The 144,179-nt window shown below is 37.8% G+C and overlaps 2 protein-coding genes across 6 annotated transcripts in view; one reads left to right on the forward strand and one right to left on the reverse strand.

Annotated features, from left to right (window-relative positions):
• Positions 1-13,134: 13,134 nt before the first annotated feature.
• PPM1H (protein phosphatase, Mg2+/Mn2+ dependent 1H) lies at positions 13,135-69,918 on the forward strand. Its single transcript, XM_053464504.1, has 10 exons — positions 13,135-13,578; positions 38,272-38,437; positions 40,669-41,013; positions 42,966-43,078; positions 49,461-49,545; positions 55,208-55,326; positions 61,416-61,479; positions 62,745-62,852; positions 68,705-68,856; positions 69,423-69,918. Exons 1-10 carry the CDS (start codon positions 13,346-13,348, stop codon positions 69,568-69,570), a joined length of 1,533 nt encoding a protein of 510 aa, XP_053320479.1. The 5' UTR covers positions 13,135-13,345; the 3' UTR covers positions 69,571-69,918.
• Positions 69,919-101,351: 31,433 nt separating this feature from the next.
• MON2 (MON2 homolog, regulator of endosome-to-Golgi trafficking) overlaps positions 101,352-144,179 on the reverse strand; it is a 46,183-nt gene continuing 3,355 nt past the window's right edge. The window contains exons 2-35 of one of the 5 annotated variants that reach the window (XM_053462345.1): positions 137,136-137,199; positions 136,596-136,723; positions 136,102-136,233; positions 135,597-135,726; positions 135,132-135,229; positions 134,451-134,576; positions 132,288-132,482; positions 132,051-132,175; positions 131,728-131,867; positions 130,984-131,137; positions 130,139-130,371; positions 129,450-129,531; positions 128,951-129,132; positions 128,458-128,570; positions 128,101-128,205; positions 127,414-127,494; positions 127,186-127,259; positions 126,983-127,073; positions 126,638-126,739; positions 123,396-123,506; positions 122,686-122,861; positions 122,400-122,562; positions 122,008-122,301; positions 121,456-121,654; positions 120,332-120,960; positions 119,638-119,781; positions 118,014-118,031; positions 117,607-117,735; positions 116,936-117,126; positions 113,974-114,034; positions 112,611-112,734; positions 106,925-107,132; positions 106,062-106,144; positions 101,352-102,201 (exon numbers count right to left, since the gene is read on the reverse strand). In XM_053462345.1, the coding sequence (XP_053318320.1) occupies positions 102,038-102,201; positions 106,062-106,144; positions 106,925-107,132; positions 112,611-112,734; positions 113,974-114,034; positions 116,936-117,126; positions 117,607-117,735; positions 118,014-118,031; positions 119,638-119,781; positions 120,332-120,960; positions 121,456-121,654; positions 122,008-122,301; positions 122,400-122,562; positions 122,686-122,861; positions 123,396-123,506; positions 126,638-126,739; positions 126,983-127,073; positions 127,186-127,259; positions 127,414-127,494; positions 128,101-128,205; positions 128,458-128,570; positions 128,951-129,132; positions 129,450-129,531; positions 130,139-130,371; positions 130,984-131,137; positions 131,728-131,867; positions 132,051-132,175; positions 132,288-132,482; positions 134,451-134,576; positions 135,132-135,229; positions 135,597-135,726; positions 136,102-136,233; positions 136,596-136,723; positions 137,136-137,199 (5,049 nt within the window). In that variant the 3' untranslated portion in view covers positions 101,352-102,037. Of the gene's footprint in view, positions 102,202-106,061; positions 106,145-106,924; positions 107,133-112,610; positions 112,735-113,973; positions 114,035-116,935; positions 117,127-117,606; positions 117,736-118,013; positions 118,032-119,637; positions 119,782-120,331; positions 120,961-121,455; positions 121,655-122,007; positions 122,302-122,399; positions 122,563-122,685; positions 122,862-123,395; positions 123,510-126,637; positions 126,740-126,982; positions 127,074-127,185; positions 127,260-127,413; positions 127,495-128,100; positions 128,206-128,457; positions 128,571-128,950; positions 129,133-129,449; positions 129,532-130,138; positions 130,372-130,983; positions 131,138-131,727; positions 131,868-132,050; positions 132,176-132,287; positions 132,483-134,450; positions 134,577-135,131; positions 135,230-135,596; positions 135,727-136,101; positions 136,234-136,595; positions 136,724-137,135; positions 137,200-144,179 lie in introns of those variants that run through there. The other 4 variants (XM_053462344.1, XM_053462347.1, XM_053462346.1 and 1 more) reach the window with 4 other exon arrangements.

Here is a 144,179-nt window from a genome sequence, read left to right on the forward strand (position 1 = left end):
GATTCTTGCAAATTATGATACTTTTGTTTAGGTCCAAAATCAATTTCCGTGATTCATCAGCTGGAAATGTTTCAATCAATTCAAGTGTCTCATTACGTTATCTAGCATAATATCAGTCAAATCTGTTCATTTATATCACAGAAATGATCAATTTAATTTACTTCTAGTTGGAAATAATGTGATATTTGGCATTTACAACTATTAAAGAATCCAGCCACTTTTCTTAAAAATCAACCAGGTTAAAGAAAAAGACCATGGCGTAGGCAGATTGCATGATTACATGATTACAGCATTGTCCAAAATCTTGAAAATTATTAGTTGGTATACTGCCACAACTGCAGTAGAATTTCAGCTGTGCTGAATAAGTTGACCAAGCAAGCACAGTAGGGAAGAACCCCATCCATCTTACTAAACAAGCATACAAACTGAGCAGACTCTCTCTCAGGAGAGATGTTATTCTGGATACGTACAAGGACCCAATAATAATCGAAACTTACTTAATTCTACCTTCCGTCTTACACCTCTCCCTAGGTTGGCCTAAAAGAACTCCCTGATTTTCCTGATGCCTGTGAGACCCACATTTCCTTCTTTGCATGAATGAATAAAATAAAATATGGTAACTATTTGAAGCATAGCTTTACCTGACAAGTTTAACTGAAAAAGTATTCATTCTTTCATAACAAGTTTCTTTTTAATCAGTGACAAATATGACACTTTACTCATTTATTTAGTATAATTAGTAAATTGTATCAGTTGATTCGCAATTAAATTGACCAGCCTTTTGAAAAAAGACAGGTTCCCTAATGGCAAGATTAGGTATGGCAAATGCACAAGATGGTACTGCAGCTTACAAGCAAAATGTGTGTTACATTTAATTATGTTTTATTTAGTAATAAATAAAACATAAATAAATGTAACACACATTTTCCTTGTAAGCTGCAGTACCATCTTGTGCATTTAACATGAATAATGAATCTATTTTCCGTTTATTTAAAATTTACTGTCACAGAAATATGACTGCAGAGGCTTATCATGAGAAACTAGACTTTCGCTTTATTGCAGCCAGGCAGGGATGTTTGTACCAGACAGGGGTCATTGACATGCATTGGCACATTCAACAGTGAATGCAGTGCCCATCAAGACCTCCTCCTGTAAACCCTGCGTTCCTGCTGAAACATCTCTTAGCCCTCCAACACATGCCTTCTCAACCCCTTGTGATGATTGTTGGAAACCAGGGTAAAAACGGACTTGATCTCCTCAAGATTCTAGATTAGATTCGGTCCCGAGTAATCACCCTACAAAGAGTGACATGTGGGTATAGCTAGCTATGCTGACTGGATTGTGGCACCAGTCTGTCCATGCAGGGTATTGTGTTTCTAAGTTAATCATAGTCTTCTCTGATTTTGTTCTGTATATACTGTAGTTTGGGGTAGCCGTATTAGTTCAGTGTATAAGAATGCAAAAAAACAGAATGTTGCAGAATCTTGTGATACCTTTTTTATTGGACTAACAGTATTTAAAATAATAGACGAGCTTTCGGGAGTCCTCCCTTTATCAAGTCAAAAGCATTTCTGACCAAGCAAGTGAAAAACACAGTTTAAAACTGACCAGTACATGTTCTGATACAGGGTTAAAACAGGGGTTAAAACAACAAGGTAGAGCATTTGCAGACAAAAAACTAAGAGGGTCGTAAATAGTAAATAGTGGCATATACTGCACAGATAAGGCTAGGGGGGGAGCAGGGTTAAGCATGTAGGAGAGAGAAAAGAGGAAAAAAAAGGCACAGGTTATAGGAAGTTTTGATAATGTGCTAAGAAGCTCAAATCCACATTAAGTCCTCTGTTTTTACGATCATAAAAATGTATCATTTTGGCTTCAAATATCTTTCTTTCTTGGGTGTTTTTGAAATGACCTCTCAGTGTTTTGATTTTAAGGTCATATATGGAGTGACAGGTTTGAGTAAAGTGGTGCCCAACTGGAGTGCAAAAGTTTTCTTCATCATGATGGTTGATGGAGTATCTGTGCAGATTCATCCTTTTATTAAGTTGTTGGCAGGTTTCACCGATGTAACACCCTATTGTACATTTGGTGCATTGAATCATGTATACAACATTTTGTGAAGTGCATGAGTATGATCCTTTAATATTGTATGTCTTGTTGTTGTGCGTGGCTGTGTTGCTGGTACAGATGTGTTGGCAGAGTTTGCATCTGGCTTTGTTGCATGGTTTGCTTCCATTATCTGTGTGTGTTGTTTCAGTATGTAGTTTGCTACTCACCAGCTTTTGTTTGAGATTAGCTGGTTGTCTGAAGGCCAACACGGGGGGTTCAGGGAAAATGTCTTTTAACACCTCATCCTCTGCTAGCATTGGCTGCAGATCCTTGAAGATTTTTCGAAACATGTGTGTTGTTCAATAAAGGAGCAGGCGTTAAATCCAATTTAAAAAATACTTTTCTAATGCGCAATGCAAATATTATATTGTACAAACCCGTTTTGTCATGGCTTAAAAAAGTTATTTTTACCCTTCTAGAATAAAAATCAGTAGAGCATGGTTTACAAGCTCTCTACAGTGTACTACATTCTAAGTGGATACGTTATAAGGTTAGGAGTCTCAGATGAAACTTAATTTACCCTAAATTCTTGCTGTTCAGTGAAGTAATACAGTTTTTTTATAACCCAAAGAGCAGAACAATAGATGCAAAATCTAGGAGTAAAAATAATATTTGCCTCAAGCATTAGTAATGGCAAAAAAATGCTTGAAATAACTCTCCATTTGTAGATGGCCATAACAATGCAATGTAAATATTTTAGAAACTGATTGTAGCCTTATTTAAGCTCAGCTTGCTGCATTTTGCAAGTATAAACATCAGGTTTAAGGGAAAAAATAGTGAAAACATTGTCCAAGATAGTGCTGACCCCTAGTGACCAAAAACAGGTAACGCACAGGAATAATACTGAAAAATACAGTCAAGACAGTTGCCAATCTTGGTTAGGAAATAGCTTTTTTAGAACTAGTGGAAACAATAGGAGGTGGGTTAGGGGTGTACGTCTTTTTATGCTAAGTTATTAGAATGTTTCCTCTATAGTCATCCTTAAAAAAATGCATGAAAACAATTTTAAAAAGTAAACAATTAAAAAAAGGTTTGCTGATGATATATGTATTTTATGACTTTTCTATTTAAAGGAAGAATTATATGGAAATTTGAAAATTCAGCTTTACATACTAAAAAAATGTCAATGTTTATAAGATGCTGAAATGTGCATTGGATGATTATTACATATCTATAGTGTGTATAACATGTATAACATATTGTAGATGTAAAGTATATAGTGTTAAGTAAGAGTAAATTAGTAACATAAGGTCAAGTTCAGTGTTACCCAGCAGAATCTCAGGTTTCTCGGGAGTCAAAATGTTTCAAATTCTAGTCCTTGTGACAGCATGTATGATCGGGGCTCATTTTCAACATGGCAAACCTAGAATGTCAATGGTATTTGGTGACTCTTGGTTAGTCTACCATCTAAAGTTCTGGGAGGTAACAAATGCAAAATAGACAATTGTCATGAATCCAAGAGATCCAAGCCATGCAATCTTTGCACAGGCTAGTACCCCACAGCTGATTAAATTACTCAAAGATACTTCCTCATGCTGGCCCCTTATTGCTTCCATACCTCCTTTTGGGGTTTACTGCTGCCCCTGCCTATGCATACACATGTCTATACACGGATAAGGGATACATTTTCTCTGTTTTCATTGTGGCGAACCCTGAAGTATTCCTGCAAGCCCCTTATGCCACCTAATGGCATATGATGGCATATGATGTATTTCCCAAAAACTTATGGGGAACATGAACTAAGAATATCCAATTTATGGAATGAGTATGATGTAAGGGGCTAAATGTGAACTGATTTTCCTCGCAACATAGTAACTCATACATAGAAAATAATAATTAAAAGTCAGGATAGCAATACAATTGCAAGTTTTATTTTAGAAAACCTTAGTAAGATATACAATTTTGTTTCTTTCTAACCTTATATATTTTTGGGAGTTTCAATTAACCATGTAGAAGGTCATCAAATCTCATGCATGACTCGTGGCTCTGCAATTGTGAATAAGCACAGCAATCAAACATGGTTACAGCCCTTTTATTGATAATCATGACACCAAGATAGACTTTTCTCTTTTTTTTGCTTATTTTTGGAAGGTGGTATTAAAACAAATTGCTCTGTATAGAATCTGCTTGTTTTTAAACAGATGCAAATGCCAGCTATATTTCATAAAGCTATGTAACTCTGAGCTTGCTGTCCTAAAACCGTAGCAGTCTTGCAGGCTGCTTGTTCTTGCTCGTAATGCTCGGATGTCAGATTTTATGTCTGGTACATTTTTCTACTGGTATGCAATAAGGAAGATATATATATATAGTCGGGTAAAAAGGTTGTTTTAGCTTATGATAGTTGTGATTCAGAAGAAATTGAGCTAAGCAGGTCGCTATTAATCCCAACAGAGACTTGACAGCTGCATCATCAAGTGAGGGCCGGGAAATGAATAAAGAATCAACCTTAAACCAAAAACATCAATAAAACAGACACACATTTTTGGTTGGAATTTTTGTCCAATGCTTCAAAAAAAACAAATAAAATAACATAATAGTGGTATTTGGTGACTCTTGGTTAGTCTTCCATCTAATGTTCCGGAAGGTAACTCAAATGCAAAATAAGTCATTGTCAGAACAGCAAACCATAACAATGTACCCCCTTTAACATCTCCCCATCAAAACACACAGACAATAACACCACAAATAAACTAACTACACAAAGTGCCAATAACGTTCTCAAAAGATCCAAAGTAGGGGCATACCACAACACCCCTACACTCTACTAACCGAGAACAAACCAACCCCAAAATGTCTGACATATATGTATATACATACACACACACACACGCAATTAAACCCTACCTAGCCTTAACCCCCAGCCATTCACAAACCCCACACTGAAAGCGTTCCATGTGCTACAAGAAAATATTCTAATTACATTTTATAGGGGGACAAAGTTGAAATCTGTAGGAAAGAAGAAAATAATTGCACTTCCCCTTCCTCAAGTCAAGAGGCAACTATGTATTTACACAGATTAAACCCCTGGGAGTTTCTGGTGACTTTCATTCACGCAATTGAGGTAAGCGTCCTGCAGGTTAGCTTTTAGGCTGTAATACAGAAAGAACATCTCTTTTTCACCAAGTCTGAGGTGATCTGTTCTGTTTCTTGTACATTTATCACCATGTCCAATCTATTCCCTCCAGAACATAGCATTATCACCCGAAACATTAAAGGGAAATTGTCATATGTGGGGTAAAACCATAATTTATCCATTTATCACTTGTGTTATTTTTTTTATTTGTATCCATTTTTAAATTATTCCGATTTATAATTTCCATCCCTGGCATTCGCCATAGCAAGGCATAGCTGGATCATTTCAGTAGAAAGCTGTAACACGTTTCCTGCAATGGGTTTGCATTGTTTAAATAGACTGTGCATAACTGAAGAAAGACCCTCCAAGAACATTTCGGTTAGATGAATCATGTGAGTTGGGACTAAATTAGCAGGAAACTAAGTAAAAGAATACATAAAAGCTAGAGAATGGATATACTGGGGGGGGGCAAAAAAATGTTTGTTTTTGGAATCACAGTTTTGGAACTACCAAAAAGTCTACATTAGTGAGAAAAAGGACAAATAAAATATATCATCTCAGTAGCTTAGTATCCATTCCTCCCTAACGTATATGTACTAATATAATGCAAATTCTGGTTGTACAAAACTTATCTAAGTGTAATTAATACCGATATTTCAAAAATATCTCATCAATTCCCATCACTAGATGTCATCAGCTGCATTATAGACTACCATGAAAAAATTATTTTAAAAAATACTGTTCTTCATTTACTACCAAAATGATTATGTCTATCTTTTGATAAAGTCTTTGATAAAGTTTTGCATGCGTGCCATATGCCCAAAGCTTTTAATGGACTGCCAATGAATTAGATATGCATATAACAGATCCTGCAGTAAAATGAATTCATTCCATGCGGTTGCCCATGCAAGAGTTAATGTTCAGTTCTTGCTGGCTACATTTCCCATGTAAAACACTTGGAGCTAACTGCAAATGGCTTATGTAATATGTCATGTTTTGTGTACAGAATCCCTATGGGGGTGTTTTTATAAAAAGGCACAATTCAGGCTCATGCAAAGAGATCATTCCATGTTTCATTCCATGTTTAGGAAATGTAGACTGTTGTTCTGTTGATGTTTTTTTTTTACTTTATTTAGCTCATCAACAGCAAGGAGGATTGATAAGGAGAAAGGGCATGGAGAAAGATAGGTCTTTAATAGCCCATTGTGAAGATTATTTATTGTCCAAAAACAAATGAGCAAAAACGAAACAGCAAATTCATCTGAAATTATTTTGGTCCTTGTTCACAAGTCTAGTAACTATGTTCTATTGTTGAAGGCAAGTGGACATTGTCATTCTGCCAGTCAGTAGTCACTAGGGTCAGCAGGACATTGGGTCCCTGGTGCTTCTGCTGCACTTGTCAAATGATGGCAAATCGACTGGTATTGTGAATATTAGATGTACAGGAGAATTATAGAACATTACTCTGTGCAGACATTCATATCAAATTAAATACATGCCATCTTGTTTATGCATCGGATATTATTACTAAAGTAAATAATGTATAAGTTCTTCTGCATCACTGCAATTGTTTTAAAGTCTATATACAGAAATTAGAAAGTGAAGCCTTAGTCAAGCAGGTAACTATTCTAATAAGCTGATTTATTATTATTATTATTATGTCAGTTTCACTTATATAGCACCCATCATATCCTACAGTCTTGTATAATGGGCAAATAACAATTAGATATATGATACAATAGGTAGTAAATCACATAATCTGGACATACAGAAACAAAGGGTCCTCACCTGTGGACCTGCTAAAATAAGTTTACAGTTTAAAAGGTGGGTGGAAGCACAACCATTTGAGGTGGACAAGCCATGAAACTGTTTCCCAGTGTAAAATGTTTTAAAAATATTTTTGAAAACGAGGAGGGATCCCAATGAAACAAACATGGTTCTCTGTGAATTCATTTCTCTCTGAGTACTTCAGAAAAAGGGCAAAACCATGGGGACAGCTCCTCTCCCATTGGTTCAGGGACCAGCGGACAAAGAAAAAAGACATGGGGAGATGCAGACGATGAAAGAAGACAGATGAATAAGAAGAGGCAAGAGAAGACCCGGAGCTCCGGTGCAAGGAGACAGGGACATAGAAGTGGTCGAAAGAGAAGGTAGGGACTGCATTAGAGAACGTGAATGATCCGTTATGTTATATCATGATTAACAAATTCACTTTCTCATGCACACTCCCAATTATGCTCTGAATGTCTTCTTACCTTCTCTGCTGACTGCTTCTGTGTCCCTCCCCCGTTGCTCTGCTTTTTCTCTTGCTTCTTCTGCCTGTCTTCTTTCTTTGCTTCTCCCATGTTTTCTTCATGAATATGGCCTCCTATATCCTATATTTTGGCATCCCCATTGCCCTCCTAACTGACACATACACATTTATGCTCACATATAGTTACACATCTATGCTCAAAAACACACTTACATACTCACACACATACATCCCACATCAAAACCCACAATTCAAAGCTCACACACATACACATCCATGCTCACACACGAACACTTACTCATCTATTCTCACACACTAACATTTACACATACATGTTTATACACTCTTAGACATGTGCTTTAATACTGACACATTTAACATACACACACACATGGTCACACACACACTTACACATACAAATCCATGCTCACACACCAACATTTACACATACATGCTCATACACAAATACACATACACATCCATGCTCAAACACACACTTCCATGCTCCAACACACACGCATACACATCTGTGCTCACACACAAACACTTAAATACACATCTGTGCTCTCACATACACATTCATGTTCACACACACTTACACATCTATGCTCACACACTTCCATTCTCCCACCCACATATACATCCATGCTCACACACGAAAATGCATGCTCACATACACTTCCATGGTCCCACACACAGGCACACATACACATCCATGCTCACACATACCAATATTTACACATCCATGCTGACATATTTACCCATACACGTTTATGTTCACACATACTTACATAGAAACATAGAAACATAGAAACATAGAAAGTGACGGCAGATAAGAGCCAGAAGGCCCATCCAGTCTGCCCAACCTCTGAGTACTCTCCTTTAGTACTTGCCCTTATCCTATATCTAGCTTGGCATTATGCCTATCCCATGCTTGCTTAAATGACTTTACTGTATTAACATCTACCACTTCCACTGGGAGGCTATTCCATGCGTCCACTACCCTTTCCGTAAAGTAATATTTTCTGATGTTACCATTAAACCTTTGCCCCTCTAGTTTATGCTTGTGTCCTCTTGTTGCGGTTTTATTTCTTCTTTTAAATAAACTTTCTTCCTTTACTTTGTTGATTCCCTTTAAGTATTTAAATGTTTCTATCATATCCCCCCTGTCCCGTCTTTTTTCCAGGCTATATAGGTTAAGATCCTTTAACCTGTCCTGGTAAGGTTTATTTTGTAATCCATAAACCATTTTAGTAGCCCTTCTCTGCTCTTTCTCCAACATATCTATATCCTTCTGGAGATACGGTCTCCAGTACTGTACACAATACTCCAAGTGAGGTCTCACCAGTGATCTGTACAACGGCATGAGCACTTCCCTCTTCCTACTGCTAATACCTCTCCCTATACAACCAAGCATTCTGCTAGCATTACCTGCTGCTCTACTGCATTGTCTACCTACCTTTAAATCCTCAGAAATAATTACCCCTAAATCCGTTTCCTCACACGTTGAGGTTAGGACAGTACCAAATAGTCTATACTCTGCCCTTGGGTTTTTATGCCCCAGGTGCATTACTTTGCATTTATCCACGTTAAATGCCAATTGCCACAGCTCTGACCATTACACATTCATACTCTCACACACAAACAGATCCATGCATGCATGCATACTCCCACAGCAGCCTCACGTTTAACCACGGGGTTGTGTAAACTTGGCCCTGCTACGTTCCTGCCTCTCTGATTCCCCACCACCACCCTGCTGCTCCTCCTGATGCACATCCGCAAAAGGGTGGGGCTAATGGGCATCCTCTTTCCCTCAAGTGGAGGAAAGGGAGAGGTTGTTCATGTGGCTTTGTATTTTTCCAGATGTGCACAAGAGGCCAGGTATATAGATTCATGGAGAAAGAGAAGTGCAAAAACACTGGGATTTCTCCATGAATCTATCTGGAAACAACTTGTCTTGGGCTGAAAACTTGACGCCCCTCTCAAAGTGCAGACTGGGTCCCAGGACACACCAGGACCAATGTAAGGGCTGGCTCTGGAAAGTACTTACATGGCCTTTACATACTTCCCAGAAATAATGCTTTGATCATGCAAAATTTTGCTTCATTACATATGCAAAAGCATTTAACAGCTTCTTATATTTTGGTGTTTTTGCAAGTAATTAAACTTTCATAAGAAAAATATGAAAAATAATATTTCTACCAAAATGGATTTCTTTAACATCTTGAAAGGTGCAATTAATATTTTTTTCTAATATTTTATTTTGCTTGCTTTACTCGGTATGGTGGAGGGCATTTGTAATGTTATTTTTCACCCTGTTATAGTACTTACATTTTGGCATACAATTTTAAAGTTTATTGCCATGGTTTACTGTGTACAGGTAGAACTCTGAAAAATAGTACCTGAGTTTTTTGTTTTTGCTTTGGTAAGGAGATCTCTCCATCACTGCTTAAGGGAGACTGGCCTGTCTTCTTTCTAGAGCCAATACGAAGCATACTAATTGGTAGCGAACAATAAGAATAAAAATACTTCGCAAGGGGTTAATGGAGAAATGACTGGATGAAAAGTGGAATTTTAAATTCTTCCAGAAATAAGGGACCGCTGATGCAAATGTTACCCGAGGAGAATATTATGTATAGTTTTTTAATTTTATGAGAGAACAAAATGCCCCCTAGTATACAGCACTATTTTTTACATTTCTTTCACTCTTTATATATATATATATATATATATATAAAACATTTTTCACGTTATTATTATTATTATTTTGACTATAGTCTGTTACATGGGTTTAATTTGTATATAGAACTGGAAAATGTTGGATTTCAACCCGTTTAAATACACCCTTAAATTTGGGGTTATTTATATTCACAGTGTTCACAGTAATGTCCTGTAACTTATATATTAAATTATTCATGAAATCCACAATTTTCCCCTTAGCCTTCTAAAATAAAAAGTACATCTCTACAAATGTATTGTTGATTGTCATAAAAAATCTATATTAAAATGATTTTGTTTGAGCATTTGAAGTTTGACCCTGTTTTCCAGATTAGTTTCCATTCTCTCCAAGTCTGAGCCTTTTTACGAGGACTTGTCCTAGATAAATCAGCTTTAATATTTTAAAGCGTTATTCTCAGATCCAATAATCCTGTGCTTTGCTTCTTATTTATTCACTTAACACATTCAGTGTTTGTAAATTGAATTAGTTAAAAACTTTTGACAAACTGTGTAAAGGCACACTTACTGATACTATCTTAGTACATACATTGTACCTTTGTTAGGTTTGTCTTGACTGTTGTTCTTTGATTCACATATTACTAACTATAACTACTTATAGTGTGTGTTCATTAACAATTAGTGTCATTGTTTTGAAAATATTTAGGATAGCTGAGATCTGTAGCACGACCAGCAATATCTAGCCGATTTCCTGTCCTGAGGTTCTCTTCCTTCACCATGGGCTTATCTTGACTGGGCACTCACTTAGATCTGGCTGACCTTCACTACTTACTTATGTGTCAGCTGTCCTCTACGTCGACTGCTGAGCTATAATGTGGTATCCAAGCATTATACATTTTAAGCATTTAGGCGCCGTCCTCCATACTGTACATAGGCCCATGGAGTAGAGGTGTGCTAGGGTGGCAGATCACTGCCCTCAGTTGTGTGGCATAGGGGCTGCTGCTTCTATGTGTCTGCCATTACAGCATAGGGGAAATAAAAATACAACAAAAACTATAGTGATCTAGTATACCTGCTTACCGCAGCCCATATTTTTCTCATTGCACATGAAACAGAACTAAGTGTGGTCAAAGAACACAGAGGAAGCAACATATCAATCCAACCAGAGATTACCGGTATATGTGAAGAAATAAACACAGACTCATAGTTTAGATTTAGAAAAATAATCTGTCAAGATAAAAATATATAAATATGACAAAAGTGATCCCAATTAATTTAGTTTATTCACAGACAGAACATAAATACACAAGACGCACTTAGAAGCAGGGCAGAACACAACCATTGACAGCCTAACCAAGCATTTACAGACACAGCAGTCAATAATTTAACATCACACCAGAGAAGCAATTATTAGGCTAGGTTTCCACTTGGGTTTTTGTCCTGCATTATTTTCTTGATGAAAAACGGCAAGAAAACTGCCACTGCACTTACCTGCGTTTTGGCGTTTTTGCCTTTCTGTGGAAATAGCTTTTTTGACCTTAGGCAATTTCTCCAGCCTTTACACGTTAGAATTGTCACCCAGCTAAAAGGGATTAGGATAAATGGCAAGTATCTGTCCCCTCCTGATGTCATTTCCTTGGTAGAGTTCTAATTAAACGCCCCGGCGGACCCTTTTGTCTCTTTTCTGTGGTTTGTAAGGCATGCTTTATTCCGAATGTCTTCTCCTCTAGGAAGATTGGCCCCAAATGATGGTGCAAATTGTTTGCTGTTGCTTTTGGCACGCAGGATCCAGTTGGGTATGTTTGTTTGTAATGGCATGTTTGTTCCCAATGGTGTAAAATTCAATATGAACTTTGTTTTCTGTGAAACTGTTTGTTTCCAGCCTATTTCTCGTAGGACACACAGATACTGGGTCCATCCTCTGCATTGTAACTGTGGAAAAAAACGCCATAAAAAACACCAAGGCAAAACCCACATGGCTTTTTCATGGTGTTTTTTCTCTCCCATAGACTTCTATTGGAGAAAAACGCCAACATTTCCTTGCAAAAAACGCCAGAGTGTCAACATCCTGCCATTTTGAAAAACTGCCACAGAGCCCAAAAAAGCAGAAAAACGCCAAAGAGGACTGAAAAAACGCCAAACAGAAAAACGCCAAGTGGATATGTCATTGTGCGATTTCCTACTGAAGAACAGCTAACATCTGGCCGCAGCGTTTTTTCACGAAAAAAACGCCGTGTGGCTGAATTGGCGTTATTATGGGCGTTTTTAGCAAAAAAAACCCCAAGTGGAAACCTAGCCTTACACAACACAAAAATGTGTGTGTGTGCGTGGATCGGAATAGATATAACAAACATACAATGGCTGAGAAGACTAGGACAGTGAGGGCTTGGGATTAGTCATTTGAGGAAGCGGAGCCTGTAGTAGTCTCGGACAGTGACCTGTTCCCTATTCAGGATCAGGCAGTATCTTCCCCAGCCCTATGTACATGTTGTGTATTTTATGTGTTGCAACAGACATATTAAATACTAAATAACACACAGAACAGTAAGACACCATACTGATTGCGAAATACCCCGAACCAGATGCTTTATACCTTAGGCTCGGTATCATTTTCACATGGATGTTGGTCGTGTTATTTTATCTTCTGTTTGTTGAAAACAAAAAATAAAAAGTAAAAAAAAACACTGGTTACTCCTGGCTTACAATATTTACACTAAAATTCATTCTGTCCCCAGACTAGGTGGTTTCATTACACTAGCAGTATTTACCAACATAACCACACCAACCCCTTTCCACTATTGCCAGGGCGAATACGTTTCCTGTTCATTCAGCGCAGCCATCACACCATACGTGACTCATGTGCTGCTTAGAACTGAACTTAAACCGGGAGATAATCAGGTAGGAAGTACTGGCGCACCCCTACTGTACATTCTACGTAAGAATCTCTTCCTTACAGCACCATTCCAGGCTGTTGGTCACATGACATTTTGCTTGTCACATGATCAACGGTTTAGCTCCAAGATCGGAATGCTGTGAACCTGTAGTAGAGCTCTCATCACACAGATATATTTTTCTTCTCGCTTCCTTGATACTTGCTGCTATAGCTTGATCCATGCAGCGCTCTGCATGCACGGAGGGGGAAGGGAGATCAGCTGAAGCGAGCCCATTGCCTGCAAGCATTCATTCGGTTGCTGTTTTATTCATGCTCCTTCCACCAGTTTGCTGTTCGTAATATGCTCACACGGGTGAAATCTGCTGTGGCCAATTTCATGGGAGGAATCATGGCTGGAAACTCGGGATCCGATCATGCCAATGGCTCTGACCTGCCGCTGAGGTTTCCATATGGCAGACCTGAGTTCCTGGGTCTGTCACAGGATGAGATTGAATGCTCAGCGGATCACATCGCTAGACCCATCCTGATCTTAAAGGAGACCAAGAGGTTACCTTGGACTACTGGCTATGCAGAGTGAGTATAGTCAATGGTAATGCATTCGCACAGTATAGAGAGCCTGGCCTCTTTAAGATTCCCGTTATAGTAAATCTTCATAGCTCTCCTTCAAGGTCATTGCACTAGTATTTTGGATGTGTGTTCTATAACACATTGTAAACATACACACAGTAGTAGTAGGTAGTGCAGTGTGGGTGAGGGAGCATGATCTGATTGTACATACACAGCCTCCTTGTCATGATTTCCAAGGCCCAGGAGGTGGAGGATAGCTGCTTTTCTTAGTTGCTGTGGGTGTAGATTTCCACATAAACATGGATTTCAGGAGGGATGAAACTTTGAAGTATCTAGTTAAAAATAATAATAAAAAATGTAAATCTACATTATGGAGAAGGGATTAAATTGCAGAGCTGCATAATTTCTTGGCACTTAATTAATATATTTTTTTATTAAATCCTACATGCTCAATTAATAAATATTGAACATATTTCCTTAATACTGAATTTTAAAAAAACAATATGGACAATATTTCCCTTATTTTAATTCTAAATGTATTAAACACGCGTGTGTGTGTGTGTGTGTCTGTGTATATATACATATATATATATATATATATATATATATATATATATATATATATATATATATATATGTGTGTATATATATATATGTGTGTATATATATATATATATATATACACAGACACACACACACACACACGTGCTGTGGTGCTGTGAACAAATTTGATGGGATATTAAACAGATTGTGTTATTACCAACTAAGTGTGATATAATGCAATATTTCCCTTATTTTAATTCTAAACGTGTTGTATTTTTTTCACACTGAAGTTTATTCACTAAATGGAGAGTTGACAGGAAAGTTGTTATAACTCCCTCAATTCATTATGAGTGGCCATTCCTAGGAAATGTATCCAGCAAGAAGTACTGATCCAACATAATTCAAAGGATGAAGATAATTTGAAGAAGCCTCACTAACTTAACTTTACAACATACAGGGTCAGCCAATCTCCCATGCAGCAGAAGCTGAAACTCTTCTAACAACTTTCCCTTTAGTGAATGACTCTATTGTGGGCATATAGGACGCTGTCGTAGTGTATTACATGTCATTCTAGATCACCGCAACCTCATTAGCCTTGAGATCAGAATCCCCTCTGCTTATGTGAAATCAACAGGACGACTAGTAATATAGAACAGCTAATGACTACTGCTTTTTGTTTCTGTGTTTCAAGTAATACTTGTATGTGACATAGAGGGCCATGTTATAGAAAACTGGGTTTCTGTGTGTACATTCGTGTTTTGATTAGTATTGCAGTCCAGTTCAATATGATGTCACAATTCCGAATGGTCGCAGTGACAAGTGGTTGTCTTAAAATGTATAATAAAAGGTTGCTACCCCCTATATCTTGCCAGACTTGTAGAAAAGCATGAGCTAAACATTCATGCACAATTTTAGACTTTAAGATATAATTAAGCTATTATTATTATTATTATTATTAACATAACTGCTACATAGCTGTTTACTCGTTATAATAAGTGATGAAACAATCATTTATTAAATGATACACAGTCTAACAACACAGCATTCTGACACTTTGCATTCTTTAAAAAAAGAGTGAAGTACTTTGGATTATGATACGTTGCTGAATATACATTGGGAAATGTCCAAATGTACTCCAGACATGCCTTGGTTGTGAAATGATGAAAGCTGTTGAGCCTGCAAGCCTTTCTAAATGACTGAAACATACCGAAACACAGAAGATCTTTGATGCATACAGTTGTTGGTTTGTGTGGTTTATGGAGTGAGCATGATTACTGCTTCCCCGGTCTCAGACTGTGGCCTAATGAGTGTTTTGTCCTGTAGTTATGGTGATGCAAAGCTCTGTGGTCTTTTCCTTAACCTGAGAGAACTTTTTGGGGGGCAGGGATTTTATGCACTTAAAGGGAGAGTTGGCAGGAAAGTTTGTGGGGTAATAGTGTTACAGCTCCATCACTTCACTTTACATTATGAATGGCCAACGCCATTGAGCTTCTGAACACATTTCGAATTATGTGCCGGAAAAAGTTGTTAGTGTTGGCTATCTTATAGCGAATAATAAAGTAAGAGTTGAATCCCTAACTCTCCATAGGCCCCCAAGATGTGGGGGAGCTACGCATCCACGTTAAGGGGAACTTGTGGGAAGCTTGTGATGTTATTACTTTTTAACTAAATGCTTTTTTATTTTTATTTATTTTTTTTGGAAAAGGGAAGCAATGGCTGTGATGTTTCAACCCTAGAGTTGGATAAATAGGCTGATTTAGTAAATTCACAAATATGACGATTTTCATATGTAGTGTATTATGGGACTAACTTGAATATACCGAACAGTTTGTGCATAAATCGGGATCACGATGGGACACTAATTAACATAAAGAGATTCTTGCCACTGATATTTTAGGCATACTCACCAGTATTCTGTTGACTCTGCAATGAACAGGAAAATGTCAAATGTGGGTTGGAACAGGTTTGATAAACACTAGTGTTGGTAGAAACATCACTGGTTCTTTTGTAAAGGACGCATTTAGAAATCATATTTGACCTTATGAGAGGTGTTGCAGATCTTTTCTTATGCAGCATTTTGGTGTCACTCTATATACACGTTTATTGCAGTAGGTGTCATGTGACAATACCAAAAAATATTTGTCTCTGTTTTTGCTTGTAATTCTCATTGTGCATGTAGTTTCCATGTACTTCATTCAAGCTTTACATTGTTTAACCTACAATTGTGACGGGACGCCCTGTCCCCCGACTGGGTACTCCCGCCAAATGTTGCTTCCTCCTGCCGGGACACCAACAATTAACCCCTTCAGCGCCAGACAGAAACAGTGTTGAAGAGAGAAGGGGGGACACCGCTGCTCTGGAGCTGCGCTGTCACTGTGGCTAGCTGAAGCTGAGCTACACAGTCTGGCTATTGTCCTGAAAAGGACAATAAAGGATCATAGCAGCCCACCCCAAGCATCAGACAACACTCATGTTGAGGTGAAAACAGGACTCAGTTTATTTGGAAACACAGGGGTATTTAAACAGTATAAGGGGTAATTTACATACAATAGACATAGCAAGCCACACAAAGTTCTCCATTAGGTCCTCCTTTGCACTCAGCCCACCTCAGCCCAGTAGGGGGTCGCTATTGTAGACTGTGGAGAGGATGTTAAACACAGGCGGTTCCCTGACTTCTGGCTGAAACCTGCTGGAGATCAGATCCAGGTGCAAATACTAGACATAGAGGTCTCTGTCCTGTAAGTCCTGACCCGATGGAGAGTAATACCACACATAAACCTCCTCCCGAAATGCAGGAACCCCAAATCTGTCTCTTGTACTTTGTGAAACGTGGCTGTCCTCTCCAGGAGCCCATGGCACGGAGGCTTCCATGACAACAGTCATACTCCACTTTGCATGATATTTGCTTTATTTGGGCACTTTGTTCTTTTCACAATTGCAAGGGCATAGAATAGGTAAGCTGTACAATGGATCTCTCACAAATGCTAGAGGGGCATTTTGGTAAAGACTATGTATTAAAAAATTTAATTTTTTGTGCTACTTCTAGCACAAATCCAACAGTACTAGGATCACCCGCAAGGGGTTATGAATTATAATACTGCCAAAACTTGCCTGATCTGAGCACCTGCTAGCATAGAATCACATTGTAGCTTATGTCTCAGTTACAACGTTTCATCTTTTTTGTTAGTCATGGGAGATCAGGCCATCTGCTGACAACAAATTTTCCCTGTTCATCAGAAAAGGCCATGAGCGCCAGCTACATGGTAACCGATTCAGTTTAACAAAGCTTTGTGAGAATGCCATTGCACTGGCAGTGTTTGAGCACTGAAGCTGACTCAAGGTGAGTATATCACGTGCATCGAGAAATGGTTGGCTGAACACATCTCCTCCACGGAAAATAGCTAGAAGGTGTGGAAAGGGGCACATCTATATGCACAACCCCCCCCTTCTATTTACAAAGGGGACATCACAAAAATTGAAAGGAACCATGCAGCTATCATATGCATTAAAGTGCGTGTAATGCCTGGAGTGTGCCTTTTAGTTATTTCACAATATAACCACTAGATTGATGTGCTTTACACTGTTTTATGTGTTAGGTTTCCAAAGTTATAAAGCTTTTAGTGCGCGCTGGGCTTATGTCAAACAACATTTAGATTGACTGTCACTTAGTTTTCTCAGACATGGTGAGTCATGGTCATGTGATTAAATCATTACTGTTTAATTATTTAGTGCATTTGAGCCTGATGATATTAGAAATACTTTTGTATACTTTCCTGTGAGAATAGATAGCAAAGTGATTCAATTCACTTTCTACTTCTTGTATGTGTTGGATTTGTCTTTAACCTTCTGTACAACCCTTAATGTGCAAGTCCTCAGGCAATCAAAGGATTCTCATTTGTTAGATACCCCCATCGGTTGCGTGCCTTTTGGTCACTTGCCCCATTAAAATTTTGTATCAGCTTATCATACTGATTATGACCAGATACAGCCCCTAGCATCATAAAAAGATATACATACAAAGCAGAATGAATCAAGTAAACCTATAAACATACCAACCACAGCTTACAGACACATAAGTGCCAAAACATAGACCTTGGACAGGCCCATATGGCCAACTGACATGTTGGGTGTGTTCCTGGTGGACCACCGGCTCCCCATAATCATCTGCCAAACTTACATCATTTGGTGGCCACTGGCCTTAAAGTGCGAAAGCTCCAAGTCATCCCCACTCTGGCCCTGATCAGGGGTGCCCTTATTATAGTGCTCAGTCATGAGCAGATGGAGATCTTTTCTCGGTAATGTGAGCAAAGTGAACACGCTATTAAGCTTTGTCGTTCATGTTTTGTACTAATTGTTGAAGTGTACCTCCTAGCCTTTAACTTGAATATCTCAGAAATAATCAAGAAAAAGGCCAGAGGGCCACATGTTGGACTGTTTTATACCGATTATGGAGCCTGACGCAAACACGGTCTTGAAAGTAACACCAAGTCCACATTTGAACCCACAAGAAAAATTCCTCTCCGCTTGCGAGATGTTTTTACTGTCCACTCTTTTGGCACCAACGGATGCTGGGATAGCCTTCACCTGGAGTTATAGGAGGTAGGTAACAACAAAGAGATGGAGAGGCACAGAATGCTTTCTATAAAGCATCTTTCTATAATTATTTTTATCCTTCTCATACTACCAAGCACAGAATGAGATCTAAATGTCAGACGATGGGGTGATGGGTAGTTGTAGCCTCTACCTAAAGAAGTGCTTTTTTAATTTTATTTTGAAGGATGCATCTTAAAGTGGTTTAATGAGCATTATTTAGTGGGGCTGTCAATTAACTGCCCCTTTAAGGACAGGGACAATGGAGGGGAACAGTTTTTAGCACAGTATTAAAAATCGAGAGTGGAACACTTGGGGTAAAATAACTTTTCTACCCAGTTGAACCATAAATTAACTTAAAGTATTTGAAATTGTTGTGCTGTGTAACTTCGTGGTAAATGCATCCTTATGTGCTGAGACAGAGACCTTGTAATTTCTTAAAAGGAGGGATTAAAGAATATAATAAAGTTCAGAGCATCACATTGACTCTTTTATTTACTCTGTCAAGTCCATCATCTGGGATTTAGAAAAAAGGCAACATCATCCCTTTTGCTCATAATTTCAGTACAAGCCTTGTAAATGTTATCATAATTTGAATAGCTTTCAGTTAGTAATGCGTAGGGGACAGTCCCACCCATATCATTGTGAGTTGAAGGACATTCTTTTTTTCATTTTAAGGTAAATATCAAGTTAATCAAGTTAATTGATGATTATTCATTTTAGGATTTCACATCAACATTTACAAAAATCCCATGTCACCACTGCAAGGGGTAGGGGCAGTTGCCCTAGGTCAGACCCATTTTTGCACACAGAACCAGCCAATCCCCAATTCTAGCCATCCTGCGGAGAGAAGGCTCAGTAAGGTCCCTCAATGCTTGTTAGTGTTGTGTGTTGGCCACGGTGTTGGGCATGGGGTCAAGGCCTTTACATTCCCCTTGGGCCAAACGGGGCCAACTCTATGCATGCACATGGAATTGGTGTACAGTATAATGGTTTATATAGAATGTGTGTGCATAGGACTTCCCATCAGATTGTGAGTCTGAAAATTAGCATTAGCCAATATAACTAAACATTTCAGAAGTTCATTGAAATTCTATTTAAGCGTTATTTTTCTTGCGTTTTCTTGGAACATTTCTTCTAATTCTTCTATCTAAATTTGTTTGATATAACAGATAGTAGAGAACTGATCAAGCTGGTTTCCAACTGTGCAAACCTACTAACAAAAAAACAAGACACAAATTCTATTTATTGTGAACTGAATAAGTGCCAGTAAAAATAGGCAAATGTTTACAAAGACAAAATAACGAGAAGGCTTGAAATATATATTGTTAAAATGGTTGTGCATGTTTCAATGTGATATAAGAAAGCTTCAATTGTCACAAGCATGCGTATACTGTATATCTTGGCCCAATTCCAATAAGTATGTTTCTTTGCCCAATTCCAATAAGTATGTTTCTTTGCTTGCTATTTTCTGCCCCGAGGCAGAATACAATAGGCTGTATACAAGAACGATAAAATGTTAGAAGTAAATGCCTTTGAGTTTAAACTCCATACGGTAAAACATTCTTTGTTTGGGGACAATTGAAATGTTCATTTAAGTTTGTTTACCAGGTTTGAAAGAAAAGTGTGTTCTTTACATAAACACAAAAGCGCAGTCGTTTTATGGCTGGAAGTGTAAAGAATAATTTGACCATTATTAATATGGGAAAAAAAAACCTTTGTACAATGAAGACCATCACAAACCTATGTTTCCTTTAAAAGGGTTTTCCTTATAAAAGGTCAAGTTTAGTAAAGGAGATTTTTTTTATAACCAATAGTTGTTAAGAGGGCTTCTGCACAACAAAATGGGTATTTTATTGATCCCTGAGAAGATGGATTATTGGGGAGCTTTTGATATCAGTGAGGATGGGGAATTAAGTTAAGGGAACTGAAAGGGGGGCTTTTGTATCCTTTAGTTATTGCCCTATAACTATAGGAAATATATATGGTTGCACACATTTGTTATATGTTTTTGTTACTCTGCTACTTGTGAATCTATCTTGTAAAAACATGTCTTCAGTATGGTTTTGTGAACAATAATTTGTGAGTTCACATAGAAAAGCACATTGTAAAATATTTAATATTTTCTCATTTTTATATTTTAATAAGTACGTTTTGTGAATGAAGTTGTCTGGGACTTACAAACTTTAAAAAAAAAAAATCCTTTTAATCAAGGACATTATTCTCTATAAGAATATCATATTAGTTCTGAATAATTTGGAGCAGATTTACTGGCTCCTTTTGTATTCTTTTTACCATATTACATTGTCGTGTATTGAGGTGTTGTAACAAATGCAATTATCGATGTCTGCGTTAAAATAATCCCTGTCAAACATGCTGCTCCTCGATAAACCGGTTTAGTGGTGTTCTATCATTACTATGAAATTTGCTAATGTCTTTGTTCAACACCAGCCAAAAAAGACTTGACGTTGAAAAAGCTTTTTTGTGAAATGTAATGTCTTGAAGACTACTGAGGATGCCAAAGGACACTGTAATGCCCCTTGTTCTAGGATCACATTATGCTTATATATCATGTTTGATTGTAACTGAACATCTATACATATGGCCTTCACCCTTTTTAGTCTCGTTTTCATTTACCTCGATTCTCCTTCAAATGAAGGATGAGATGAATTCCAAAACAACAAATATCATTGTAAATTAATTTTGAGATTTGTATAAATGTATTTGTGACATCTGTACTAAAAAGAAATTCACTTGTAGTCCCTTCAGTGAAGTATGAATCTGGAGTTGAGTCTTCAGGAGAGTTCAAACTCAATGCATTATAAAGGGCCAACCCAGTAAGATTATCCTGCTTGACGAGTTTGGTTGGCTTGGTTGCATAGTTACATTGACAAGATTGGCTGATTAATCTGTTTTGCTTCTCAGCCTTTTGGCTAGGATCAAGTGAGTACCTGTGTGAGAGAGAGAGCTTGGTCCTCTGGCTTTAGGCCTGGATAACATGAAGTCCCGAGGTTGCAATTTGTCTCTAGGGCGCTGTGCAGAATGGTGAATGTGTGATGTTAAGCAAACTTTTTGTGCCACATGCTGGTAAGCACTCTTTGCACTTCGGACCCATACATGCACTTTTTGTTTTTTGTATACACTAGCCCCACTAGCTGGGGCTTCCATGGAGCACTTTTGTTTATATTCTTCTTTCACACAATTGCACAGGTATTTGTACTTTTGTACTTGAAATTTTATTAATATAAACTGCTTGATCGACACAGTACATGGTTTTTGTATTGTCACTGAAAAGTCAAGGTGGAGCTGGGTCCCCTAAAAAGGCCCAATTTTTGTCTGGTGGGAAGGGGAGTTAGTTAGCTCTTTTAAAGGGGCCGCATATCTTTGGGAGTGTTCTAGACAAGATGGACTGAGCTAACTACAGTATGCATAATGTAAGTATGCATTCTACAGGGCCAGTTTGGTCCTTCCAGCAAGAGCCTTCATAACTAATAAAGTTGAGGAGCCATGTTGGAGCAAAATGCAAATCTTGAGGAGATCAACCGGGTTATGTGGTAAATTGGTAAACATGGCCATTGTTCAAAATAGTATGTGTAGGATGTTTTATCATTCGGGTCAATGCTCTTAACAGTCTCGCTTTCCAGCTTCCACTGAATTTGTCCTTCCTCTTGTAAAAGTCAAGATTAGTGGTTAAGGGTAGAAAAAAGAACCCGTGTTTACTTTGGAACAGCATCTATTTGCTTTTTGCAAGCTTCAGTTGAGTAAATGTTTAAGGCACTGACTGTTCATTATAAAAGTATATTTAACTTTGTTATAGGAATAAAGAATTTCAGGTTCTATATATGTATATTTAAGTTTATAAGTAAACTTCTATATCAAAGTAGGCCTCAGACTAACTTGATGAACGTTAGCCCTAATATTTTTTTTTTATGTATTTGTTTTATATATTCATTTTTGTTTGTGTTTTTTTTATCGCTCAAGGATTATTTGTGATGGATTTTGTTTTTTACACTTAGTAAAGTGATCAGTCTGAATGGCTAAGAAGGGGTCAGGACGGGAAAGAGAGGGCAACAGGAAAAAGTGCTGGAAGTAGGGACCAGAAACAAGGGATAGGGCAAAAAGGGAAAATCAGGTACAACTAATATTAGCTAGACCACCTTAAATAACTGAATGTGCTTAAAGGGACACTCAGTTTAAATAGCATTTGCTCACTATAAGTAGAGCCTTTATGAAGTCTCTGATTGTGCAAACCAACCAGCAGGATGTTGCCGAACAACTCATTTACCTCCCTAGACAGGAGGTGCAGCTGGAATGAGGTAGGTAATTGGCCACCCACCCAAGATAAATACCTTCCCTACCTTAGGTTCCAAGATATCTGATGTTTTAATGTGAAACTCCTACATGTGATACTTGATATTAATCATGAGACAGGTGAGCCAGTGATGGCTCAAGCCAGAGACCTGGTTCATTCTTGCTTATCGAATGGGGAAAATAAGAGTGTGATGAACCAAAAGTACCAGCATCTCTGGAGGGTAGTCTGCCTTTGATCATGTATGCACTTCTTTTCTTTGCCAGTTTCATCTACAAGTAGTGAGGTTATAACTTAATAACCTGAGAAATCATCAGTCTGAATGCATTTGATCTTCTGTAATAGGTACCTGAAGGGTATCTAATTCATTTTATAATTTCTTTGAAGAAAACGAAATATTGCTTTACTAACTTCACAACCGCTTTACAGCATTATATATTTTGTGATGTTTGATCTAAATTGGCCTATTTTTTTTTTACTTTTCCTCTTTTACCAGTTGCATTCTATATCAAATTTATTAACTAATATTAATCCTGTGTGTTTAAAACTATTTGAAAGTTCCTCGAGAACTTACTGCATCTGGTGAATCTTCAGCGTTTAGATTAGATTGAAGATATTGAAGTGAACAAGTTGTAGAATACAAACAGTCACTTTTAGTTAATCATGGAACGTAGATAACAACACAGATTTGTGTAGTAGGTTGTGACTCTCTGGGCTTAGTGCTTAAATAATTCCATCTATTTTATTTATTTTTAACCATAGCTTTCTGTCTTCCTTAAAATTCTGCAACAGCAAGACTTTCTATATAACTGTAGGCTTAAAGTGTGGGGGTTGTATGGCCCTTCAAGTGGAGATGTTGCATGGACTGGAATGGACATTTTATCTGTGTATGTGGCATCTTCATTTATACTTTTTTTTATGATGAAGTTAATATGTTGGTGTGCCTACTACCTTTTGATTTGTATGTTATCATGTGGCTTACACATTTACAATGGTCCCTGTGGTTTGTGTTAAAGCTACCTTAGTTTCCATTTTACTCGTTTTTTTGTCAAGTGTCATTAATTTAACCTTGGACCCAGTTCTAGCAAACACAAGAGACCCACAATCTCTGTAGACTACTGCAGAACCTTGGAATATTCTGGCGCCCAACAGAGTATGTTCTTTAAATTCCCAATAAAATTGTATTATTCTGTTCTTTTTCATTGTTTTATTGTGTTAGCCAAACCTTACGGATCGAATTCATGTGACTTAGTACTTGAGGTTAAAATAACCTGCCAGTGAAAGATTTCACAATAAATCTTTTTATCTGAAACTGACGTTCCCTGTTATATTTGCATAATTTCTAGCCAATGTTCTGGAATATCACACCGTCTTTGTTTTCAGTAATAATGAATATAATTTAGAGCTGCAAAATATATATTTGCCAAACAATTATTCTTTCTTGTTTTGAAAAATACCATGTTTCTGCTTTGCGAATGATTTTGATTTTTGTAGGATGCAAGGAAAAAATTCTTATTTGTATTTTTAGCGTATAACTGCAAAAATTGGATGTTGTATAATTTGCTGTGTGCTTTGGAATTAAATCATGTTTATCTGAGATGTTCTTGCCTTGTTTCTCACGTCCTTTTCTCTTGTGTGGTACAAATGCACGTTTTTATTTGCCTTGGGATGTTTGTATTTGTGAAGGGAACACAATAGATGGAATTTAGGGTTTCTAAGTAATAATAAATAGGTCTTTTAACGATTCACATGAAACACTTAAGATTATTTTTTATCCTATACTTTCTTTCCTACACATTTTTTCTTCTTCTTAATATTTTACATGATATGATTTTTTTATTCACCAGGTACCGGATTGGTTCAATTTAGGTTTGTTGCAAGAGGGAAATCTTGGAATGGTGCGGAATGATTGATAGTAACAATGTTTCTCCTTAAATGTACAGGACATTCTCTTCCCATTGTTTTACTGTTATCAAACCAAACCTTGCAAACTGCTATTGTATTCTGTTATACAATGAGTACTAAGGTTATAATGTATCAGTTCTTATTCCAGAGAAAGGAAAAAAAACCCTAATCTTATAACATTTTAACCCGTACCATAGATTCCTGAATAGGCATGTCCAATTTATTGGTTTATCTCGATTTTATTTTTGTCCTTGTTAATTCTACTTATCTGTATTTAGTTTACAAAAGAAGAATGCTTGATATTGGGTTTTTTCCTTGATTTTCAATTAAATGTTTGATATTCAAACATTTAGCACAATACTTTGGAAACTAGAATTAGCTAAAATCACTTCATCTTGTTACTGTTTAACGGTGAAAGTGCAACCTATAGTACTAGCCCCTGGCATGTATAAATATGTTTAGTAAGTTCGATACCATTGGCATTTCTCATGTGCTTCATTAGCGCCCTTTTTTTTTTTTTTTTTAATACACAATTCCAAAGGAAATTTTTAGACATAGGAAATTTCACATAAATGAGGGCTACACATATAATGTGGCATTAGAAAAATAGCACAGCTCCATTAAGAATTATAACTTGGAAGGCCTAAATGTATACTTGTGGCAGAAGCTTCCTTGTATTTCATTGTCTTGACTTAAGATCTGGCATCATAATTGGATCCAAATGTCTGCCTGTGGCCTGCCATTTTCTTTAACTATGACCCTCCATGCATGAAAGACTCCTTTAAACAACTTATATGTCTGCTGGAAGAAGTAAAAGAGGTGTAACGGAGCACAGCCTTATTTCAATGTAGGCACCCTAGGTTGTTGACTAGGGTGCTGATAGTCTACAGGCCTGTTGAGGTCCAACCACGATCCAGTTAGAGAGATCAGAGCATTTTGAAGATGTAGCAAGCATGGCCATTGGAGTGCATTCCCCGAAATGGACCTAACTGATGTGACATTGTGCACAATAGCGATGGTAGACAAATGATACATATCAGAGGAGGCATAAACCTTACAGTTAGAGTTGCTGAGATTTACCTCTTTACTGACCCGCAAATGCCCCTGGGATACTTTGATTTTGGGGCTGTACCTGAAGCTTTTTTTGTGTTCTACTTGGAATGTCACATTGATGCACAGGGCTACCTAGAGTAAAAATGACTTAAAGCAGCATTTAAACCCTGACAGAATCCTTTTTGTGCTCCTTTTATTGGCGTTCTATTCCAATCTTCCCTTTCTGAAAAAGTGCTTTGGACAGGACGTTTGAGGGAAGAATTGGGAAGCATTATCACTTGCCCCCCCCCCAAGTTTCATACTGTAAATAAGCATGTTATTTTACACTTACCTGAATGTTTTGGAACCAAAATGTTTTATTATGCGAAGAAAATTTTTCTCATACTCAACTGGCTAAATGTAAGACTAAAATAGCTATGCATTTATACTTGGAGGAGAAAATATTTATATGCAAAGCTAAGCATAAGGCATCGGAGATAAATATGTTCTGTCAGACATCTGCTTGATCACAGATTGTCTGACTGCTTCGCAACACAAAATATTTTAGTTTTTTTTTTGTAAGGATTAGTAACTATTTAATTGAGTTTCAGTTTTTTATATATATTCTTAGTTTTTACACAGAGAATATAACCTTTTGGTGTTTATGTGCCATAAAGAACTGCAGTTAGTTTGGCAGTTAGGTTTGCTTCAAAGTATGAATAATACTTATCTTTAAACTAGCATTTCCCAGGGGTATCTCTACATGAAAGGGCCTGATAACAGAGACTGAATGTCTAAAAACAAATATGCTAATTAACCCAAATATTTTAATATAAATGCATTCTAATATCATATGAAAAACACTTTCCATAACACCCTCAAGTTTCCGTGCTAATTCATTATAAATACTTCATGAGATGGCTTTATAGCTAACCCAGATACAAAATATTTATTAGAAAATCTAAATGTACCAGAGAAATCTGAAGTGAATAAAAAAATAATTGGCCAGACTACGAGTGGAAGTGCCGATTGGAACCTCCAAAAGTCAAGTCCCCCTAGGGTCTGCCTTATTTCTAGGGCCTTGTTTGTAAGGGTGGAGACGGTAGGAAATATGTGATTACGTTTTCAAATACCTTTTGACCATTTTATGCATGTATTCATTGCATTCCTCAGAAAACTTCTTTGTGGTTTGCTCAAAGAATACATTTTTAAGAAACTGCTTTTTTCAGCAAGACTTATCTTCTTTGGTAACCTCTATAGTGATGGGCCCGATGTACAGCATTTGTGTTCCCCTCCAAACTCACTGGATATTCTAATAAAAGCTTGATGGTAGTGTTTTTTAAGCTTAAAGGGGTTCTTGGTTTTAACAGCAATAGCTACAATACCTTGGATATGAAGTTGATGCTAATTTTCCCATAAAGGACCGCCATATAAACTTCATCTTACTTCATCTAATCATGCTTCATGTGACCTTAACTATGTCTATAGCAAAGAGGTGCATATCAAATAAACTTTCCCATTTTAAAAGTAGAAATACCCCACATACTGAGAGGAGTTAGTAAGTGTAGTAGAACACGTGTATCCCAAGTTAACATAATTTTCCTTCTGAAGAAGTTGAGTAATAAGGCAGAATAAACAAGGTTTAGGGCTGGTAAAATAGATAAGTCTATATAAAAAACTGATCAAGAAAGACTGATTCCTGAATGTGCACCAAATCTAGGTCTCTGATGATTTCTGCCTCTGTCATTGACTGCAAACAGTAGGCGTAGCAAGCCCAAATATTTCCATAATAATAATAAAAGCTGAATTTAATTTGTTTAGATGTCAAGTACAATAGCACGTCACATCAAAGATGGTGATCTTTTTTGTCCCTTATATTTTGTATTAGCTTACTCAAGGCTTGATAATGCGCCCTGGAACTTAGTGCATAATATTTGATATATTTTCTTCTATCAAATAATGAACAGACCCAAAAGCAGACCATAAGTCATCAATCAGATTAAGAATCTACAAGATGGCTGAACAGAAAATGAGCATGTAGTACAATTCAGAATGGACACTCAATAATGTGTGCATCTATGGACAGTTATTTATTCCACACTAAACATTAAACATTTCTCACATTTTGTTATTTTATCTGCTGATGGAACCACAAAGATTATATTTTTAGGATAAAATGGATCCTTGTGAATAATAAAACCCCTACAGTTAAATGCTAGTTTGGCAACTTTAGGTTATAGTGGAAGAACATTTCCTACCAACAAGAAATGGCACTAAATATATACTACTTTTGTGGGCATGTTATCTCAGAAAGTTATAATGCAGTTGCAACAGTCTCATTCGGAAAAGACCTCTTATATTTCAACATCAGAACGAAAGAAATTGAGAAGAAATGGGAAAAATAGAAACATCAAGACCAGTAAATAAATACCACTTGGAGCAGTTTACCAACAAAAACATCGGGTCTATATGTTGATAAACCTCCTCCGTCTGAGCTGTATATATCCTAGGAAGCCTCAATATAGGAAAAGGGCTATGGTCCTAGCGGGACCAACAACTATTTTTAAATATCTAGACTTAAATAATATCTCTAGTTAAACCTCAAGCCAGTAACTTTTGTTGATATACTTATAATCAATATATGTTCCGACTTTTCCTTCTAGCAGAAGTGGTAGGGGTTAATACAGTAAAGGATCTTAAACATGCATGATGTACTGTAGGCATGTTGTACTAACTATAAGACAACACTAAGGACCAAGTTGAAGTTTAAGTGTTGTTGGAGCATGTTGAAGAATTGACAGGCTGTTTATGGATCATGTGGCTGTTTCCTGTTGTCAAATTCTATATTTATGTGTTTCTCCACATGGTTTTTATCTCAAAAGACAAAAATACTTCTGCTTCAGTTATGTGAGGCCAAGATCTACCAGAAGTTAACCTGTTGTTCATTCCTGTGAATGTGTCCAGCTGCTTTCCGCTCAGATATCCAACCAGGAGAGAGACATGTCCCGAATGCCAGTGTTTGCATGAACACACAAAACGTGCAATGAAAGTAATTTGAATACCCAAATGTAGTAAAAGCCTATTCAAAGGCTCTAATAATAAACAAAGCTGTAATAATTATGGTAACTGGAGAGTCCACAGTTTTATTGTTGAGCTGGGTACACTGTATGTGTGAATGTATGACTTAAGTGGCTGACGAGGGTATATTTTAAAACTCTCTATTGTTGTAACAGGTATTGGTTAGCAGATCCCACAAAAATAAAACCTTCCTTTGTGCGAGATATTAAAGGCCAAGAAAAGGCTCCTCTTGTTAAGGTATCATGTGTTTCGGTGTTGCCACGTATGATGGAATCTGCACTCGTGCTTGCTTATAATGTAGTATGTACACCATATTGCACACTGTGTTGCATATGAGCCACTTCATCACGCTATGTTGTTTGTGTGCATGTAGAAATCAATTAACTCTCCATTACTTAGAGTACTTTTTTACGTTTTACAAAAGAGACCTTTGTGTAAATTGAGCTAAAATCACAGCTTTGTACTATTGCCAAAGAACATGCTGTATAAAGCGATTGTTTGCTTTTTCATTGTGTGTATGATGTATATTAACTTATTTAAATATCTCTGTCTGTGGAAATGAACACCATTATTTTAATCCTTAAACTACTCCGTATAAAACAAGTTCCATTAAGCTCTGGTTTCATTTGGGTTTTTGTCTGCTAGCTTTCAATAGTGTGAACCTCTGGTCTTTCTTCCAATGCTGTATCCTATTTAAACATCTTGGTAAAGCATCTTGGATTATAGGATAATTAAAAGAAAATCCAAAAAACAGACTAAACCTTTTGTTTAAAAGAGGTGGTGCTCATTAGTTCTTCTTTTTATTTTATTTTTTATGCTCCACCTTGCATGTTTAACATTTTTGGTGGGATGCTCCAATGGTTTGCAGGTGCCTGGGATTTAAATCCAGTAAAATGTTTGGGAGCATCAATGAGCTTCTATGTATAGCACTGTATAAGAAATGTATTGCTCAAATCCCAACAAGCTCTGTTTTATACATATAGAAATGTGACGTTTCTAACTTGCGTTTTTTCTAATCAGATCAGGTAACCACTTCCACTAACCTATATAGGGTGGTGGTTTATTTAACAAAAAAATATTTCAGAAAAAAAGTTAGCATGGCTGTTGCTGGACTTAGCCAAGTTAACTCCTTTTGTTATTATTCATTGAAATTGGTATTATTTATTAATTTATATGGAACTTATATATTCTGTAATGCTGTGTAACCCTTTAAGAACCAGGACTTTTTTTACACTTACAGAACCAGTGCAATTTACATGTTTTTGCTATGTCTTTCTTCAACCGTTCTTTTCCCTCTATCTCATTTAGTGTACCCACACAAATTGTACCCCAACAACATGGAGCAGGTTTTTTTTTTGTTTTTTTTTTTTTACCAGGGACATACCAACTACGTCATTGGTCCTCTTGGGGCATCTTTACGTCAATGTTCGTGAATTGGGTAATTCGTAAACAAGACTTTATATGATGCAATTAATGCATCATATAAAATGTTGGAAATACAAAAACAAAAGGTTAGGAGGACTCTGCTTAAATGAGCTTACAATCTAGAAGAAAATGGAAGTCTTGTGCAACTCATATGGAACGCAATCCCACAGCACCTGGCTAATGATGCTGATACCTTTATTTGTGGAAGAGAAATGTACTAAAAACATTTTTAGCATTGTGATATGGAAAACCCAGGACGTTATGTACAAAATATTTTTATTATCTTAAGTTTCTTTGGTCTTATTGTTGACTCTGTAATGATATTGTTTGTATAAAACTATTTGAATGGACTTCACACAGTAGAACAAGAGGAGGCTCGAAAAACAGAATACAGTCCTTTTTTTCCCATGATGAAACTGTGTTTTCCATGGTATGCATAATTTCAAGGACAAAGTAGAACATACTTCTAACGCAATACAATGGTGTAAAAAGTGGAGCACATAGTTTGCAACATCTCAGCTTTAGATGTTAGAACTAAACTTTTCTAATAGTTGCCAGGTTTTAATAGTAACCATGTTGTACAATACATAAGCGCGACCAATAATTTATAACAGAGACAAATATCTAACCCGACTGTGTTGGATGGCTGTAGTCCTGTTAGGCTTCTGTTGAAATTGTTCAGCAGCATAAACCCATCAACCTTATTATTTTATCTAGATCAAATGCCAAGTCACTTACATCTTTAGAAATTAAAGTTCTAGAACAGAGTGTTTTATGCCTATGTGTTTACCTAATTGACCTTGTCATGCATCTCCTAAATATCCTTCTTCGCTGCAGGCAGTTTCTTGCAAACACAAACCTTACAAAATCAGCAGACTGTTTGCATAGGAAGCTTACAAGAAGAAGAAAAGGTGGCTGTGTGGGGGAGGGTGCCGGCCCAGGCACAAGAGCCTGATCAGGTGGCAGTGTTTGTGCCAAGAATGATTGAAAGATTCTAGAAGATTACAACAGATGGGTAGAAAAACTGCATTCTGTGTAATGTATATTTTATTTAAACAATTATATTTTAGTGTGTTCCATGAGACTCCCTAGGGTGGGGCAAAATATTCAACAATGGCCAGTGTCCATACAAGGACACCAATGTCCGTGGCAAGGATTGTGAAGGTCCGTAGTACATCGTTAAATTGTCCACCACGGACCCCAGTAAATGTCCACCATGAGCAATGTTGGTGCCTACCCCTGACAATGGTTTAAGCCTTGTTAGAACCACCACTGCATCACATATAGGTGTCACTAGCAGCATCCAAGTTGCAAGGTAAGTGCAATATTGCCAACATTTGGAAAAATATTTCCGGGGACACTTTGCAACACAGCTATCAATAACTTGAACATTTACCACACCCACTGCCTAAAAGCTCCACCCCAAATGAAAATCATAACTAATTTTTGCCTAGCTAATATGGTGAAGATTATATCACGACGTTCCCACCAACACTACCATACTTCCTTGGTACGCAGTAGTTACGTTTGCTGCGCAGCATCTATATTTGGCACTTTTAGGTGGGTTGGGTATCAGTGGTGACACAGTCATTATACAGATGTAATTGTGTGAGTGAGCTGTGTCTTCACCATATAGCAGACATTAGTTCACAAAAATCATCATATTGGGGAGTAAATAAAGCAAAAAAAAAAAAAAAACATGAAAAATGAAAAAACTGCAAAAATGAAATGAAATTTATAGAAGGAAAATTTACAGAATGGAATTAATGAAATTCAGTCACCACACCACTGCTTCTGATTTTTCCACATGCGTGACAGGGCTGGGTATTATAGGCTGTTATGAGCTGCAGCTCACATAAACCTACACAATCGTGGGATAAAGCTTTTATTTTTGCAAGAACAGTAAGATGCATCTGTAATAGAGTGGTGCAAATGGACCAAAACCATTTCAGACACAATTTTTCATTAAATTTTTTTGGTCCATTATTTTTCGGACAACAAATATTGTTTCCTGCTCTTTCGGTAACGGAATTCATTGTCGCCTAGCGTTATTTAATCGCACAGGGACATAAGAATCATGGTTTGTAACTGTGATTGGGCCCACCACTCTAGAAGGGCCTGGGCAAACCCTGTGACCACTTTTCCCACATGCCCGTATATTTAAAGCCACTAGGTGTGTATAATACCCACAGCTAGCAACACCAAAAGTAAAGATATCATCTGATTAGATGATCTCTCACACTCTCTCCCTACATGCTGTATCTGACTGATCCAGCATGCAGGAAGTGATACATCCAGTCTGCAATGGTACAAGATAAGCTGCCTGGTGGCAAGGATGGCACAGGCAAGCTGTTTGGGGGCACTGACAAGCTAATTGGTGGCAAAGATAGCATGGGCGAGGTTTTAGGAGGCACTCACAAGCAGTTTGGGGGGCAAACATGGCACAGGCTGCCTGTTTGGCAGAGATGACATAGGCAAGCTTTTTGGGGACAAAGATGGCACAGACAACCTGTTTGAGGGCAATGATGGCATTGATAAGCTATTTGTGGTTTCTAGTTACGCCCCTGCTTTACTCTAATTCACACGCTTTTTTGTCTTCTTTCATCCTCCACTTCTACTTTGTATCAGCTCAGTGAGCTAGGCCTCTCAGAGAGGCCAGAATAATGCAGAAACCCTTCTTTCTCCATAAATCTGTGAAGTGGTAGGCAGAGAAGTTAGTTGTGTCCGGGGGCACTGAAAGTACCAGAACTACACCGAATGCATGACTCTACTGGGGAAAGTGGGACAGTTAGTGGGACAGTTGGCAATTAAGTTCCAGATATGGTGACAATGAGCTTGGGTGCAATGAATTCAAATATTACAGTTAGGGTTTTCTTGTTGCTAGCCTCTCTCAAAACGCAGAGACAATTCAGCAAAACACAGCACAGAGGATCACTTGGAAAAAGCATATACATATATTAGTAATTTATTTAAACTGAAAATAACCTGGAAAATGTTAGTGTGTTTCCTTACTATCATTCCTTTCTGAATATTAGTGCATATAACTATGAGATTACTAGTCTGCTCATCTTTAATTTTTTTTCTGAAGATTAAAACATTGAAGATTAGAGCATGTATTTGAAACCGTTTGCAAAAAACAGACCTAACTTAAATAATGTTGCATCTAACTTGTTCATTTTATCATTCTCCTCCATATGTCCTGTTTTTTGGAATGGCAGCAAAGCTAGAATTAAATATTTGGATGCGCATAAAAACCTAAACATACTGATTTGTGTGCTAAGTGCAATCCACCAGGAAATGGTTGAAACAGTTTACAACCTTAAATTATATATTATGATGATGCAGTCAGGCTTCCAAAATTCAAATTAATATAGATATAAAATATCTTGCAGTATACTTATCAAGACCCTGCCTCCACGGACAAACTGGCATACACAAAAAATTCAAATGTGTATATAAACAAAAATCCCAGCAATAAAACGAAAAAGCTGAAAATGTCCAAAATACCAAAAATGTTGCAGCTGAATTTAGACACGCTGCATGTTTCACCCTGCTGGGCTTCAACCTGGCGAAGCGAGAATTAAACATTTGCTTAAGGGTAAAGGGGCAAGCCGCCAGAGCACAGATTTTCAATCTGCGTATAAAATTATCTGGTTATTATCAGGATTGAAAACTACACAGAACAGAATAAGAGAGAGGGGGAGTATGTGTGTCTCAAAATAATTATCAATGCTCAGGATTTCTTCTAAAGAGTAAGTGCCACTGTTAAACAGTAACCCAATTTATGTTTGACAACATACATCATTTTTTAATCTTCTAGAGGACCACATCCACCCCTAACATATTAACTTATATTGTATTTGTTAATAGTTCTTGTTTTGTTGTTCTTTTTGTTATGTATTTTGCCAGAAAAAGAACATACCAAACATCCTCATCATGATTTATTTTTCATTTATTGCATCTGTATGTGGGTGTCATTTTCTGATTTTGGACTCGGAAATCCTTTACTGTGGCTCTTTTTCAAATCCCTTAATTCTTTGCTAAAGTAGAATCTCCTTATGATACGAGGAAATAAAGCTGCAATAAATGTGCAGTCTACCATGAAGGACTTTCTATTGCAGTGAGATTTAATAACACATTTCTCGTTCCAGGAATTAGGAATAGGCTTTGGCCATTTCATCTAGATTACAGGCTGCGGCTGTAGATTTAAAGGCATTAGTTCAATATTACTAATTCATATTATTAAGTAATAATTGCCCTATTACCTACTCTGTTGTTAGTGAACAGAATTCTATTTAAGTCCATGCACACCAGAATTAGTCTGTATGTTTTCTTTAAAATGTTTAAAAAAATGTACTAGTATTATTTTTTCAATACTATCGTACTGTTTTTTAAAAAAATAAATAAATAAATAAATGATGAGGTTTATAATGTAATGTTTTCAGGCAGCTTCATATTAGCCATTTTGTTATGCTCTACCTTTGTTAACCCATACCAATCCACTAGACAAACACTCTGACTTCCTATCTGCCTTGTGGCTCAGTCGTAATCCCCAGACACCGACACTCTGACTACTAAAAGTCTACAGAGGAAAGCATTACACTGGACAAGGTGCACATCTTTAGCATTACCATGAAGAGCCAGCCCTGTGTGGTGTATGAGCAGGACATGTTAACCAAAATATCACATGACTAACAACAACGGCAGCCTCCGGCTCTGAATATATAGGAAGTTTATTGGAACAAATGCTGTATGTATGTGTGTGTGTGTGTGTGTGTATATATATATATATATATATATATATATATATATGTATATGTGTGTAAAAGGGTGAAGCCGTATTAGTCCAGTAGACACGATGTCAAAAAATAGAGTATTGCAGAGTATGCGGTGATACCTTTTTTATTGGACTAACATAATATTAAAAAGACAAGCTTTCGAGAGTTATCCTCCCTTCATCAGGTCTGAAGCAATACTAATCAACATGATAGAGGTTACAACTTAAAACAAGTGATGGTATAAGAGAAGGGGGGTGGTAGAGTGGGGTGTCGTAAATAATAGGTCTGGAGGTGAGAAATGCAGAGAGGTATTGGGGGCTGAGGGAATATTTTTTTCAGTATGGGGTCTTCTGAGAATATCGGCTGTAGGTCTTTAATAATTTTGCGGATTTCCTCAAGAAATCCCTCTGGTAGTTACTTACAACCCAACTTTTGAGGAAATCCGCAAAATTATTAAAGACCTACAGCCGATATTCTCAGAAGACCCCATACTGAAAAAAAATATTCCCTCAGCCCCCAATACTGGCATTCAAACAACCACCAAACCTAAGGAAAAGATTAGTGCGCAGCAAACTGGCCCCAGAACAGGAGCATACACAGAATGGCACTGTACCATGCAACAAATCCCGCTGCAAACTTTGCCAACATATATGTGACAGTAACACAGCCAGTCACAACAACAAAACATACAGCATCAAAGACTCTTACTCATGTACATCGGCAAACGTGGTGTACATCATACAATGTTCTGCATGTGACAAAGGGTGCTACATTGGAGAAACTGGGCTTAAGCTGCACCTTAGAATGAACCTGCACCGAAGCTCCATCAAAAACCATGAGGAAGACAAATATTGCACCCCGGTAGGACATCATTTCACACAGAACAATCACTCCATCCAAAACCTAAAAATTAAAGTACTCAAAGGAAATTTCAGAGACTCTCAGGAAAGAAAAACATTTGAGATGAAAATGATTACACATTTCAACACCATAAAAGAGGGACTTAATGTGGATTCTGGTTTCCTTACACACTACCAGAACTTCATATGAACTTCATCTAGTCATCCAATGTCTAATTGCTGTCATTATCTTTGATGTTTTACTGTGGTTATTGGTTTCCCTAAGTTTATTTGTTCTGTCCCTGGGTTATCTCTCTACCTCTCTGCATTTCTCACCTCCAGACCTATTATTTACGACACCCCACTCTACCACCCCCCTTCTCTTATACCATCACTTGTTTTAAGTTGTAACCTCTATCATGTTGATTAGTATTGCTTCAGACCTGATGAAGGTCTGAAAATGGTGCATTAGGAGCACCTGAGTTTCCAACGCTTTGAGAGGTTATTTTGCCTGCTGCGCACTGTGCCGTAATCTTCCCATTGCATGCACATTGATATTCAGTATTCAGATAAATACTATACAATGGCACAGATTTACTACATAAATACATAATTCAAAAATGTATACATAAAATATAAGAATATGTGTATATACTACCTACCGATTAATACAATGAGGCATACCAGGAATAACAGGTAGAACGCCATGCGCAATCCCCCAACTTTTCAGCAAAAATAAAAAAATGTTTCCCCAGAGAATGCACTCATCTGCGCATACTGATATTATGTTTAGACTTGCAGACATGTTTTCATTATACTGATTATATACAGTATGCTGTATAGGAAGACATCCACATCTTTATTTATTGGTGGTTTGTGCTTTATAAATAACAGCATTCAGACTACCTCATTAGGACCCTTCATCTATTTCTGTATATGTATTATTAAAGTTCCTTGTCACCTTTACAGCCTCCATGCCTGGTTTTACCTCCAAGGCTTTAGGTAAAGCATTTAGTTGTTGAATTATTTTCATATTCAGGAGAGGTGTTTAGCTCTATCCATTCTCCACATAGTTCCAACCAGTTCCTACCTACCTTTTGTACCCTCTTGTTTGCCCCAAAGGAACTAATCCCATCTACAATTTGGAAAGAGAGTGGATGACCATTATGTCAGTCCATGAAAGGGACAATGGATGCCCATGGCAACAGCGGATATTTAATTGAGTCTCAATTTCAGTTTTAATTCCATTAGGTATTTGTGCCAGCGACATTAATCTTGGTCTGCATGTCTAAATGCAGGGTAAATCAGTTTAGTGATTGACTTTCTCTACCGTGCAAAGTGACTAAAAAGCCGTTCTAGATCACCAAGCTTTGGAGCAGTAGAAACCCAGGGCTGAACGCTCTTCCATCTCTGTATTTATGCCATTGCTTGCAGATGCTGGTGAACTGGGGGAGTGAATTGTAAACGTTGTATCCTAGAGTATGCAAACATTTAATTGGTGATTCTGTTCTCCATTTGCCTATAAGAAAATTGCAAGCCGTATCCACTGTGAGCTATGGCATTTCCTATACCCCAAAATCATTTTAGATGTATAAATCTGTAACACAACATCTGTACAAACTACCGTATATGTGTGAAATACTGGTCTAAAATCTTAATTTGTGGTGGATATCATGTAAATATCATTTTTAAAGTCCAGACAAACCTTTGAGCTTTGTAACAAGGTCATTTTCATCTTCCCAGTATAATTCTCATTGCTCTCTACAGCCCTTTTGAACTATATGATTAGATTTTTCCCTGCGGTTCTTGATTGCTTCTGTTCCATCACTGCGTGACTATGGCGATTAATGAATGAAGTTGTGATTACTGCAGGCTATGTGTGGGCTTGTTTAAGTTATACTGGAGCTTTTCCATTCTGTATAAGGTATTATGAAAGAGAGCTGAAAAAAAAATCACACTTTGTAACAGGGTTCTAATATGCAGATTTTTTTAATACATTTATTTACTTGTTGTCTGCCGTTCATCAGTAGTGGAATTCAACAACGGTACAATTACTTCTTTTGCTGGATACAAATAAAAGCCACAGAGTAGTTGGTATATTTATGATTATTGTTACTCTATATTATTATCATCTGTATGTCTGTCTTTCCACACCAAGAACCCTTAAAATATAAAATTATTACAATATCTGTTTCTGTAGGGTGATAAATGCGGGTAAAAGCACACACAATGAGGACCAGGCAAGCTGTGAAGTGATGTTTGTAAAGAAGAAAACTGGAGTCCACTCTACCCCCAACAAAACCTCTACAATCAAGCAAAGGTCCTCTCTGCCAAACGGAGAGGGCCTGAAGCTGAAAGAAAATCCGGTAAATGCCACACTAGAACATATGCCATAGTTCATAAAGGCCAGGAGTGGGTCAAGCACATAGGGGCGCCTTATGTCATTTCTCTAGTTAAAACCATGTATTTTTAGCTCCTGGCACTTAAGACATCTAGGAAATTGCCTTTGTTAAAATCCTAATCCTGTTAGCCTTCTGATCCCCTGTGGTAATAAAGCCTTGCGTGTGTAGCATCTCTTGTAGTAACAGTCGCTTAAAGCTATTACATTGGAGTGTGCACACATATGTTCACTGAGCCACAAGTAACATGGCATGTTGTAAGCACTAAAATGCCGTGTGTGTGTGTATATATATATATATATATATATATATATATATATATATATATATATATGGTATATATTGATTTGCAGGAAATAATAGCGTGGATGATATGCATAATGGAACTGTGCTTTTCAAAATGTATACACACACACACACACACACAAACACACACACACACATGTTTTTTATACTGTAGGGCATTTAGACATGAGATTTGTGTGTGAGATGCCTGCTTGCTTAGTATGATATATCCATGATCGTTGAATTCTTTACATATTGTTTTTGTTTTTTTTAACCCCTTACTGCTTATACTCTCATACGTTTATGTGTATATATAGGCAAATATTCAGCTAAGTTGCAGTGAGCTGAAATGTCAATATATGTGTATATATTGTTGGTTGTTGTTCTTGTATTTTTTAACAGCATATGGTTTAGAAGAAGTAATGTCATCTGGTTGTGCCTCGTCACTCGGCTGTCTGACTCATTATACTCTTAATGAATAACTCGGTGTCAAGGAAACATTCAGTTGCTGGTTCCACTAGATGGGTTTCACCCACAGACTTTTATAAAGCTTTCCTTTGAGGAACAAATTAACTGATAATGGACACAGATGAAACTGCAAGTCTTAACTAGTAAAATATAAGACCCAAAATGAACAATCCTCAATATCCAGGAAAATCTGATAAGGCTTTTTTTTCCCAGGCCACTAATTAAAGTGCTCACATGAAGTCTGTAAATTATCAACCCATGCTTTACAATGAATGAACAATCTAGGCAAATTGAAATAAATACTCAGCTTTTGAGAAACAAATATGGAGATATGGAGTCATTTAAATTAGCTGATTTAGCATTACATTCAGCATATATTTGAAATTCTATCATTTTGATCACATTTTTGGTTGGATTTGAAGGCATCATGTTACAGAATGGGTCATTTTCATACATTCTTTGAGAAGCCTTTGTCTTGTTCATGCAGAAAAACCTAGTATTAAAGACGCTGCACCACCTGTTTTGTTGAGTTAAGCTCATTTGTAAGTAAAACCTTCCCCAAAAATAATTATTTAAAATGTTGCTTCATTCATATTTTCTGCTTGCAATGGTTAATCGTTATCAACAATATCTTCAAATAACAAATTGTTGCTGCAGAAATGGTTAGTGGGTCCATGGCATTTGCCTTTTCTATAATAAAATATGCACCCAGACTAAGTAATAAGTGTCTTTGGAGGGTTTTAGACAGGTTATAGGCAGCCTGACACATTATCTCTTAGATTTGATTACAGACAAGGTGGCTTCCTTAAGATCCTTAACAGAACTAGACCATGTATCGGATTTGCTGAAAGTTATAATCAGAAAAATCAGCTACAAAGTTCTATTAAAATGCAGAGAACTTTTCCGGCCAAAGGTGTCTCTTTGGTATGTAATGTGGCCACATTTTTGGAGTAGAGGAACTGCAAGAAGAATAACTACGCAAAGCTGCATAAGTTAGGGCAAGCAGGCCTTACCTGCACAGCCTGATGCTTGGCTTAACTTCACCATGTGGATTCAACCCGGTAGCTTTGGACAGTCAGTGTGGTTTATTTTGATTGTAGGCAGTTGTCTGTTTGAATGAGCCCTAAGCAGCTATTATGTTCAAATTCCTCATACCTCAACATATACTTGCACTGAACATACCCTGCATGCGTTAAATACTGGGGGGGGTATATTTGCTTTACACATAAGATGATCACTAACGGTTCAGAGTTATGTATAACATAGAAAATGCTAATATTTTGTAACACCTAAAATGTATTTTACAGCTTCTGAGGTAATTGCTGTACTGTAAATTGAGTTATTGTATTTAACACTACCAGACTGACAATTAACAGCTAAACCAATTGACTGTTTGGAACGAGGCCTGAATGGATAATGTAATTGTTCTCTCTGTTTGCCGCTAGGAGGTGGATGGAATAACTTTCCAGTACTGGGCACTCTTTGATGGGCATGCTGGGGCTGGAGCCGCCGTTGTAGCATCTAAACTGCTTCAGCACCATATAACAGAGCAATTACTGGACATTGTAGATATTCTGAAAAACCCAGCAGTTTTACCATCTACCTGTCTAGGGGAGGATCCAGAAACGGTTTCGACTAACAGCAGGACTTTAACAAGGGCAGCTTCGCTACGCGGGGCTGCTGGTGCTCCAGGGTCACCAAGTACACCACAAACACGTTTCTTCACCGAGAAAAAGATTCCACACGAATGCCTCGTCATTGGAGCTCTTGAAAATGCCTTCAAGGAGATGGTAGGTACATAGTTTTTTCATACACTGTACAAACAAGGAAAATAATAAAATGTCGGTGCGCTAAGCTAGTCTGAGGCTCAAATTATACAAATGTGTAAAATGAGGCCTACCAAACAGTGTGAGGATGCTGCAAATACAGTGTATACAAAAAACAAAGACTGTCTGCGCTTCTCACATGGCGGGTGAGCTTAATTATGCTTTGGCCAGTTCATATAACCAAAACCTCTCATTTATATTATGTTTATAGATTTATTGCAAACTTTATTAGGGTGAGAATCGCAGACAGTTTTTCTTTTTTGTATACGCTGTACAAACAAGCTTGTACTTCATTGAGCAGTTTGAATGTCCATAGCAAAGCTTTTCTTCCTAATCCCTTATATTCCCATATGTACGTATTTTCATCGGACACAATATGCAAATGCCCTGTGAACCAATTGCTCCTAACTTCTCCTATCCTAAAAGCCAATGTAATAATGTCCAATACAGTGCAGTCTGATGAATGTTTATTAAAGTTTTATTAATGCATTCTTGAATTTAATGGAGCTGTTTCTGTACATGCGTGCATGGGGTCAAGATTGTAAACTGGGCTCTCTCCACCTAATGTATCGGTTTGTCTTAGTCTGTCAATTCTCGTCTTGTCACACCCCTTGAATTATATGTATTGTAAGAAGTGCTGCGTAAATTGTAAATAAAAGATGATAATAGTAATAATTATGGGGTCTTATTGGAACTCATTGTTGTGTACGGCACATATGTACGCTGGCAATCGTGAGATGACTCCAGCTCAGTGTATCACCTGCAAACCAAGGAACTACAGCAGGAGCAAATGTATAGAGGAGATTGTGATTTTTTTTTCATGCATTTACATTGGAAACAAAAACATTAACTTAAGCGTGGCACCTATCATATGCATTAAACGACATGATTTTTTTTTAAATTCATTTTTTTCATTTTTTTCCACAAGATGGCACTCTCCGGCAAAGGAATTTCAAGAAGTAAAATACAGTAAAAATCAGTTGAACAGTGTGCTTTGACAACAAATCGGGGGGCTGTCACCTTTCCTACTCTGCAAGGTGCAATAAAATAGCTCAGGGGTCTGTTAACAGACCATTCAAATTGCAAATCCTAAATTATTACATTTAAGTAATTTTATAAATCCTGACAAAATTATAAATATATATTTTATTAGTTACATGTTCACTCGTGTTTTAATTGAATAAATAACAAGCATACAACATTCATGGTTGAATAAGTTAAGTATTCACATCTGTTAATACAGAAGAAGACGCTCCCTGGCTTCCTGAGTTATTTCGGGTTTTCACTTGATCTGTGCTAGCTGTGTTGTTCAACTCCTGTTTTTGGAAGAATTACCAGATTTGCCAAAACCACTTCACTCGGCAGTGTATTCCACATCTCAAGTGCCTTGACTTGCCTTTTTCAAGGCTTTTCTTGTATAGGGCAAACACAATGTTAGCCTGCAATAAAAGGACATTATTGAAGAAAAAAAAAAAAGATATTGTTATAAAACATCTTTCTTGACCACTGGTTTTGCTCGTATTCTTAAAATTGGTCAGTGTGGAGCTATGTGGAGTTTTTTTTGTGTCTTTGGTAATAAATGGTTCAGGGCCGGGGTTAAACACTAAACCAGAACCCAAAATGCAGTTCTTCTGCTCATTTTAATTTATGTATGTAAAGTATGTAAATCAACAAGGTAGCAACATATAGGAATTGTTACGATGTAATGTCTATTGTGTATTCTAATTACATAATTTCCATTGATCAGTGAGAGGATATCTAAAACAACTGCATCTGAAAACAAAATTAAGGACTGCTTTGTTTTATTAACCCCCAAGAACAGTAATGTGGTTTCGAAATACAAGGTGCAGTGAACATTTAGATCTTGTACAGCATTGTTGTTGTTTTCATCATACAGTTTTCTTTTTCTTTTGCAGGATCTCCAAATTGAAAGAGAAAGAAGCACTTATAATATTTCAGGAGGCTGCACTGCCCTTGTTGTGGTATATTTATTGGGGAAACTTTACGTGGCGAATGCTGGTGACAGTAGGTAAGCTAAAAGTTCAATCATTTTCTTAATATTCTTTTACTACTGCTGTTATCCCTGCTGTAATGCTTTATCAGGCATGGTAATGTAAGAGAGCAAGGATATATATTTTCCATTGCTAACTTTGTTCTGTAGAAGACTGGCACATTTTGACCCAAAAGCAATCTCATTGCAACAAGGTTTACAGCCAGTGGGGGACTGTGGACGTTTAGCAACCCCCAAGTGGAACGAGTGGCCAAATAATTAAGCAACCCTGAAAACTTTTGAGAAGATCACACACTAGCTCTATAATATCTACATGTGACCAACGCGTTTACTGAAAGGTTCTACAAAGAAAACACAAAAAGAAATACGGGTTCCTTGTAATACTAGACTCCCAGGTGAATCTAGGTAGAATTGAACAAAAAACATGCAACAAAAACTTCAGGTTCAGTTACACTGCTGTAGCTTTGCAAAATTATTAAAGTTAATAACATAGTAATTGTTAATAAATATATTAAAATCAGAATGCATACAGTATGTGTTGACATTAAAAAATAACTTTGTGTTCCCAAAGCAAATCATTGCTGGTATAGTTTGGAGGGGTATAGATGCATGAAACTGTCACACCTTTTTTGGCAGAAGGCTGTAAGGTTTGGGTTCTGTTCTGAATAGTGATAAGCTGGAATAACAGAAACATAGTAAGTTGTTACCCCTACCAATAGCATTTTGTCAGAAATGTAACAATATGAATGACTTTGCCTTTTGTTTTTTATTTTATTATTTTTATTTTTTATTATTTATTATTTCATTCAGTGTATAAATGTCAGCGATCTTTAGTTCCTGGGAATACTAAAAAAGCAATACTAAAAGCTGATGCAGATATACCGGAAGTATTTACGTGCTGTTGTTTTTACTTTTGCCACCAGAGGGCCCCAGAGAACACCTTATATTTGCTTCATGTAACTAAAAAAGAAATACAAAAAATCACACTGCATCTCTTAATATGCAGTGAATACAATGCCCGTACATGTTCATCTTCAATTGTCTTGCTTGCTAAAAAACACTGCACAACACAGTGTAATAAGACTAGCAACTAAGTGTAAATGTAAGCATTTTAACTGTGCAGAATGCTAATTACCTTGTTAATTACCTAATCCTTAGCCTAGACACAGTCTGCAGTGGTTGTAAAGGTGTCTTTCCACCTACTATGTAGAATTCAAACACTTTTTACAACTAAATGTAACATTAGAAGCATAATAACATTCTGCCTCATTCATATTGTCCAGGGAATGGTTAATTGTCATGTGACATAAAAGCAGGCGCTTAATATATTGTCGTCATGTAAAGTGAAAAGGTGTGTTAGGTTTGTAAGACACTATTAACAATCAACTAAAGTGTTATGTGGAAAGATACCCTCTGGAGACTATTGTGTATGGCTCTATATAATGTATCAAAAGCAAATCAAGTAATTGTATCCCACGTGGCATCCTGTGAAATAACTACAAAGGTATTTTTTTCCTGGATCTGCCACAGTTTTATTTCATAAATCGTGTATTAATAGACATACACACCAACGATGCATTTAACATACAGAATGATCAAGGATGTCACTTGCGACATGAATTTGCCTGTCCAAATTCAACATATTGATGAATTGATCAATGTTAGGAAACATATTACTAATTTGATGTACTACATTTATCAGTTGCCTTCCATTCTTTTCATGCAAGTATGTAGATCATGCATCTATTTAGAACATATTAATTTAAGCTTTTAAAGGTTATTTTTTGTTTATATGAGTGTATATATGAGTATATAGTGTGTATGGGAGCCCATTTTACCTGGACTTCTGTGTAACTAAAATTGATACATATATATATTTACAAAAAAGGTTAGTAATTGAGACTTCAGTCTGCCTGACTGTGCTAAAAGCAGGAAGCATAATTAAGTGCTCTACTTGCATGTGCTCTGTATGACCATCATTGTGGTCAATCAATGGAAATAATGGAAGTAGCCAATTATATGATGGCTAGAGGAATGCTGGTGTACTTAAGTATGCTTAGTATGCATAGGGACAGATGAGGGAAGAAGTCTAATTTTCCAACTCCAATAGCAGTAGAACATATAAACCAATTAGTGTTGGAGTTTATGTAGAATCGACTCCATTATTCAATAAAAAAAAGTAAAAAATGAAGAATTAGACTGCCACTTTAAGAAGAATCCAGCAAAGCTTTTCATTCTGTTTCCTTTTCTTAGCAGACTGTAATATGACACATCTCTGTGGTAGTTAATATAATACTTTCCATTTCCTTAATGTAACATTGTAGATTATAACAAATACTTCTTGCCAGGCCTCATCTGTTACTTTTATACTGCTATCCCACAATGTCACATTACATAATATTTGTACAGTTCTTGTTTACATTGCGTCGTAAAGTGATACTAAATCTCCGCACCCCTGGCATACCTCCCTAGCATGCCTGACACCCTCGTAATTAAAAAACTCGCTGATTAGTGAATCAGAGCCAGGTCTGGTCGGGCAAGTTAAATACTTAAACTAGAAGGACCACTCAACTTCTTAGTGAATTTGCCCAATGGACTTAAGATGGCCATTTTGTGGTCTATAATGATTTGTATTCATATAAAAACATTTGAAAAATACACGATCCGTCTCGTGATTTCATCTTTCTATATGCTGCCTCTTTCATCTTCTCAACCAGTAGTTGAGATTAGCCCCCATCTAAAAAGGGTGATTGCTGTGTTTTTAGATTTCAAAATTAGACTGGAGGACATTGTCAAACAATGTATTAGATCACTTTATCTCCACAAATTTAAATTAACGATGCTAAGTGGGTCTGTGCAATTGCAACGTGATTATGGAATTATTGAATTAATGTTGCCTGGAGTTTCTACCCTAGTTTTTTATAGGTATTTTATGCAGGATTGTGCGTTTTGGATATCTCTCTATATTTATTAAAGCATCTGGAATAGAGTAAGTATTCTGCTAGAGAGATATGTTTGTGTGTTACTGGGAAGGTTCAATGTGTAAAGTTTGTATCGATTTGGTCAGTTTAGGGAGTTTGTTGCCCATTAATCTTTAATGTGTTCTTCAACTTTGGAAATATGGCTTTTGATGTGTGGCAGTGTAGTCTGAGTTACTGAATTCTAAGACGGCTTTAATATGCTAACCACTTGAGCGTGGAATATGATTTATATTTAAGGATTTTTAGATGGATCAGCTGTTATTTTGTATTCTGTTTTGTGCTGCAAATAAAATATGGAACCAAACATATGATTTTTTTTTCCCCCACTGGCTGCTTTTTTGTATGATTTTAAATGTTGCATATTTAATAACTGGGGAAAAATCAAGAGATGTACCTAGAAAGCCCATGGTTTGGTGGGGTGGTTATGTATAGGGTACATTTTAGGATAAAGTGGCATTCTGTTGTTTCATATGATGATTACTTTACCCCAGAAACCTTTTAAGAACAGTTTTCCCCATTTGCAATGACACCCTATCAGTGATCTTGTGTGACATGACAATTAAGGCTTCTTAAATTACCCATATGCAAAATATTAGTAAAGTATTGTTTCTTGGAAATATCTGAGCATTGAACAGTACTAGGAAAGATGCCTCTAAAAAGGAAGATGTAGGGGTATATAATCCCTTTCGGTGGCGTTAGTAATTCACATGGAAGTACAAATCTGTTATTACGAGAGCTGTGATTATATAACAGGATATTGTAAAAGAAGGATACTCTCCCATTAGCATGTAAGGAATTGTAAATTTCTGCCAATATATATTTTTTTCCCACTAAAACATGTGTCAGATTAAACACTTCATCCCATTAAGATGATGTTATAATTGGCCAACTCTGTTCAGTTTCACCAGGTGGCATAGTGCAATAATTTAATTTCACAGCATTATACAGGGAAAACAGGAATATCTTTATGAATGAATAATAATGTATAATGGCGTTGAAAAGATTTAATGTCCTACTTTACGTTGTCCTTCTCCTGCTCGTGATTTATTGGATAAACTCCTGTGCTATTAGCAACCAGTTTGCTTTTCTTAACCAGAGCCTCCAACCAAGCAGACCGTGCTCTGTAACATTCATGGTCACATAAACATAAAGCATAGGTGTTGAACTATCATATTGTGTGTACCTAACTATAGATATACCAAAGAACATTGTGAGAACCCAGCGCCAAGTGAAGCTCACCAGCAGCTATAGAGACCAGTGTGCAATTCCCCACAACACACTCCACACTTTGCTTTCTTGCCACAATATTTTTTTCACAGAAGTGTCATACACTTGAAGTTGTCATTTTATGGATTGTGACTTTTTTTCCCGCTTTTTTTTTTATTCTGCAGCTGAGCTTCTTGGTGGGCCTTTCATAACCGAGTCCGATAGTGCCTATCTATATTAAAAGTTTTTAAGAAAGATGAGTTATATAGATTGGGCTTTTTATCTACATTTATCATGGAAAATTCCATAGAGCCCACAGGATGAAAGCCAGGTTCTGCATACTTTGAAAACATAACATTGAGGCATATTCACAACCTTCAGTAACTCTTAGTTCTCTGATCATTCAACTTCTATGTGCTGGCCCAAAGAAATCGTTTAATCTCTCTAGATAATATTTATGTTTCATGGTTTCAGGAAAAATATACAAGAGCAGGCTCTATCTTTGTATTGGCATTGCACGCAATGAGGGGAAGGGGTCTGCTTTTTGAAGACTGAAAATGTTATATATTGTATTATTTACACAGTATACATCTTTACACACCTTGTTATGTTTAAAAAAAAAAATGCACATGTACTCTTTCTATAAATGACTGTCATTATGGTGTGATTAAAATGTATGCATCTCCAATTCATGTTGGAATAATAAATTCCAGCATGAATTTAGTAGAACAGACTATCAGTTCACTTAGGTATTTCAATGAAAAGCTCATGTCATGCATTTAAATTCCACAGGTGCTAGATAAAAATGTCAGCACTTGCTGTATAACCTTGTGTAGTGCAAGAGATGCGGGAATGGCATATTTTTTTGAGAGACGTTAGTGGAATGTTGATGACTTCAGACTTTGAACATAACCTCCATCCACAAGCGTAAGATGTGATTAGTTTTATACAAAGAGTTGGAGGCCAGCAGGCAAGGTCTTACTATATTATTCTAATCCAACTGATGAATTGCCTTAGAGAGCAAAATAGAACATTTGTCATGCACTGCATCGGTACCATTTATACTGAACTCATGTAAAGAAGTAAAGATGGACATTGTTATGTTTTGACATAGTTATATCAAATTAACATTTACTTGATGCAGATGCGTTATGTGCTTATGAAAGTCATTGGGGTGGGTGTGCGTTTGTGTAGGTGTGAGTTAATGCTTATTATTGGATCATATGGACAACTTATAAAACAGCAAAAAAAAAAAGGATAATTCCAATAGTTTAGGGAGACTCACTTTTATGGGTAGGGCAGAACAATTGATATTGATATACTCATATTTTGATATACAAAGCACCTATGGTACACTTAAGTGCTGTATTTTACATTAAAAATAAAATGTCAGTGTGATATGCTATGTGAAGCTCATACTCAATTTTAACAAGCACTTAATAACTGGATCTGTGTGTATATATATTTATCTGTATAACATATGTGTGTATATACAGTGTGTTTATGTGGTGGTATTTATTTAGAATTTTTATGCGTGCATGACTTACAAACATAAACCATTCAAAATGTATTCATCTTTGTGATCAGTAATTTATGACGAAATGTATCCATCCTATCTGTGTCTTGCAACAAGACCATTATGAAAACCATTATGAAAGGAAAGTCTTTGTAACATTCTGTGATTCCATCAGTATCATCTTTTAAGTTCAGTCTTTGCATGAAAGTTATAGCTTTGCCTCACTGACTTCAGTATGTATCATAAGACTAACCACAGTGGTGGTCTTCTGCAAGAATGACTTTGTTGGCCATGTGTAATGCATGAGTTCAAGGAGATTTCTTAAGTCTCCTTACTGTGTTAAATATGCATTATGCAGGGCCATATGTACCCTTGCAAGAGAGTTTGCGGAGATAGACCTTTAATAATGAATGTGATGTTGATGAGTTGAAATTTCAACTCTAATTCAAACTCCCCTTAAACTAACAGCTCGCAGGTTTGTAGTTTTATATTTTCTATGTCCTGTCTCCGTGTTCAAAGCTGGAAAACATAAGAAGCAAAATTGATTAACATATTTTGTCCAAACTACAAGAGTCCAAATCAAGGGTGCAAAGTGTCATTGGCAGTAACGTTATGTATACAAATTATTAATTCTTACTTTTATTATCATTCTTATTACTGTTGAACAACTAAAGCCTTGTTTCCCCTTATTTTTTAGGGCTATAATTATAAGGAATGGGGAAATTATGCCCATGTCTTCAGAATTTACACCAGAATCAGAACGTCAGCGGCTTCAATACCTTGTAAGTAACATATAAAAATAGGTTGTGTGTGTGTGTGATATATATATATATATATATATATATATATATATATATATATATATATATATATATATATATAGACACGCAGACTATATGGACAAATGTATTGGGACACCTGACCATTATACCAACAGGGACTTTTATGACATAGACATTGATATGTAGTTGACCCCCCCACATCTGTTTCAGTTCCAGTTCATCCCAAAGGTGGTGTATGTGTATATATATATAATATATATAATGTGTCAATAGTGTCGGCCAGAGGAGGAGCATGGGCAGCAAGGAACAACACATTATTATAAGGCTCAATAATATAGCCCCACCCACCAGGAGCACCAAAAAAATCCTGCACCCAAGCACCGTTGATCCTAGGCTCACCCTGTCTATAATCGAATTGAACTAAGAGGGAAAAAATCTGTATCTCTGCCCTATTGCTGATATTTGTCACAGACACAAAAGAACATTTACATGAATATCCATCACTTTTCCTTCCAAGAGGATTAAATGCAATATTGCTCACCAAAGCTCACCTCTCTCTGGGATTTTAAGTGTTACAAGTCTGAAGCCAAAGGATTTCACAGCTAAATTGTTTTAAGATGAAATAGCCTATTCAGTGTGACATTTGGCAGATTTCCATGCGGGTGGACTCCTGCCTTCCCATTAAGAAGGTTAAGTTCAACATTAAAAAAATCCCAGTAACAAGTGTCTTCACATGGGATAAAGTCACTATATAAAAATGAACATGACACACTTAACTGCTGTTAAAAAAAAATAACAAATATTGAGACTATATATATATATATATATATATATATATATATATATATATATATATATATATATATCATGCAACATAAACAGTTGTGTTACCGTCCAGGATGTGCGTCATCTGAAATATGTGATCCTTTAGTAGGTCAAAGTTCTCCTTTAACCCTATTTAAATAATAAACATTTAACGTCTAACTAGCAACCACATCTTTAGGCAAGAGTCAAGAGGGGTTTTTTTTTTCTACTGTACGCATCTGGACAAATACTTGTTTAGCTTTTGAAAATTTTTCAGAAATTCACTGGGGAATCTCTGCTTATATGAGACTTTACAGCAATAAAAGAACCCAATTATTACTCAAAGGCTTGCGGTCCTCTGAAATCACTTATACAGAATAAGCGCTTAAGATTATTTTCTATAATAAAGCACTTTAAATACGGCATTGGATCTTCTGACCGATAGGTAATAAATATTTATATTACTCTATTGGTAAAGTATCTTTTTTATATATAATAGCAAACACTTGTTTCAGACTCTAAAACTCTGGACAGCATAATGAGAAAACTGTTCCGTTATCTGCACATCACCTTTGACTTTATGCGGGGTTAGGACTTCCTTTTAACCTGAGTTGGATGCTTCTAGCAGAACTGGTGGCTGCCTAGCTATCGGCAGGAATGTTTTAAGGCAAACATTTATAATTATATTTTACCTAATATACAGTGGAATTTTGCACGCTTTGGAAATCTGAGGACATATGAACAAATATTAAAACCTGGTAGAGCTTTGGCTTAGTAGGGCATTAAAAATACAGAAATGGAGGTGGTGCATGTGCTGTGGCTAACAGCACATGTGATGTAAATTAAGCTTGGCTCCCAGTGTGGAGAAACAAGCCATGACACGCAGACTGTAAGCAGCTTGAAGGTTAAGGTTGATAGTTTGGTGAACCGATTACTGCAAAAAAAATTTAAGCTACGCTCTCTGAATATAGGTAAGAGTGATGTCAAACGTGAGATGGATTCATGGCTTCCTAAGTTAAAGGTAGCTATTTGAGCTCTGACGACTATGAATGTAACATCATCAGTTTTATTGGGATATGGGATTACTCAAGAATAGTTGACAGATTACAAGAGTTTACAAATTTACACCAACCTGGTTGGTTAATACTGGCACCTCAATGATGTACTTTGGCTGGTTATTCACAGACATGCAATGTTTGTCTAAACCTATAATTTACCTAATATATTTTTACAGCATACCCCCTCATCTGCTTCCTTTAAATTATATGATAATGCAACATAATCTCCCAACAATTCAGATTTCTAAATAAGGACACCTTTGTTGGGCAATCAATACCACAGCCCTTTGGGCCATTCAGGGGAGATTAGAGGATCCCTAAAAGTGGGATGGTGGGGTCACTTGTTGGGACAGCAGGGCAGCACTTGAAAATTGGGACAGTCTCATGAAAAAGAGAACGGTTCCGAGATATGATGCAATGAGTGATTCTACTTGTTCCATAGTGGGGGCATTCAGTTTGACCCAACCTGTGGGGTTATATTTCCAGCTTTAGACAGAGGGATGAGCCAACTTCTGCCTTGCAATATATCACAAAGAGTTAATTTGGAGCAGAATTGTGCTAGACTAAAAACGTAGCTCAAAAAAATAACCACGTGCACAGCCTGTTTCTAAAGTTTAAATGCAATGAAATTTATATCTGAAATGTGGCAGATATATGGGTTTTCTTTTACATAGCTGTAAAGTGCCATCGCATGAAAAAGAAATCTCTCTATATACAGGACATCTCCCACTGAATAACAGAAATAATAATGTGATAATCCTGAGCACTTTCAATTACTAATGAAATTGGTGGTCTGCTTATCGAGCAGTTAGAAGAGCTGCATACACAATGTTGCCTGGAAGTGTTTTTTGTCTCCTTTTGAAGTCTTTTTAAACATATAGCTGTACAGGGCAGCTGATACTTATAGTGTAACAGCTGTTTATTTCCCTTGGAATATTTGTTATCGTTGTTTACTCCGTTCAGTACGTCTTCCGGCAAATACATAGCCTCAAGTTCAAGGGGAAGATACAGAGGACAGCGGGAGTGTGAAATGTGTAGATGGCAGAAATCTGCATACAAAGTAACATAAGTAAATGTTCAAAGAAATTATGTATTCTTTTATAGTAAATGGAGTTTATTCAGTAAAAGGAGAGTTGCAAGAGAGAGTTGTGATTCCAACTCTCACTTCTCATTGTGGAGGGCCAACACTAGAAAGTATCTCCAGCATGAATGGCTGAGCTGGCCCTGTATAATGCATAATTCAATGTGTATTGAGACTTGTGTGTTGGATCTCCATTATAGTGAAGCCATCTGAGTTGAAATACAACTCCCTCTCTCCAATGTGATGCTTCATTTTGCCAGGAGGTTAGTAGACAGCGTTTGATGCATAGAAAAAACATGAAAGCGTTCTGCAGAACGTGCAGAAACCAAAGCGAGCTTACAGTTTACATATACAGCTTACAATACGTATATATTATTGCCCTGCTGAAGAAAGTAAAATATATGTATTTATAACCAAATGATGAAATCAAAGGTCAAAAATAAGGATAAAAGCAGAACAAGAAAATAAAAATGAATCGCCTAGGATGTGATTGGCACACATCTGATACAGTGGGAAGAAGTGCAACTGCATAGGAACATTTTTTCTGAAGAAATGCAGCGATCATCTCATTGCATATTATTAATAAAAACGTTATTCAAAAAGGACAGACAAGATGGACCATTTTGCTCTTTTATGCCATCACTATCTTTGTATCTTTTTTCTTCCTTTCTTTCACTGCGTTTGCACATGAAGCCATGTGTACAGTGAAACACGTGTCAGGTGTATTATACGATGGAGAGAAAGCTTCTTTCTCTGCTGTAGCGTCTCCAGTTTATAATCTACCGTTGAGCAAAGAAAAAACATGTAGATCATCACGTTGAATAAGCCGTCAAATTATTCGGTACAGATAGACTGGGAGTTAGTGTTCCGTTGTGTACTGGGGACAATATGGTGTATAATTCCATTATTTAAAATGGTTACTAATGTATTAAAAGCTGTACTGTGCTATAGTAATATGGTTGCTGTTTTCCACATTTGGGATCCTTTGAATCCTTTGTATAGTATGTACATCAGATGCCTGAAAGCACACTGGTGACATGTTTTTTTCTCTCAGATGCACATATTTTCTTTAATGGTTAATCCACATGAAGTTCGCTATACACAAGGCCTTCTGTAGGAATTCACCCCCCACGGAGACATTCACATTCCTTTCCATTTTTGTTATGCAGAGGCCAATACTAAAACTGTGTTAACATATCAACCCTATAAATTAAATCTAAAAAAAACCATTGCTGCCCCGTAGACAGAAATCCTGTCTAAAGCAGGAGACTCTTGGCGTTGTCAGTTTCATTAATCATGTAGGCTTTATGATGTTTCTTGCAGTGGAGCATCCAGTTCATAATAAAGTAGACTCTTCACATTTTTTATACATGGTGAATTAACTGTGTCAGACGCAAGCCTTAGTTACATATAGTTACTGTTGCCAGTTAATCTCCTGTGTGCTTGAATACTACTAATTATTAGATGAAGGGGTGGCTCTAGGTTTCTAAGTTAAAAGAGTTAAGTGTCTCTTATTTCTAACAAAGGAGAAGGGAAATTGGGCACAGATTAAGAAATGCAATACTGATCACATATGTAGGTGTATATAATGTTACATATGTTACATTACAATGAGTCTGCACCTTTCTAAATTAGCTTTTCCTGAGACTCCTGAGAAATATTAACCCCTTAAGGACTAGGGCTTTTTTTTTCACTACAGGGCAGCAGCAGTGTTTTTGAATATGTGATGTCCCTCTTAATGTACCCACACAAATTATATATTGTCTTTTCAGCAAATGTAGAGATTTCTTTTGTAATCATATTCATTACTTAAAGACATTATTTTGTGAATCCAAAAAAATTAACAGTTTTACATCTGTTAATTGTACACAGCTAGAACCAATGGGGAAAAAATATCCAAAATATATTAAATTGCCCAGATTTGGAAACTACCTTATATGCCCAGGATTTGCATCTATTTTGTTCATTGTAGGGCAAATATTACAAAGTTGTACATCACTTTTTTGAAACTTTTTTTTTTTTTTTTTTTTTTTTTTTACAATTTAGCATGTTTAGCAATAATAGTCATAGTGAAACACTGAGGCAGGAGACCCAATTGGGGTCTCTATATACCCCGCAAGTCCCTGCTGCATCAAGAGGACTTCCTAGCGATCCCTATATGATATAACAGGGCTCAGTTAGAACACTGTAACATTGAACCTGAGAGCTCTAGGCCATACATTTTAGTCTCAGCTGTTGGAGGGAGAGAACCAGGCTGTCATTTGCCAGCCTGATCTCCTGTTCACCGGCAGGGATTAAACCCTGTTGTGCTAAAACCCCATGACCTAGGAGGATCCATCCTTGGTCCTCAATCACCAGTTTTCCATGACATATGTCTTTAAGGAGTTAAATCTTTGTTAGTCCACCACAAGGATTTTGTTGCCAGTCCTCCACTTATCTATCTACTACTACCTACTACAGTTTTGTAGCAGGGGATCTGCTAGTCAGCCTAGGCCGGAATAAGTTGCTGGACACAGCAATCAATTGTATTAAACTGCATATGATGGCTTAAGTCTCCAAAAACCCTTATTTTAATGCTCACAGGTCTAGGAGCTGTTTAAATAAAAGCGCTAGGGCTTGTCTAGTATAAGTTGTTTGTACAAAGGTTTGTTCACTTGCAATGCATTAGAATGTCTTGTATTCCAATCTATTTTACATGTTGTGTTTTTTACATCTGCAGGCTTTCCTACAGCCCCACCTTCTTGGAAATGAGTTTACACATTTAGAATTTCCAAGGAGGGTTCAGCGCAAAGAACTAGGGAAAATGATGCTTTACAGAGACTTTAATATGACCGGATGGTAAGGAAATGCATTTTTTTATCATATTTTCAGGGAACCTTAAAAATGAAATATGAGAATTTACATATCATTGTGTGGCTCACCATACAGTATTGTTAGAACAGAATAAACTGTCTACATATTTTGTTAAAATGTATAACATCTCATTGGTTTTAAGATCTTTGTACAGTTTCTCTATTTTCTTCTAACAAACGTTTATTATGTTCTTGTTAGATATACACAAAATTGCAGAAAATGGAATATTGTTTTCCTTGTAACTTTTTGTGTTTCTTGTTTAGTTCTATCAAGAACCTGCTTGTCTTGTCTTGTTGCAATAAGTATGATATATTGGTTAGGCAGTCCTATAAATGTCGCTGCTGTTTCAAGTCCTTGAGTGCCATTGCACAGGGCTACTAAGTATATGTATTCCTCATAAATGTAACTTATGGAAATAGAATGGATAATATAAAAGAAAAAACTGGAGGGGTGCCTTTATTTTCCTTCCATGTATCTGAAATAATTTCCTTGGCATAATTAAAAGCATGTTTTTAATTGGTAAGGTTTCAATGACAGGGCTCTATTGCTAAGTAGCACCAGTGTCTAAGGAATACTACAAATACAGTTTTAAATGATAGGACATTTTAAATTACGTAATTTTTATTTTTATTTTAAATTAAAGACAGATTGTCTCCCTTTCTCCTCTTTAGCTGATGCAATTTATATCTACTTTTGTGACTCATCTTTGGTGAAACAGCACATTTAACCATGGAAGTCTGCCACACATGAAAGTATACTAAACATAGACTGGCACACTGGGCATCCTGTAGAGAGAAATATCTCTAAATATATGTCCAAATCAGAATTGTGTCTCACGGTTTACCCACATTTCATTTCATTGTTTTAATAATAATATAATTATGAAACAATTAAATATGGGGTTTATGCAATGAATCTGGACTGTCTCACATTCCCACCGCATCTGGCATCCCCACCAAATTGTATTAAGTAGCAGAGAATAAAATATGCTATTCATGACAAACATTTATGTTAAATCTCCCCTTTCATTAACTAGATGTTAAAGCCTACAAAGCATAGTTTGCGCTTCCCACTTTGAATATATTCTGACCGTTATTATAATACATACAGCTTCCGGTCTGTGATGGAGTAGAAATGTCATCTTACGGAATTCTTAGCTCATAGGGAGCACCAAGCCTTTCTAGATATACATACACATTCCATGGTACAACTTTGATAAGCAGGTTAGCCAGGCTATGAAAGGATCACGTCCATGTTTCAGATCTGAGCCCAGTTGCTCTGATGAAAATAGCCACCAGATAACAACTTAAGTGTCTAAAATGGTTGCGCAATACAACAAAGAAACACATGTGATTGTTAAACATACAGATGGAAGGTATAAAAGCTGGCTGTTTCTTCACATTCTTTTACACTTGGTTCATAGTTATGGAATACTAGTTGTGCTACAGATATAAAATGAATATATCATAGAACATAATATATTTTGTGTTGTCTACCACGCCACATCTTATTAAATATAAATATGCTGCTTTCCACTCATTTTACTCCCTGACTGATTCTTGTCCATTAAAGGATCTCTTGTGCTAAAAGAAAAGCCAGAATACCCCCACCTCTTAAAGATTCTAACCCTATCTGGTATATTGCTTCATAAAATAGGAATTAAATATTCATTATTCATATACATATATACCAATAACACTGAAATCTACATATGACGTCCTTCATAAAAGAGAATATCTCTCAGATATGTGCTTATACGCACGTTTCATGTCCTTTTAATTAAATGAATTAGTATGCAGGAATATACATTTTCTTTTTTCAGTCCCTTTGTTGAGCTTTTTTGGCTTTTTGCCAAGCTGTTAAGCACCCGGGACTCATTTTATTTCTTTTTTTTTTCCCCTCTTCTAACTGAGAAGGCCTTTTTCTCTCTGAGGATCTGATTAAAAGAAACTTCACTTTAAATCCATTCAGAGTGACCTTTCCTTTGATTATGCGAGTTCAGTCTTCTCACTGCCAAAAAAAAGAATTCTAAAAAGTGCTTAATAATCTTTGAGGAGATGACAAAATAAGTAGGAGAGGAAAAACTGATTAGCCTGATTTAATTTGTGACATGCGTGTTTAGCCTAATGAATAAAGTGGAGCTGGTGGAAATTATTGTAATCTTCATTGTGCTTTTCAGTGTCCTTTCAGAGAGTGCAATGAGTGACTAGAAAGAACTTACCAATGAAACCCTTATGAAACTGATGCTATGCCAAAGGTGTATTTTAATATATACATCACATAAAGTTAAACTATACATTTTGATCCAGTAAATTGATGGTGACTCCCTAAATTCAAATGAAATCTAGTTTGACAAGTATACAATTATTTCTTTATAGCCATACCTGGGAACTCTTTGGGTTTGACCTGGAGATTGACACGCCCCGCTACCCATCCATTTGTCCCTTAAATGCAGATGGAACATGCCTTTGGTTAATATGGTGAATGGCCCACATTAATAACTTTATCCCAGAATTCCTGTATAGCAATATGGCTTGTATCCAAATAGGAGGCAGATGTATAGCATATCAAAGCAACGGTTGTAATATAGTATGTGCCATTACATTACATGTCATCACGTTTGACATTTTCATTCTTTAATGGATAAAACTAAATGGTAAAAGCAGCAGTCATGTAGCCTGTTGTATTTGGTTCAGGTGTCACATGGCTTACCAAGAACAAGTGTGAGTATTTATGGTGATAGATGCATAATATGACAATTTTTTTCAGAAATACCAATAAGGTTTTAACAGCTCTCACAGGAAGAGCAGTCACAGCTTACTAATAATAGGGAGAACTAGGTTTTCTGTATCAACGGTCCTTCTTCCCCTGCTGCCTCTACACTTTTATCCCTTATCGCCTCCTTTGGTGTCACAAAGAAGACCACACCAATCAAATTTAATTGGTCTTCCCCTGCCTCTGTATAGCCTCCAGATTTTCAAATACCCACACCTGACCCTCTATAAAGGAAATCACATTTACCTTTAGTCTTATCACCCCTGAAAAGGTTTATAAAGTCCTTACTACCTGTCCACTTGACCAGAGCCGGCCTTAGGTGTTCTGGCGCCCTGTGCGGACTACTCCTCTGGCGCCCCCCCATCCCAAAAAAAGAAAGGAATAAAAACTTGTAACAAAACTTGTAACAAATCCCCAATCACTATATACTACGCCAAACATTGATGTGGTGTAGGCCTACCACTTCATTGTCTGGTTTAGTAGTAGGGATGCACCGAAACGAATTCTGGACTGTAACCGAAAGTGCAGCATTTACCTGGCCAAAACCGAATATGACCCCCCCACACCATAAAAAAATCTAACACTTTTATTTAAAGTAAGTAACACATCAAAATAGGACAAAACAATTAAATAAAAATATTATATATATATATATATATATATATATATATGATTAACAGCAATCACATTCCTATCATGCCCAGGCATACCCAGATTCCAGGATGTACTCGCAGACTTGGCATGATAGGAGTATGATTGCCCTATCTACCCCTTCTCACTCCCTTCTGCCCTATCTACCCCTTCTCACTCCCTTCTGCCCTATCTACCCCCTTTCCCCTGTCTCACTCCTTTCTCCCTATCTACCCCCTCCTAACTATCTACCCTTTCCCTCTTTGAAGTTCACTTACCTTTCAGGAGTCCTGCGGTGGGGGTGCAAGGCCTCTGCCTCCCAGCTCTGCCACTGTATGGAACAGTATAGAGTGATGGGAGTTATGATGTACTTTTAGAGCATGAAAAAGACATTGGAAATGGTACAGCATAACACCCATCACTCTCACACACTTAACAATCCACACGTATACACCAATCCACACGTATACACCAATCCACACATATACACCAATCCACACATATACACCAATCCACACGTATACACCAATCCACACGTATACACCAATCCACACGTATATACCAATCCACACACATACCAATCCACACACATACCAATCCACACATATACCAATTCACACATATATACCAATCCACACATATACCAATTCACACATATATACCAATCCACACATATATACTAATCCACACATATATACTAATCCACACATATATACCAATCCACACACATATACCAATTCACACATATATACCAATCCACACATATATACCAATCCACACATATATACCAATCCACACATATACCAATTCACACATATATACCAATCCACACATATATACCAATCCACACATATACACCAATCCACACATATACCAATCCACACATATATACCAATCCACACATATATACCAATCCACACATATATACCAATCCACACATATATACCAATCCGCACACATATATACCAATCCACTCTCACTGAATGTTTTCCTACCTTTCCTCTTTTCTCCTTACAGCTCCTCTTCCTTCTCTTCGCTCCTCTTCTTCAGTTCTTCTGTCTTCTTCTGGGTCAGAGTTCACGGACAGCGGTGGGCGCGGCTTCAGTGTTGTGACAACAAACCCCGGCGCACAGCAGCTGTTGCCGCGCGGATCACAAGGGAGCGGTATCGCAGGTCTTTAACAGACCTCCGGCTCCCTTGAGTGATTTTAAGCCGGGTTCAAGGGAGATCCTTGAACCGGCTTAAAATCACTCACGGGAGTCAGAGGTCTGTTAAAGACCTCCGACACCGCTCCCTTGCGAGCCTGCTCCTCCAGCGGCGGACATTACTGTCCGTCTCTGGAGGGGTGCCGGGTGCCCCCCTCATGAGCGGCACCCGGTGCGGACCGCCCCCCCCTGCTAGGTACGCAACTGGCGGCAGCGTACCGGGCGACGACGGCGTCGGACCGCGCGGCGGCGCCCCCCTGGCCAAAGGCCGGCCCTGCACTTGACCCTATTTTTCAAATCTCCTATCTTCCCTTTTCAGTGTTTTTGCAATCTCTGCTGTTTATAAAAAAAAAAAAAAAAAAAAAAAAAAAGCCTTCCCTAGATTATACATCTAACTACCATTCTGTCATTCTCCTTCCCCTGACCTCCAAACTACTTTTCCTGCAAAACTTTTTTCAAAGGTTGCCAGGTCAGGTGATGGAAATTTGCCACGGGGACATATTGTTTTAATAAGGTTGATGCTGTAGACCCAATAGCCAAGATCAAAGATTGACACTTTATCGCTTGTATTTAGACTTGCACTGTAATTTTTTCACTATAATTTTATTATAATTTGCTCTTTTACACTTTAGTTTGTTGTTTTTACTTTTTTTTTGTTGTTGTTTTACCATTTCATATTATATTTTACATTATTTTATTTCTATTGTAATTTTATTTTTGGAAATGTTGTTGCCATAACATAACACGCAATGTTGCTATGTTATGTTTTGCACATTAAGAAATGTTTACAATTAAAATCTACTATTTTACCTTTTTTTAAATCATTTGATCCAAAAGCTCAATTGAGGGAAAAACTGTAAAATATCCAAAATGTAGCTAGTAAAGTGTTAAATGCATTATTGTGCCATGACAAAACATATGTTAATTAGTGCATAAAAGTTGCAAAGGTAACAATCATTAAAATAGGGGATGTATAAGTGGGTGAGGCAAAAAGGGGGCGGGATACAAGAAGTGGAGCCAAGGGTTGCTATAGGCTTTCAGGGTGTCAAATGTAAACATATAGGGGACCCCGAATTTAATTTAATGCAAATAATGATTATATGTATCCTAAGGAAGCAATATTTTGATCAGCCTTTTTTTTTATACATTATGGTGATATACTTTTATAACAAATTTGTGCCCCACTTTTCGCATTTTAGACTGAGAGCCTTAAGCTGCTCAGGTCGCACCATATATATGATAGGGCAGTGTGCAGAAATAATAATAGATTTGACCTTTCTACAAGGCCATATATAATAAAAAATATCTGGAAGCCAATTAATTATTTTTCAGACTTTTAATACAAGCACAAGCTTTAGGATTTCTTTTTTTTGTCTTCTCTAATGGGGTTTGGAATATGACTTAATTAATCTGTAAGAATATAATGAAATTGGCACAATCTGCTCTCTCTCTCTTTTCCATTAGGGCGTATAAAACTATTGAGGAGAATGACTTAAAATTCCCACTCATATATGGCGAAGGAAAAAAGGTAAGAGTGTCATTTGTCTACAAAGGCCTATGGAAGATTATGGAATTGTGTTTGTATGGCTTATGCCTAAAACACACTTGCACCCTGAACACATATTGGAATCGATTTTATATTCCATTATATTTATTTATATAGTGCCAATAGAATCGGTAGCGCTGTTACAATCAGTTGAATCAGTTGAAATCACAATCCATAACAAACTGGTACAAAAGGAGAATGGGGCCCTTCTCTTGCAAGCTTACAAGGGCCACTTGGCAAGTACCTCCAATCTTCCCTTGGGGAAAAAAATCAGTGGAGGTCTGCGCTGCTACAACCAACACAAATGCCCGGATGTATGTCACTTTCAACTGTCTATCTGCAAATAACAATATTCATGGGCTAGAATATGTAAATCCAATCTTGCAGTCATAAAAAAAGAATTGAACTAACAATACACTATAATTAAAATTGGTTTTCAGATAGGTTTTCTGATTCAGGATCCTTGACTTCAGGTCAGTCCTACACGATTAACACAAAGGAAGGACAAGAGGGTTCGAACGCTTTATATAAACCATTGAATAACTGTAAATCCAAATGTTCTGCAGAAGGAAAAAAAATGACATATACAAAAGACAAAATAATGGCTCTGAAAACAAACTATTCGATTGTGAGTCATTATACAATTCAGATGGAAATTCCATTCAAGTCAATGACATATTAATTGAATAAAGATAAAACCCATTAGCAATGTGTTTTATTGCAAACCTATGATGGAGTATATTGTTCTCATTATTTTGATGTGATCCCCAATCTCTGTCATTTAAGGAAGCAAAGGGTTCAGTATGTGGCTGCAAATAAAAAAAATTTGATTCTTTTGTGTAACCACGCAGCTACTATTCATTTTAAAAATACTCCAATGCAGTCCTAAAATGCTAGTATTAAATAGTTAGGGTACTCATTAATATTTTGGTTAGATGCTTCCTACACAATGATGGGTAGGGTAACAGTCAGTAGAAGCTAGCAGCAGTTGTGTTCTAGAAATTGCCTCACCCCTTGCAAATAGTCCCTGTGAAATTTACAATTTAGATTTGTGTTTGAGATGCCTCCAGGCTGGAATTCTTGTCAGTTAGACCATCAGAGCATCATTACAGTACTATGAACACTCCAAAGACTTAATCAAAGTTTATCATGTATCATAATTTAATGAAATGTTTGCAGTGCTCGATTTCCCATATTGGAGATATTTATTGAATTAACAATATCAGATTTTATTATGAAATCCTCAGGCACGTGTGATGGCCACAATTGGTGTAACCAGAGGGCTTGGTGACCATGACCTGAAAGTCCATGACTCCAATATCTACATTAAGCCTTTTCTTTCCTCCATTCCAGAGGTGAGTGTCATAAGCGATCTAATAAGGCAAGATTGCTGTTATTTTTCTTCATAATAAGAGTACTCTGCAATATCCAGCCAATATCTTGCTAGTATATTGTATTGCCAGGCTAAATACTTTCATATGCCTAATTACTACAGTAATGTATTCCACATTTATAAAACAGAAGAATACATATATTGTACTTTTTACTATAAAATAGCTACTATTGATGTGTACTAAAGATGTTGATCACCACTCCACTTTTTACATATGGGAAGAACGTCACCGTGCTGTAACTAGCAGCGACATGAAAAACATTGTTTCCAAGCAAAGCGCTGCTCATTTGATTGAAAGAAGAGTTTTATTGGTGCAAGTATTTCCTAAATATTGCCTACCTGGTTTGTAGTGTGCTTTTAAAACATTACGCATATAAACCTATTGGCAGGTGAGTGGCATTGGCTAGTTTACCTATACCTTTTACTATTCCTTCTAGCTGTTTGGTGCTTCTTTAAAAAAAAAAAATAAAAAATGAGAGTTTGCATACATATGTGTTTTTCTTGTTGTTTTGGTTTCCACCGAAACATTTGAGGCATTCCTCATTATGAGTTGGAATGAAACCACCATCTCATTTGATCCATTTCCACTAAAAGCCTTTTAGATGGTAATGGTTATCAGTCTGAGGCTGGAATTGTTTGATTCAGTGACTTAGAGACAAAATCCTTGTATCCCTGCATTTCTGACATTTTCAATATCCGCTTTCTCCTGTCTGACCCTCTCAGTCTAATCTGTGCAAAGTGAGAAATGCTAGAACATTACTTAGCATTTTGCCTGTCTCTGCAGTTCCTTTCAGTCATATTAAAATCATTACCTTCTTCAAAACATACCAGCATATTATGGAAACTTTGTACCCATTTGCTTTCCTTTTTAGGTTTTCAAACGTTTATTTTTTATTATGGAAAAGCTATAAACCATGAGAGAGTATAAGGGGACAGCGTTTAGTTCATTTTGCATGTGGAGTGAGTACAGCAGAAAAAAACATATTGATCGTGGCTCAATTTCAAGCCTAGCATTAATAATAAAAGAAAAAGCTTATGGGTGCATGATTTCATGTTTTTTTTTCGACACGGTTTTCTAAGAAATGCTGGAATATAATATCTTCTGCTGTGATATAAAAACAGTATTAAAAAGTAAATAGATAGCGAATATGTAGACGCACTAGGTTTGATACTTAGCAAAAGTAATCGAGTCGGTATTTAGGATTGGACTTAATAGGAGGCATAAAGATTAAGGGCTTTTGGGTTCAAGCTTATGAGCACAGCTCCCACATAGCCCTAAAAACCTAATGCATGGGTATGTCTGTGTGAAAATGAGTCCTAGAATACCATTTACATGATTTGCGTCAGTGTTTCGCCCAGCCACTGGTTCCAACAGCAGAAATAATATTTATATCTACACGTATGTTGGCTTCTGATGTCACGGGTTATCACAATGAATAATGTCATTCAGTTCAGGGTTCAGTTTTGCCCGACTATACTCTAGCTGTGGCAGCAACTTATACTGTATTACCTTTGAATAATTAGGGAATTTACCATATATGTTCATTCGTCCATGATACTATTGTATGTCTTAAATTAGATTCTTTGGTATGGAAAACTATCAAGACCCTTACTTTTAGGGAATATGTAACACTTCTTCCAGAGAATAAAACAATCAGACAAATGATGACTTTGTCTCATGGCAATAGTAGTTGAAGAACTTGGAACGGAAGACTTACCTACAAAATATTTGCATGTTACACAGTGTGTTCACATCTGCCACTTTGCGTAGATTTTATGTTAGAAATAAATCGCACACTGTGTGTGATTTTAATTCAAATTCTTCCTCCGTAGGGGTGTCGTTTTGTGGTTTAGTGACATAAATATAGCTAATGTGTTAGTACATGCTATATCAGTTTCTTAAAAGCCTGCCAATAAGCCAGAAATGTAGTTTTATCCAAGTCTCATTTCTGACCTAAAAATGGATCATCTAAAATCCAGATTGATTTTCATTTATAATGTAAGAAACTTGGTATCGCTACTGGCGTTTATCGTTGCTTAGTAATCCTATCTTCAAAGGCATCTTCAGATGCAACTCTTCTTGTATCTGTTCTAGAGCTAAATAAAACAATGGTTACGTCTGGGATGACCCAAGTTGACTTTTTGTGTAGTAGTTTTAAATATGACTCAGAGGTCAAATTTAGTTCAAGAAATATTATTGGCAGTTTGCATGGACTCCGTTTAGAGCTGACACTAACATTTCAGTTTTAGACCAAGAAATTCTAGCATTCTCATTAGTAGGTTTTTCTGCCCGGTTCTCCCTTGCATTTACACAACATTACCAGTCTGCATTATTATGAACATGTAAAATAAACACCTCTGCCATATGTAACTGTCTTAAGTAAAGAAGTGCATGTTCAATAAGTGCGTATTCCACTGTTCGGTCTACCGCATATCTTTTATTCTGTTGTTTTTAGTTAATTAAACATTGTAATCATCATCAAATCTGGTGGATACACATTTTATATTGTTTATGTGACTAGGACTGCAACTAACAATTATTTTTGATTAAATGGCCGAAAAAAGCAATTATTTTTTTTTTTTTTTTTAAATTTAGGAGGGGAGTAGGGAAGTTAATGATGGGAACTGGGGACCAGATCAGTCCGAAGAGTAGGATGGGGGGACGAGGAGTTTATTTTATTTGCAGGCCAGAGGGTGGGAGGGGCTTAATGAGGGGACCGGGGTGTTAATGATGGGATAAGAGAGAGAGACTGGGACTGAAGGGTGGAAGGGAGTTAATACACATGTTACAGGTGTCTGAAGTAGGTTAAACTTTAATTTTAAAACAAAACACTTACGGTAATCTGTTGGAAAAACCCTATTATTTTAATTTATTAATAAACATTGTTAACATCAAAGGGACATTTGCTTGTTTGTAAAGAAAATACGGTAACTATGAATAATTTTATTTTGTGGTCTGGTTTCCCTTTAACTGTATTACTATACAAACTAAGAGAAAAACACAATTGCTAGAGAAATGTGTTTGTATTATAAACACTACTTTTTTCAGAGAAAGAGAGCGAGAATGAAGAATGCAGGATAACATATTAAAACATCTCATCCGTGGGACTAAGCCAAATAAAGTACATGTTTAGACGAGTTTGTGGACCACAGATGTATTGCTGAATTGAAAGGATTAACCAGCATGTCTAACCAGGCGTACCATTTCCAAATTGCAATACAGAATATAATTTTCTTTTGGCTGCTTTTGCTCAAGCCATCATGTTTCGTTTAAATTATGACATTCCTTAGGTTAATTAAAGTGGTGTGCAAGCATTCTGAATGATCATTGGAAGGTTTCATTGAAAATTCAAGAAGCTTGTACCGACTGTTGGAATACTGAGCCAAGAGGAAACTAAGTATGTGTTCAACAAAAGAATCATTTACAAACTTGGAATGATCTACACTGTGGGTGATAGCCTGTCTCTGGCTTGTGTAAATGATGTAAACCAGTTTATTAATTGTACATACAAGCTTTTGCTGCTGTAATCTGCCTGTAACAGTGAGTTTTCCAAAGCAGTATAGATGATTGTCGCACCCAGAATATAAAAAACGTAGTGTTTTATATTTAGTCTGTAATAAGCAAGGAAACGGCTACTTTTGAGCCTAAGCAGCATACTGTGTAGAAAAGTTGAAATTACTGGATGTACTTATCTGGTAGCAAAGAAGTGTACAGTGTGTTATCGCATGTCTGCATATATAAGGTTATAAAAAAGGGTTATGTACAAAGGTGTGGGCAAAGAAGAATGACTTTTGTGTGACGATGCTGTGTATATAATTTTTAAAGAAAGTAAACACAGAAATTGCATGTAACTAGAATTAAGACAGTCTTAAATAATGAAAATATGAAAATGACTTTGTCACCAAACTATGAATTGTGTACAAAACTATGGGCACAAAACAGCTTAAGCTGAGAAATACCATAGTTTTTCTACATGTGAAACAGCTCCTTCATAGACTTTTTCAGTAAGGTTTGATGCCTTCAGGCACAGTGGGTAGTGATTTCTTGATCACTTATGGCTCTTAGGATGGGGCCCCTAGAATCTTCAGAGAATCTTCACTTCAGAGAATGAAGAGATCAAAGAGTGTAGTGTGCTGTACTGTTACTGTACCCATTTGCTATTGCCTGAAGACAACATTGTGCAGATGTGAAACTCGCTGTGTGCTGTGTCTGTATTGTAACACATCAGAGCCAAAGCACATACCAATAATTGGTTATTTCTTTGTGCAGAGCTGTATCTTGGCCTAGGCGTTTCTGTACCTCTTTTTCTCCATAAATCTATCAGCACTTCCTCAAGATGGTGAGCCTGGAAGCTCTGCCATGTTGCGGAACTGCACGAGGAGCAGTGGCAAGCTTGGGGCGATCTGCCCCTGTTGCCTCTCATCAGGGGGTTGCTACATTGGCACACAGGGAAGGGCTGCCCAGGCCTTTGAACAATTTTGCACTGGCCGGGGGGCAACTGCCCCTGTGTGCTAATGTGCCACCCCCCTGATGAGTGACCCCAAGTGCACCCCATCCCTCAAATGTTGCAGGGTCACATAACGCTCAGTTTGTCGGCCTTAGAGAAAGCTGCGGTTGAGGTGAGGGAAAGGGGAATGAGGGAGTCGGCATGTATGACTGTATCAGTGTTTGTATGTGAGCATGTATGTGTGTGTGTCTGCATGAATGTGTATGTATAACTGTGTGAGCATGAACAAGTTTGACACTCAAGCTGAGAAATATGGCACTGTATGTACCGCGCAAATGGTGTGTGTGAATGTACAGTAACAGCGGTTGCTGTTACACACATCATGCTTTCATCATGGACTGACCACGTGATAATTCAACCAATGTGAGCATCTTTTTTTTTTTAGTATAGTTGACATGGATGACTGATCTTGGTGAAAATGGTTGTTAATTTAATTAAACATTATTATCTCTTAAAATAATAGAGAAAACATTTGAAATCGTACAAAAAAGAACAAAATATACAAGTAGGTACTCAGCATCCATGATTAATATACAGAGAGGAAAAGGTGACGCCTAAAGAGGAGGGTGCGGGACCAAAAGAGGAATGGTGTAGCCAAAAGAGAAAGAGGTGGAGTTTACAGAGGGAGGAGAAGAGGTGTGGCCTGGGCAGGAAGAGGTGGGGCAAATTAAGGTTTAGAGGGTGGGTGAGTTTTGTCAGGCCTAGGGCAGCACAAAATCTAAAAACATCACTGGAGCAGAGGAAGCCAGGGTGTAGACTGCCCTTGTGGGTGATATCTTCTAACAAGCTGGTGGATATCAGTATTCTGTCTATGAATCAAATTCTGTCTATGAATCAAATTACAACAGAATGCTTAAAAAATTCTTCTACCATATCTGTAAAGAGTTATAAAAATATTAGCATGATCAGGGCCGGCCCTTACGTGGAGCAGACTGGGGCATCTGCTCCAGGTGGCACTTTTGAAGAGGCGGCACTTTGCTGCCCCAAGTGCCTTTTTTTTTTTTTAAGCGGAAGAGAGAGAGGGGCGCCGAGTGGTTTTCGCTTATCAAGTTGTCAGTACCCGCTCGACGCCCCTCTCTCTCCTCTGCGAGCCCTCTAGCTCAGTCTCCGTGTCGGCTTGTAATCTGAGCGCCGGAATATGACGTCATTTCCGGCGCTCAGCAGTAAAGCAGCGTGCACCGTGGCAGAGCAGGGAGACTTGCCGCAGGAGTGCTTGGGCCGGCCCTGAGCATGATGGTAAACAAGGCCAACATTTTAGTCTTACACAGATACAGGATATTATTTGACCATGTTCCTGTACTTTCAGGTGCGAGCCTACGATCTAATACAATATGAGCACAGTGCAGATGATGTACTAGTCATGGCCACCGATGGTCTTTGGGATGTACTCTTAAACGAAGAAGTCTTAGAAGCTGTTACAAATTTTCTAGCCAATTGTGACCCTGATGATCCACACAGGTTTGTATAGATACTTATCATAAAGCATATATAAATTGATGTATATAGTATTTTATCTGTGTGTATACATGTGATGTATCCTCTACATATACTGTGTATATATGTGTGTGTGTGTGTGTATATATACGTACGTACGTACGTACAGTATATGTACGTACGTACTGTATATATATTTAATAATTACTCCAGTTACCATGAAGGAGATATATAGGCACCCATTTATATTTCGTATATATAAAATAAATTACACATACAATGTGTCAGTGTGTTCAATCTTTTTAACATTTACGTTTTTTGGTATTGTTTTCTAAAAGTTTAGCAAAATGTTCCAGAATGTAGGACCTTCCCTAGAGGATATCAGTGCGCATGAACGCTCTAGTGGTTCTAAATAATAAATGTTGTTGCTGTTTAATCCCCTAAGTGCCAATGTGATCGATATAGCATTAGGTCTCTGAAATGTAACAAGCGCAACATTTAGTTTGCCTCTCAGTGTTCTGTAATTTAATTCTATTTCAGCTGTCTGAACAGTCATTTTTTTCTTGAAATGTATTTCGCATTACTCATAGATACACGCTGGCAGCTCAGGATCTGGTAATGAGGGCTCGAGGAGTGCTGAAGGACAGAGGCTGGAGGATTTCCAATGACAGACTGGGCTCGGGAGATGACATCTCTGTTTACGTCATACCTTTGATAAATGGGAACAGACTATTATGAGTTACTTGGCTGGGGCAGCTTCTGTTGGTGATGCAAACACACAGAGGAATTTCATGAATGAAACGGGGCATTGCATATCATTCAAGTACACCATTTCCTACTTTGTGGGTTTGGAAATTCAGATAGAGCATATTTAAATGCTGCTAATGTACCATCATTTTGTTGTGTTGTTCACTAACGTTACCCTGACCCATATACTCTTCTTTAACTGGATAATTAAAGCTTGAAGTAAAAGAAAAAAAATGTTAGGTCTAAAATATGGTACAGTTTCAATGGGGGTGAGTTTTAAATGTTTTTTTTCTTGATGATAAGTCTAGGTCTATAAACTGTATCTATCGCCTTCCCAAATCCTCGCTTCCCTGGGTGTTTTTAACAGAATTTATTTTTTCTCATACCGTTTATTTATCCGTCCCCTCTGGTGGAAGTATCAGAAAGATGAGATAGAGTGAACATTCTAACGAAACAGCTTTGTTGAAGTATAATAGTCCTTACGTTTTAACTTTAATATGACTGTTAGACTGAGGTATATGTCATGAGATAAGTGTCTCAGGTGACAGATTTACTATTTACTACTTAAGCTAGCCTAACCATTATGTTAAAGACCACATTACTGGTCATTATGGATTTTCTATTTAAGTTATATTTGTTTTAATAAATACATGAAGGCATTTTGCACTCCTAAATTTTAGCATCAAAATATAGCAAACTAATCTAGCTATCTCTCCACTTCCACAAGCAGGCATCACACGATAATGTATGATTGGGTGTGTGTGTGTGGACTTTTCCAATAAATCTAATCGCTGCATGAGCTTCTATTCTTCAATGAGAGCTTAACGTTGAACAACACATAAACCTCAAATTGAGCCCCCGATTTCTTGTTCCAGTGATCTAAATGTAGTTATATATACCGAATAGCAGAAGTAAGTAAATGTTACTCTTGTTATGAACTTGTATGTTCCCAGGGCTCACAAACGGCCAGTTTAAAGTTTCCACTCAAAAGAACAAATCAAAGTCGCAGCCTTTTGAAATGAAACAAGAAAGCTGATTATTGACCCTTACACTAAAGCCAGCTACAGCATTGACAGAGAATATAATCGGACAGGAATTATTTTGCACTCATCATTCCTTCCTTTCTTACTGATAGCAAACTGTATATTTTTGTCAGCGCTTGCATTGTTAAAATGTATTGTCATTAAATAATCTGCCACCCAAAACCAGAGCAGTCTCTCTAACCATATAGTTAGTTACTTCTAGTTCTAAGCGCGACATGTTTGAGAGCTTCTTGATGTTTTTAGATATAATTCTTATATAATCAGGACTGATTGCTAAAGGCAATTGTATGCCTGCGTTAGATGCATATAACCTTAGACAATTGCTGTTGACTACTGCAAACCCTGACCCAAGGGTTTAAAGGTTTCTGGTGGCCCACTTCTATATTTACTTTCTTGCTAACAAAGGGCAGAACCTCATGGTGGCAGCCCTTACCAGCTAAATGCATGCGAGGCATCGGCCTTGTTTGTATTAATGATAGTACAAGCCGAGATCCCAGTGCTATTGATGCTATAGATTAGAAATAATGCTTGGGGTCCTGCTATGGGGGTATACTGCTGTAGAACATTGGAGGTCTTTGAACTTTCCCATTGTGAATGAAGAAGACAACCTTTTGTCCCAAGTAGGGTGCTTTGAACCCCTGCAATGTGTTATCATTTCACCATGCTTAAACTAGATAAACATTTGTTAAAATGTAAAATACTTCTATCCTACATTTATGCATACTTAATACCCTCAAAACTAAGTACAAGTACATAGAGCTAATATAATATTTACACTGCTAAAAGTAGGATGAATGCTGCATCCAAAGATGTGTTATATGTATATATAATAGATATAGTACTGTGCACACCTTTTAGACAGGTTTGAAAAAATGCTATGAAGTAAGAACACTTTCAAAAAGAGACATGTTAATAGTTTGTTTCTATCATTTAACAAAATACAAAGTGAGTGAACAAAAGAAAACTCTAAATCAAATCAATATTTGGTGTGACAATCCTTTGCCTTCCAAACAGCAGGAACTCAGCAGATAGGTTGTTCAAAACATCTTGGAGAATTAACCACAGTCCTGTGGATTTAGGCAGCGTCTTCATGTTATCCCAGATAGACTCGATGATGTTGAGATCAGGGCTCTGTGGGGGCCATACCATCATCCCCAGGACTCTTGTGATCCAAGCAGAATTGATGCTGTTTTGAAGGCAAATGATGGTCACACCAAATATTGATTATGATTTAGATTTTTCTTCTGTTCACTCACTTTGCACTTTGTTAGATAATAAAAAACAAACTATTAACATTTCTATTTTTCAAAGAATTATTTCATTGCAGGATTTTTTTCACACCTGTCAAAAACTTTTGCACAGTACTGTTTGTGCCAATACTGAAAGGTAATCGGTTGTGCTACTGATATAAAAAAAAGAAACCTATACTGTAAAAAAAAACAAAACGAATTTTATGAATCAATTATATGACAAATGAAGGGAGAATATGCCTATTTAAGTAGTGCTTACAAAAATAGTATTCACTCCAGGGGCGTAACTAGAAACCATGGGGCCCTGGTGTGAAAATTGCCCCCAGGCCCCCCAACTTGAACAGCTAGTCTGTGCCTTCTTGACCTTTGCTCTCCCTTCCGACATACAACAAATGTAAACGCGCTTACACAAATTACACACACTTACTCATACTCGTTTACACAAACTCCATTTCACCCCACTTACACATGCATGCTCACACACACAAGTACACATGCATACACACAGAGACAAATACACATTCATGTTCGCACACACACGTACACATGCTCACACACACAAGTACATATGCATGTACACATCCATGCTCCCATACACACACACACACATATCATATATATATATATATATATATATATATATATATATATATATATATATATATATATATATATATATATATATACATGCCACCACACCCCTGCTTACCTCTCACCACTCCTTCAGGTTCCTCTCTAGCTGCTCGCGCACACTATGCGAGCAGCCTTGGTTTCACGTAACATCACGTGACCCCGGTACACTCCTGTCTCGTTGTGCCGGTTCAAAATAGTTTAGAAAGAGCCCTTGCGACCTGGATCTAAACTATTTTGACAAGGCACGGGAGACAGGAAGAAGGGGTCGCAGGGGTCACACCCCTGTAGTTACACCAGTGATTCACACTATTGTTTATTTAATAATAATGTTGTATGTAACTGATACAGTTCAGTTTTTTATTTACTAAACTAAATGTCACAATGCCAATATCATGCCTCCTAACTGTCCCACTTTAGCAACTCTGTCCCACCAGCTTTTCCTCTGTTCCACTTTGAGAAGGTGCAGAGACTGTATTTTCCTGCAAGGAAAATGTAGGAAGACGGTGGTCTTTATCTCTCAATACACTGTTTATTGTTGGGGTTGGTTGGTTTGTTTTTTACATGGTAGACCAAAAATGGCTCACTAAGAAAAGCTTAAATCAGATTGATCCTTAAGCAAAACAGAATAAATAATGTTTGTAAAGCTGAATGTGTCAATTACTACATTTAAGGAGATGCAAGAGTCATGTGAAGTTACCACCAGTCCTGGGATATGTGGCTGGCACTTTATGCATGCAAACCACACTCAGTGTTTGAAACCTTAATCTATGCACTGCTTAGAAAGACTCTCAATGTGAAAACGATAACTCGGAGATGACATTGAAACAGTATTTGTAATTCTACCCCCGATTGTTATATTTTTTGTACACTATAAAATCATAAACTACGTTTATTCAAAAAGAATAATTATGTATTTTACAAATAAAGCTAAACATTAATTCTTTAGGCATATGACATTGATATATTGTACTGTTATTTTGCAAATGCAAATCAAACCTTAATATTTATCATTTAAACAGTACTTCTATTGTTTGTTTTATAAATGTGCTGGATATAGATATAGGAAGCTGTGTTAATCAGCACTGTAGACCGTAACAGAAGGTACTTGTTACAGTTGGTATTCTCCAGTTTTGTACCTACATGGTCTCTTTTTTATTTCTGTTTCTTTTACAAATGCCATTGATCACCGTTGCTCAGTGGTGTGACTTCAGATTGAATTTGTGTGGTGGCAAATTTGATATTGAAATATATCACATCTTGCACGCTGCAATATTATATTCTATATATTATAAGGTAATTATATATATAAAAGGCAATTAGTCATAAAAGATACCAGTTGATTTGGAATTCTTGGTATCCAACAAGGTCCACTGTTACAAATTACCGGTGTGTGTGTGTGTGTGTGTGTGTGTGTGTGTGTGTGTGTGTGTGTGTGTGTGTGTGTGTGTGTGTATGTGTTCGTATATATATATATATATATATATATGCACCCCGGTAGGACATCGTTTCACACAGAACAATCACTCCATCCAAAACCTAAAAATTAAAGTACTCAAAGGAAATTTCAGAGACTCTCAGGAAAGAAAAACATTTGAGATGAAAATGATTACACATTTTAACACCATAAAAGAGGGACTTAATGTGGATTCTGGTTTCCTTACACACTACCAGAACTTCATATGAACTTCATCTAGTCATCCAATGTCTAATTGCTGTCCCTAAGTTTCCCTAAGTTTATTTGTTCTGTCCCTGGGTTATCTCTTTACCTCTCTGCATTTCTCACCTCCAGACCTATTATTTACGACACCCCACTCAACCCCCCCCTTCTCTTATACCATCACTTGATTAGTATTGCTTCAGACCTGATGAAGGGAGGATAACTCTCAAAAGCTTGTCTTTTTAATATTATGTTAGTCCAATAAAAAAGGTATCACCGCATACTCTGCAATACTCTATTTTTTTACATCGTATATATATATATATATGTATACATACATACACACATTTAATTTAGCCTTATTTTTCCAATGTAAGTTTTTCCTTTGTCAATTTAAGTATGTTTGGGGTTAAAGATTCTTAGCTTCTGCAGTCTTTAAGCAGATGTCATGGATGTTTTAGATTTAGGTCTCTTGTACATCTGAAGGATCGTATAATCTACATGTTTAGACCAGCTGCATAATGAATTCTTAGAAAATCTTGGAATTGGATTTTGAATCACTTTAGTGAAATCCATCCAGTTTCCAGAGATGGCTTGACGAGTTGGAATTAGGGTGGGTCTTTTCATTAAGTTTACAACATTCTCAGTTGCATTGTACAATAATCTCTCTGTAGAAATAGACATCTTTTATCTATGCTGTAATTCGTCATCCAGTCTGATGATAGAATTCTTCATGCAGAATTTTGGTTCCATTAACCATCTGATATTCACTTGCATTCCCAAAGTTGCCGTAACATAGAACAGACAACTTGTGTTTCCGTATTTTGTTTTGGCTATATGGAATTTAAACATCAAGAACATTTAAAGTAATATGAGATATATTTTTTATCAATAGCCCCCCTCTTACACCCTATGGATTCTTTTAAGGTCCTTCATTATCCGATGGTAACACTTCCTTGCTTCCAGCGCAATACTAAATGCACTGTATTGCGATGATGTACCTTATAGCACCAATGGAACCAGAAGTCCTCCACTGCTTCACATGGCAAATTAAAATGATCGGTCACATATTAACCATGAAACATAACCGTTCCAAACAAAAAATCCTCGCTCATCTGTAATGCATGTCTCTACCACTGCTTGTGTATATCCGTTCTATTTTTTAAATGCAAGATAGCTAGCCATTCCTTATACTTCTGACATCCCTTTTTTGTTATGTTGGGCCCATATGTTCTGTTCTTCTCCTTATTCTTTGGCCAGAATTGAAAATGGTGGTTTGTAATTTAAATGAAGTCTATTTGTAAATGTTTGCATTATGTTCCTGGATTTAAATGATTGAACTAATGGTTCAACCTCCACTTGTGAATGTAAAATGTTAGTCTTTTGTAGCTTGGAAAAAAGTTTAGTACGGGAATATATTTTATGTGTTTTGAAATGTATTTAAAGTGCAATGAAGAAAGATGTAATAAAATATATTAACATTTTAAAGGTACATTATAAAGGTGATATTCCAAAGAATCACTTTGTCTGTTTTGTATTAATAATGAGTTGTTTCTTCAGAATCACATCATAAAAGGTTTAGAATACCTGGAGGATTCATGACTGCAATATTACAGGGAAATGGAACAAAATGTACAAACCACACTGAACAAATTTCCATTATATTCTTACAGGTCTGTTTATTAAATTGAAACACACAACAGCAGTAGTAATATACCCTTATACTAAAGTTGAACAATAACAATGTACACAGGTCTAACATTAGTTTAGGAGGTTATTTTGATGAATGCTGTCTCTTTTAGTGGCTTCAGATGGTAAGTAACCTGCTGTTTCAAACATTCAACAAAAATAAAGTGGATACAACTTGTCATAACTATTTAGCCAAAACCTACATCTACCGTGTTTCCCCGATAGTAAGACACCCCCGATTGTAAGACGTATCGGGGGTTTCAGAGGGGTCGGCTAATATAAGCCGTACCCCGAAAGTAAGACATATGTCTTACTTTCGGGGAAACACGGGGGATTTGCCGGGTCCGCCACTCTAAGGGGCCGGGAAGTCCCCACCAAGGCCGGCCTTACGTGTCTGCAGCCGCACAGGATTTAAATTAAAACATCGGGGTTTTTTTTTAACTTTATTTAACATCCTCCATGTTAAATAAAGTTTTTTTAACTTTATTTAACATGGAGGATGTTAAATAAAGTTGAAAAAAACCCCCGATGTTTTTATTTAAACCCTGTGCGGCCGCAGACCCCTAAGGCCGGCCCCTTAGAGCAGGGCCGACCTTTGGGGTGTGCGACCGCACAGGGCGCCACACTCCAGGGGGTGCCAACCTGCGGCACCCGGCACCCCTCCAGAGACGGACAGTAATGTCCGCCGCTGGAGGAGCAGGCTCGCAAGGGAGCGGTATCGGAGGTCTTTAACAGACCTCCGGCTCCCTTGAGTGATTTTAAGCCGGGTTCAACCCGGCTTAAAATCACTCAAGGGAGCCGGAGGTCTGTTAATGACCTCCGATACCGCTCCCTTGTGATCTGCGCGGCAACAGCTGTTGTGCGCCGGGGTTTCTTGTCAGATCCCGGCGCACAACACTGAAGCCGCGCCCACCGCTGTCCGTGCCCTCTGAACCAGGAAGAAGACAGAACTGAAGAAGAGGAGCGAAGAGGAGGAAAAGAAGCTGAAAGAAGAAAGGAAAGGTAGGAAAGCATTAAGTGAGAGTGGATTGGTGTATATGTGTGTGTGGATTGGTGTATGTGTGTGTGGATTGGTGTATGTGTGTGTGGATTGGTGTATATGTGTGTGGATTGGTATATGTGTGTGGATTTGTGTATACGTGTGGATTGGTGTATATGTGTGTGGATTGGTGTATATGTGTGTGGATTGGTGTATATGTGTGTGGATTGGTGTATATGTGTGTGGATTGGTATATGTGTGTGGATTAGTGTATATGTGTGTGGATTAGTGTATATGTGTGTGGATTTGTGTATACGTGTGGATTGGTGTATATGTGTGTGGATTGGTATATGTGTGTGGATTGGTAGGTGTGTGAGAGTGATGGGTGTTATGCTGTACCATTTCCAATGTCTTTTTCATGATCTAATTATGCTCTAAAAGTACATCATAACTCCCATCACTCTCAATTTTTTCCCAATATAAGACATACCCCGAAAGTAAGACATAGTGGGGCTTTTAGGGATAAAAAGAAAGTAAGACACTGTCTTACTTTCGGGGAAACACGGTATGATGTTATATGTACTCTAATGGGAATGTAGGTCTAGTGGTGAAAGAGAAGACAGGGAATAACACTAACTAAGGACCTTGGTGGCTAGGGCAAGGTCACAGGTTGTCCCCCACCCTTGCATCTACTTTCAAAACCAAAGGCAAGCACAAGGAAGTGTAGGGGCATTGCCACTAGGTGGCTCAAGTCCTGGCTCAATCTTTTCTCCATTAGAAGTTACAGCCCTAACAGAGAGTACGGAATTGTAGGGCCTCTTGGTACTGCGTAAGCACGAAGCTTTGTCTACTGTTATGCCATGAATGCTTATTATTCAGGCACAGAAAAATTATTTGTTAGGATGCATCCTCGCATATATGTGACAAACTGGCTGTATATACCTATTACAAACACAACACATTCTACATTATTTGTTGGTGTTCCTCAGGGCTCAGTTCTCAGGCCACTACTTTCTTCCATCTACACCTCTTCCCTTGGACAACTGGTATCTTTGGCTTCCAGTGCCACCTATACATTGATGACACTCTACACTTCCTCTCGTGACCTTTCAACCTCTCTTCTAACTCACCTTACCTACTTTCTTTCTGGAATTGCATCATGGATGGCGTCCCATTATCTGAATCTCAACATATCCAAGACATATCTTATGGTTACTCCGCCATCCCCTCTGTCCACAATTCCTGACATCTCCATTACTGTTGACAACACTATCCATCCAACCAACCAAATTTGCTGCTTTGGTGTCACATTACATAATCATCCAGGTATCAACAGCTGGGCCCTCTTTTTCTTTTGCACCAGTATGTGTTAATGTGTATGATTTAATATATTTTACTGCCTGTAACAGCACTACAGTTTCTGCTGGTGCTATGTAATTTCATGTAATAAAAGGGGTGGGGGGGAAATGCTTTATTTATTTTTAAACTAAACTAACTACTGCAAACATTTTTGCATTTTTATTTTCAGTTTTAGAGCACATCCGTATGAGTTGTAAATTAAGTAATTATTTTTATTCCTGTATCCTAGCAACATTTAAGTAGCTAAATTTATCTATATGATGTGTGGTTTATGGTAACTCATTATTGTAACTTAGGAGCTGAGAATGTGTGGCTATATAGTAACTCATTTTCCGTTAAATTGTAATGGTTTCATTCTAAGGTAACTTATTGATAGGCATGTAAACTCTAAAATAATTCACAGACCTCTATTAAAATATTAGGTACTGAAGACAAACATTGAGAGCCACTTAATACCCAAATACATCCATTGCCTATACAGACATTTATGAGGAGAGGTTGTACAAAATTGTTGATAATTATATTAAAATACCCACATACCATACATAAGTGTCGCACATATTCTCAGACTGAGGTATATGTATTTATGTGTAATAATGGCAAAGCACGTCATTATTTCTGGATTTTCACTAAAGTGGAAATTGTTATATTGCTTCCAAAGAAGTTAACTCGCACTTTTTAGTACCCACAATATTCAGAAAGATGCAGCATCACTTAACCTTTCAAGACCTTTTTAGGTATAAACTTTGATTTTTAATTTGATTGAAACTGATTAAATGGTTTCCGTTCAAAGCAACGATTCCCGTAATTCCTGGTCTGTTTCCGGCCCTCGAGGCCTGGAGTTCCGCACCCCTGCTCTAGTAGAACCAGCAGCACTATACCTCCTCCATGGTCTGATGACATGAAAAGGAGGCACCTGCACACAGGGCTCTTGCTAGATGCCCCTCCAGCACTATCTCTTTAAAAGGCCTTTTGTCACATTATTTACATAAAAAGTGACTAATTGAGCCAGTAGTATTAAAAGGAAATATATTGATCAACATAATAAAAAGGGCATTAGAGTTTATCATGACAATTTTATTTAAAAGAGCATTGCCACCACATATGACCTCTACACTTAGACATAGAGTTTGCAGGAATCTATGATCTGCAGACACTCTTTGTCCTAGGGATGAGCAGAACCACCTAGCAAAGCTAGTGGGTATGCGGCAGCCTCCCAGAGCTACATTTGCCAAGCTGAAAACGCTTGAGCTGCGCTTGTGCACAGCAACAGCGTTTCAGCCAATCAGGTGATCAGGACAGCCGTGCTGAGAGCAGGAGCCCTAATCACCTCAGATGTTAAAATGGGAAACTGCAGATGGTTAACTCTTCCGGTAGAACGATCTCTATATTGCAGGAAAGAAGATAAGGCGCTCTGTACATATAAAGTACCATGTAAATTAAGAATAAACACACCATGCCGATGAATCTGCAAAAACATTTATTAACAAATCCCATAATAAAGGGAAACACAGGCAATTCAATATGTTAACAGCCCTGGATCAGTAATAGAAGAAAACATTGTAACAGAAGATGAGTCCTGAAAACTGACAAACAGTAACATGTTAAATGTAACAAAACTATCCATGAAAAGTAATTATAAAAAAAAAAGAGTGGCTGTGAGAAGTATCAAGCCTCCCACCAAAGAAGCATCTGCAAGTGCCTTAACTTCCATGAAATCTATTTAGTAGGGTCCTTGGTCTGCTGGTCCTGTCTGGGAGGATGGTGGTACTCTAAGAAGACAAAAAATGGAGAATTACAATCAAGGTATACCAAGGTCTGGAGGGCCAGATTGGATATACTAGAACCAGATTGGGCACCCGGTCCTTGCAAATCTTCTCCAGTACCTTCATCAGTGTATATGAAGGGGGAAAAGCATAAGAGGCTGGAAGCTCTGTCCAAAGTAAAGACATTGCATCCATCTTCCAAGCCCCCTCTGTCCAAGTTTGGGAATCTAAGCTGAGGTCTGAGAAGCAAAGAGATCTATCTGTCTCTTGCCCAGTCTGCTCTCTATTATGTGAAATAAAGACATCTTTAATTGTATTGTAGCCAGAGACAGACACTGGATAGAGAATCTACTAGTTAGTTTGCCTCTCCCGGTAAATGAACGGCACGTCGAACATTGTTTCTCAGAGCCGAAGACCAAAGGTCCAGAGCTTCTAGGCATAAACTCCTTGACCTCCTACCCCCTCTGTGATTGACAAATGCAACAGCTGTCCTGTTGTCCGATTGGACTTTTACTGATGAACCTGAGGGATTCAAATGAACTAGACCTTGGAGAGCTAATCTTATTGCTCTTAATTCCAACACATTTATGTGCAGGGTTCTCTCTTGGACAGACCATATAATGCGAAAGGATTAAGCAGAATTTGTAGTTTATATAAATCAGTGCTTCCAGATTTTTTAAAACAGCAAAAAAATTTAAGAAATGTATAAATAAACACTACACAAGAGCAACAAGGGGTACAGAATGTGAACTGATTTATTTTCTCTAATAATGCCCATTTATTTTAATTTAGCAAAAGTTTCCATTAAAAATTAATCGACGTTATGCAGACATATAGTAGCACTGATACCATTGAAAAAATATTGAAAAAATTGTAATCCCTGTAAAGCAAGTCTTCATTCATCATCTCCTGAATAGTTGTAAAAACTCAGAAACTCGTTGTTGATATTTTCTTAACTCGCTGGATCTGTTCTATTGCTTCAGATTAGATTGCCCTGCAGGAGACATTGTAGGAACAATATAGGCAGCATATGGAACTTGGAATATGGAATATGGATGTCTGGTGCTTGGATTCCACAAAGCACAAAAACTCTTGGAAGTCGTAGTGATGGAATAAACATTTCTAGTCCTTTATCTGAAAGCGTTTCTTATTTTTTTCAATATTATTTCCATTTGCACGCATATTGCCATTAACAATATACTGTATTTCCAAATTTATTTTTTTATATATATTCAGGGATCGAGGCAGCAGGCACAAGACTTGCTTCTATTATTGTTTTTATTCACCCACATATTTTAAAGTACCACAGGTAAAATGTCAAAGTTACAATATAACAGCCACCTTTATTCCCCATTAAAAACACTATTATTTCTAGAATAGAAATTTGAATAATTCACTATGGGCTACAGTTGGTAATATAAGATAAGAATGTTTCTAAAAGTTCTTAGCAGCCTTTTACTTTATTAATTTTTGTCACTTTTAAAATCAACAAAAAAAGAAGCTTAAAAGCAAAAAAAAAAAAAAATCAAACATATATTTCATAATACTTTTATACACTAGAATCCATAATTTTATTATGACAACTTATCCTGTATTCCGTTTGGTTGAGCTGACACATGGTCTCGCTAATTTTCTAGTAAGATGTTTTAGCTTTTTTACTCTTAACTATAAACTTTAAGGGAATGTATTGTTTTAATCTATTTGAATTCAATATAAATGCTATTTCCCTGCAAGGACTGAGGTTTAACTATTCAATACTGTTCATTCTGCAAAATTATGAAGTATTCCGATCAGAGGAAAGCACCCGGGGCGGATCTTATGTTTGGCACCCCACTCTTTAAAATAACACCCACATAACATGTAATGTTTGCAATAATATTTATTGCACAAATATATAAACTGCTTTATCCCAGCATTTCTCTTCCATTTCTGCACTCTCAGGACTTTGGACTTTTCACGAGGGGACACACAATGACACTCTCCAGAGTCCAGCTAGCTAGCAGCGCACTTGAAGGACACGCTGCACACTGATGCGTGATGTCATAGCTGCTCTGCAGCATTAACACAGACTTACATCACAGATGAAGGTCAATGCTCAGCAACGGGTGTACACAGACCTGCCAGTTGTTAAAGTAGCAGCAGGACCGTCGGTCACTGTCTTGAAGCTAGAGGCAGGGTCATAACCAAAAAAACCAGCGTCCCAGTGCTAAAAGTACACCGCTGATTTAGATTTCATCATTTTAAATAATCCCATCCCATCTGTATTTCAGAAATATGGAAACAGGAAGCACAAACGTAATTAAAATACACCTTATTAAATTAGGGAACTAGAATTAGTGTTCCTTCCATTCGAAAAAATGAATTACAGAAATAGTGATATATGTGTGGGTTATGGCTTCCATGTATAGTATAGAGCATAATACACCTGCTCTAAATCAAATGTCCTCCCATGTGGGGGGTGATTACATTAAAGGTCCCTATCTTACTCAGAAACGGTGCCACCTTCTGATTTTAATCAGGCAGAATTGCCAGATATATTGAACATGGGTGCTGAACACTGTGCTTGTGAATAGGCATTCATATGGAATGCATCTTTTAGTCTGAATTGACCCAGCAATGCCATTTGCACATTAGCCTGCTACAGGCCAATATTCCATCAGAAGTAAAAGGGAAGACAGCAGATCTCCTGCCCTTAATTTCCCATAGAAATGCTTTAGACTGTGGGTAGTACATTTAAGGCAAATTCATAACACAATAAAAAATGTTCTCATGGGTTTTCCTGCAACCCTTACTGTAAATGGATAATCAGCAGCGTTTTATGACCTTCATTTTACTATTCATTTGCTAAAGGTGAACCCTTGTATTAAGTTGCAATTGAGCTTGTCAGACTGAAAAATCTGTCTATTTTAATCGATGCATAAGATCTGCAGTTTGTGATATTTCTTTTCATGTGGTGGCTAGAATGCTAAAAGGTGCATTATCTCAAAGGTAATGGCACTGAATACTAGCTCCATATAGCAAGTACCATAATTAGTTTTCAGTACATTTACATCTGTACTAGTAGATCTACATAAACACCCACTAGTGTCACCTCTTCAATGACACAAAGGTGATCAGTATATTATTTTTTCCCCATTTCCCCAATTTACTGTATAAGGTTCTGGAAACCTTGTCTCCAAAAGAATAAAGGTATTCTGGAACCAAAATGGGGCTACTATAACGTAGAATGGACTACAGGATAAAGACTATTAGTTCTGAACACCCGTTTAGATGCAATATATCAGGGATATATTTATCTTTTGTGATCCCCTAGGCCTGACTAAATTCACATGCCCCCTAACCAATTTGCCCCACCATCTCCTGCCCAGGCCACACTTCTTCCATTGTAAACTCCACCCTTCCTCTTTTGCTCCCGCCCCCTCCTCTTTAGGCCCCACCTGCTAAACTCCATAAATTAAGCATGGATATTGAGTACCTTCTTATATATTCTTGGGGTTTTGTACCATTTCAAATGTTTTCTTTATAATTATAAGAGATAACAATGTTTAATTGAAATAACAAAGAGTGTCAATTCAACCAACATCAGTCATCCAAGTCAACTATACTAGAAAGATCACAGATCAAATTGGTTAAATTAGCACGTGCTCTTTTGGCTGAATGGCCATAAATGATCACAAGACACACTGTTATCATGTTAAAATTATAAAAGGTGGGGGGGGGGCAACGCAATATTATTGCCCGTGATTTTGGAATAGGATGTGCAACAATCTCATATAGGTGTGATGTTTAGGTGTCCAAATACTTTGGGTCATATAGTAAATATACAGATCCGCATCCAACTAATGCATCATTTAGTAAATCAGTATTTAGCATTTGGCAATAACATAAGAAGTTACTACTGACAGATGGTCAGCCAGTGTGATATATATTATTCCCAATGTACTAGATTATATTGTTTTGTGAAATGTGTTAACATTTGAAACACAAACATATAATATAGCTTTGAAGATATAGTAATTACATATTAAAGTCCAACTGTTTGTGCTGCATAAATTGTCGGCGTAATATAAATAAAAGATAATAATAATGATAATAATAATAATAATAATGGGACTTCTGTCACTCCAATTTAGCTCGGGAACTAAATTCTCACCTTGTATGTTCCACAAATATAAGCTGCATAGACAGAAAACAGCAAAGTAAACAGAGTTGATTTGAAAGAAAACCTTACAAGAATGCTCTGTTTATCATTTCACATCAAAAATGAAAAGGAGTGACCTGCAACATGCAACACTTGCCCACAGAGAGCCCTACTCAAAGGATTGTTGGTCTTTTCTATGTGTTTGCGTTAGAACATTCCATTTCATGAATTTTTCCATATTTGAAAAACAGCTTATTTTCTTTGGCAAACATTCCACGTCTGAGTACATCTATGAATGCTTAATGTACTATTAGTTCTCTGGATCATTTGCATGAAGCACCAATGATGCCTTTAAGGCCTGACATGAACAATCACGCTGGGAAGCTTAAATCCCTTCACTGTCAGTAATCCCTGTGATGTTGCGAGAAGCTCTCCTGCAATCACTGTATAACATTCGGCAATCTGAAAACCTTCAAATCTTTTTAATATTTCCATAATCGTCCTTGCATTTTAAGTTTTATTCCCAGGCAGTAACATAATAAAAAAAATCAGACATGTTACTGAGGAACGCTATTCTTTTTTTGAACTTGATTCTTGACCATGACCACCCAAATTGTAAACTGTACAATAATTGCTCAAATATAAGGCAGTGAGGCCATAGGAGATGTGACCCCTGAACTTTATGTCTCATAGACAGGATACAAGTCTCTGAATATAAGGTGACCCTAAGGAAAGTTAATTCAACCTATTGTAATTATTGGTCTGTCCAGGCACAATATACAAATACTACATAAATTATATCACTCTATATTTTCATTCATTATGTTATTTTTTTATTTTAAATGTTCATGTAAAATGAAAAGCGGATAATGTAAACATTCAAAATAGGAGATAAATTATTCTTCCCTGATACTGAATTTGCTGTGCTTATATGCAATATAATTTTAAGACACTTGTTGATTACAGGGTGGTATAAAAATAACAAATAAGAGCTAACACAGCTGTATCTATATCCTTCATATAATACCATCAGGAAGGCATCTGACTGGCCCCAAACTTATTCTGCAGCACGACCCTAAACATATAGACAAAATCAACCTACCTGCAGAGTTCCTTAAAAAACTGCGTGCAGGCGTACCTAGAAGAATTGGTGAAGGAAAAGGGTGGTCACATCAAACACTGATGAACCAAATATTGGTTAACATAGTAAAACTCTGACAGAGATCAATAATAGGTCCAGATATTTAAAGTAAACCAGCCCAGAGATTATCATTATCAATGTGGTGCTTTATATGGCACCTTTATATTACAAAGCACTCTATTAGTATAAAAGTATTTTGTTTTCTTGGTGTTCTACGTACAGTTTAGGGCTTTGTGAGAATCTATGAGAATAGATAGTCTAGAGAGTCTCCACTTTGAGTGCAAATGATAGGCTGCTTGAGGAGGAGGTGGAGGAGGAGGGTGTGTGATTATTTAACCTCTGGCACATCTCCCAACATTTGGGTTGGTGGTTAGTGGTGTGGCTAGTGGTTGGAACTCTACTTTTTATGCGATTTTGTGACTTTGTAACACATTTAGAAGATTTTTTTTACACAATTTACACATTTACCCAATTTAATTTACAACCACTTTCTCTGACATTTCTATCCACATTATTCTAACACTGTGTAGAACACTGTAGATAAACACTGTCAAAGGCTGTGTAGAACACCGGGATAAACTCATACTTACCAAACATTTTGAGATAATAGAAAATGGGCACAAGGAGGGATTAAGGACATTTGGGATGTATGCTCTGGTAAGCCCTGGCCTGGTGCGTGGAGATATGCAATGATTCAAACCGATGCAACCACCATATGCACACGTCCCAGTATACATCCACACCTCATTTTTAGGTTTGAGATGTTTTAGTGTGTAATTTAGGGTAATACTGAAATTAGAAATTAGACATACAGCTGTTACCTTATTGGATCTATACCAGGCCTATTGCATCTCATAGTTTGCTAATTTGATTTAATATGTTAACACATATTAACTTGATTATCTCTTGTTTTGTTAGCATTGTTATATCTTTCTTTTTTATCAGAAAGGGACATCAGGAGGGCTTGCAACGAATCTATTTGCAATTCTTGGCACATAAATTCAGTAGAGTAATGATGGATCATCCATCCATAAGGCTTTGCTCCATCTCCCATTAATCATTTGATGCTATTAAAGCAATGACTATCAATTTTTCCTTCAGTTTAACAACCTAGGATATACTAGGATAACATCAGCCAGAACGCCACAAGAATCATGCTTGATTCATTTATGTAGGAATATACAGGGCTTACAACTAAATGGGGGGAAATCCAAGTTGGGAATACGATACTCACCAGAAGTATTTCATGTTTTAACAGTGCACGGCGATTTAATCCTCCCAGGGCTTGATGGAAGAGCAAACAAAAAGATGACCTGGTAATACTATATAAGCTCCTCTATTAGCAAAGGGGTTAAACTATATTGGTTTTAGATTGCTGTTTCCCCCAGGTGCTAGAACTCCCATCTGCGCTGCTCCCAGATGCTATTTACAGCTGAGGTTAGACCAGTGACTGCTGGGATGGAAAACTAATTTCTCAACTTGGCTTTTATTTACACTCTTATTAAAAGAGGCTTTTGCTCATTTCAGAAAGGCAGCTAGTGGCTGCACCAAGCATCTGGATCGCTGCCAGGCAGCAAAATTACCATGCAGATGTAAGATGACCTGCTTCGCTGTTGACCTCCGCGCTCTTCATTCTACACGTGCATTTGCATGCAATAGAAGGATGATTGCAGAAAAGTGATACGGTATGGGGGAGGGCAAAGTGTAGCAGAGTCTGTTGTAGCTGATAAGCTTTTCTTGGTGTCCCCAATGGCACTATCATATTAATCTGAAGGGATAAGAGGACATTTTCTGAAAGGAACATTTGAAGAGAAACGGCCTGCTCTGTTAACATACTTTGAAAGATGAAAAAAAAAATTTGTTTAATGCAAAATCTGTAAAATGAAATTTGTATTTTGAAATTATGGGGTCTTAAAGAAATCCAATGTAGGGGCTGCTTGGACAATAGTTACCTATATGTTTAATTATGTAGGGGTCATGAAGTGAAATAGGGGTCATGAAGTGAAATTACAAGTACACCATACAAATATACAGTAGGGTTGGTATGACTGTTATTTATAATCTGTCCTCCACATGTTTTCACAAGATTGTCAATAAACATTGTTTGTGTTGATGGTTTGGAAACCATACCAACAGTTCAAGTTCGAAATGTGTTTTGTAAAATCAGCTATTATATATTCTGAGTTATTATAGTTTTGATGAAGGTTCCATCTGTTATTGCAATGGAATTTAGCATTAAGCCATCGTTCATGGTGTGGATTTACGTGTCCTTCTCTTACTCACTTCTGCTCCTCCCCTCTCTATTACCTCCTCTTTTCAATACTCCCGAAGTTCTCTCTCCTACTCTTCTGCTTCAGTATAGGCTGCTCACAAGGGACACAAGTATCAATTCCTTTCCCCTTCCTTGCTGCTTCCTTTCATATTATTTCAATTTGTTGCAATATATATATATATATATATATATATATATATATATATATATATATATATATATATATATAAAATATTACTTTATTTGACCTGGTATATATTCATTTTATTGATTAGATGAAGTTTAGTCACACTATAAAGGAAAATATAATCTCGCTTTGGAAGGACAGGACTGACTTCCTTTTACATATACATTGATGTTGTTTATCTGCCCTGTGTTTGTTGTGGACATGGAAACCGTCTGGTGTTGAATCTTCTTTCCATTAGATGTACAAATATTAAGCAAGGTGAAGAATAATGGAAGAACATTGACTTCTCTTCTACTGGTATTTTTAAAAGTGCACCAGTATTCACAAGGTTAGTGAAACCGTGGAATGAAATGGATGATCCTAATAGATGGAAACCAGAGGTCTGGAGAGTTTAACAAACAGCAAATGTAATTTATTGAATACTATTTCTTACATTGGTGCAGCTCATCCACAAACCACCCGAGGCCCAATGGACAAAGATCATCTTCCCTTCATTCTAGTTTATTTACTCGATGAAGGCAAGGTGAATGATGTTCTGACATACCAAGGAGAAGAAATATTCATCATGTCACTCCCACTCACAAATATTATACATTTCCAATTATTTAATTGTGTTTCAGTAATGTGCATTATGAGAGTCCAACCCCCAAGGGTTCAGTTTTCTCTGCATAATCGATAGCTGCATTATTGAGATGGCATTCAAGAATTCTCATCAAATTGTCTATACTTAATGAAATGCCAACTCAGCACTTCTTACATGAGAAACACAAAGTAATTCATTGATTTAAAGTGTCCGAACTCACCAACACAGCGCTGTAAATGGATGGATTGTCAGTAAACTTCTAACTCAAACATGGGTCATTTATAAAGTTGGATGATGACTGAGAGTCAGGGACATTTAACAATTAGTACCCTAAATGATTACAAGAACTGGAGAGTGTTTTCAGTGCCTGAAGCGTAACAAATATTTGGCCAGTCGTGTACTCGAATTATGATGTCAGACTGAATCAACTATACCTCTGGAAAGCTATGAATTAGACAGCAGATAAGAACAATTCAGCTCATCTAGTCTGAACATTGTTCCTGATGTAAAAGTAAACAAATAGTAATGTCACAAAGTAGCATTTGGACTGTATCGCTTCGCATAGACTTTTGTCAGCCTGATTTATGGATTTGGGAACAAAGAACTGTAGTTTGGGGTAGCCGTATTAGTCCAGTGTATAAGAATGCAAAAAAACCAGAATGTTGCAGAATCTTGTGATACCTTTTTTATTGGACTAACAGTATTTAAAATAATAGACGAGCTTTCTGGAGTCCTCCCTTTATCAAGTCAAAAGCATTTCAGACCAAGCAAGTGAAAAACACAGTTTAAAACTGACCAGTACATGTCCTGATACAGGGTTAAAACAACAAGGTAGAGAATTTGCAGACAAAAAACTAAGAGGGTCGTAAATAGTAAATAGTGGCATATACTGCACAGATAAGGCTAGGGGGGGAGCAGGGGTAAGTGTGTAGGAAAGAGAGAAGAAGAGAAAGAAAACAAAACAAAACAAAACAAAAAAAAGCACAGGTTATAGGAAGTTTTGATAGTGTGCTAAGAAGCTCAAATCCACATTAAGTCCTCTGTTTTTACAATCATAAAAATGTATCATTTTGGGGAACAAAGAACATAGAGATTGTCCTCTGGGAATCGCTCATCCCTTTTATGCAAAAACTGACCACTTACTTTTCAATCTTTCTGATCCCAGTCATTTTTCCAACCTTTTTACCAATTGCTGGACCATGAAATTACTTTTCTACCTAATTTGTAGATTGTTTGGTTATTTTTAAACACATTTTTTACAAAACCTTTCCTAGTACTCTGGCAGAAAATTTTTATTTTAAACACTATTGGATTTATCATTGCCCAGTTCACATACATCCCTAAATGTTATTTTATTAATGAAATGTACACCGTGCTAAGAGATAATGGCTTTGAATTGCTAGTTTACACTTGAGCCTTTAAATGTACTATTGTCACATTTATTCAAACACTATTACCGATTAACCCCTTAATGACAATGACTACATGTACGGGCTGCTGTTGCTTATGTTGTAACACTACCTATAGTTGGACCAGTGTTAGAAATGGCTTTGACCACCGGCTTATATCCACTGATCTACGTAAGGAGATCTTAAGGGAGGGCTCCAGACATCATATGTGATGTCCTTCTTTCAAATGCATGGGGCGATTCTGCAAAATCCCCCATAGGCATTTGTCCCATTGCTAGTCTCTGCGAAGATGTGTTTCGTCAATCGCATTAGCTCCAGAGTTAGCTCAGCAAATGTTGGAGCGAGTGTCTTATGAGATCTCCCCTGTGTTGATGGGCTGAAAATACCCCTATTGATTTCAGTGGCGAAAATTGTCAGACCACGGAGGAGGCTGGGGAGCCGTAGCTTCTCTATAAATACTTCAATATGTAATCTTCTTTGGTGAGGGTGTCTGGGGTATTAAACTTTTCCTTTAGCATGTTGTAAAAAATATCTTAAATATTATCCTTTTTGTTAAAATAAGTATTGTATCCATACCCCCTTAGTCGGTCTAGTTGAATTATTAAATGTAGCTACTATGAATATCTTTTAAAGGCCATTCCATGATCCTCAAATGTCCTTTCCGAGATTGACAAGGTCACATAAAGACCAAACGACACTTAATGTGTGACATGTAATCTTATCTAAACACATAGAATGCAAGGCTTCTGTCATGTATCATTCAGTAAATTGTGCAGACCTGTCCAAACAGAAATATTTGCTGGGAATGTGCTACATCTGTTTCCAAGGATCATTTGCCATTTAATAACAAAATCCAGATCCATGAACCCAATGGAACAGCTTTACTTTAGAGATAAATGGCCTAAATATTTAATCTTTCTATATGTGCATGGTGTGCCATTTTTTCCCATTTCTGTTAACCCGTTGTGTACTCACTGAGCAGTACAAGGTTTGATTTAATAAATTCAGGCCCTGAAAGGACAAAAAAGGTATAATTTACAACACACAAATAATACTGCTGACAGTGACCGTAACATTGTATCAGACAGAAGGATATCATTAGTGTTAACCCTTTATGGCAGTCATCCAATACAATTTCAAAGTTACTAAAGCACATTTTTTAAGGATTTAGAATTATACACAAATGTGTCTGTCTTGGCCTATAGTAAGCACCCACTCAGAAGAATATTGAACACAGCCCAACCGTACAATAATCTAGGCAATAGGGTTCTTGGGCTACCCTATTTAAGACTTAAAAAATGCAAAGAAACACAAGGCTGGTGTCTGCAGTATATCCCATCCAAAGAATGATTGCCATTCATACAGGTAGTCCGGATCCAAAGTGCAAGGTCATTTTCCTGTGTATAGGAGAACCAAGTGCCCCAAAAACAGCCCTTCAGCCATCACAGTGAAATAAAGATGGCATGTGGGCTTTGGGAAGAGCCCCATGTGTCTTAAAAACGTGAATATCACTTTCTCTTCTGTAATGGCAAACCAAACTCTACCTTAGGGCACGTTATTAAAGGGCTGCTTACAGGTAGACACTGCTGTTTACTGTGTGCAACAACTAACTGCCCATGCAGACCAAAGGTAGATGGTATGCAAAGAATACCTTCTGTTTTTTCTCTAGACGGACCTTATGGCTGATATCAGTCTGAATTGATATGGGAAGACTGCAAAAGCACGCAAAAAATGAAGATGCTGCTCAGAAGAAATTTCTCATAGGGTAAGCTGTTGAGTTTTGTCAATGGGCCAAAATAGTCTGGTTTGATTTTTTTTATATTTCTTTTTTGCCTAAATTAGAAACTTAGGCCAGATAGAAAACAAAATGTTGCTATGCCACCCAGAAGAGTGCAGTATGCAATCTTTATGTGTGATTGCCTTGAGAATTTAGGGAATGAAGCTGCTTTTTTCCATTTGATTTTATGAATGTAATATTATAAAATAAATTATTCAGAGCTCACGTCTGGATTGTCAGGGAGGTCCTCTAGCTGATTTGCTCCATCAGTGCTATTAATCCCAGAGCTGTCCCTCTCATTCAATCATTCAACAGACCCTGACCTCCAAGAGATCATAGACAAATTTTGTTATATAAAATAAATCATCCATATACTAATCACCTAATAAAATGAACACCTGTTATTACAAATATATATTACCTATTATCCTATACTATGTAGCATTCTTTTTAGATATCTAGTATACGGAAACCATATCCAGACATAAAGTGACTTGACAGAATTCTTCCCTAGGCACCATGTAAGTAGACACCAATTTACTTTAATCTGACAGTCAAATCACATAGAGACAGTGATCATTATTCTGCTGCAGTTCAAGCACTTAAAACCATTTGCATATATTGATTCCCAGTGAAATGTAAAAAGCATTACTCAATTGCACTCTGAGAGGACAGTTTGCAGGGAAGCAACCACATGACCCAGCATCTGATTAATAAAATGTCTGCACTCTTCCTAACTCAATGTCAAACTGGAGGTAACAAAGAATAAAAGCCAAATACTGGGATCACTAGGAGTTTACGATACAAAAGGAAAAATCTTCACACTATTGAATAATTTAGCACAAATGCAAGGTGAACTGCGTTCCAGTTAGCAGTTCCCCCCACTCCAAAAAAAATGAACTGTAGTAAAGAGACTGTGGAGGTTTGTAGATGTGGACGGGATTTGTAAACAATAATCAATAGCTTGCAGTAGGTATTGTATATGATACATATGTAGTCTCCTAGCAGTCTGCATTTGGTTTCATTAACAACATGCCAATGTATACATGTTTTGGTAAAAGAGACCCAGCTGTACTGTGGTGTTTCCAGTGGATCCATCCCCATACATCAAAAAGTGAAAATGTAAGAAAATAATAAAAAAAATATTCAGTCAATAAGGATTTCTTGTAGCTAAACCCAATGCTTCATTTGTCTTTTCATACCTTTGCCTTTTTTAAATTTAAAAATGTTCACGTGAGCATGGCACACTTGTTTTTGTATATATGCACTGAAAGTGTAGGCAGAAGTGAACTCCATCTTTGAGAAAGAAGAGCAATCTCTTGGGGAAGAGGCCAGTAGATCACCCTGTCTCATAAGGGCTTGTGGCCCAAGGCGGACAAGATAGTCCATTATGCAGTCGAAGTTACTACTCTTTAAGCGGTACCCAGAAGGGAATGGCAATAAGGAAGATGGGGATCCAGTAAGTCATTGTGGCCAGAGACAGAGGACTCCCCACAACTGGCTCAGTTACACAATAGAAGCTTTGCTGAGCCAGTACAGGCACCATATAATGCATTACATCATATGATGATGTCACTGAGAAAGCCCTTTGCCTCATTTCTACTGTGTTGCTTTTCACTAGAACCCCTAGAAACCCTTTGCATTATGCTTCTCAAAGTCTAATGGACCTGAATTGTAATTGTTTGAAGAAGTCAAAGTAGAAATAAGAAATTTGACATTTAATTTTTGCTTAATCTGACATGTTTTCTTTAAAACATTTTTGTAAAACAACCATCTCTACAATAAATAAGAAATGGCCAAACTGATGCGGGCAAAATCGCACACAATTCAGAAAAAATATTGATTGTGATATTACATTTATCTGTGTGACCCTCAAGCGGCTAGGTACTAGCAGTAATATCTAATGTATTTCCTTATTCAGTTTTCAGTTTGTAAGGATTGGGGCAGCAGACACGAGACTTGCTTCTGGCTGGCACTTTATTACAGGATACATTTAGCCTCTGCCCCAGCCAGTACATAGCAGTATGTGTATACATGTGTGAGTATACCTTCATGCATGAACGTGTACAGGTGTGTGCATGTGTTCATATGGCTAAACTTCTTTTTAATGCTTCTTGGGTGGGTGCAGGCCAATGAACAGTTACGTAAACTATAAAAAATATGTATATATGAATTTGTGCTACAAAGCTTAGCTTTGGTCACTGTGTTTAAAATGACTAAACATGTAGGAATGAGGATGGCCATATTTTACATTGCATGGCAGAACTCTTGGTAAATATGTAGTCCATCTTGACAGTATAAGTGTGGTATTTGGGCATAAGCGCAGCAACTAACATTTATTGATTTTATTTATTGTACCCTTAGTGACAATGGCTGTTTTAACATTTCTGCGGTGCTGGTGTTAAGCTGTAATTGTCTTCTCTCGTTCACTGTGCCCACAGAAGTTATATATTGTTTTTTTTCAGGATAAATAACCAGGATCTTCAGATTTATGAAACAAAAAAACTGCTAAAAAGATTCTCCGATTTGTTCGGGGTTTAGAAATACTCGATATTTTTATGCACGTTATAGGGCAATGCATATTTATTATAGCATGAGTACATAAACAGCATATCGCTGCATCAAAGCCTTTTTTATCAAATATGGTCATACTGCCCCCATGTCCTATTTGGGACATGTTTGAGGCTCCATTGAGTTATGATTGAAAGCAGTACCTATATTCCACCTACAGGGGAACTCAGAGTCCTCAGGAGGATCTGGAGAGACTTTCCTGAGAGCGTTTTTATTTTATTTATTTTTTAAACGGTGCCATCATCTTGCGAGAGGCAAAATCTCTCACGGCGGCTCTTGTGATCGTTCTCCGGAGCTTTCATATTGCGCCCTGGGGCGGGGTTTCGGTGTTGCTTAATGCCTCAGCTCTTAACTCAGGCATCCGTTGCCATATTACATATGGCGCACGTTAATAGCCAGGGGAGGGGTCACATGGGGCCCCTGCCACAGTGTTGCTGAATGCCTCAACATTGCTGCATTACAGCAACACTGCGCAGGAGAAAGTGATAGCTTCTGCAACAATCCGCATCTGTACTTTATTTACAAAACTATTTTTTTGATAGGACACAGATATAGGCCTAAAAATAGTATCCCGAGTCCTGCTGATAGCCCAGAAATATTTTTTTTACCAAGGAAAATGTTGCCTTGTTCATGCCAGCAGGGAATACTTGTCGTGTGACACAGAAGCACACACCAGTAGTTTGCTGACATAGAAGATGAAAACATCTCTGTAGATATTTGTTTTATGTGATTAAACCTTGAATACAATGTCAGATTTGTAAATGTTTATTTAACATACTCAAGAATGCTATTAATGAGATACTACAGCCATCATATATACGTTAACGCATATTAAAGCTGTGCCCATTCCCCCCCCCCACCATGTAAAACACAGGAAGGAACTTATCAGAATTACCTGTATGCTCTAGCATAGATGTGTTAAGCTGAACACATTTCCTGTTTAGTGATGTGCATTAACGTTAAACTCACCGCCAGCAAGCACCAGTGTTAGCTTGCACAAGAGCTCCAGGGGTCCTGGTGAGACCCTTCATGCATGTGCGCAGAAAGCTCTCCCACCGATTTTAATAGGACTGTTTTCCTGTCATTGATTGGCCACTCAAAGCAGTCAAAACTAGCACCAAATGTGAATAGTGTGGGGGCATATAAAGGCAAACTGGGCATTCTTTGTGGAACTCCTTAAATGCTTTGCTGCTGCCCCCTTAACCCATGTTGCCTTTAGAAGCATCCAAAAAGCTACCCCCAACTTTTTCCATACTAAACCTAAAATAACCATAACACCTTATTAGCCCACATTATTCCACCCTGCAAACCTCATTTGGCGAGTCACGGCCCTCAGCTGGTGACACCTGCAGCTTGTGACCTGTTTCTGACACTTATCTCTAACCTGAAAGGTCAGACTCAAAATTATGCCAGCTCATGACATTAAGAAAAAAACCTAAGCCTATCCAGTCACATGTTACTTCAAACTTTGATAGTATTGCCTTTTTATTCACTCGCCACATTAAAATAAACACAGTTTATCATGGAGAAGACAAGGAAAGGCCCTGTGGCACACCGGGTGATATGAAAAACCATTACAGTGAATTATTTACTATTAATATTAGCATACAGTTGATCAAGAGATCAGGCCTTTTTATTCCACGAACGATTCTATAGCAGTTGTCGCCCACTAGGACCTACGACCAGAACAGCAGCCATTAATGGAAAACTACGCTTGAGTTCAACGATCCTGCTATACATCCCTCAAGTAAGGATTACTCATTCATACCAGGACTCAATTATTTCTGCAGCATACTTACAGCCCAAAGCTGATCATGCAGTTTGTATACACAAGTAAAATCAATCCACAATTTGTTTTTTTAATATCAGGTTTATTACCATATATAAGGCATTTATATAGACCGACGGCTGAAACCCTAGTAAAGAATAAGGTGCTCAATGAAATAAATAAAAAAAGGGTAGGAGCATGAATAAATCATCTGATCTTACCTGTAAGAAGCTGCTTACCTGGTGGCTAATCATACATAGTGAGACCCAAAGATGACATCGTTAGTATTTCATGACGTCAGACTGCAATGTTCTATAGAATTGAATGTATTTCACAGTGACTTGGCTAAGCAGTGCAGGTATCATATTGCACAGTACTTACTAGCAAGGATCAATCCAATCGATATTAAAACAGGAGAGCAAGAACGGCATTGTATTATATATAATGGGAAATATCAAGCGTACAGGCAAGGCTACCCGTGACACGGTGTATCTGAAGAAGCAGCATGGCAACACACAATAGGAACCCCCGCTGCCATTGTCTCCATCAGAAGCCGACCCCCGGCACCGGCAAGGCAGTAGCTTGCGCAGTTATCTCCACAGCGGGCAATGTCACAACCCGACCAACAGCACAAACTACTACCTCAGCCAGGACCGGAGCACACGACGGCGACAGCAGGGGCAGCACGCCACGAACACAGAACACCTTTGTAGCAAAGACCGCTTGGCTAAAATAATTTGGCGCTCCAGAGGAACGGGCAGACGACACGTGCAGCCGAGAGCCCGGATCCTTTATTATCTGGAGCAGACATCAGACTCCTCGCCCTGAATGAGCCAGAGCAGCCCCTCCCAGCTTGACTTGGCACTTTCCGTGCATGACCTGGAGCTGACACGGCACAGCTTCATTTATTAGATCCATTGCAGAAGCCGGTCGCCGGGCCAGCAGATGGGATCCGGGGGCAGCTGCGGGGAAATGGGATTACTGGAAGATGTGTGCGCGTGGAGCGTTTAGTTTAGATCCTCCATGCATGAATTAAGTTAACGAGACAGAGCAAGCAGTGACTTAAAAAGCGAAGAAGTATAAGGCATGTACGCAAAACGTACAGCGTGCCCGGCGATGTGCCGGTACTGGAAGGGACCGATATATGTGCTAAGCCTCCCGCGCTGCACGCCTCCCCCACATCTCCCTTAACACGTGCCGCCGGGTCGGAGAAACGCCCCCGCTGGTTCATAGACCCGGCACCCCGAAGTTCCCGAACCCACACACAGGAAAAACATGCGAGATCCCCGATCGGCTCTGTTTCCTCGCAGTATTACCGCCCGCTGCGCGCCTCCTTTACCCTAGAAGAGCACGGCGGCCAGCAGACACGCGTGCCCCCGCCCCCTGCCGCAGTGGCATCAATTCCTCCGTCCCGTTGCCCTCCTGTTGGCTGTCGGCTCTGTCCGGGTTCACCCGGCCAGCATAGAATGAGGGCTGATGAAGGCGGCCTCTTCCTCGCACTCACCCGTCGCTCTCTCTGTCGCTCAGTCCCACTGCAGATCGCATGAAATTCGCGGGAAGCGTCAGGCTGGGCGGGAACTGGGATTCCAGGCAATCCGTGACCAAATGCATGCCGGGAAATGTAGTTCACCGGCATAACGCCACCCCCTGTTTCTGCAATTGCTGCGACAGGCATTATATGGGACTTACCAGACGTGTAAATGATTCATAGAGTCATAGGGATGAATTCAAACTAAACATGACCCATTTATGTAATCTGCAGCATTTAGTATGAAACATTGCATTGGTGGGGATTACATAATACCCCCAACCGAGTCTGCCCGGGGGAGCAAAACCTCTAACCAGCCCCGAACAAAGAGTGCGATGTCTGTTCTAACTCGTCATCCTACTCCCTCACACAGGACGCAGGCTGTTAATGTTGAGTGTTAGGATATGATGTCATATCCTGGTGCATGCTGAGAGGGGTCAGCGAGACGCCGGCTCACAGCACAGGACTTGAGAAACAGCGTGTCTGTATTTATTACTGCTATTTGTTAAATGGTAAGCGTTCGTAGGGTGCTGTCTACACCGTACTTGTTCCTGATATTTGTTCCTGTTTTAGCACAATGCATTGTATCTTAAGTATTATTACCAACATGTGTGTACACACACACACACACACACACACACACACACATATATATTTATATATTATTTTTTTTAAAGCACACCAATTTGTGTAACCATACGCCCCGTGGGTTCATGTGGCAGAGACCTGATCATCCTACTTCATCTTGGACTACCCATAGTGGCAGGAGACATTGATAGATTCACCCATCTGAGCCCTATATGTTGATGCAAGGGAATGTATGTTTGTGTGCGAGGGAATGTATGTTTGTGTGCGAGGGAATGTATGTTTGTGTGCGAGGGGAAGCATTTGCAAGTCTGCTTACTTGCCTTCCAAGTAACTTCAGATGCTCACAAAATTTGTCTGTAAAAATGGGTCAACAAATGGCAGAAGGCATGAGATGATAAAATATGTACATCATTTATTATGATCTTTTATTTATTATCTTTTTATAAAGATTTCGCACACCACTGTAAGAAATCTTTTCAGCAGAAAAACATCCTACTGAGTTTCCACCAGTCACAAGTTCCTGTAGTTTCTCCACTGAATATCTGCAGAAGCATATAGTGCTGTGAAAAAGCATTTGCCCCTTTTCTGATTTCTTCTATTTTTGCTTATTTATAACATTTAACCCCTTAATGACCGTTGCGGTAATGCGTCTACATCAAGGCATTCAGCATCATGAAAAACTGCTTTAAGGGTCCCGTGTGATCCCTCCCAGGATCGGCCATGGCACCGTATACTTTACAATATGGCGGCGGATGCCTGTTGTAAAAGAGCTCAGTGTTGCTAAAAAAAATGTATCAATCTCGAGGCGTTTATTGATGCTGAAAGCCTACCCCCGGGGTGCACTGTGATCACTGGAAAGCAACCACAAGAGTTGTAACGGGGTGTCTCACCAGATCCTCCTGAAAGCCAAAAAATATATTAAAAATAAAAACAAATCTTCCCCAAAATACAGGCATGGAAACACTAGCATTTGAAACACCTTGGGATGTCTAGTTTTCCAGAACACATGGTTTGATGGGGGTAAATTGATTTGGCCAGCTCCAAAGGTGTCCGAAACGGGGCAGGATGATCTGATGTCAAAACTGGCTACATTTTGAATTGATTTAAATTAGAATCCATATTCTGACACCATGTTGTAGGAATTTAATTACACCAACAAAAATGACTATTGAACAAATTACATCTTATTTGCTTATTGTTTTCAGCAGTACTTAGCATTACTGTCCAATGTAAAGGAGGTGCAATACTCTTATAGGGGCAAAGAGGACATTCCTGGGCCTGATATGAACAAAACCCATATTATCACAGCTCTGGCAAAAACAAACAAAAAAACAATACCAGAAAAATCTCCTTCAACACCTATTGAATAAAGAAAGCAGTTTTATGTACGGGTCACATATAATGTATACATGTCTGATTAATTCATCCTTCACAAGACTTGCCCTGGAAGCTATCAACAGCGCTGCACAATATGATGCCGTTTTGTAAATCAATAAATAAAAATAATTTGTGTGTAAAAGTGCATGTGTTAGTGGTGCACCAGTCACACAAGAGTAATCTCAGTGCAAACATTGTTTAAATAAATTATGTTATTAGACATATGTACAGCCCGACTGGCTTGAGGCCAGGAAATGTAAAGAGGTGTGTGTGTGTGTGTGTGTGTGTTAACCTGACAGTTGACGGGCTTCCCTGGGGAGATTTTTTTTGAAGGACTGGAGACAAGAAGAGAGTCTGATAAACTAAAGTATGATATTCCAAAAGACAGGAGCAGCCCTAGAGATCAGCACAGAGGATTAAAAAGATAAGGAAGAAGGTGAGGAAGACAGAATGAGATATGAGTGTATGTGGAAAAGTACAACCAAAGGGAGTGTACTCCTGAAACTGAAGCTCATGTTGTCACCAGTTCAGACCTGTCTCCCCAGAAAGAATATCTGGCCATCAATGAGCAAGTAGACAAGCCTTTTGCTTAGTGCCTTAGAGAATCAGCCTTATAAAGAAGAGATAACTAGTCTTTATTTGGATCTCCGGCCCTGTGCTGCATGGTATAAATAATATATCACACATGCTCTTAAAAATAAGCTCTGGTGTATTTACCGTGCTCTTCCTCAAGGTCTGTGTCCCGTAGCCCAAATGTTGCACTGTAATCCATTGCAGCGATTAGATATTTTGCAGAAATGTACTTAAATTTGTGAATTTGGCCAGTCTCAATGTATTAGAAGTACTATATACACATTTAATGGCCAAGTAAAATGGGTAGTGCTTTTACAGTAGTTCCTCTAAATAGTGCCCAACGGGGGCTTCAGTGTGATCTCATAATTAGATGTCCTGTCCTCTAAGCCATAAGTTGCCATCAGTACCAGGCACACAGCTTAATGCTTAAACACATTATTTCCTTATAACTCCCTAACCAGTAAAACAAATTATGTTGCCTCATTGTACCCTACCACCAAAAGTAACCAGTCCTCGATCAGGTCTAACCAAATGGCGACAAATCTATTTAATACTGGTAAAGCAATGATCCATTAGAAGACATTCATCACTAACATACAACACGCCATTAAGCAGTTGTCAATTCCAGGCCAAGTTGCTAGGGGTAACTGCACTGGGAGTGCGTGACAAAGTCAAAAGTGAATGGCTGGAACAAAAGCTTTGTGTTTCAGTAACCTAATATCAGCTACAAGCCTGCAAAGTGTAATATTCTGTAAGTGAATTTAAATTATGAACAGAAATCGGTTTATTGCACTGTGTGTGGGTCTTATACGTCTCATCATTACTTTCAACGATAATCACTGGATAACGGGCAATTTTAAAACAAAAATGGTAAGATGCATAAAGATGTTTCAATATATGAAGCCACTTTAACTGCCAATAGGAAAATATGTTTGAAAGCAATATCGGTCCAACTTTTAACTGCTCAGTTACATTCAGAGCCAAAGAATGTGTGCTAAAGTACAAAGGGCACTAAATATGGAATTTCCCAGAAACTCTCTGATATCATAATGCATTGTGAAGGTTCAACTCCTGCTGGCTTCATGCACAAGAAGGGCTTAGCTGGCCCTGCATTACCTTGCGTGGCAGACTTTGGCAAAATAAATTAAAACATTCTACAAGAGCAGACAACTTGACTTTGTGTTGTCTTAACACCTTATTTCACAAAGTTAAACTGCTTCCATATCTTTAAAAGATTACATTCAATAATGAAGCGCCGTAAGGCAGAACACTTTATGATGTCATGAACCCTGTATCAGATCAATGACTATTGAAGATCAAGTTTCTCTAGCTTCAAAGAAGACTCCTTTAACATGTCTATCTCTCAGTCAAATCTGACAGCTGACCATCACACCACTTAATAAATATGACCAAATCACTTTGATGGGTCTGCACATAGGTCACATATTTCAGTTTAAGACTTAGGCTCCAGCTGAAGAAGGTACTGGGTCATTGTGCTTTTAATATTCATATCATGAAACACTGCAGTTCAAATGCAAACAAAATACATTCAAATTAATATATTTATGAGAATAAGTGCGTGTTCACAGATATGGATCACAATACGCACCCATTAAAAATTGCTACAAATATTTCATTGTGCGATTGAACACTGCCAGTACCAAAAATGATTTCAAATAATAAATGGGACAATCGATTACAGAACTGTACCATTTATTTTACACACAAATATGTCAGTTAATTGGTTTACAAAGGCTGCTAACAAAAATATGGAATGTTAAAGTATTATCTTGCATAAAAGAAAGTACAGGTTGTACTTTCAATGGGATCTTGACCAAGCTTGACCAAAAAGTAATACTTTGCTTAACACATCAAACAGCCATTTGTATCTGCCCACCATCACACATTGCCTCAACTCTCCAGCTTCAAGGCAAAATAATAATTTACTTCATCTAATTATTTTAAATTCAGAAACACCCACACAGCTACTGAACATTTATTGAGGTGCAAGCTTGCACTAATGAATGAACAAGCTTATTCGAATTTTAAAAAGGAGGCCAGGTTTGGCTGCTCAGTGATGTCCATGAAAAGTTGTCCTTTTGAAAAATAATTTCACTTAGGAGGAAACATTCATTGGGGCTTCATCTGCTTCATCCATTTGAAGTGGTCAAGACTCTCCGTTCTGCACCTTGGCTGCTGGTGGATGCATGAAGTCCTTAAACGGAACTAAAGCTTCTTTGAGAGCTGTACAAACTTCTGAGGATGAACACGTGATGCATTCCACTAAGGTTGGGTACAAGGAGATCACTTGCTCCCAGGTGTTACCATCAACTACAACAGAAGAGAGACCATCATTAGAAAGTTATGAATAGGCAAACTAAATAAAGCGTTTGTGGTCTAAAAGTGAGTCTACATACTAATCTAGCATTAAAATAAACATCCATGTGTTAACAATAGATTTCAACCAAGTTGCTGTGGAGCTCATTATGCTAAGGGCATTCTTGACCACCACTCCGTATTGTCTGGTTTCCAATTTGTTCACCAGTTATAAAGGATCTAACAAATTGAGCATATACTCGTAAAGCAGTGGTCAGGAAAGTGCATATAATTGGTATTATAGTTAAGGGGCAATCGTACTAGTTCACCAGCAAAGAGAGCATTCACATTTGGTATCGGTTTAAACTAAAAGTAGGCACTTTGTTAAACATCCCTCACGTATTTAAATGTCAAACGTTCCAAAGTAAGCAATCCAGGAAATGAGGCTCAGTAGACTAAATGCTTGTTCCAACACTAATCACAGGTCTACAGCATTAATGGGAAACGTAGGTGAAAATCTGGAGGGATTTCATTTTTGGCTGATCTCCACCTATGAGTGTTGTGTACAGAAGCATTGCTCATCTCCTCTGGCACACACAGGATTAATCTACTCCCACATGTGAATAGTGAATTAAATACAATCTACAAAAGGACAGCTCTAGCAGCATTTATAACATAAGAAACAAAAGCTTTAAACAGATTAATGGCTTTTGTTACACATTACGAGACAGAAGTTCTCTGAAACACGTTACAAAATGCAAAACCACCTCCATCTTTGCGTAATATCACTGTTTATATATTTATCCTACATCAACGCATTGATTATTCAAAGCAAAATCAATTTGTTGAAGGAACCAGATTATTAAGACAGCACTCAGTCAGGGGAATGGTATTCACTGCGAGGGCAGGAGATGTGAATACATGCCCTATATTCTGTCCAGCTGCACTGAACACTTGTACCTTCACTCCCTACGGGTCTATACTGCATGTCTATAGATGCATAGCACAATTCTGGCTTTATGTGTATCGTGACACCTAAACATTGAAATGACATGTTAACTGTGATATCAGCGTGTCCTCCACAACGCCTCAACTGTCTACTGGGTCAGGAATTCACTCCCATGCATGCATTCTGCTTATGAAACTGCCATTTTTACAACACCCAAAGGTCATCTGACGGTTAAGTAATGAAAACAATAGAAAAAGAGGAATAGAAAGCATGTGACACAAAACACACTGACCGACTTAACCCCTTAAGGACAACGGGTTCTCCTTAAACCTATTAAGGACAGTGCATTGTAAACCCGTACATGTCCTGCTGTCATGAAGGGGTTTTTAAAGAGAATGTAAAAAACACATACAACTACAGGGACAATTTTCAGTTTCATCAGGCATGATATTTTACTCATAATTCAGTACCTTGCCACCCCCAAACCACAGTTATTTGCCAAAATAACATGTTCCTGATGTGAAATGGGAATGGCTTAGCACCCATGTGAGATGCAATGAATGTAGAGTACGATGGTAATGAGAGGGAAAGATCAATCCTAGACAGGTTCCAGGTTCAAGTTGTGAACACTCAAAGCTCTCATACATAAATGGAAAACAGATGTGCAATACCCTTCACAGCAGTTTGGGAATCTCAGCTATTATTACTATTAATTTATGTGACACCATCATATTGTACAGGATTGTACAGTGGTACTGCTAGGATTTCCCGTACAAGGAGGAGACAGAGTAGTTTGCTTTTTTTTTTCTGCGTTTCCCCCCAACTATAACAGGTAAAACCATTTGTATGCTGCTCATTCCAGCACCATGGAGAGCTCGGGGCGCTTGCTGTCCCCGATTCAAATAGAGAAACCATAGAGATGAAACGTCTGTTGCGAATCTGATGCCTCTCAAGGACAGCAAGACCTCCAGCTCCCCATGTAATATTCTTTAGAAACATTGCCAAGAGTGTATCTAATAGCAGGGGAAAAACCCAAAAAGGATGCAAAAACCAGGTACATGTGAAATAAAATATCTATTTAATCATGACAGAAGAATACTCAACCGTTTTCAAGCTATTTTGAAGAGACATTTCTATGTTTCTGGCTATTATGACGTAGAAGATGACTGATTGTTAGAATACAGACCTAGCATGCTCATATCATCACTTGAATTGTCTTTTTAAAATAATTTAGAAAAGCATTACTGGAAATCATCAGAGCTGGTGATTTAAAATGAAAAAAAAAAAGCTGGGTTAGGCTCTACTGATTCACATCATTGTTTTCATGTTGCTCATTAACAAAGAAGAGGTATTGCGATGGTGGAAGACAAGAATGTTTACAGAACTGATATCCTTGATCACAAGTACACTGCGACAGTAGGTTTCATATGGGTGTTATTGTTAGCACCCTGTAATGGCAACCTCAATCCCGCACCTCATTGGAAGATGTGTATGAGAGAACAATGTCTATATTTACACAGAGGACAGTAATTGTTATTTGATGGTGCAATGTGAACATATAATTTAACACCATTTGTCTGCCAAGAGATGACTCTAAAGGAGTGGCAGGAAAACCACATGATGATGTCCTTGGGATGACAAGTTATAACTAAAACCAAATGTTAATGAGATCCAACATTTTACAGGAAGCCAAAAAGAGCAGACAGTGGGAGGATGAGAACTGAATGTGTGTGGAGATATGAACTCTGTACTCAACCGTGGTCTCCTTTCTAAAATAGTTAGGTTAAGGTTTTATTACACGTGGGTAAGTAATAAGACACAGGCACACAAACAGCATGAGCAGCTATAGGCGGCAGTAAGCATGCCATCAATGTCAGGAGGAGGCTCCCGATGAATGCATTGCCTGGGGATGTATGAGTCACAGATCTTGAAGGTCAGACTGAATATTGCTTCAGCTCCATCTATGAATATGTTTCACCACGTTTATTTCCCGTCTTTTGAAACTGTCATAGACTTCATCGATCAGAAATGATTGCATAAGACTATGCAAGTAAATACTCCACCCTCACTTCTTGAAAACTGTAGTTGTGCGGATGAATAACAGAAAACATGTGGATAACTAGTTCATAGAATACCCTAAAGCTGCCCCGGGTCCTGATTAGAGATGTAATATTTCTGGAAATGTTGAAGTCATAGGAAAAAACAGGGTTTTTTTCCAGAAAAAAAATGAAATTCAGAAAAAATGCAGAGAGGAGTAGTTTTACAAATGTAAAATTATTTTGTTACACTGGGAACGTGAAATGCTGTGTAAATAAAAGTATCATGCTTGAAATAAAAATACAGCTTATTAAGTAAATACACTAAATGTGCTTTTCAAAACTTTATTTTTTGTTGCAAATGGAACAACAAGGTCTGTATATGATGAGAACATTTTTAACTGTACATGAACTGTACACAAACACAAAAAAACCCAAAAGATCTCCTCTAATCCTCCTACATGAATAGGATGGGGAGAGCGATCACAATCGCCCAATCAGCACCAATTGCAAATGGATGCAAGTTAAGTAACCGGCATTATTTCTGCATCTTTCATAAAGGTCTCCATGTAATATAGTTTGAATGCCATGTCATAAACATATTATTTATCAATGCAAATGAAGATATTCCACACTCCATTTTGTTTCAATTTTTGTTTTTTTTAAAAAAGGCTTTGTAAAAAAACAAAAAACCCCTGTTTTCCCCCCAATTTTTCTTTTTTTCCCCCCAGACTTTCCCATCTCTAGTCCTGATCTCACCTCTCACACTGCTCATTCTTAGGTATTTGCTACCTCTACTACCCCCTCCTCTCAGTATACCAAGGCTTACTTCGGAGTTCCCCACTGGATGTGGGTTTCAGTAACAGCAGGCTTTAAGGAACCAAACTTACCATTATCTGGGTGGGTTTTCTTAAGTGAATCTATGAGGGTGCTGACTGCCTTTAGAACAAATATGATTTCTGTTACACGCTGCCTGAAAAAGTCCAAACACAAACATCCATTATGAGTTATTTCCAGGGCCACAAGTACATACTCTTCTAGTAATTTCCAAATCAAGTCCTTCATCCTATCTAAATTCAAATTCATAATGGCCCATGGCTGTTTTGAATGCATAACATGGATTCTGCCACAGAAATCTAGTCTTGCATGAAACATTTACAATAAAATTTAAACACGACTGCAAGTTTACAAAATCAATTTTTTTTTTATCTGATGCACTTGTACATTTCACAATAGTAGAGGCTAATTAGCAGAGAAGCCAAAAGAGGTTATTTTTAAGGTCTAACAAAGGTACATTTCGCTGTAAGCCCTGGAAGACAGACATTTGGAATTGTCTCAATACCACGGGCAAGTGTGCATTTATTATTTTCCTTTAGAATTGAAAGACCTACTCCAAGCACGTGTGTCCTGTTGATAAAAGCGTACAAATACTATTTCATCTGGGAAGAACCTACACTTTGCATCAGAGCTTCTATACTGCAAGCTTTACTTCCTGCTATAGCAATCATCCAATGGTAAACTCAAAAAAATTGTTTATCATTTGTTACCAAGGGCATAAACACATTTAAAGAATAATTGAGGTATGAAGTATCTTGATTTTGTGTGTTTTGGTGTCATACTATCTTCTTTGTAAACAAAGGGAACAAATCGACACATAAGTTCATCTGACCATGCGGTTCCGCTGTAGAATTCAGATTTTCTCTTTCACGAGAGCTGATAAACATTACGATAAAACACAGCAAGTGCTAGCTACCTGGGTAGGGGGCATTTGCCACTCAACCTTTCATCATCTATGTAACGGTGCAGAACATCTTGAGACCTCTTTAGGAGCACAGAGAGAGCCATTCTGGAGATATATCCTTCCTGCGGAGTTGTTACTTTATTGCTAAACGAGAACTGGAGTAGAGTCTCGAAGCACACTTTTGAAAACTCTTCTCGCATCCTAATATCTATTTCAGCTTCTGCAAAACAAACACATTGGAATTAATGCCCAGCAGAAAACCACACAGATCCAGCATCACAGAAAACAAATCGATAAATATACGCCGTCTCATTCCAGAAACGGATAAACTGCACTGGCAGAGATTTAATGCTTAGATCATATACCAGTGTTGTCTTATTATTAAAGCAAAAATTTCATAGTCACTACACACGAGCATGTAAGGCCGAACTTAATAATGGATCAAATAAGAAAAAAGGAATATAAGAAAATCAGTATTCCTAAAATGTCATTTTCATCAACATTATCATAATCCTTTCCCTTATTGCTCAGGTTTCCGTTTGGCTGAAATAATCACTTAAAATGTTCCTTTTATGGACTGATAATATAACAGAAATCCGAAGATATGGTTCTTTTGCATTCAACCCTGAAAAGTATATACACTGCTTAACAATAATACCCCCCTCTCTGTGATCTCTGTTCATTAAACCATCATGTAACAGAACAGGGACGGCCGCATTTCAAATCCTTACTGTATATGGCAAAGACACTGGGCTTACGTGTTTCCAAGCAACAATGCCTGTGCCAATAAGGGAGATTCAAAGCAAGGGCTTAACGTGGCAAAAACAAAACCTAGCAGGCACAGCCAAGACTACATATAAATGTTCAAACATCTCTGTACGCGGCAAGATCAGTGACCTAGAAGCGAGTTCAAAAGTGTTCTGGAGCTTTAATCATTGGCCCACATCTTTGCTGTCTGCATTGCGAGAAGCTGGAGTTTTACCGTCCTCCGGACATCACTGGTTCAGCAGGTGGACCAGATGAGTCAGAAGCCCCGCGATACTGCACACGCGCCAGTCTGGTTAACTTGCCATTGCACCGCCTAGATGTGGCACAAAGTTTAAGCTGCTGGCACGGAAGCCAACGGTTTATGCAGCATACATTCAAAGGGTATGACAAATCTACGACTGACACGCTACGGCAAACAGATACATACAGCGCAGAATGCAAACTTACGATCTAGAGGGGCCAGCGATGAACACCCTACGTAAGAACAACATAACTTACTACCCCAGCAGATAGCACAAAGTGGCATTTGGACTGCAAAATACCACAAAGCAAGGCTGCTAAAAAGTACCACAAGTGACAAACGTATCCAGGAACTACACGCAATTGGCCAATTGGAAGGATTCCATGAAACCCTTTTAGGCTGCGTAGGAAAGCCTGTTCCTAGCAGACGCTGTACTCTCAGCACTGGAATGTGAGATCGAGTCATGGGGGTTGTCAAACCACAGACAGTTTATACCAGCACGCTCACAAATACATAACTCAATGTACAGATAATACAAACATCCTTTTTACAGTCGGGATTCACTGTAAGGAATTACACAAACCCAGACCAAAATTCCAAAGGAGACAGACCGATAAAACACTTTTGCCTTTTTTATTTTTATCCTGTGTCCATTTTTTGCGTTCTTGCGGTGCTATATTAGTATAGTCACCATGGCAACAATGGAGGAGAGGGACCCGTGCTTCCCAAGCTGCCTTGTCGGGGTTGCAAATTTTCCTCATTTGTAATGGGAGCAGTCCAGTTAATTAAAATCTGTGAAACATAAGACGATGTAAAGCAGGACTGTACTTGTATGAAAGCTTTCCTGGGTAACAGCTAAGAGCGTTCAGCATTTTATTGAGTTATTTGGCTAGGATTCAAGTCTTTATCCTGTTGACCCAGTTTTACACAGACACAGCCAGAACGCCTGCATATTAGAATATACATTGTAATATAACATGGTTATATTATCTGGTGCAAAGACATATTTTTCTGTCATCAATTCAAAACATCTTGGGATTCTATTTCGGAAGCTTCTGACTGTACATTTTCAGGGTCCAGTTCAGAGCAACTAAAACTCAATGGAATAGATGCATACATTTCACCTCCACTATATATAGCATATGTACATATACACATGTATACATATATAAGAATATATGTCTTTTAGAGTACAATTACTAATACACGATAATCAATGTCTCCCTTCTCCTATCTACAACAAATCTGCATGTTGCTTTTCAGATTAAATAAGAATCCCAGAAGTAGTCATCTCAATGAATTGAGTCAGTATTTGTCACACCCTTGCTTGTAAAGTTGAGGTTGTGAAACATGGTATTTGCACTCCTGGGGAATTTCATTTTTCTTGCGTGGGGAGTTTTTGTACACTTACATTGGAAAGATCTACTATCATGAAAATTAAGTCTATTGTACAAATATACACTGACATAATGCCAAACCATATACAATATAACATCAGTATATCAAAGATAAGCACATAGATGAGAAACAGCTGAGATGTCTCTGAACTTTTCCGTCTTGGAAGTATGTCCCAAACTACTTCACCTGAGAAGTGAAGTATCCATATGATAAAGAAGAACACAATCCAGGTCACTAGGCACAAGAAACGTGATATAGTTCACCTTGCACGTGGTTATCCAGAGTCTTGGGTAAACCAACAATGACCATGTTCTACAATAAGTCAAAATCTTCACATTGGTAAAATCAGGGGTGAAGCATAGAGGCAGAGTAAGCATTCAACAGTTTACATATACAGCAATTAGCCATAACATTATGACCACCTGCCGAATATTACGTAGGTCCCCCTTTACGTCCTGTAAGTTGCAAGGTGGGGCCTTCATAGATCAGACTTGAGATTGATTGTGATCTGAGGAATTTGAGGCCAATTCAACACCTTGAACTTGTTGCTGTGTCCCTCAAACCATTCCTGAACCATTTTTGCTTTGTGGCAAGGGTGCAATATCCTGCAGAAAGAGGCCAATGAAATCAGGGAATACCATGTCAATGTACATGGTCTGCAACAATGCTTAGGTAGGTGGTACGTGTCAAAGTAACATCTGCATGAATGGCAGGACCCAAAGTTTCCCAGTAGAACGTTGCATCACATTGTCTTTTTCTCTAGTGCCATGTGTTTTCCAGGTAAGCGACGCACACACATCCAAGTGATGTAAAAGAAAATGTGATTCTGATGTAAGCACTTTCGTCAGCATTAACGCTTTCACCAATTTTAGCTACGGTAGCTTGTCTGTTGGATTAGACCACACGGGCCAGCCTTCGCCCCACACGTGCATCAATAAGCCTTGGCCGCCCATGACCCTGTCACTGGTCCAGCGCATTTCCTTCCTTGGACCACTTTTAATAGGTACTGACCACTGCCAGGAACAACCCAAAAGAGCTGCAGTTTTGGAGATACTCTGACCCAGTCGTCTAGTCATCACAATTTGGCCCTTTTCAAAGTCACTCTTTGAGGACAAAATGTTTACTTGGTGCCTAATATATCCCAACCACTGACAGGTGCCATGAAAACAAAGTTACCAGTGTCATTTGCTTCACCTGTCGTGGTCGTAATATTATGGCTGACCGGTATATAGCCCTAATTGTCTTGGTAGAGCCACAGCAACATGGAAATGTAGTATTTAAAAAATAGATGGGCTGTATATGGGCCACTGATCGGCTACTTTCATTCCAGAAAAACAAAGTCTTCGAAGAGCAGCGGTGACTCCAGCTCATATCTTATCACAGGTGTAAAAGCAGTTGACAACGCCAATGCTGCAGTCCCCCAGTCTGCCAGCAGCATGAACGCGCCTGCAAATGTCTTGGCAATTTCAAAGATCGAAAGAAACCCCGTTTAATTAGAAAGTAACACTTACGGCTTCTGCTGTTTTTTTTGTTTTTTTTTAACATTTTAACATTAGATTGTACCACCACATTAAAGTCTTTTTTTTTTTCCAATGTTACCAAGAAAGACTTTGATGTTTTATTCCATGTGATTACATACAAGCAGCTCCACATTTCTAAATTGGAGCCTTCATTGTGAGTTGAACCAATTACTCTTAATATTACTTTATCTGCATTTTAATAGCAATATTGCTCTGAATTTCTCTATTTTCTTTTTTTTTTTTGGACCTTAGAGATGGTCTTCCCTACATACACATAGCAGATTGTCTTCGTTCTGTACTTGGTGTGTAAATGGGTCATTTACCAATACACAGGGTGTTTCAAGAGTTAGGCGTTTCCCTGCACAGTCACGTTTTCTCTTTACCTAGGTTTTGAAGGAATGGCACAGATTAAATGGTGTTATGCGCAGCCAACTCAGACCTTCCTGCAGGGGACACTCACTTGTGTTGTTCCTTTTTATTAGTTATATAGTTGACAGAAAAAAAGTTCATCTGATCGCAAGTTACATACAACTCATGTTTTAGTCAAGAAACCCCAAACTTATTGAGGCTTTACTTGATAGGAACCTGATCAACTAGCTAAGTCAGTTGTTTCTTATCTGCTGTCACGTTTTAATATGTCTAAGGATTCGAATCTGTACATATAGTTAAGGAAATATAGTTAAGTGAAATACATTGCCCCCACCGGTTAGATGAGACACATAAAGAGTCTGGCTTTTCATCCACTGCCTCATATTTGATTCCTGGTTAAATAGACATTTTTTACCGAGAATTTGGCATGTTTTAAGCATCTGCTAATATCTTCAGAAGGTCAGCGTTTATATAGAGGGCATAGAGAGCTCCTGTAAATCAGCTACTGCCAACATACCAGGATTCAGGAAAATCCCAGCTTGATCAAAGATGTGTCAGTTAAAACTCCCCCGACCACGGCAGGAACCACCTGTGCGCAATTAGGCATGTCCATAACATTGTGCTTGTTGCTGATCCCTGAGGACTGCAGTTGGAAAATCCATTGCTACTTAGTGTGTGGACTTTTTTATAAGTCATGGGACTGTTAAGCAAAGTCGGCGAAGCCAAGTTAGTTAAATACTAAGAACTCATAGTAATAACGACACCCATAGGATTACACTGATGGGAATATATGAAAATATTAATCTCACATAAAAAATGATCTAACCGAATCTGTTTCTACATACAAGCTACATATTTGGCAGATAACTGGTTTTATATGTGCCATGATTACACAGCTCACACAATGCAATGGCTTGGAGAAGGACCATATGCATTGTGGGTCCATAACCGACTTTCTACGAGAGGCAAAGATTTGATGATAAAAAAAAAAATTTAAACCATAAAGCAATATTATTCCAGTACTGCAGGTCTAGAAACCAACTGAAGCACACGTAATAGTGCAAAAGTCTAAAACGAAATGAGGAAAATAGACATTTCACAACAAGAGTCCAGAGTAAATGCGTTCCACATATTTCCATGACTAAACATTTGTTATCCAAAGTAAACACACAAAATCCCTAGGATGTTTTATTAAACGCCAATATGAAAGTGATACTTTAAGGATCACTCCAAAAACACATTTGTATGGAAGTATAGCCACTAAGCTAGCGTACATGCAATTAAGCAACACCATTCTCAACACCATTCAATTGGGGTGCTACAGCGCATGTGCAGATGTACTTAGTTTCATTTAGTGTCATCAGTATTTGCAAATGAAATACGTAGTTTTGTAATTGCTTACCAGTGAAGGATGATGACTGTGAATGTATGGAGCCTTTGTTAAGCATAGTCATGATTTTACCCACAAAGTCTTTCGGAATAAAGTTGGCGTACGGCAGGATCTCTGTGCTGATGAGCTGTACCACCTGGAAAAAATACCAACTATAATTGTCAGTCTCCATTTGACACCAACTTGTCTTAGTATAAAACACACAAAAGCCTTTGGTAGTAGAAGTATGCGGCATTTCTTTGTGAAATGGAAAGGTTGATATCTTGTGGTAATGGGGTGGGGGGGGATTACTGAACCAGACTTCAGACTGCAAGAGCTTTTAAGTTAAGATATACAGAACCTAATCCATGCTTTTGAAAAAAACATTTAAAAGGTTCAGTTTAAGCACAAAATAAGGCACAACACATAAATGTTTATGTGGGACATGTTGTGTGACAGGAGTCCCAGGTTTCTTAATGTGCCTATGTTTTAAAGGCAAATTGATGCCTTCTCAGAATTTGCCATTGCACGTGTTATTGTCGTTTCCACTTGTCTATCAGTTTTGGAAACATTAGGAGAAAAACTAAAGGGACTGTTTAACTTTATGGAAATTGAGATATGTGGCAAAAGAACTGCTACATCCATGTCCTGTCCTTATGTTAACTCTCCATCTTCTCAGCCCATCATTCCTAGGCTGCCTAAACTGAGCAGCTGCTACCAGGAGAGGGATAATCATCCAAATCCTGTGACCAGGTAGTTAAGATGACCGTTCCAGATGCTACACACATGAGCAAGGTTTTTAACACATATGAATAGTATTTAATCTTATCTTTTGCTTATGTTGCGCCAATAATTGACGGAGTGCTTTTCACAAGACATACGTTCAAGGGGAATGACGAGACTAGAATAGACGAACCGATATTTTAGGGAAAGAGGTCCCTGCTCGCAAGCTTACAATCTGCTACACAGGTTTATTTATCTGTATGAACTGTAAGATGTTATATTTGGGAGAGCGACAGGTCTGCTTTGAGGTGAATTAAAGCTTCAGATTATTTGATCAGTTGACTCATGAAAGCTATCTAAAGTTGGAACCATCAACGTGCCCCAAGACAACATTATAATATAAAAGCACATTTACACCTATGTAGCAATGTATGCAGATAAATCCCTGAATTTCTTCCCTACTGACAGGAGTTATTTCCTTCTCACTGTTGGAAGCTGATTATGGCCTGTAACATGTATTTTATTAAGGGCGACACCTGAAATCCCTTAAGAAGTATATTTGCGAAGGAGGTTTTGCATGGACTTGCTGGTGTTGCCAGCAAGAGAATTTTCCTGGAGTCTTTTGCTCATACAGATGGCATTACAAAGAGCTCTCTGCTCATGCACTGCTCACCTCAACATCAATGCTCTCATTTCTTTGAAACTCTTCAATCGAAAGATTGTCAGGCGCTTTGCTGGAGAGAAGAAAAAAAAAAGATGTAAGAAGAGGACTTATAGTCCAGGATGTAACAGTATACTGTGTGAGGGAAAAACAAACCCATTTATATGCTAGTCCCTGAAACAGGAAATCTAAACTTTATCATATCATTTATTTACATAAAGAATAGCAGACTGCGGCACATAAGAAGTCTCCTTTCAAGATGTTCTGTGCTATATCACTCACCTTAGTGAGAACATGGCTAACCCCTGACATTATATACACTGTCGAAAAAAAAATGTTTCCCTGCTGATGTCTAGAATAGGATAGTTTAGGCTAGTAGAAAGCAGGGGTGGCCAACAAGTAGCTCCACAGCTGTTATGAAACAACAAAACTTGTGATGCTGACCAAAGAACAAAATACACCTACTGAGATGTGAAGTTCACAGGTTCTCCTAAAATGAATCTTCTCCATATTAAAATTGGACTCTGTTTAGAGGATGGTCGGATAAGAAAGGTTCCCGTGGCTTGGTGGGAAATAATATCAGGGGAATTAGCCCGGCTTGGAATATATATATATATACAAAGGAGTGAAGCCCTATAAAAGGTGACTTAAGAAGTGTCTAAACATACATAAAAATGCTGAACCAGAGAAGTTAGGTAGTTAAATAAAACACTGCCGTGCCAAGTAAGAAATGTACATTTTAGAAAGGAAGCTACAATTGTCTTTTGTATTACTCTCTTGTCTGTAATCTCAGAAACACGTGAACCCAGAATTGATCCCCCTGAATCCTCCTGGCACTCGAAAGTTTGACCTTTCAACATCTGTGTTTATAAAATGTACCGTCAAAAACTCCTAAGACCTGGTTCATCAAAGCTTCACATGTACCCCCTCTGAGTGAAACAAGATAGTTTCCTCTGTTATTCCATGGGGTTTATTAATCACACTGAAGAATGGTAGACTCTTAGATGAATAAGCTCCACAAAATAACATTGCAATATGCCTTATTTCTCTTGTGTAACCACGACAGCGCTTCAAAATCTTGTCTCTCTGGGTATAGAAGGCACACTTTTTTTCTCTAGTTCGGCCACCAGCTCAGACGCCTCTGTGAGGATAGCTTTATGTCTATACCATGCTGGGATATGTTCTATTTACCTATACATTTATCTCAGTATAGTAGAACTTCCTTACATTACACCTAAGCCTCTGACCCTTTAGTATTAGAGTATGACCACTTGTGTAGGGTGACCGCATGTCCCGGATTTCCCAGGACAGCTCCGCAATGGGTCCCGGGCAGCCTCAATCCGGGACAATGCATTGTGAAGTCTTTGTGAAGGAGGTCTCATCGATTCAGGAGAGACTTCTCAACTCTCCTAATTGCCCGAGTTCAGAAGCCTCTCCTTCACACCAAGCTCAGTGTAAGCTGCAGCCAGCACCAGGTATGTGTGTTTGACTGTATGTATGCGACTGTGTTTGTGTAATGCCTGGTAATAGAGGGGAATCTGTGTGAGGTATTTATATAATATAAAATGTATTTATGTTTATGTGAGGGTATGTATATGTGATCAGTGTGTGTGTATATATATATATATATATATATATATATATATATATATATATATATATATATATATATATATATATATATATATATATACACATACACATGTGTGTGTGATCTCATTCGCTTCATAGTGTGTCATTGAATGGCAGAAATAAAATGTGGTCCCGCTACTCTTGTTCTAACATTTCACCTCCTTTCAATTAAGCTTCCTTCCTGTACTTTGTTAAATCCCTTTAAGCATTTTAACAATTCTGTCACATGTCCCCCTCTCTCTTCTTTCATCCAAGCCACAGATATTAAGAACTCTTAGTCTTTCCTGATAACATTTATCCTGCAAAGCATTTATCATTTCAGTCACACTCCTTTAAGCTCTCTCCAATGTGTCATTATGCTTCTTGAGATGGGGTCTCCAGAACTGTACACAATATTCTAGGTGAAGTCTGACCAGAGATCTGAACCACCTCACTTTTTCTACCAACCGCTTTATTGCATTGTCTCCATACCTTTAAGCCATCAGAAATAATTACTTCTAAGTCCCTCTCCTTTGTTATAACCGACAGAACAGTATTCCCATGCTATATTTAGCCTTGGGATTTTCACAATCCAAGTGCATTATTTTATATTTATCAACATTAAACTGCAGCTGCCAGAATCCTGACCATTCTTTTCACTTATTTAAGTCACTTGCCACGTGGCTTGTCTCACCTGGAAGGTCTACCCTGTTGCAGATCTATGTACCATCTGCAAAAAGACATACCTCGCCCTTCAGATCTTTTATAATAGTAAAAAGTATGCGTCCCGATGCTGATCCGAGGTACCCCACTAATAACAAAACCACACAGGTGTGAGCATGCTGCAAATACAGTGAAATTGGCTGTGTAGTGTATACAAAAAGCGAAAACTGTCTGCGCTCTTTAGATTGTTGGCAGGCTGTAGCCTACAGATGTAGCTCAGGGAAATCACACACACACACACAAATGTAAGCAAAAATAAAAGGACAGAAAAAAGAAAACTAGAGAAATATCCAATAAAGTATATAGAAAACCATAAATGCAGAGCTCTAAGTCACTTTTGCTTCTGATCTGGTCTGGACAGTGTAAACACCTGGGCATACCTAACATGTCAGCGCAGGAAGCTTCCTGGGAGTATGTGCCACATGCAGTACATCACACTGCTGCAAATAAAGGGACAGAACTCCCTCTAGTGTGCGCACATAGGTGTTGGAAATAGATGATATATACCGTATATATATATTTATATACATATATATATTTATATACACACACACATTTTTGCAATGTATTACAATCACTGCATCTCTGCAAATGGGACACTTAACACAACTGCTATCCACATAAGAGAGTAAAAACCTACCTTTTAGTAAATAAGAAGTCTTCAAATGTACTGGCCAGTTCTGGCCACATGCCATCAAATTTCCCAGATGACGCATGCTGCCGTGCTACAGGTAACCCAACAGAGAGCACTTTAAGCAGAGAGGACACTGCCAGCTTCCACGTGCTTTCTGAAGGACAGGCATACTTCAGACTCAACGGTACCCTTAAAGTCTGTGAAGAGAGAGCCCCGTATGCTTTAGAATTAGGCAACCCTACGTGCGCACCCCTGTAATAAGAAATATTCAGTGGCATGGGTGCCACACTCTCCTGCACACATCAGGGAAAATACAGTGTTCAGAACGCTTAGTTTCTACGACTGGCACAAGCAAGTTTTAGGTTATATTCAGACTATATTCAAAGATGCCAGTAAAAATGAACAGTAACTACAGGCATGTTGTGTTGTGTGACATCTAGTGGTCGAACCATGTATGTTTCACCTGGCATTTGTGAAACAGAAGCTGATGAAACGCTCCAAGGAAACAGGAGGCCACATGGCCTAGAAGTAGCAGCCAATGTGGCCAAGGTTGTCCCATCTCTTATCTGACTATAATTCCCATAGTCCTCTGTGAGCCAGTTTATTCCCATTGATGAGATACGCTGAAAGAATGCACTGGTGATCGGGTTCATGGGGATGCAATCAAAGATCCTTACCTTAATCACATTCTGCAGTACTTTTTCACCCACCACTGCTTTATGACAAGCCGTTTTTTGGTACAGGTCAACCATAACTTCTAAGGATTTCTCTGCAAAAGGTACATAATTTAGAGCGACCCATTCTGCCTGTAAAAGAAGTAAACAAGGCATTAGTGATTTGGTCTATAAAACAGAAAGTGTCAGCGTTTGATGCAAAGAACCACATTTGCATGCATGATCTTGTATGACTGATCTGTAAATGAGAGAGAAAGCTGAAGCGAACACTTTTCATGCTTTAAGTAAAGAAGGAAGCCACTTGGTGCCCTCAAAAGGCAACTATTTCATTGAGAGACCCAGTGGGTGAAAGAGGATTTTTGTTTGTTTATTAATCAGGATAGGGCAATTTTTAAGGAAATATCACTCACCGGCGCAAATAGTTGGATCTATTGTAATTCCATTGTGATGCAGGATAAACAGAATGAGAAACGTTAATTCATAAAGATTTGCTTCACAAAGTGAGACACACAGATTATTTTATGGTTTGGATGAGGACATTGTGATTGGAATGTCACAATATTTTGTAAATTATATATAACAATCATGACCATGCAGATTGATATTTAGGATTACTCTATAATGGTAATAATAACAGGTTGTTATTTACAGACAGCAGTTTCCATAGGTTTTGCCCACAAAACTGTGCACACAAGTGGCCCTTGCCATGTAGAATATTTCAAAGTGTTATGTTTTATGTGTTCGTAGAATTTACAAACCCCACATAAATAGGGATTAACTACATCTGTTTATCAGGGAAGTTGGTTTTACTTCAAAGGTCTCTACAGGGTATTTTATATTGTATGTAGTCACAAACAAATTCTATCCTCTTCGAACATTAAAGGCTTGTGCATGTTCTGTAAACACAGAGCCGTGCAATACAAGACTTTATTATACATACAGGATATCTTTTTAAAACTAAATATCTAGTCTTATCAAACCATAATAGTCCATTTTCAAACTTTACCCCCTAAATCCAGGGGTCATAGGCAAGTGGAGAAGAGTTTCTGCACTTCTTTTTTGGACATGTTACCCCATGTTCCTGTTTGTATGAGTGAGAGTGAGAGTGACACAGAAAGAGACAGAGAGAAAGAGAGAGGGGGGAGAGAAGAAGAAAGGAGGGGTTTATATAAAGCAAGAGGGTCAGAGGCTTAGATGCAATGTAGGGAAGTTCTACTTTACTCAGAGGGTAGTAGATAGATGAAGGCTAATACAGTGAGGGAATTGGGATACACATAAAGCTTTCCTTACTAACCAAAGACTGCTAGGGGTTTAAACCCTTTACATCAGTAAAAATGGGCAGACAAGATGGACCGAATGGTTCTTATCTGCGGTCAAATTCTGTTTCTATGATAGAGACGAACAAAAGATTGGAGAGAGAGAGATGAAAGGGAGAGAATACATGGAGGAGGAGAAGAAAGAGGGGAGAGAGAGACACACACACAGAGTGTGTGTATATGTGTTTGTGCGATACACATCTAAACCATTATGAAAAAATGCCAAATAAATCAAGGAAAGCGGAGCATGAACACTTGGGGAAAACGAGCAGCCAGATTTTAGGGAGTTCGCTGAGTGGGACCAAAGAGTGCTTTTTCTGTGGCAGGAGATACTTTGTACCACACCTTTGCTAAATTAAATGAAATGTTCAATCCCTTTAGCGCACACAGTGCCTCAAACAGTGTAACCTCAGCATTCTGAAGAGCAGGCAGGATAACCTCCAGCATTATCCAAGAATGGCTAGGGGCCACTGTTCTCATATGCAATGAGTAAACGATTTAATATATCTAAATAAAATAATTATATCCATCTTATCAGCTATCTGGCTTTCAGGCATGTCAGATAGCACTCCCACTTAAATATGTATCCTAAACGGACAGAATGGGGAAACTGCAGCTTTCATTTATCAACAAAACTAAAACCTATTTTGAGTGACAAGATGGCATGTAAGCAATTGCATCAGTAAAAAATAACACTTGAAATGTGCTTAATAGATACCTGATTGTATTTGGCATTTGCTATGTGCTTGGTTTCCAGCTTTCCATACTGAGGAGGTTTGCAGGAGAACTGTACAAACGCAGAGAGCTGGTCGAAGATTGCTGGGTACATATTCTGCATGTTTTCGGGGCCTACACAGATTGCCTGCAAAAGGTAAAAAAAAAAAAAAATCACAGTCAGGGCTTAGACATATGGCAAAGATCTAGTTAATAAAAACATGATTAACAATTTGCTATTCATCTGCTACATTAATATTTTGTTAGATTATTTTTTTTTTATCTGACCCATACTATTCAAATAGGCCAACAAATAACTCTATAGCAGTTTGATTTCTAGTAACACTTTTAAAATTATTTTATAGAATAAGGTATTTAGCACAACATATGTAGAAGCGATATAGAAAAATAAAGAAAAATTAAACAAGGGCTTTTGACAATACCCCCTAAAATTAGAATCCCCAGCTGCACTCCCTAGCGTCATTGTAGTTGTGCTGTCTGGAAAAAAAAGACAATACTTTTGGAACAGAGTATTTTTTGTTATGTTTTTACATCACATCTAAAAATATCTATCTGTATGTGTGGAAAAACAAATTGTGCTCAATATGATTCAATCATTTAGTAGTGTTGGGGTGATAGGTGTGGTTCAGAAACAAGATATTACAAAACCAGCAAAGGTGGATGGCTTTAATAATCACCTTTTGTAGGACATCCAAAGCGGTGAGCACAGATTCCTGCAAGCTCGTCAACACCGCCTCAGTATAGGAGGGAAGGATGAAAGGAGAGGCGTCTGAACTTATAGGCACTGATACAGCCCCGTGTAATATAATCCCCAGCTTTTGTAGGTCATCCATGCTAAAAGCCGTTTTGATATGCTGATAAAGTGCTGGGAAAATCTGAATTAAAGCTGTAAGGAAAGGCTGGCTTGGGATAAATGTAAGTTTGTCACAAGTAGCCGGTGGCTTTGTGCTCTCCGAGCCGATCCTATACCAGGTGTTCCAAGCCGCCCACCAAAGAGAAGCGTCTTCAATCTCATCCATAGTGATGGGCTGTTCGCTGCTATTGTAACTGTTGAGTCTTTCTGCTGTGGAATCGGCCCTCACTAAAGGTCTCCCTGGTCCTGCTGCAGTAACAGGCCCGACCAGACCAGGCACAGTTACGGTTATTCCAGGCAATGGTTCGGGCCTGTCAGGCTCTCTAGTTGGGGTAACGATTTGCAGGATTTCCTGGAAACTTTTCAGCGCAGCTAAGGAGACTTCATTGTTTTTACTGAGAGCTGCCGACTGAATATGATCCAAAAGGACATCCCAAGCCTTGGAAAAGTCACCTACATTGAAACAAAGTAAATAAACACAATGTCTGATTTATTGCTGTGTTTTTCTAGCAAAACGGCATAGAACATCTATTTAAAAATCATAAGGCTTAACGGGTCAGCATTGCTTGGATATGCTCTGCTTTTCAAATAGATTAAAAACAATCTGTATGAACACACCCTGTCCATTACATTACAAATGTTACTAAAAGCTTGCGGTTAATTAACCAGTGTCCCAGTTTGTTTGAACACCACAGGTTTTGGACAGCAAAGCTTAAGAGAAATACATGACTGGTCAGTGAAACATATGGAGCCTTTAAAAAGAAATTACCGTAGTTGCTACAACTAGTGAGTAAATATAACTAGAGTACTCCATTGTAATTCTGTCATGGGAAATTTCATCAATCTCTGTGATTCATGAGACAATGATGTCCAGGCACTGGCCTATTCGTCACACAGTACACGCACACACACAGCTGGGCAAAACGTCACACTATGAAGGCACTTTACCTAGAGACTGGAGCAAGTATCTCCTTGTGTTAAATATTCGGGCCACACCGGCTAGAGTAAGTACCCAAGTTTCAGCCCACTGCTTCTCTGCTGTGTCCCTGGAGTGATGGATCAGGATATTGCCACCTCCTGACTCGATCTTCTCTTTATCAGCCGTTGTAGAGGACTCTCGGACCTGATCTAATAGCTGAAACAGAACCTACACCAGATAAAAAGAAAGAAAAACTACTTTATTTCTTTCAAAGCAGTAACCATAGCCTCAATGACTACAAATCACAGTTTCTGCAGTAATAACCTTCGCCCCCCTTCCTTACGTAAAAAATTTGGACCTTAATCAGTACTTGGTCTTGTCTTAGATTCATGGTAGCTTTATGCCTATCTTATGCATGTTTGAATTCCCTCACTGTATAAACCTCTACCACCTCTTGGTTAGTAGAAAGTTTGTACAAAACAATGTGTTATCCTTCCCCATGGTTACCGAGTCCAAGGGTACAGGACATGGGTATAAATGCCCTGTTATAATAATCATAATGGCTACGCGTGGTGAAATACCTTCCATATGACCGTGTGCCATGTTGCGTGTTGAAGCAGAGTTCCATGGGCTCCTATAGTAGAGAACAAGGTCTGGCCCGCACTTTTCCGGACAGCAGGGCGCGTGTCTACACATAGTTCTCCCAGTTTGGCATACAAACAAAGCCACAGACAATCAAACGGTGGTGCTGGGTGGAAGGGTCGGTTTAAGGTCACTCCTTTCTCTTTTGCCTGCTTCTGTAGGATGTCTTCTTCCCTGTTAAGTTCCTTTTCAATTATTTCCCCTCTCTGGAAAAAGTAATCTGAGATATTCCACTATAAAAGAAGAACATAAGATAAGATATGTATATATTCTACATAATAATACATTTGTAAATAATAAGAAAAACCTCCCACCACCTAAATAAACTTACCAGTAACCCAATCGATGTTAAGCTAATGTTTAATTCTTGATTCTGAAGCCCAAAGCTTCCTGCTACTTCAACAACTATCTGTAGGCAAGTGCAAGGCATTGTGGGAAGGAAATCTGTAACAACCAGCTGAAGGCACTGGAATGCAGTCCTTATTAAAGATTCTCTAAAAAGGAACAAATAATATTTTAGTATGTTAAGTAAGGAGAAATGTGAATTTTTATCTGTGCAAGGGCAAGATGCATTATTATTTCAGAATATCTAGTTATTTAAAAAAAATAATTTTTACCCTTGATCATTTCGGATTGCTCCTATAACTCCGAGCACAAGTGGCCAGCCAGGCCCAAGACTGTCTCCCTGGCTCTGCAGGATCTGTAACACACACTCCAACTGCCTGAGGCGAATATCGTGGTGGGTTATAGTCGAGAGTTCTTTCAAGGGATTTAGCAGCAGTAATTGCAATCTCTAAAGAGAGGAAAAGGTACGATCAGAAAGCACGGCTAACATATTTGAAAGAGAAAAACAGGTATAAATCAGAATCAAGACCCTGAAATGAAAAGAAAACGATTGTTAAACAAAAAAAAACAAACATTCTTGTGTTCAACGATGTTACCGACTGCACAGTTTATTGTTCTGTTATTTCTTCAAAGTGCTATAACCATAGCTATTAACATAGGAACACATAATTTCACAGTCTTTATATTCTATGCAGATTCAATGACACCTGAGTATCTCTGCTTCTGCATTCCCCTCTCATTACTTAACTAAGAATATCTATACCTTATATAATTGATGGTTATCTGTTATTAAGTTTTAAGGAACCATTATGTGTTATTAGGTAATAATCACATGTATGATTCTTATATGTGCATACATAAGTATCCAAATTAAAATAATTCATAGCAGTCATTACAATTATAGTATAACATGGATTTGCCACTTTTAAGCAAACATACTATATGTAAAATAAAGGAAATGTAGTAGCGAGGAATTGTTCACCTGGTTTTGTGACAGTAATGGTTCGTGTTTAAAGGCTAGTCCAGCTTTGATTAGAGAAGTTAATGCTTCAGCTCCCCATTCCCTCATTCTGGCATTTGGATGCTGGCAGACCTTGGGGGGAAAAAAGCATGACATTAAATAAACAAAACTTTCATAGTTAAATTGAGTTTTCAATAAATGACGTTTACAGTTTACATATACCAACATGTAGTATGTCATGCTGAAATTATCCCCAAATTTGGTAAACTTTTTTCAGCAATCGTTAAGGAATCACCACACTACATTACAACTTTGATAACCCACAATCGTCAACAGCACCCAACATGTTAAATGCACACATACACTGTATTTGTCACAACTGATGGGGTCTTAATTTAACTTTATAATGTAGTGGCACTGAACTGGAAACGGCTGATCAGAATATTATGACTCCATGGAAATGGGATGCCTACTGAATAGAAATCTATTCAACATAAATTACTCCGACAAACTCTTTCCCAACATAATCATCTGTAACCCAGCTCAGGGGGACTTCCAACTCAGGGTCCTCTTACTTAAGTGATTAGAAACATACGGTCATTTAACACCAAGGTTTAAAGTCCTTTTGTGCCAAGTATTTTTTCCCCCAGGATGCCTTAAAATGTATACTGCCATCCCAGAGAACTTTTACAGTGATCAGCCAACCTAGACCTCTAACTGAAGACCAAGAGTACGATTTATATAGTAAGCAGAAAGGAAATGGGCCAACTGGCCAATTCATTTGCAGTCAAATGCTCTATCATGTTTTCATGTTTATGATGTGTATTTGAGTGTCATATCACATACAATGATTTAGCTAAAAATGAAATATATCTCAAAAGAACATTTATGTGGTGGTATTTGGTGGCATAAGGTTAGCATTAAATCTGAACGAAACAAAAAGTTCAAGGCAATGTTAATAAGATGCATACAATGGAAACATACCTTCTGTTCAGGACAAGAGCAAGCAGAAGAGAAATAGAAAACACACTATTTAAAATGAGATTGGAGGGAGAAAGCAGCACTGTACATGAATTATACATAAACTAAGTGCAACACAGTGCGCGAGAATAAGAAATGTACGCCCTTCTTAATGGAATAGAAACGGCACGATGCTACCAACAGATGAGACATATGCCAATAAAAAAAAAAAAACAGAACCTAGTATCAAAAATAAGCCTTTTCACTATATGCAGGGGGTTGGCGGTGCAAACTGTGTGTAGTGGGGGCAGGTGGTGTGCGGTTTAGGGTCTGTGTGTGGGAGGCTGCACATTTATAGTGTGTGCTTTAGGGGGTAGGAGTGCTGATTCATACGTTACACAGCACGATGTGCTATTTGGAAGCACCTACTTGTCCCTCATCCCACGTGCATTCAGTATGAATGAGCAGCCTCCTGCACCTCAACCCACCATCATGTACACAGTATGAATGAGGAGGTTGGAGTGTAGGAGGCTGCTTACTCATACTGCAGATGGCTACTCACTCACACTGTGCACACGAAGGGGGGAAGGCTAGGGTTCTGCTGTGTACCATATAAATTACCAACCTTTACCACTTCCACTTGACCCCCGCTGCACACACAGTAAATGAACAGCCTCCCACACACATCAACCCTACCCCTGCTGCACACACTACTAAAAAAAAAAAAAAAAAGTGAGGCGAAAGAAAGCGAGAGAGGGGTAAAGGAGAGGGAAGGAATGGAGAGGGAGATGACAGAGGAAGCAAAGAAATAAAGAGGAGAGAGAGAGAGAAAGGGGTGGGAAGAAAGAATGGGGACAAAGAAGACAGCATGGAAAAGATCAGAAAGAGGGGAGGAGACAGATGGAGAAAAGGTGAAAAAAGAGAAGAACAGAGTTCTGGGAGGAGAGAAGAAAGAGTGAGAAAAGGGTCAGAGGGGAGTAAGACAGAGAAAGGGGTGAGATAAGAAGAAAGGACGGGCTTATACAAAACAAGAGGGTCAGAGGCTTAGATGCAACATAGGGAAATTCTACTTTACTCTGAGGGTAGTAGATAGATCGAGGCTAATACAGTGAGGGAACTGGGATACACATAAAGCTTTCCTCACTATAGGACCTGACTGATAGGGATTTCAACCATTTATATCAGGAAAAAGGGGCAGACTAGATGGGCCGGAATGGTTCTTATCTGCAGTCAAGAAGGAGACGAACGAAAAGCTGAAGAGAACACATGGAGGAAGAGAAGAGGGGCGAGAGACAGAGAGAAGAAAGTGCGAGAGAGAGAAGAAAAGGAATGCAAAGGGATTGCACTTCATTTTTATGACTGATATAAGCTAGTACGAGTATAAAAAAATGGAGGAAAACGTAAGACTATATCAGTGTTGTCATACTGGCGACAATGGTACTGGATGTTCCCTCTAAGCTTTCATTATGATTCTAGATGGGTTGCATCGTATAATAAATTTAACAGTGTTAGGCCCACTGCCCTAATGCTGACCTTATGCTATGTATCTTTACAAACTAAATGAGAGTTAATCATACTGTTCTCAAGTGACCATTTTTATTTTTATTATCTTTCTTCAACCTCTATCCAAATCTGATGGTTGTTTTGTTTCCCAACATCATGCAGACAGCATGTACCTAAACATGGCCTATTTTGGAATATATGAAAACACATAAACAACACATATTCAATGGAGTGGTGAAAGCTGATGCTTTCCTTACAGTTTGCTTTTCACTAATATCAAGTCTAGTTTACATTGATGAACATCCACTTAAGAAACAAAGTGATTTATTTATTATGTGTACTTTAAACAGTGCTAGTCTTCGCTCTTCATAAAAATGTGACACAATCCTGGAACTCCTATGTACTGAAATGAGTACAAAAACGCATTAAAATGCACATCTGATGTCAAGATCTATGGATATGGCAGAGTGTATGAAAACAAAATGTACTTAATGAATCAGGTGCATGACTTCAAGTTAACAAGGACCATTCCATCAGTATCTGGCACACTATATGTAGTCTACCTAAGGGATTTATATTTTTTTTAAAGAGGAACACTGGATAACGCAAGTTAATGTAGACCATTGTATTATATATTTAACCTATGCTCAAAAATAAGATGGTCATTTTGCGTAACAGTCAAGGACAATTACATACACTATTTGTGCAAACTCAAACGCTATGATAATCTAAAATGCTATTCATTAGGGGACAATTTGTCACAAAAACATTAAAATGTGGGGAAAAAAATGAAACAGTACCTCTATAAGATGGCCAGTCAAAGGTCTCCACAAAATCTCAATTCTGTGCATGTTCACCAGACCAGTTTCCAGCAGCTTTGCAACAGCAAAAAGGGATGGCTCCTTTATTCACAAAAAATATGATGTTAATCATATATATCAACATGATAGGTAATGGGTAATGTATTCTACTATTAGGACCTGTGTTTGGACACACAAAGATAAAATAATATTTAGATTAAGAATTTAAGAACCATATTTAGATCTTAAGAACCACATCAGTTGTGGCCTTAAACTGCACAGCTCCCCCAGTCCCCTGCAGCCACCACCACCAATCTACACAAAGGGATCAAAGATGCCGTTAACCTTGTTGTTCCCATACGCCATGTCCATGGCCTCGAGTGACAATGAGCACAGGGCATTGATCAGGTGATGAAGCGACACATCATCCAAGTACCTAAAAAGGAGAAGAATACATCATAATCCTCATCCAGCTGTAAAAAAAAAAACCACACACATATATACATATACATATATATACATATACATATATAAAGTATCTTTCTTACTGTGAACTTTCAAACAGCCGTGAGAGGATTGTGGAGATAACAGGCAGGTCTGTCATAACAGCAGTAGTTAGAACCTGCAAAATAAGCAACAATATCAAACGTGTCACCAGAGCACTAATAAAAAAAAAAAAAATATATATATATATATATATATATATATATATATATATAATTATATATACACACACACACACATGTATGTATATATATTAGGCTTGGAACCCTTACAGTGCTAGGCCCTTCGACGGCTCTTCCAGGTTTTAGCGCTCCACCAGTACTGGGTTTTAATCCAAGTATCCATACAAGGTGCTGAAATACAGAAGAGATGTGTAAACAGTAGATGTTTACCATACTGCAAGACCCTTGTAAAACTGTAATGTAAAACAAAACAAAGATAGGACAGGTACTTTTGCCAGAAATATAAATACATATATATATATATATATATATATATATATATATATATATATATACACACACACAGCTTGCAATCATATAACCCTATTCCGAGCTTCAATAATTCAAAGGTCAAGCTTTATTTACCATCAATAAAATGGGATTGCCTGCAATAAACTACATACAACAGCTGCTCAATTTGCCTTTTACATGGACAGTATGTGGGTAATTGTGTTGTCCATGTCAGTGACAGTTGACTTGTTACAAAAGGTCATTAGAGAGGACATAGAGAAAGTCTAATTTGTGTGTTAAAGGTATTTGTTTTATTCCACTTACAGCATAGAACCTCATTAGTATTTATAACTTTTTTTCCCTTCATAACACACCCTAGTTTTATTCTCTTTCAAATAAATAATAAAAGTTATATAAAAAAAAAATAGTCCAGAATATAAACAGTATTTTGCATCTTGGAATAAGGTATTACTTTCTTGTCGGCAATTAACAATTGAATCCCAATACCTGAAGCGTTGCAAGGACAAGCTGCCACGAGGTCCCCAAAAATCCTCCATGACAATGTGCCAGGTTCAGCAAGGTGCGCATACACTGGATATTTTTAGCTGTAAGCTGTACGGAAACAAATCAAATTAGGCCCACTATTACTATGTCAGGATTGAATCTTTCCATAAAAAAGGCAGACTAGATGAGCCAAATGGTTCTTATCTGCCATCAAAGTCTATGTTTCCATTAATGTTTCCGGGATCATTTATCAGCTAAAGAGCTAAATGTTGTTTAAAAAAGCTTTAGAAGATTGATACCTGTCAAAAATAAACAAACATATGGACAGAACATGGGTATAAGAAGACAAAGTAACTTTACCATGACAGTGCCTTGAGGTTGTAGAGCTAGTGGTTGCCCCACGGCTACTACTTGCTGATGAGACTCACTTGATGGACTTATTATCTGAACGTTTTGCCCCTGAATGGAATAAGCTGCAGAAAAGACAACACATTAAAAGAACGCAGAACACCTGAATAATCAATAATGTATTGAAATCTAATGCTATGTTCTTGCAGCAATAACACAGGGCTGATTGAGGTTTATTTCAATAATTTTATACAGGCAAGTTCTACATAAGGAAAACAATCTAACGCTGCAGGATCTGGAAAGCTAGAAGTTTTTTTTGCCAATGGCAAACTAAGAAATATAGCTATGTTTATTATGAGCAATTGGCTGCTGTAAGCAGGACCATTCTTCCCAAACACGTATGAGAAAACTAATCACAGTTTTACCACCAACAAACTTTTTTACCTTTAAAAGTTTAGTGAAACGTTAATACAGCGTCAACAATCTTTTCAATGACAGGCCTTACATTTGTTGCATAGGGTTGCAGAGGAGCTGTTCAGCACAGTGAGAGTGTAGTGAGGTGGCAAGGAACCTTTGCAAATGGCGGTTATGAAGGCATCTCTAGGTGTCACAAGCCCTAACTTTCCACACAGAGACGCCACTGTCATCTCAGCCTTCAGGATATTTTCGGTAGCAGCTTCGTCTGTGCTGTATTAAAAAAGGAAAAGAAACCCAAGAAGGAACAAGCATGTCAGTGTTATTAGGGTTAAATAATAATGCAGCACTATAAACAGCTTGGCATCCATCATAACATCCTATGTATCACAATTTTTGTGTTTTATTGTGTCTATACAGCATAGAACGTCATAATTTCATTTAAACAGGATACTCACACAAGAGCATCTTTAACAGCAGGTTTCCCGTTAAAGGGACTGCCCAGCTCTTAGTGAATAGACTTATTTATAACCCAAGATGGCTGCCCCCAAAAAATCAATTTCAACACAAATGTAGTTTTTACATCTTACCTTGCATCAAGTAGGAGTGATAAAGCTGCAAGCAGGCCACACCAGCACGCATTAATCATTTCTTCCCAAACAGCTCTACCAACTTTAAAAAAAAAATGCAAGATTTATTTTTTGTTTAAAAAAAATGAAATAAAAAAATTTAATAATACCTCATTGTGAATGTGAATGCTAAACAGATAATGTTCAGACTCTCTATAAAATTAAAAACCGACCATGTCGCTATTTTTTTTTCTTCTTAAAAATTACCTTTTTAATGCAATGAAAATACTGGACTTCACTGAATACAAGATTTTTTCTGTATGGTTATTAGCACCCGATGTTTTCATCATTTTATTAACAAATCACAAAGTGTTATGCTGCTACGCATAACAAGCCCACTGCTGGTTTAATCATTATATCATATATTATGAACCCAGAAACAAACAGTTTCAGTAACAGCCCTGTGCCCTGTGTTTCACTAGTATCCCACTGCCTGTAGTTTGAACAAGGCCAACTATTATTGTTTGCTTCTATCTTTCAAATAGGTTTGTAAAAAGTACACTGTTGGTATTGTGTAAATAATAGATTGACACAAAGGAATATGTTCTTCAAATCAGTTCTATATATGTCTAAGATGGAAATATTCTGCACGATTATCTGTTCCAGAAAACATAGGGAACATTATAGAGATGAAAAACTAGATGAATGACCTGGCTCTGTCTCAGCTGGATCAGATCGAGTTGCAGGGTCTTGTTGATCACTCGGTTTTGTATGCGACAGGGTCTCCTCTGCTGAGGTATGGGAGTCCGTTTCAGCCTGACTGATCTCGCCTTCAATCATGGTGGTAATCCCACGGACAAGATCTAATAGGCAATGAAAGGCTACAGACATGGCGTAACCTTCAGGGATGTTTGGAGGCTCCACCTTATCCAGCATTTCCAAACTAACAAAGGGAAAAAAAGAACAAATGTTAACAATTTCATTTCAAAATAATTCCTCACATGCTTGAATAATATATTTTTGAAGGAAGGTGGAGAATACAACAATTACAGGTTGATAAGAAATTAATCAGATCAACAGAACAACTGTTGACTACCCTAGCCATTATAATGAGCGTTCTTTCTTCTGATTTACTGTTTGTCTATCACATATTTCGCGACATTTTATGTATTAATCTTGTTCGGGAAAACACATTATGTTTCATTGTTCATTCATTCATTGTTACATGTCTGCTTCTTTCTGTTAAGACAGGTTTGGCATTCTAGCATTCCTTACTTCAACTGAATTTATTTCTTGAATACAGCACATTAAAAACATGAGTCTCAACAATAAAAATATAGGAACATTTGTTGATAAGGATATGCATTCACTTAAGCACCTTTTTAAAGGAGCTACTTTCTTTCTATAAGTGATAAATATGATCTCTCTAAAAAAAAAAAAAAAACGCAAATTAAACTGCTCCATCAGGATATAATTGTGGGTGTTTAAAGCTGCATTTTTTAGATGGTTGCTGTAATGGTGAATGTGGTTTGTTTAAAAAAAAAACATTACTTACTAGGTTGCCTTAGCACTGCCTTGAATTGAAATGGTCAGGATAGGTATCCAGGTGCCTCTGTATTCAAAAGCAGGAAGGACAGTCACATTTCCACTCGCTGCTGCTATTCCTGTTGTTGACTGATTTGAAGCTGGAGCAATGGAACTAGAGCCAGCTGTCAAGGAAAACGCAGGAATGAACAAACCCTCTACCTCAGTCATGTACGACATCTTGTGTCAACTGAAAAGCTGCTTCCAAACTAACATCACCAGTGGCTGCTGCCCAACAGTGCCTTGATAAAGGTGTCTAGGACAGAAGAACTAAAGGTTTAGTGCTATTTTTGGAATAAATCATTATGCTTGGTGACAAGGATTGGGGATACAGAGCAGGAAAGTGCATGTTTCTCCTCTGTTCTGATCCCCCATCTTCCTGTTCCAATGCTGCCAGGAACTTAGATAGGTAGGTGAGGTCTTCTGAGTTTGTATTTTAATAAAACTTGTGTAAATAACATGTGGAATTGGATATCAATAGGAGGAGATGAGGTGGTGCAAGTTTTGCTCACCCCTCAACATGACTTCAAATTAAATATTTCCTGGGGTTATAAGAGGGAGGCACATGGTTCTGTGCTTTTCTATATTTTACACAATGTATCTTGTGAAAACAAGCCTCAAACTTGAAGTACATACACTAACTAAACTCACCTCAAGGAACCAACAAATGAACATAAATTTGATAAAGGTAAACATATGGAAGGAATGCATATACCTGACTGGTTCGTTGGGTTTGATGTACTTCCAGCACTTGGCACAAGGAAGAGAGATTGAATAAACGAGCCCAAGGCATTCACAATGTCACGGAAAACCTTTGTAGAGTGCTGTTTCATGTCATAGGACTGACAGAAAGACCTAAAAAGTTAATGAAAACAATATTTACAACACAGATATTTAAAGACAAATGAGTAAGTAATATTCCCAGTGCCCAAGACTTTTTCCCTCGGTAAGCATTTTGCACCACAAGCGCGGTTTTACCTTAAAGAATTGAAATTTAGGATTTTTAAACTGGCGTGTTTGTAAATAGCAATGTTTTACCTAAGCAGCTGAGGCTGTACACAAAGTCTGTGTATGGATTCTACTGCCACGGCTCGTAACCACTGAGGTTTATCAGCATCCAGAAACTTCACCAGCAGAGACAGGAAGATCTCACATTCCGTTACCTGCAAGAGTTACATGTCCTGGCTACGTCAATACAAAGTCGTAACGAAGTCTTATAAACAATAAAATTATACACTTTCAGTAACACTTATATTGAATCCAAAGTTATCTTACCAAAAGGCTGTAAAACTGCTTAATTAAGACAGACACAACTCTTAGCAACCGCATACATATAGGAAAGTACGGCTTCTCGACTGGGGCTGGGGATGAGTTGCTGCTGGAACCTTGGCGGAACTTAATATTTGGCGAGAAGAGCTTTATGACAAGGGGGCACACTCGTTCCTTAAGAAGAAAACTGAATTCTTGATGCTGAGGAAACAAAAAACAAAACAAAAGCCACGATACTTTAATCAGATACGGGCCACAAGAAAATGGTTAAACTGTTGTATTGCACATAATATATAACAACATGATCATAAAGATACTCCCTCTATATCATTTTAATATAGCCAAGGCCAGATTAAGGGGCAGGGGCCCTAGAGCATTTTTACAAAGAGGACCCCCTCTTTTCTTGTGCCACATCAGCAACAATAAAACTCGAGTAAAACAAAAACAGTCTATTGGCAATCCATCTACGTTAGGTCATGATGTTATATCCTGTTCATTTTACACGTCGGCATCACATTATCTCTCTCCTAATCTAAGCCTTGGCCACTAACACGTGCAAACCACTGAGTATGTGCAGCCAATGAACTGCCAATTGGTTGTGACTTTGGATAGGACTGTTGGCAAGTGGCACATAACTCCTGGTCAAGACTGTCCTGTTCTTACCAGGGCAATTGGCAAAAACCTATGGAGCGTGGGGGCATTTGCTCCAAATTGACGCCTACTATTGGGAGCTGTTGTTCTGCCCATGGAGACTTTTAGCTCCTAAAAAAATCAAAACTAACAATGCCTCAAGGGAGGATTTTGACTTCATTGCCCAAAAAGCGGCGGAATGTCTGACACAGATACTGGATTGCAAACTAGGTGATCTAAAACAGTCCCTGGAAGCTACCAAAATGATACAGTGTCACCACAAACCTCCATTAGAGTAGCAATTGGCTGTGGTCAAATTAAAAGAATAGGGTGGAGGACTTGGAAAATAGAAGCAGGAGGAATAATCATTGCATCACTGGCCTCCCTGAGTCAGCCGAACTGATGGAGATTTTTCCAACTGTCCTGGCAACCCTCCCCAACACAGAGGTACATAGATATGCTATAAAAAGTGACCACATATTCGCTGCTGACTGCCTTAGTCCACACCTATTTGAACGGTTCAGCTATAACGACATGCAGGAAATCCTGAATGGTTTCCACGTATCTTCTGGTATGATTTAGAAAGGTCATGAATTGGTGGCTTTTCTTGAATTTTCAGCAGCAGTCTCAACAAAAAGAAAGGCATTTCTCAACAATGTTTCTCAACCCTTCCAGAGAAAAAAAGAAAGCCACATTCATTTACCCTGCTTGCTTGCGTATCCAAGCATCGATTGGAATTCCCTGCATGACTCTATTAGACAGGTCGTAATGATCGTGTTTCTCACTATCACTCTAACATTTGTTTTCATTTCCTGCCATGAATCTTTTTCTTCCTGCACTATTCTGGTATGAGAGCTCCCAATGGATGCTCAGCTTGTTGTGGCTCCCTGTCATATTGTGTAGGTTGGCCATGTGGTCTTCCTATTTTCATGTTCTTTACTCCTATTTATTGTTCTTTTAAACATATATAGGTTTTTTTTTTGTTTTTTTTAAGTTCCAGGAATGGCTTTATTCCACTTCAGCTTCTGACTGCTGTTAAACGCTCCATGTTTCAGCGTGTGTGTGAGATGTAGTCACACTATTTGTAATACAATGGCATTTTCTCGTGTCATGTCTAATACTATACACACTCACGCACACGTTTCCCTTATCCTTAATAAAAACAATTTAGTATCATGGAACATGAAGGGTATCAACCACCTTGCCAAGCACACTTCTGCTCTACGACATCTAAATTCTCACATAGTCTTCCTCCAAGAGACTCACCTTACTGACTCTGAAATAGGACGAGTAGGCAAGGTGTGAGTCTCCTTCTACTATTCTTATAAGACAGGTACAGTGATTCTCTAATAAATCTCTCCAAGGCGCTGTTCATAGGTGACCCGCCATTCCCATCCTCCTTTACAATGGATGATGAATAATGCCTTATTTAAATCTCAATCCTCCAGATCTAGCCTCAGAGCTGCTTGGCAAGAATTTGCTTCCTTTTAGCCTGACCATGTTGATGAGGCAATCTTATATTTTGTACCGATGTCTTACCTGAAGGAACACTTGGGGAAAGTCATTTAGAACCGATTCTAAAAGTTCCAGACCAAATGTGCGTGTCATTTCTGTCATACCCACAAGCCAATACGGTGCATCAGCATTAACCAACTGACATAAATCCTAGAAAAAAAAAAGAAAAATTCTGAATAACAATAATAATGTAAATTATAGTCCATCAATACATTGTGATGGGGGTTAATAGTACAATGAACATTAACAAAAAGCTCTACTATGAGAGAGAGCGTTAACAGAGTTCTGTTAAAGTTATTGAAGAAAATGATGGTGTATAGAGTGCCGTTTCCCTAATTTTCTTCTCCATCCAAGTTTCACAAATTTGTACTAGAATAATGTTTAAATATAGCTTTCCTTATATCATTTTGTATCATGTTTTTATATCATTTCGTTTACATCACTAGCTCAGCTGTGCTACTTGTAGCTCACACGCATCAGTAAATGTCAGGAACATGCACTTTAACAACCAAGAAGAAAGCACAACACAAATTCAGTAGTACGCAAGGAGCTATTTCAGCCAAGGCAGCAGCACCAAGACGGCTGTGATACTTCTCCCTTGAAGTCATGTTCCATCTATTAAACTTGCTCTTCGAAGTTAAAGAGCCTCTAAGTCACGTTTGTCAGTCACAGAAAATATAAGACACGTTCTTAGTTGTTTTATACCTGAAAGAGCATATAGGCATCTTTAGCACATGGCTTTAGGGTGCTAACAGATCTTCTATTACTGTTTCCTGGGACAGGAACGGGCTGTTCTGGAACATCTACATACAAGAAGAGGCACCGTGTGATTGAAACGTGCATTTTACCGGAATACGTAATAATTATATGACACTTCCCAGGATGCACGGTGTAACATATGAGCATATATATATATATATATATATATATATATATATATATATATATATATATATATTAATGTAAAACATATTAAGTTTTCCTTACACAATGAATACCATAATAATCCCAACATGTTCATAAATAAATCCTTTTAAAACAGGGGAAAAAGATTCTCAGAGCCAGGGATTATAAATCCATTCAAAGTGTTGTGAGCCACAGAAGCATGACTAAATGTAAAACATGTTAAGTTCAGTCTGGGGTGTGACAGCGCAACACCTTCATCCTAACCTTTGTACCGCTCATCTTCCGCCACCATTCTCTCAAAGACAACAGTAACGACTTGTCGGACTGTGGCCGCAGCTGTGTTATTGGTTATATTGTCTTTTGTGAAGTGCAGTCGAAAGCAAAGAACTATTGCCTGAAACACAGAAACCGGATACAACATTTGATTAGTTATGTGTAATGTTTGCTTCTGTGTTAGTACTGTTTGTTTATCATTAACTGTTTCTTTGTACTTAAACGTTTTTCCTCAAAACACATTATTTGAGCTGTTTTTTCAGAATCAGGGTCTTTCAGTTACTTTATGATGTTAAAATACATACAACATTCATGTGTAATAACAAACTTACATAACATTTTAGGTTAATGTGTTAATGGGGACTCCGACAACACTTTGCCATTAGTTACCTCTTGAGTAAAATGAGCCAAGTGCATCACTTGAGGAGCGCATTTTCATTTACAGAAAAGATGACCAGCACGGATTATTATTACGTGTAGCCCTTGCATCCATTACCTTGGACAGAGCATCATCGTGTACCACGGTGTTGGTCGTTAACAGTACCAGAACTGTTTGCAGAAGCTTCAATTCCTCCAATCCATTTTCCATAAGCTGCCACAACATGTTGATAATGTTACCTGCTGCAGCCTAGAAAGAAAAAAAGGGTAAATTATGGACTTCCTTCATTATGTCACTTGATTTTTTATATGGAAATTACTTTCAGTTGACTGTTCTAATCCAATCTATATATACATTCCTATTAAGCTAAGACCACAATAGGTATTCACCCTTTTGCTATATTACATATTTACTCTGAAATGATAGTATTTTTGAGTAATTGTTGTCAGACTGTTTAATCCCATGGGTTCCATTGCACTGTTGCCCCCCCCCCGGCCTATGCTTCCAAATATTAGACAACACTTATGAAGATAATGCACTAAATTAATGTTTAATCAGAGATACAAACTTCTCCTTGAGAAGTAAAAGGAAGTCCCCAGCGATCAGCATACCTCAGACACAACTTCATGCGACATGAGCCTCTGGATAGCAGCAAGGCACAGCTGAGTGATTTTCGGTTCTTTTGTTCCACAGCCCATGAGGAACGGCTGAACTACTTCAGAACTGTTCTCCTTCAAGGCTTTCAAGAAAACGAGGGCAGGCAAAAACAAATAATATCACTGTACTAATATTAAACAACGCCATGTAAATACGATCAAGTTCTTGAATCAAGTTATGTCTCTGAATGACGCAGTCACATAACACAACCAAATTCCAAGTGCTTTCATTTAATATAAAGTGGATTTGGAGATCACTGTTCTCTAATTTTCTTTTTTTTTTAAAACACTCTTTAGGATACACTTTGTAGTCTTTGCATTAATTAGGAGACATGACAGTGGTGGAATGAATCACTGAACAGTGACAGAACACATTAAGAGCTTCTCAATATAGCAAGTTAGCACAATAAGATGGCACTCACATGCAGTAATATGGCTTACAAATCTTGAAGCCAACAACTTCCACATATCCAAGGGAAATTACACTCAAATTACCTGTCAGTATGTCAGGGCTTCTGGCAGATATGTTTTTCACCTTTATAATTCCAGATTCAGCAGCCTAGAAGAAAACGAACAGATGTGTTATAAGAACCGACAAGAAGGTGCTGCATCTGCACTCCTCACAGAGGTTACATCCTTTGCTTTGGTGAATTAAAAGTACTCTTACTGCACCCTCTAGAGTTTAATCCCATGATAAAGGAAAACAGCATTATGGCAACAACCTATCAGTGCGCTCTTAATGTCACAAGACAACGATGCATTGCTTCTGAATGTATTACTGGAATAGTGTGGGTATTCAACAATACCGGGGATGATTCTTCTAATCCCATGTTGAACCCAGCTGCTGTACATCTGCTGTATCAAAAATATATAATTCCATCAAAGAACAATCTTACTTCCAACAGAAGTTATACTAATTCATACTTTCCATAGTCTTACCAAACACATACACACACACTCAGTAAAAGCGAAGGCATTTAAACCACGTGAACACTTCCTTTGCAAAATCTGCTGATGTCTGCAGTTGCAAAGTAGGCATGTGTGAATACAATTTAATAAAAACAAAAGATAATTTTCTCTTTCTAGCAGATTAATGAGCTAGTATCAGACCTTAAAGATAAACCATTTATTTTAGATTTTCGCAAAATAGTATATATAACCACACATATACACACACACAGTGGTAAGAAAAAGTAACTGAACCCTTTGGAATTACCTGCTTTAACCCCTTAATGACAAAGCCTGTACATGTACGGGCTCAAAATGCATTGTTTTCAATGGGTTTAGGGATCACCCATTGTCCATAAGGGGTTAACTAATAACACACAAATTATTGTTTTGTTCTTGTCCATATTGAATACATCATTCAAACATTAGCAGTGTGGGTTGGAAAAATGTGAACCCCTAGGCCTAGGCTAACCACTTCAACAAAAGCGAATTGGAGTCAGGAGTTAGCAGACCTGGAATCCTATCAATTACATTTGATCGGAGGTGTGTTTTAGAGCTACTTTGACTTTTGAGTCAAATTGAGTTTGTTATTCTCAATAAGAATCTGCTGATGTGAGAGATGCCTCATGGGGAGAAAAAAAATCTCAGAAGACCTACGACCACGAAATGTTTATTTACACAGAGCTGGAAAGCGTTACAAAGTGACCTCAAAGTGTTTACATACTCATCAGTCTACAGTTGGAGATGGAGATAATTTAGTACTGTGGCTAAAACAAGGGCACCACGTACCAACATGAAAACATCATCCCAAAGGTGAAGTACAGTGGAAAGATCACCATGATTTAGGGCTGCTTTGCTGCATCAAGGCCTTGACAGCTTGCCATCCTCGAGGGCACAATGAATTCCCAAGTTTATCAGGGTATTACAAAGGATAAAGTCAGGGTGGCCATTCACCAGCTAAAGCTTAGTAGAAGTTATGTAATACAGCAGGACAATGACCCAAAACATTAAATCTACCACAGAATGGTTTCAAAAAAAGAAAATCCAAGTGGTCCAGTCAGAGTTTGAACCTTAACCCATAAGAGATACTGTGGAATGAGCTCAAGAGAGCTGTTCACATTAGACATCCTAGGAATATGGCTGAGCTTAAGATGTTCTGTGAGGAAGAATGGTCTAAAATTCCCCCTGAACATTGTGCAGGCCTTACCTGCAGCTACCGGAAGTGCTTGTTTGCGGTGAATGCTTCCAAAGGAGGTTTGACCAGATGTCAAATTCAAGGGTTCACCTACCTTTTCCACCTGCACATTGTGCCTGGCTATACTTGTGACTTAGATGTAGATCACCTGTCTGCTACTTATCATCTTGATTCCTATGGAGGCAGCAAGGGTATATTTCATTTTTCACAGGTTGCTTCTCTATTTTGGCTTTACTTTTGTTGAGTAAATCATGACACAGTATAATAGGTCATGTAGTGTTGTTCATCTAAGCTTCTATTTACATATTTTGTTTTAGAAATGCTAAGGAACAGATGATTGTTGTTATGTCCTGATATGTCAAACCATAGAATTCAAAGAGGGTGTTACTTTCTTTTTCACACGACTGGGGGCCTGGAATTGAAGATACACATACTAGCTGCAGGACAAACAACGGTCTGAAAGGCGAAGGGCATATACTCTAGCTGTATTGATAAAAGGTATTTTCCTATGCACTTAAGTCTGCATTGAGGTTCCTATCCCAGTGAATTGTCTCAGTGCTTATGCACCCACAATGCGCTAGCTGCAAACCGCCAAAATCTGTTAAACCAAGCTACCACAACTAAAAAGTACCCCATTTTTCATTTGCATTTTTGTGATCAGTGCATTTACGTTTCTGGAAAAAAGATAATACAAAGGACTCCATGTGAAGTTATCTAACAGATGCTATTGCTGTATGTACTTAGTGCAGAACACTTTAGCAGCTCAACCGTGTCGCAGTTTACCTTGTATGGAATGTATGTTTGGTACTTGAAAAAACACAATTAAGTTATCTGACAAAGGTCTCCTATACCTTTGGTGGCTTTTGCCATGAATTTAAAGAGAAAAGCACATTTTTAAAATAATTTGCTAAAAAAGCACATTCAATCTGTAACATGTTCATATAACTGGTTTCAGCACCTCTTGACACAAATCAGTATACACTGGCAAAGACTGAAGCAATACGAGTGCAAATATAGAAAGCTTTACTCCCAAAGCCATTGTTTTGAGCACTTAATCATTAATATTCATAGTGAGAAACATACTGTAGCAAGAAAATGCAACAATTGCTAATAATTTCAATAAACGTTCCTACTGTAATGTCTCCGAGCGGTCCAGGAGTCTTAACTAGGCTGTAATTACCTGCTTCTCAGGATAAGGCAGATCTAGCTGTGCAGTGTATGGTCTCATAATAAGTCAATTAAATGGAAGAACATGGCAGCTCACGGGTTAGCATAAACTATTTTCAAATTTGAAATAACAAAGGTAATTAGTGACAGCGCTCAAAGAAATAAAAATAAAATAAAGTTGTGGGGGAAAAAAACAAAACAAAATCAAATCATGTTTTTGTTGTTTTGATTTCTTTTATTTATAGATTTGTTATGTTTTTTCCTTCCCACAACTTTTATTTCTTTGAGCACTGTCAGTAATCACCTTTGTTATTTCACATTACTTTTGAGGTAACTGTGCAGTTGTACCCTCAGTGATTCAGCAGCATTTATTACGTTTGTTCAGCTCTTCACCTAAACTCACTATTTTCAAATTTAATAAATGTTATTTTAAAAATAATAATTCTTAAGGTAACATTCTTACTGAATTAGAAAAAAAAAATACACCTGATCCCCCTCAAGATATATTTCCAAGCCCTCCCAATGGGGTTTTCATTTTATGTGCGGCTATTGGACGTGAGTAAGCCACTTACTCTAGAAACTTGGGTAATAAGATGATGTAAGCATTTATTAGCGTACATTACATGCATAGTCATTGATTTATTTGTTTCCAGCAGGCGGCTGGGCACAGGTGTAAACTCTACTGCTTATGTTTAATATTCGAGCACTATTAGTGAAACGCGCTGTGCGCATCACGTGGTGGGAGTGACTTAGCAACGGCAGGCGCCGAGAAGCGAATTAAAGCACCCGCTGTGCAAGTTGTGTGGCTGCGGCGTTATGTTTTAAACTATGCAGCACACACGGGGGCCAAATAAAAAGTATACTTTACCGTCTTACACTATGTCCAGTCTCTCCTCCATGCTTTCTCTATATTAGTGTTCCATCACCACAAGGCAGAGCACTATTCTCCAGAGAAGGATCCTCACAAAGTTCAGGATTTACCATCAATATGCTGCATAAACCGGTCTGGTTTTTAAGGCTCTCAGAGTGCATCTGATGGGAATTTAGGGGATCTCTATTTATATAAATCACACAGAGTCACCCATTTGTATGTTTTGTGTTTTTTTCTTTTATATACTTGAAGAATGTTTCTGGAATTACAGCACAGATATTATGGGATAGTAACACAACAAAACAAATGTACACCAATTTTTATGTTTAATATTTAACTTTCTCTTGACGTATTCCTAAATTCATTACTTGTATTGTACAAATCTGTTTTTGCGTTACAGCATTAGGGTCATACTTGAAAAGCTAGAGTAAAACTGAAGGATGAAGCTTGGTGAAAACCTAATTTGAAGAAAAGGAAGAACTAAAAGATTTGAGCCTCCAGTATAACATTTGTGTCGTAATAATGCACGTTTAGACTGCTTCAACATTTCACTCCCTCTCCTTGAATATTTAATCACAGGTCTTGTGATCTGGATTAATGGAGTAGCACTAGAAGATTTGTTTCAATACAGTAACCTCACAAAGATGAATGGATGGGTACCTGGAGGGGGTGATTACCGTTATTGGAAAGTGCCAGAATGGTCTCTATGGCAATACGAGAAAGAAAATGGACGGTTAAACAGCGTGACAAAGGCATGCCTGCAATGGCCCTTAAAAACACTGCATGAATAAAACAGGCTTAAAAGTCTGCATTTAAAAAGGTATCGCCAAGTTCAAGCAGCATATTCTAATTAATTGGAATAACTACTTGGATTAAATAAAATCATTACCAAATTTGGTAACAATGCTAACTTTATTGGCTGACGTATGATGGATTGCAAGCTTTCAAGACTATCTAGGTCTGTTCTTCAGAAATATAATATGCCTCGGAATAATAACGTCAGTTAGCCAATAAAGGTATCACCAAATTTACCAGGCCAAGCCTTATCGTTATTCAAGTAGAACTTTCCATAAATTCTCAGTCATCACTTTTTGGCAAGAAGAGACACTAATTGAATGGATATAGGGTATAATTTCTAGCGTTGCTATGTTTTCATTTACTTGGTTCTGTATTTAATATATATTGTAACAGAGTTTACATTAGTCCATATACTGCCAACACTAATAGCTATTTGTATCTTTTGGCATTACTTATACAGATGAAGAATCAAGCAAATAACTATTCTGATCTTTACCATGGTAACGGGGCTTAAAGCACGGATGTTACTTGCGCTAAGAAAATGTGAATTGGGCCTCTTTTACACTCTATTTTATTGAAACAAACCAGGGTTTGTTAAAAGCAATGTTTGAACTGTATAGAAGGGATCTGATATAGTCTGCACCTGTCAGGCACTCAATTCCATTACTCTGCCAGAGCCAGAAGAGTTTAAAAGACATGCTTTCAAATATAGAAAGGGAAAAAAACCTACAGCTGAAAAAACGTTCCACACAGCAAACCTTAAAATTCCTTTTTCTCCCTTTTTTAAAAGTTTTGCATTGCTTTCATAAGGTTAGCCACGCAATTAAAGAGAAACCCCAGCTATCATATATATACTCTGTGTTAAACATATTGGCAAGTTAGAAGAGAAGAGAGATGTACAAATCTCACAAGAACGACATATAACAATATCCTACAGGATGGTACATTTCTTCAAAGCACAAACCATGACCGGGCAGCATTATGGAGCTCCACCAACTCTTGCTTATATCCCAGGGCTTCTCTGATGGCATAGAATTATTCACAGTACCGCTGCCAAAAATGGAAAAGTAATTTGCTAATCATGGTGTGTGTATTTCTGTAGTCGTAAAAGGTTAACATGATTATTCAGGTCAACGAAATTAAACGACACCGCACCCTGCACGGGCTGCCAGTGAGAGGGTGCAATAGTTTATAGCCTTTCGTGAACTTTGGAACCTCTGTATGTATATATATATATATATATATATCTATATATCTATATATATATCTATATATATATATAGATATATATATATATATATATATCTCAACAGTCCATGAGCATTGGCCAATAAGGAACATAAAAGGATGATAAGCCAAAACACGTTAAATATAAACATATTCAAAAATAAACACCAAAGCGAGGTAACTGCCAGCAGTTAAAAGTTGGATAAACCAATACATGATCCGTTATCAAAGAGAGAAAACATTTTTAGTGATACATGAGATAGTACTCTTTGCTTTTCCTGATCGCACATAAGCAACATAACTACTAAAAATATTTTAACACCGTTAAATCTGTCATCTGTCAACTGTATACACAGCTCAAAAGAGCAAGAAGAAATGCAAAGTGTGCTTAGATATACTCTACCATTTTCTAATGATTAGATACGTTTCATATTAATTTATTAGACAAAAGTTGATTTTCTTTTAAAAACTAGGAATTTCTAGGTAAGCACATACTTTTGAACAGTAGCGTTTATGACTTTCCTCTTTTTCTGTACACAAAACGTTCCTCCCGAGCCCTTGTGTGAATTGTCAGTCATGCTGTTCAGGGCATGCTGCAAATATCCAACTATTAAAGCACCGGTGCGACAAGGCTACATCACATACATATATATATATATAGCACCTGCAGGTATTCTGGGAGGGGTGAAGTTAAACCATAGTATTGAGAGCTCTTCTGCACGTGTGACCAAATGAGTCACCAGTCCAACCAAAAGCAGCACCTCACCCACCCGTTCAGTGCAGCGAAGGTCCTTTATGGATGATGTCACAAATTGATGATGATGTCAAAATTCTAGTTGAAGTGATAAAGTAGACTTGTACGAATTGCAAATTTACTGTATTTTGTAAAAGTCTGCGACTCGAACGAATCTCCAAGAACGAGTCCAGAATCAGACAAAAATGAAGCAAAAAGTTCAGAATTTTTATCAGAAATTCTTGGGTCCACATTAACTCTCACTCTCCCACACTCGCATTCTCGTTTACTAACTCTCTCACGCTCTCTAAATGTTTCCCTACCTACTCTGCCGACCACTTCTGCATCTTCAATCTTCATTCTGCTATCATCATCTGCAACTCCACGGACATAACCCGGCGGGAACTTCCGCTCAAATGGCGGCACTTGCAGTGACCAATCAGGGAAGAGGACATTATCAACTGGGTGCAATATGGTGGCGGTTGAGGCGACGTCCACTCCCGATCCTCCAATTATCACCGCAAACACTGCCATATTGCTCGGGGATGACACTTAAGGTGATTGGAAGATCGGTGAGAGGATGTCCCCACAAGCCCCGCC

The sequence above is a fragment of the Spea bombifrons genome, chromosome 4, assembly GCF_027358695.1.
Source record: "Spea bombifrons isolate aSpeBom1 chromosome 4, aSpeBom1.2.pri, whole genome shotgun sequence".
Taxonomy (NCBI): Eukaryota; Metazoa; Chordata; class Amphibia; order Anura; family Pelobatidae; genus Spea; species Spea bombifrons.

Excerpts from the sequence above, each read along its gene's own strand:
- PPM1H (XM_053464504.1), top strand. The coding sequence starts at position 13,346 with ATGCTCACACGGGTGAAATCTGCTGTGGCCAATTTCATGGGAGGAATC. Across the intron at positions 43,079-49,460 it reads GCGAATGCTGGTGACAGTAG|GGCTATAATTATAAGGAATG; the intron begins GTAAGCTAAAAG and ends CTTATTTTTTAG. Across the intron at positions 68,857-69,422 it reads GACCCTGATGATCCACACAG|ATACACGCTGGCAGCTCAGG; the intron begins GTTTGTATAGAT and ends CATTACTCATAG.